The sequence below is a fragment of the Neopelma chrysocephalum genome, unplaced genomic scaffold, assembly GCF_003984885.1.
Source record: "Neopelma chrysocephalum unplaced genomic scaffold, ASM398488v2 Primary Assembly neopelma1_75, whole genome shotgun sequence".
Lineage (NCBI taxonomy): Eukaryota > Metazoa > Chordata > Aves > Passeriformes > Pipridae > Neopelma > Neopelma chrysocephalum.
In genome coordinates, this window is record NW_020897736.1 from 1,455,590 (window position 1) to 1,580,775 (window position 125,186).

The 125,186-nt window shown below is 39.8% G+C and overlaps 4 protein-coding genes across 9 annotated transcripts; 3 read left to right on the forward strand and 1 right to left on the reverse strand.

The window, feature by feature from the left end:
* The first annotated feature begins 366 nt into the window (after positions 1-366).
* Positions 367-39,642, forward strand: ZNF280D (zinc finger protein 280D). 5 transcript variants are annotated; one of them, XM_027688347.1, is made up of 16 exons: positions 367-384; positions 4,659-4,819; positions 8,693-9,048; positions 11,030-11,147; positions 16,864-16,973; positions 18,645-18,874; positions 20,864-21,021; positions 21,509-21,609; positions 21,697-21,843; positions 22,423-22,557; positions 24,023-24,267; positions 25,220-25,360; positions 26,985-27,047; positions 27,608-27,726; positions 27,903-27,939; positions 37,779-38,415. In XM_027688347.1, the coding sequence occupies exons 2-16, from the start codon at positions 4,666-4,668 to the stop codon at positions 38,413-38,415; spliced, it is 2,751 nt and encodes a 916-aa protein (XP_027544148.1). In that variant the 5' UTR covers positions 367-384; positions 4,659-4,665. The 5 variants fall into 5 exon arrangements, 4 of the variants coding, with proteins under 4 accessions (XP_027544148.1, XP_027544147.1, XP_027544145.1 ...); XM_027688346.1 differs by lacking the exon at positions 367-384 and adding an exon at positions 1,001-3,428; XR_003534982.1 differs by lacking the exon at positions 367-384 and adding an exon at positions 30,211-30,308 and having other exon boundaries at positions 4,392-4,819; positions 37,779-37,891.
* A 29,777-nt stretch (positions 39,643-69,419) lies between these two features.
* Positions 69,420-75,927, forward strand: MNS1 (meiosis specific nuclear structural 1). Its single transcript, XM_027688165.1, has 10 exons — positions 69,420-69,556; positions 69,637-69,726; positions 69,915-70,042; positions 70,566-70,668; positions 71,482-71,711; positions 72,341-72,557; positions 72,637-72,744; positions 73,573-73,830; positions 74,583-74,708; positions 75,619-75,927. The coding sequence occupies exons 1-10, from the start codon at positions 69,554-69,556 to the stop codon at positions 75,715-75,717; spliced, it is 1,362 nt and encodes a 453-aa protein (XP_027543966.1). The 5' UTR covers positions 69,420-69,553; the 3' UTR covers positions 75,718-75,927.
* Positions 75,928-77,101: 1,174 nt separating this feature from the next.
* TEX9 (testis expressed 9) lies at positions 77,102-99,479 on the reverse strand. Of its 2 annotated transcripts, XM_027688163.1 has the most exons (12): positions 99,422-99,479; positions 99,250-99,335; positions 98,411-98,474; positions 97,184-97,254; positions 93,417-93,474; positions 92,330-92,415; positions 90,696-90,874; positions 86,847-86,929; positions 84,348-84,521; positions 80,347-80,481; positions 79,737-79,871; positions 77,102-77,213 (listed from the first exon to the last, which is right to left on the reverse strand). In XM_027688163.1, the coding sequence occupies exons 1-12, from the start codon at positions 99,470-99,472 to the stop codon at positions 77,136-77,138; spliced, it is 1,200 nt and encodes a 399-aa protein (XP_027543964.1). In that variant the 5' UTR covers positions 99,473-99,479; the 3' UTR covers positions 77,102-77,135. The 2 variants fall into 2 exon arrangements, with proteins under 2 accessions (XP_027543964.1, XP_027543965.1); XM_027688164.1 differs by lacking the exons at positions 99,250-99,335; positions 99,422-99,479 and adding an exon at positions 98,811-98,828.
* On the forward strand, positions 98,877-111,172 carry LOC113970029. Its single transcript, XM_027688504.1, has 6 exons — positions 98,877-99,005; positions 99,273-99,655; positions 100,326-100,393; positions 103,097-103,301; positions 103,687-103,737; positions 110,581-111,172. Exons 1-6 carry the CDS (start codon positions 98,877-98,879, stop codon positions 110,657-110,659), a joined length of 915 nt encoding a protein of 304 aa, XP_027544305.1. The 3' UTR covers positions 110,660-111,172.
* The last annotated feature ends 14,014 nt before the right edge of the window (positions 111,173-125,186 follow it).

The following is a 125,186-nucleotide window of genomic DNA, read 5'->3' on the forward strand; positions in this document are numbered from 1 at the left end:
GGGCCCGCCGCGGCCCCGGGCATTGGCGGGCGAGCGCGAGGCTGCCGGCCCGGCCTCCTCCCCGCCCGCCGCGGCTCTGGCGTGCGGCCTCTCCCGAACCCGCGCCCGCAGCCCGAGGGCCCCGCGGTCACCCGGCGCGGGGGGCGGGACGCGGGGTGGGCGGGCGGGAGCGGCAGCTGCTCCAGCGCCCTCGGGACTCGGCTTCTCCCCCGGCCTGGCACCGCCGCGGCTCGGCGGCGGGAGCTGCTGGCGGGCTGGCACAGCCCGTATTGCCCTTCCCTAGGCGGAGCTTGTGCCTTCTCCTGGCAGGGAGGGCAGCGCTGGCTGTTGAGGTTTTGGGTTTGAGGGAAGTTGTTTTACGCCGTGGCTTTTTACAGCGTGCAGGTGCAGTTTCATCTTGGTCATTGTTTCTTCGCTGCTGAAACAAATGCGGCGCTCAGTAATAGCCCAGTTGTTTGCAGAGCCGGCGGTGCTGTGGATCGCACACCCTTCGATAAGTAATGTGCAAAGTCATGTGCCTCAGTGGGAAGTTGTCTGAGAAATACAACGTGGTGCCTATTGTGTGATCTGTGCTGTAAATAAGACGACTTTCCTGGGCATTTGAAGTGTGGTTATTAAAGAGGAGGAAAACATTATTTGAGTAACTCACAAATAATGGCTATGTGAGGAGTGGCTGAGGTCACTTGCTCTGTCCAGCCTGAAGAGGAGACTGAGGGGAGACCTCATGGAAGTCTACAACATCCTCTAGAGAGAAAGAGGAGGGGCAGACACTGATCTCTTCTCTCTGGTGACCAGTGATAGGACCCAATGAATGGCCTGAAGTTGTGTCAGGGGAGGTTTAGGTTGGATATTAGGAAAAAAAGCTTCACTAAAAGAGTGCTTGGGCACTGAAAGAGGCTTCCCAGGGAAGTAGTCACAGCACCAAGTCTGCCAGAGTTCCAGAATAGTTTGGACAATGCTCTGAGGTGCCTTTGGGCTGTCCTGTGCAGGGCTAAGAGTTGAACTTGATGGTGCATGTGGGTCCCTTCCAACTCAGAATATTCTATGATTTTGTAATACTATTATGGAAAGATGACCAGGCTAGCCTGAAACTTCCAGCTTAATGTAAATGTCCTCACTCTTTAAGCTCACTACCAGTTTCCTATCAGTTACATGATTTTGGTTGTTTTAAGCTAATCCAAAGAAGTATTGAGTATTGGAAGGCTCAGTTAAGCTTAACAGTGGAACAGGTGAATTGCATCTGAAGTAATACATGGGACATTTGCCCCATAATTTGCCCCATGATTTTCTGTAATACTGATTTCTGTCCATCTTCAAGGCACTCTTCTACAGTTAATGAAACGTAATTGCCTTGATAAGGATGTCCTAATTAGTGCTTTTAAAACAGTTATTTCATCAGAAGTTTATTACTGTTTTGTGTAATGATTTCAGATTTTCTCTCTGTCTTGTATCAAGTTGTTAGTTCATCACTTTTGTAAGAACTAAAATAGTGTACCAGGGACTTGTGGTTTTGCAGGTTGTTGGTTATCTGTGCCTGTCTAATGAACTTTCATGGCTACCCTTAGTTTTTGATGGAAAGTTGCCTTTTAAGACAGTATCTTGGTATAGTCTAATGATATTTTTAAAATGTTTTAAAGAACTTGTTCACAATTTTGACACTTTAGCCTACAGTAATGATTTAAACACTTTCTTTGAGTATATACATATAGCATTTTATTGGAGTTTTGGACCTCTCAGATACATGGACTACCCTTAAGGAAATGTGTGTACAAACATGTGTATATGTTTATGCATATTAAAAAATGTGGAAGATGAAGTCTGTTGTCAGGAGGTTTATTTTTTCTTATACTGTTGCCTGCACCTCTGGGAGGTATTTGAGGAGAGTGGGGGAAGGATTCACTGTTGGTTTTGTCTTTGAGAGCGGCTGCCAGCAGGATTCCTAGAATGCATTTTCTACATTAAATAAGCTAAAAATTTGGAAGCTGCTTGTACTCTTAAAATGGATTTAGATATTTGCTTTGGCAGTGGAGACCATTTGCAGGAGCTGTTCCTACACACCTCCTCTAATCAAATCCATTTCCCCTTACTGCAGTTTTAATTGTTCAGGCCACAGATTTTTTGACCTCTCAGTTGTTAGACAGAGCTGTTAGTGGGCCAGGTTATTTTTAACGTGCCCTAGTTCATGTCAGAGTCCCGTGCAAAGTTGTGCTAGCACAACTGAGGAAGCAGTGAAGGAGCAGGGTGGGAACTCATTAAGCTGGCCTTCTTCCCAGGAAAAAAAAGTCAGTGAAAGCTTGGCTTCAAATTATAGTATTAAAATTTAAAAAAAAATTAGGTTAGAAGATGCGAAATTAATCTTGATACTTGCCTTTTAAAAGCTGCCCTGCATTTTGATTCACCTTTGAGAATACCTTAATGTGTACCTCCTGATTCATAAAATGAAATGTGAGGTGTCACCAGTTGGTGTCACTTTGTAAAAGTCCATGCCTATTTTATCAAATTACTCTTAACTATATTTAAGAAAAAATTCAGCTGCATTATAGTGTAGATGAGGTTATCACGTGTCTTGCTAGAATTCTGCTAACATACAGATTGTTTGTGCCTATTTTGTGTTTTAATATAAATTACAGTATTGTCTGAGCACATGTTGTAATTTATTAGTTTCTTTCCCTGGAGGTCAAATAAAACTACATTTTAAAAATAAAAACACAGCTCATTTATGTTGTCAGTTCCATAAAAGAAGTCCCTGAAGTAGTCCTTCCTTTTGTGTTGAAGTCTATTAAAATTTGTGTTATTAAAAAAAGAGGTGTTCTAAAGAGTGTCTTTCTACAGAGAAGAAAAAATTAGAGAGTTAGGCTTGATTCTCTTTGCCAGACCTGGCACATGGCCCGTGACGTCTCCGTCAAGTGGAAATTCGCTTCATAATCTTCCCTTTTTCCCAGTACAGGAGTCTACTTTAGTGTCCTGTTCTCATCTTTCCCAGCACCATGGCTAACTCCAAAAAGCTGATGGAGGAAGGAAAGGAGCACAGCTTTGCTACTTTATTTCATTGCAAGCCTTAACATGTCCCAACACCAGCAGCCCCGTTCTCATACAGAGGATGTTTCTGCTCCCTCGTGATGAGCTATTACAGACTAATTATTTCCACAGTCCATCACCAAATCTACCAGCTCATTACTCCTGTCCTGAAATTGTCTTCTCTCAGATATTAGGCAGTTTTCTCATTGTATCTGTGCTGAAGACTTACATTTTCAAACTGTTGATGGATAATGAGGGGTATTCTTACTTTTGTATAAGTATACTTTCAAACAAGAAACTTGTCCAAATGTTTAGTATATATGTTGCTCTTGAAATATTTTTAGAAAGGAGAAAATAAGGGGAAATTGTACAGAAAATGTGTTGAATAAACACCCTCTTCATCTTGCAAGGTAAATATTTTAAGAAATATCAGCTCATGATATGAATGTAATCTTGATTTTGTCACCTTATGTGAAATATTTGGTAGTCTTTGCTGACATAATTGTGTACATTAGTGCTGGTCTGATGCCCTGGCTATTGGGTTCAGGGAGTTAAAGGCTCAGAGAACTATCATTGCATAATAGTAGGAAGTGAAGCTTTGTCAGTTAAATATTGCATCACCACAAGAGTGAGGGAAGTGTCGTTGATGGTTTTTGTTGGGAGTAGCCTGGGAGTAAGACTAGAAATATTCTTATATTGATTATGGGCTTGTAAAAGGAACTGTTGCTTGGATATTCTTCACTTTTTGTCAGAGCAGTCTGATGATGAATTTAATGTGCTTTACTGCTCATTGATTAGAAGGAATTCTTGACAGAGTCACTCTTGGGTTCCTCGTGCAAAACTGTATTGTTTTCCTCTGATTTACAAAAGAATGGAGACATTGAGTTTTGTGAAGCTCCATGTCTTAGGCGAAGCAAACACTGTTGTTATTGGATCCTGCTCCTGGTTGTTGCTGAGACAGCCCTGTGGTTGTATGAAATTAGAAATTATTTTATTAGAAATTAGATTATTGATACGGTGTGTAAAGAAACAGCAAAGTTTCTTATTTATTGTGTTGTTCAGAAATACTTTCAAGATTGTGTTAAAAGAATGTGAAAAGAAAGAGGAAAACTTTATTGGCCATCACAGTTTATTTAAAAAACAAATAAACCCAGTTGTGATAAGAGATGTGAGGATAATTTGTTATATTCCTAAAGCTACTTATTTTTCATTACTATTTTTGTACATGGCTTTTTTTAGTGGGAGAGGAAGCATGAGGGACTCAGTCTAATGACATCCATGCAAAATTTTTTTCAGGTCCTAATTGCTAATGAAAACACTGCAGTGCATTGTGGGTATGGATTGGGGTTTTTGCTCTTGTGGAGTTTTTTTGTTTGTGGCTTGGTTTTGTTAATGTTTTGTGGGTTTGGAGGAATTTTGTGTAAATTTTCCTTAATACGAAGATGAGAATTCAAGAAATTATCAAAATGGCATCAATCTTTGAAGATCTCCTGTACAGAACATGGAGAGGGAGGGAGACCACTGTGTGGGAATTATTGACAAGTGCAGTGTTCTTTACTCAACAGTGAAACACTTCATGAAAGTAGTGAATGTTTTGCTATGCGTGATTTTATTAATTTTTTTCTTTTTTTACTGCCTAGTTCCAAGATGGCAGAATTATTTATGGAATGTGAAGAAGAGGAGCTGGAACCATGGCAAAAGACAGTGACAGAAGTGGAGGAGGATGACGATGATGATGATGACGATGACGATGAGCCAATCTTTGTTGGGGAAATCACAAGCTCAAAGGCAGCTACTACATGTAAGATAACTTTTTCATCATTTAAAATAGATATTTCGAGGTATTGAAAGTTGAACTTAGTTTGAAAAGATAGAATTTTTAACAGTAAGACTTAAGAAATTCTACATCTTAAAGCTGTACGTCTCTGTCATGCTGAAAATCATAATTCTTAAGAAATTCTGTCCTAAAACCCAGGTTATGCACAGTTCTATTTACATCTAACCTTAGTTCTCTGGAGTCAAAACAAGGACATTTGAAGGTTTTAGCATTAACAACATAGTTTCAAAGTCAATATATATGATGCTGAAACCATGCATGCAATTGCTCTCAGTATAGTTGGTATTTAGTTACGTACTTGAAAGTGTCTCCCCACTAAAAGAATGTGCATGAATTCAAGTTTTCGCGTTACAGTCACTTTTTTTTTTCCACCCCATGTTTTGTATGTTGGTGGACACCGTTCTGACAAAACCTGGGTAACTGTCCTAAGTGTCTATAATGAAAGCACAATCTGGAGAAGTGATTAATGTGAAAATGCTAGAAGCCTTTCTGGGAAGTAGGAGATATTTATTAATCAATTTACTCATCCCTTGTAAAATAGAGAGATTTCTTCATCAAGTTCTGTGGTTTTCTCCTAATGCAGGCAGTGCAGGGAGTGAGGTTAGGTGGTTATGATGGCAGCACATGTGTCAGGATTCCATTGTTTGTCTATGCTTGGGCTTTGGCAGGTAAGTAAAGAAGAACTGCTTTTTTGTTAGTTTAATTAATTTTAGTAATGAAACTTTTTGATTTCTGTGTGCATCCATTTGGTAATCAGTTGTTAAGAGGTTTGCCCCAATGTTTCTCTAGCAGTCAAATACCCGAGATGTTGCCTGGTGAGGTTTGCTGCTCTCAGTTTGTGCCTCATCTCTCCTATGCTTGTATCCAAGATTTCCATGGTTGTTTTCTGAAGGTGTATAGTTTGCGGTGGGGAATCTCAAGACAAAATGTTAAACTAGGCTGTCAGTCACTCTGCTGCATGGATTTTTGAGCTGTTAGTAACTTTTCAGTCATTTTAGTTCACAATGTTTTCATCTTTTAACTTTTTTACTTGTTGCTCACTGGGATAGTTTGTTGCTTCTTACACTGGATTGAAAAGGTGGAAAATTAATTTTTAAATATTAAAGAAATACTGAGGCTGATATTAAAGTTCTCTCACCTGAAAATAGTTTTGAAGGGTGAAAATTTTAAAAATATTCTGCATATTCTTAAAAGTTTGAAGAATATTTTAAAATTATTTTAATAAGTTTTCTGCAGTTACAAACTTCTAGAAAGACTGAAAAAATACCCTTACTGTTTTCTGGAAGGTCCAGAGACCTCTGGATTACTGTTTGTTTTGGCAGTAGGTCATGGCATAGAACAATTATTAAGGCACTTGGGCATATGTTGGATCAAAAAATATCCCAAAATTCATTGCAGTTGTTTTAATCTCCAGATTTTTTTGTAGTCAAAGGATGTAAGTAGTTCAGGTGAAAACTATAATTTCAGTATGGTTCTTTGAACTTTAAGGACTTTGGTAAAAGGTAGAGACTTAAAATGTTTGCATCTTACTCTAGCGCTGTCCACGCACAAGTAAAATCACTTACGGTATAACTTTTTACTTTATCTCTTTTCCTTCCCTCTCCTCAACTTTTCTCTTTGTAATCTTCTACTTCACTATGAAAAACAGCTCAGGAAGAATGACCTCAGTTCTTCTCTGGTTTGTAAGTAGGGCCACCTGGCAGCAGTCAGGCTTCAGTTGGTTATGGGCGACAGGCGAGACACTGTGAACTCAACTTGGCTTATCACTGCTGAGTTTGTACCTGAGAAAGCTCCTGTCTGATCAGATGAAAAACTGATGACAAATGGAAACTCACGTGTAGTTCATAATTTTTTTGAAGGCATTGCATTTTCTTAACCTTTTCCTGACAGTGCAGTTACCACTTTTTGTGCAGACTGGTGTGGATAATTTGAAGGAAATAGTTAAAAAGCCAACTTAGACCTGCTGGCACAGTGTCATGTAGAATCAAGTGCCCCTTGAGATGTACTGGAGCATTGTTTTGATTGAGATGAAAAGTAATTCACACTTTGTTCCCTTTATCATTTCCTGCAACTGCTCGTTTTTCCTACATTACTCCTCTTTCTTGCTTTCATTTTCATGATGGTACAAACCTGTAATTTGTTACTACTTTACAATGTTACTGTGTGTGTCAGCTTTCTTCTGCTTCAGTGCTCTTTACCTAAACAGGACAAATAACACTGTGATGGAAGAGGGAAAATGGCACATCGGGTCTACGATGAATCAGCTGAGTCATGTAAAAGTAGTTTATAATTTCAAAAAACTGACTTCCTGAAACGTTCTTTTTAAAAGCAGTAAAATCTGCCTTTGTATTTTAGGATGTGAACTGTGTCCACATCACTGTCTGACTATGCTTTGTGAGACTTTTAGGATAGCTTTTTTTTTGGAGGTAGATGATACTTTAGTTTCATTTCACTGTGGAATTCAAATGTGAGGTATAGATTTATTAACAATCACAAAATGTGTGTGTTGAGCTAAATCCTGAACTAATTTAATCCTTGTTCATAGTTACTGCTGTGTTGAAGTAAAAATAGTATTACTATTAGGGGATGAAATTTTGTTTTATCTTAAAAAATGCAAACCTGTTTGAATTTGTTGGTTGCAGCTGCTTTTTATTAGTATGATGTAAATGCAGGTGGCAGGTTGAAAGCTGTGATCATCTGAGCTCCACTGCTATTAGGTTTACTTATCAACTAGAGAAGTATGTAATAATGAGCTATTGCTCGTGGAAACAGCCTTAAGGTTGTTAAACACAATGTGTAGATACTCTTAAGGTCTATTGTTTGAAAACATGATGTAATTTGACCCTGGTTTGAGAAGTAACTTCAAACCTTGGTGGTTAGATACTGGAGAATCAATCTAATTTCATGTGCATATTTTCACAGGTCAGAGCAAGCAACTTGTCAGCAACACTAATGGAGAATCTGGGACTAGAAAAATATTTTGATTTGATGAATATTTTTTTAACTTTCTGGGATGATTGGAAACCCCAGACTAAGACATAAGAAGTCCAGGAATATCGATGGCATTAGTTAGGGAGCAAACATCAAATTTGAAAAATTCCCGGTGTTTCTGATGAGCCAGAGCTCTGGACACAGATTACCATGCAGGATATGTAAGGAAATTAGTTCTCTTGTAATTTTTCTTTCACATTGGAAAATGGATATCATGAAGTCTAAAACCAAGTTTGCAAGTGCTGTATTTTCCTGTTAATACAGAAGCAGATTGTGTCATTACTAGTTGAGAGAAAATACTTCCTTTAGTGTAGCAGTTTCTGGTATTTGGGGAACTTATGTATATGAGAAAGAGAAGTGAATAAATGCACTATAATTAGCAAAGTTCATGAATTTGTTTGTTTGTTTGCACTCTTACTTGTGTGTTGTCTACAAGAAAATAAAAACTGAGATTCTTATCTGAACTAGCTTAACTGAAGAAGAGTGGAAGAACATACCTTAATTTGTACAAATTATAGCTTGTTTTGCCAGGTATTTGTTTTAGAGATAGTATTCTAATTTATAAGTCAAATCTTGGTTGGCCTAATTAGTGGATATGAGCACTACTTTTAATTTGAAAAGCAATGAAGCTATTAATTTATTTGCAATTAAGGTAAATGTAACTTTTGACAGATAAATTGAACAGAGTCAACCTCAGCTCCTCACGGAGGGGGGTACAGAATGGTGCACCCAGTAGAGGTACTTTATTGTCCTAATATGGCAATTAAAAGCAAAAAAATCTACAACACTTAGGAAACATTTGACTGCAAAATGACATAAAGATAACTTTGGAATCCTTTGCAACAGGTCCAGGCACTACATTCAAGACTGAGAGTCACCATTATGTGACCGCTGCCTCCAGCCCCGGTGCCGTGCCCGTTCCATCAGTCTTCCAGGCTGCACCCAGACCTTTGAGCAGCTCGGGAGCAGTGCAGCCACTGTCTGTACAAGTGAATGTTTCAGGAACTTCACAAACACTGCAGAGACCAGTCGCTGGATGTTTATCAGCACAGCAGCTGCCTGGGTCAAGTTCTGGAATAACACAGCCTGTAACCATTCCAGTGACAACACAGCCAGCATCAAGGAATATCACAGTTCCCGCAGTGGCTCAGCCTGTGTCCAGGCCAGAGACTGGAACAGCACAGCCTGTGATGCTCAATCAGGTAAATCTCTATTCACTTAACAGGTACCATTACTTTTGAATAAATTAATGAAGAACATACTGACTCAGTCCAGTGATTTGGAGACCTGGACTAGGTTATAGACTGGCATTATGTAAAGCCATAAAGATTCTAGGACCATAACCTTGCACTAGTAAATTAAAATGTGTGTTTGGAAATACCAATTTGCCAGACTCGAAGATGATAGCTTTAGTTACAGTAAAATGACATTAAATGAAAATCCAAGTCGTTAGAGAAATTAGTACTGTTTAGGTTCTTTATGTTGTTTGGAAAAGTGATGGAAATCCATTCTCTAAATTCTGCAGATTTCTTTGCTCAGAGATGGATCCTCTGTATTGATAAATGAATTTAATTTTTAAATATTGCATTTGGTGCGTAAAGTAACTTAGTGGTTTTTCCACCTGGTTTTTACAGTGCCTTGCTTGGCCTTTTTGCTTCTTAAGAGAATGCTGCAGTGGTAGCTCCTTGGGGGGGTTTGCATTTTGATTTGTGTGACAGTTGTGAAACACTGGTATGGTAAGGAGGGTTTAAGCAACCAGAAGTTGCAGGACCAGCAGGTGAAACAATTTGGCAACATATTTGTGTAGCTTGAAAAGCCCCAGGGGATTACTTTCCTAGATGACGTATCATTGATATTCCTGGATTGCCACAGAGCCTTAGGAAGTTGATGTGAGGGAGTCAAGTTAGATGCTGTTTTTGTTGCCTTATCTATTGGACATATGTGAGAGAGAAAGAATGAGGATTAAAATTTCCTATCTGTATGAGGTGAACTATGATGTGATACCTTTATTGAAAAAAATTGACACCCAAACTGTGCCTGTAATATTGGCTTCTACTGTCAGGTTAAGATGAAGCCTGACAGTGGCACCATCTCCCCTGGCCATGCAAATACACATACCTGTGGTTGTCCCAGCTGCCTGTCTTTTGTTGTAAATAAAAATTATGCAGCCTAATGGATTCTGCATTTGCTGAACAGGGCAGTCAGTCTGAATGAACATGGTTAATTAGACCATTAAAAGATGAGAATTGGCTGTTCTTCTTAAGACCTGTGGCTAAATCATCGCTGATGAGTGGCTGTATTTTAAGAAGAACAAAATAAAAACAATGCAATGCAACTTCACTGGGAAAGAACTCATGCTTTCCAATTTAGAGTCTTCAGCAGTTTATTGATAGCTTGCAGGGAGAAATGGTGGATGTGGGGAAGCAGCTTAGCTAAATCAGTCTGTCACTGTATATAGGAAGGCCTAAAAAATGATATAATCCAAAGTCCAGATATCAGTAGGATATCCAAGTTGCTTTTTCAGTTCTCTGAATCTATCTATATAAATCAGGACATGTTCATACAGAAAGGTCTGGTACCTCAGATATGTATGATATATATATGATATATACATATCTTTCAAGTCTGTGAACTTTATAAAAGTTTACTTATGGCATAGTGAGCTTTATTAAATCCTTCAAAGGAGTGCAGAATGTCTTACAGAATCGTTACTGCCAAGGAAAGGCCCCTACTGTATTTCCTTCACACATACATGCTCATGTTTTTGTTGTAACAGATAAAGCTGCTCGGCTTTATTTATTTTTTATTTATTTTATTTATTTATTTTATTTATTTTTTTTAAAACATTTCAAGTATTATTTGAAACATCATCAGACTTTTTGAACACAAGCACTTACAATTAGCAATTCCAACAGATTAGTAATACTTCATAAAAGGGACTTGCCCAGGTCATAGGATTTTTTTTTTACTATTCTGATACACAGCCGTCAATAAATTAACAAGCACTGATGAGAATTGCAAACTTATTAAAATGTCAAACTATTTTGGGGAGATTGTAATGGACTTGATTTTCAGCTGAGTACTTTTAAGCGATCGTGTTTTTAAAATAAACCCTTTGAAGTCTGCAAGTAAAACAAATATTAAACCTCCAATTTCTTTTCCTTCTTGAAAATACCTTATTAGGATTATATTATGGACTCTCCACCAGATGCACCAGATAATACATCTGATATACTGTTTGGTGTGAGACAGAACTCGGGAATTCCACAGTACCAGCCTGGGCCAGCAGTGAATGTAACAGGTGGGTGTAACTGTAGTTGTTGATAAGAGAAAGAAACAACCTGATGTCATTTCACTGTAGTGCAGGTCTTTTGTTATAACTTTAAATAGGATTTCTGGAACTTAGTAGTATAGCTACTTTTTTCTTCCCCCCCGTGGGTAACTTTGTATAATGTTTGATGAAATGATCTCTGGAGCCTTGTGTTGTCAGACTTTGCTTTTCAGTGCTTTAGACTGACTGTAATATCAAGAGATGTCATCTTATAATGCTCTTATAATTCATCTTATGCATCTTATAATGGGAAAAGGCACTGCCAAATCCACTGTAATTTTATTGACTGGTAAAGGTTTGTTTCATCACTCTTTGGCTCGTGGGAATGGGAGTGACTGTAAACAAGAGAGGGGCTGTGAACAGCACCTGGAGAGCTGAATCTGCTGGGGGGATTCTCTGGGATGATGGTCTGGGTTTCCCGACTTTCCTGCAGGACTTGGAGTAGATAGGATCAAAAGAATCCTTCCTGAAAAGGAAGGGAAAGGAGAAAGAGTGTGTAGTTTGACAACTAAAATACTTTTTTTCAACTAGCTAAATTGCATTTCAGCAGTAAAGAGTTAACCTACTTAAAAACAAACAAAAAATGCCTTTTTTGTGTGTGTGTGTCACAGCAGATGAAGGAAATTTGAAGTATGCAGTGTGTTCAGTCTTAAACAGGCTGTAGCTTGGGACTTCTCTTTTTTGAAGGATTGTACTTTTGTAGTAACAGCCCAGAGTCCCATTACTGTGTCTGTAAGTTCTGGAGGGCAATCCCTGCTGATTCTCCCCCGAGGTAACAGGTCATATACAGAGAATGGCCTGACTGGTCACACTAACAAGTTATGTAGGACAGAGTGAGAGCTGGTTTATTCTGCTTCAGGTGAAGATTTTGCATTTTTAGTTTAGGCATTCACTCCAGATACACTACTGACCTTCACTGATACGTATTTTCTTGCCTGTATCCAGCTATTTTCTTAGTCTCGTTGTCTTACTGGGTTAAATAGCTTGTTGTTAAGTAAGAAAAGGGTTTGTTTCTTGAAAATGGTTCAATATTCCAGCCCTTGTTCTCCAAAGAACAGGTATTAAAGTTTAATTGTTTACGTTTTTGTTTTTGTTTTTTTTTTAACTCAGGGGACTTGCTTGCATACTTGAGAATTATTTGTAGTAGTCTCTTACTGAGAAAAAATTAAAAGCATCAAGGATTGTAATTCAAAACATCTTAAATGTACCATACTTGGTTTATGTGTATTTCTGTAAGATGGCAATAGGATTTAAAAGTTAAAATAAAAGTTTTTTAGTTGTGGGTTGAAACATGAACATTTTTGTGACACAGAAGGAAAATTTAAGATACATTTGACTTTGCAATAAGGAAATGTCTGTGTATTTTGTGGTTTGGCTTGCTTGGGGAGGTCATGTAAGGTGCTTATGTTCATGTTCATACGTGCCAAAGCCTGCTTTGCCTGTGTTGGTGCTGTGCTTCCCTAATTCATGTGCAGCACTGCAGGCACCAGACATTCTGGAATATGGTATTTAAAAGGAGAATCCTTTTGGGAACTGGCCTGTGATACCTTGCAAGACAACTTAATTTACGCACATGGATCATTAAAGGCATTTTTTAGCTTGATATTGCATAAATGATTATTTCTGAGATCTGAACAGGGAAAGGCTGTTAAATAGGTGGTGATAGTAGAGTAAGAGCATTGGTAACTCTTCTCTGCAGGTCAGGTGGCACTGGGGTTGTGTGTAAAATGTGGCTTTTCTGGGAATATTTTGAGAACTTTCTCCCACAGACTTAACCCCCTTGGAGGAACCAGAAAAGGCTGTAACCCAAAGAACTGCTGGGTGGAGTTGGCTGGGCTGTGTCCATGGATGCACAGCAGCAGATTAACTCGAGATGTTGCTGCACACAATGCGCCAGAGGCCTGAAGCAATTTGGCTTTGCTGTCCCTGTTCTGTTTCCACAGCACATTCAATGCTTTTGTCATAGGTTATTGGTTCTAATGCCTTTTTCCATCATTCATAAAATGAGGCCAAACCAGCACAGATGCCCAGAGCAGCATTAAGGACTTCACAGTAGTGTTCTAATGTCTGTTTAGGAACCTTCAGGAAGGTGATGCTGCATCCAGTGTACTTTGGTTCTCCTTGCCATCACTTTGGATATGGTACACACTAATATTGTGTGTATGAGCACAGCCACCTGTTTGATAATAGCTACAAAAGTACCCACTAATAGCATAAAGTGACCACACAAGAATTGTTTGGCTGCTGCTTTTCCCTGCTGTCCTGAGCACTCGGGGTCCCTGTGGCCTGCTGGATAGAGGATTGGTCAAATTACTCTGGAATGTGGGTGATTCAAGGAATTCTTTTGTCCACACTCCAACTGAGAGAGGCACTTTTATGATAAGAGATGTCAATCTGATTTATACCAACTAAATATTAAATAATACTTGCAATTGGTGTGATTAGTTTTCAAAATAGGCCTAATTTTTTTACATGAACAAACAACAGAATTAAAATGTTAATCAATGTATATTCTCCTAGTATTATTATAGTTTTCTGAAAGAGGGAATTTACTAACCAGAGTTGTATAAACTGAATTAAGACTACTCACCTTTATAAATATATAAAAGTCTTCAAAATTTTTATCACAGATGTGTCAAACTTTGAAATTATTAACAATTTTGTTAGTGTATAAAAATAGTACTTTTTTCCAAGTTGGGTTTTCTAAAGTCAAATAAAATACTTTACTGAAGATTGTTGTAAAATCAAGCTGGTGGCTGGATGCTCAAATATCCTCAGTGGTACAGAAGAATGCTAAAGTCATACCAGCTCTATGGAAGCCCTTGCTGAGCAAGACATGTCAATGTAAGCAGCTCATATACCTAACAGTGTGAGTGTAAGTGAATTAAAACCCTCTAGCAGCTGTAGAATCTAATGAATAACCTGTTCATTTTGTGTGTGTGTGAATGAATGAACCTTGGGCAAAGGATGACCAGAGTGAGGCATTTGGGCTTAATATGTTTATTTACGTTAGAAAGAAGGAAAGGTGTGCTGCAAAGGAGAATGGTAGGATGTTTAAATAGGTATAAAACAAGTGAATTATGTTTTCCCATGTCTGAGGCACAGTGTGGTGAATTCTCCAAGCTGCTCATCAGCATTCCCTGCAGGGAGTCTGCCTCTGTGCATGGAATGGGGAGACTCTCCACACTGTTTGCTGGCTTTACATAGTTCCCACTGAGTAAACACACTATGGGTGGGAGAGGGCTGGTTTGTTTCTGCTCAGAAGTCTGAACGATTTTATGTGACACAAGATGTCTCTGGTTGTTGAGAAGATACTAATTCAGCTGCTTATTACACCCAAAAAGACCTTGGAGCAGCTGTACCATTGGAAGGGGAATATGCAAGAATGTCCTTAGCTCAGATCATTGTGTCCAGAACTAAAGTCCAGTCCTTGTCATAGTTTCTCATAGTCTGAACACTATTTGCAGCCTTTGATTTTGAGAGGTTTACAAGACCTGTGCTGACACTTCAGACTTTTTGATAAGTAGCTGTAGTCTTTCAGGTCTACTTGAGCACTGAAACTTTAAAACACAACCAACCAGAAAATCAAGATGGCAAGAATTCTATGACTGCTGAGTGTATCAACTAATTCTGATCAGATAAAAGAAAGGGGGAAAAGTCATTTTGGCAATGCCAGGCAAGGCAGCAAGGACTCAGATTGTGGAATCTCCATCCTTGGAGATATTCAGAAGTTGACTGGACATGGCTCTAAGCATCTCGATAAAGTCTGATTTACTTTGAGTGGGAGGTTGCACAAAACCATCTCCAAAGGTCCAACCTAAATTCCTCTGTGGTTCTGTACTTTGACTAACTATTATAAAGTGTGTTTTGCTTTCCCCTTTTTGTGTAGCAGTTTAAAATAGTAATGACAGGGGAGAAGGGAGATTTCAAAGAGAGGGTGTTCCTGGAAAGATCTTTCCCTCCTTGCGAGAAGAGAGGTAGTCCAGCTGTTTTAGAGTATTTAATAATTGGGTGCATTTTTCTTCTGAGCCAAAAGATGCTTTCCAGTGATTGTTATAGACAAGGATTCTTGACTTTCGATATTTCCAAGATGTATTCTCTCCTATAATGTTAAAATGGGGAGTTATCTACGGTGTGATACTGATTGTTTGGAATCATTTCAGATTTGGGATTTTTGCCTGTCTTATTTGGAGCTGATTTGCTATCAGACTCTTTCCCAGCAGCCAGAAGGAAGTGACTGTAACTTGAATATTACAGCAAAACAATTCCTCCAGCCTGTTTTGGGTGAAATAGATATTGTGCTGCAGCCTATAATATAGAAAAGATAACCGAAGGATCTTGCTAACTGCAGTAACAAAGAAGTAGATCCTACTCACTGAGAACCTCATTTTGCTGAGTTTGTCTCTAAGCCATCCCATACTAGCACAGCAATTTCTAGTCTGTCACAGAACCTGGTGCTGAAGCCCTGCAGAGCACGAGATTTTGCTGCAGAACCCGTTTTCTTCAGCTTAGTTTGCCCTTTGCTGTGACATGTCAAAATGTTTCCAGGCTGTAATAGTGAAGACTTGCAGCACTGTTTTGTGGGACATTTCTTCTTCATCCACTTGAGAAGGACTTGCTGCTTCATAATGATTCTTAGCAATACTGTTATTTTAAGGAAAAACACTGCCTACCTTATGGACTATGCAAGACTAATTCTTTGTAAAAATGTATAACACTGTGGCACGGTCATCTCTTCACTCATACACTCATTCCCTTGTTATAAGGTGGATGTGTTTGTGTGTTTATTTTTATTACATTTTTTATAGCCCTGACAGGGACTCTACTGTTGAGATGTTACTTTTCCTGTGTTTAACTTCTGAACTGTTTACTCACTCAGTATGGAATCCTCTAGATCTGTGAATGACTTGAGAATGCAAGAGAACTTCATCTGAAAAGTGGCTCTTGTTCTGATGGTTTTTGGCAGTTTGGAGAAAACTTGAAGCTTGGGTATATTCATTGAAGTTTTAGGCTGATGCAAAGTTTTAATACCTCTCTTTTGCTCAAAAGGTATTAATCATTTATGTTGGTAAGAGAAGCACCATTTCCTTTCATTACTGGGAGTAATTATTAATTTAGAGGATTTATTCTCTAGGTTCTCCAAAGACACCTTTGCTCAACAGGAATGATACGTTTGAATAGGCCTAGATTCCAACAGCTCTCCAGAGAGAAATAGTCTCATGATTGAGAACCAAATGCTGAAATTCCTTTCCAAAATCAGTTATCTGAATCCTATTGTGATGATGATCAGGTCATAGCATAAAACAGGCTTTGCATGTTCATTTGAAAATTCAAGTTATTAAACCCATCAGAAATCCATCCTACCCAGGGCGTGGTGGGATGCTGGTGCACAGAGTGAAGGCTTTGTCTCTATCATGTTACCTTCACCTCCTCATGTGTTTTTTCTTAGTTTGTTGCTAAGATTTTGTAAAAGTTGTTTATCAGTGTTTATCAAACAGAACAAACTCCAAGATGGGGGAAAAGGAAGGGTAGTTAAAAGATGGTTGTAAAACCTTCCTTGTGGTTACTACAGCTACTCTAATAGAATAGTTTTCACTTGAAATAGAATGTTTAGTTAGAAGAATAATAATGATAAATCGAGTACTCTGTTTGAATTCTGAATCTTCACATGTTTTAAATTTTACAGGGACAAATGCTGCATCGAGCACCATTAAAAATGGAGGACCTTTTCCACGAGCTTGTCCAAAGTGTAATATTCATTTCAATCTTATGGATCCCCTAAAAAATCATATGAAGGTAAAATATTCTGGGGCTGGGAAACATTAGAACAAGCTCATGTGGGCTTCTGTTTGGTTATGCAAGCATGCCATGTTTTGATATGAAGATCATTTGACTTCTGTCTGGGATCAACCAGAGCCAAATGCTCAGTCTTGCAGTCATGGAGAGGAAGACTGGAGTAGGGGAACTCTAAATCTTGCTCCTTTTTGCCTCATTTTTCCAATGCAGTGAAGGTAAGTGTCTATAATAATAGACAGCCAGATGACCCACATCTGTGTTACATCACTACTGACACAAAGATGACAGTGTAAACTCACCTTTTTATCTTGATGTGTCACTTGAAGCATCAAGATAAAAATGCTTGATACTTGACAGATGAAAAAAGTTAAGCTGAGGGGAAGAATTTAATTTGTAGTTCATACTTAAACACCGTGAGAATCAAAACTTGTAGAAACTGAGCATCACTTTGTCTGATTATTAAACTACTTGTTATTGTTTCTGGAAACATTGTTTCCTGAAAAATACTTAATATCATTTGGCAAAGATCTGTGCAGTTCTCGGGCATATGTATTCCATTTCAGGGGGCAGATAATGGCTTTGCAGTCCATACACGGTGTGAATGTCCCACACACAAGAGCATGAACTACTCTGTAATAGAAATCTGTGAGGATCTGAATTACTGGTACCACAGATGGTTCTGATTTGCAGGGTCACCATGCCCTGAATGGTAGTTGCTTTTCTCTTCAGCTCTGAAACACAATTAAGAAATGTAGATAAGTGGAAAAAAACTCAAGGGTTTTATCTTTTTGTAATCATTATTTGTTCAGAATAGCTTTTGCACTGAGTACATCAATGGAGTGAAAGAACCATTGAAGAAGTGTGTTTACTTAGTATTATTTAGTTAAATTTTTAGTTGAACTGTATGGGATAAATATACTGAGTTACATTTTCATGGTAGGAAATTAACTCCTTACTAGTAGGCTTATAGAAAGTAGTCCTGCACAATAAAAACCATTATTCAGCAGGAGAAATTCTGTCCTCTGAAATATTCGAATTTTGTGCACTGTTAGTAACTTCATAGTACCTTCTTTATGAAGTACTTCATACATTTTAAGTGTTAAGTTTCATAGTATCTCTATTTGGCCAAGCATTCCTTATGTATACTTGGACATAAAGAAGTTTGAACAATGTGTACTGTGTGACTGAGAATTTCTGAATTTTTTAGTAATGCTGGAAAGAACTTTTGCAGGTTTCAACATATATTCTCCCCTAAGAAATAGAAGATAGAACTTTACATTAAGTTCTCAATAAACTTATGCTTGTCAGCAAAATACTTGCATAAAAACTGCTTTTCTCTTGTTAATGAAGTAGAAATTTTTCTCATGAGCAAGGCAACACTGGTATTCTGGTTTTTTTATTAACTTTGTCTTACATGATCCTATGAGAATCATCCTTTTCCAGTTTTTATAATGTGTAGTGGTTTATTACTTGAACAATACATAAAGATCAATTATTGTTTAAAATCATACGAAAATATGACTAAGGCTGGTGTAGCAGAGAACTGAGCTTTGCATCTAAGTCTAGTGAGTGCCTTCAGTTTTTGAAATGCTGTTGTCATTGATGCAGTTTGGTAAGAGAGACTGACACCTTTGTCTCTTTCTGTCTCTTCTCCTCCTTGTTTGCCTCCAGTATTGTTGTCCAGATTTGGTAAATAACTTTTTCCCAGCAACGATCAAAACAGAATGTTTGAGCACAACAAGTAAGATTGCTGAATCTGAGAAAGGAAAATTGATTATGTTAGTTAATGACTTTTATTATGGGAAGGATGAAGGTGACACCCAGCAGGTGCAACAGGAGCAGAAGACTCATACGACATTTAAGTGCATCAGTTGTCTCAAAGTTCTTAAAAATAACATAAGGTATTTGAACTCACTTCCTTAATTGTTTTTTAATCACAGCCCATAGCAGTTTCATGTATTAAAAGTTTGTGCCTCTGGAATAGGGTTCTCTTCTTACTGAAGACTGATAATATTGAATGACTGAACAGAAACTGAATTAATTTTTACTTTGCATGTGTGGCCATAACTTGGAACATTTTACAGATTAGAGTACAAATTTTAGTGGTGCCTAACATAAACATAGAGATTTAATGAGAGCAGTTGTAGGACTTTGGGGTTAGAAGGGGCAACACAAAGTATTTTACAGTTTGCCATCTGGATTGATGGTGATACTGGTGGATGTGAGTGTTAATTCCCTCTAGGGATGCACAGTGACTAATAGTCTGTGGTTTACTTATGTAACATCTGTTATTTTGATGGAATAATTTTACTTCCAAATGCTGAAAAAAAACTTCAGTAAGCTGTTTTAGCAGGTAGACAAGTTTGTGTCATCGTTCCTTTGGAAGTTAAGGTCACTGAACTTTTTTTACGTGCATTCTTCAAAGGAAGCTGAAGTAGCAGAATGTAAAACTGAAAAATGGACTATTGCTTCAAAGGGCACAGTCTGCAAGTTAAAATGAACAGGTTTATGCTAACATTAGACCCATATTATTGAACAAAACAGAAGTTTTGTGTAATTAAAACAATGAAATCTGCTATTAATCATTAAGTATTTTCTACTCAGCATTATATTGTAAGCTATTGGTGCTATGGTGCCTATGGGTTCCACAGCAAGTCATTAAAAACGTGTGAGCACTTTTTAATTTCTCTAGAGTTGATTTTACCGTATTAATTATTGCTGTAACTTTGTAGTTGTACTCCATACTTCTGTAACTTCAGAATTTTTATTCCAAGGTATATTTTGCACCTTTAACTATTTCTAATGGACAAAATAAATACATAGCACCTTTCCACTTCAAGTATAAGTTTTTTGGACCTTAATTCAGAAAACCGAAAGTGATTCCTCATGGTAGTCCCCTACTTCCTTTAAAGATCTGTGCTTGAACATACCATTGCAATACTTTTCTGTTAAGGTACTCTGCAGTAACAGTGCCAGTTCCTTTTGTCTGGTTAGGTACCTGCATAGCTTCAATTGGCTTTTTTTTTCTTGTTTTTTAACCAGCTGCTGAATATTAGAAGCTTGAGCTCAAGAGACTATTCTCCTTGCTCATTTGTTTTGTCCAGTTCCAAGGTCTACATTCCTTCTGTGACTGTGACCTACATTTAAAGGTTCCTCTGGCTGCACTGAAATGAAGCACATTGACAATAGAAGAGTTTTGGAGGTTTAACAGTAGTGGCTTGTGCAGCAAAACTGTCCTTGTGCTGCTCCACCAGTCATGGTGACCTGCCGTGCTGTCATGGGTGCCTGGACTTCTCAGCCAGGATAGGTCCCTACTGCAGACAGGTGGACAAATTAGTGAGGAAAAGGTGCTAATTTGAAGCAGTAACATACCAGTTTCTCATCCTCTTTTGACATCAGCACAATGGCATTCTTTGATAACTGTCCTTCATAATTCAAGTTCAGTCCTAAATGCTTTAGACAAAGAAGGCTCCTGGAACCTTGCCAGGTTTGAATGGGTGTGGTTTTACATAAAACTGTCATGTCCATATTGCAGATATATTCTTGCTACTTAATGGTTTTTAGCATAGCTGCAGTTATACTTGTTTCAGAATGTGGCTTTGAGGTGGTGATGGTGAATGAAGTGTCAACACGTTTGTTCTTGGTGTCTTTCCTTAATTCCCTTTATTTCAAGGCAAATATTGTCTAAGTAAACATGAAAAATGTAATAGATTGCTTTGTCTAGAATATGTTTCACACATGTTGTATGTTCTTTTAAAGTCAAGATTTCTAGTCAGCTTTGTCCTTGCAGAGTAAAGTTTCTAAAGAATCCTGTACATCTTGCTTGTGATATGTCACACATAGCAAATGCTCAAATGTTGGTTTTTGCACCTGTTCGCTATAATTTAAAGGTTTATGAACCACATGAAACATCACTTGGAGCTGGAGAAGCAGAGCAATGAGAGTTGGGAAAGCCACACCACGTGCCAGCACTGCTACCGGCAGTTCCCCACCCCGTTCCAGCTGCAGTGCCACATCGAGAGCACACACACGCCTTACGAGTCATCCAGTAAGTTGGATTGTAGCCCATTGACTTTTTCCTAAGCCACAATGTTTAGGAATTTTCTGACTTTTACTTTACTGGTTTGTAAGTTCAGAATAAAGCTATTGTACTTAAAGAACAATAATCTTGAGATTTTATATAGGAACTGAGCACTTCTTCAATTATTTTTTTATTTTTAGGCAAGTGTGTGTAAAAAAAATGTATTTTAAAAAGCTTTTTGGGTTTTTTCCTTGTTTTTTTTTTCTTTGTTTTATTTTTTCTTTGTTTTTTTTTTTTAATTGAAAGCTTTATTGCAAGAACTCATGTTGTTTATGACCCTTGCCCTCCTGGCTTTCTGAAACTGTACAGGGAATTTCTTCTAAGGAGTAGAATAATATTAGATTGCTTTACCTTTAGAAAGATATACAGTTCACATATATGTATGTGTCATGACTTATCTATTTATGACCCAGATCAAATTTTGACTTTTTATCTTGTTTTTCATTTTTTCTAGCCATTTGTAAAATCTGTGAACTATCCTTTGAAACAGAGCAAGTTCTTTTGCAACATATGAAGGATAATCACAAGCCAGGTGAAATGCCATATGTTTGCCAGGTATCTAAGTGACTGTTTCCTATTTAGATTACACCACTCCCCTGTCAATAAACTTTTAACAAAAATAGTCAACCTTTTTTATTTTAGGTGTGCAGCTACAGATCCTCAGCTTTTTCAGATGTAGAAAGTCATTTTAGAACAGTTCATGAAAACACAAAACATTTGCTATGCCCATTTTGCCTCAAAGTAATTAAAATAGGAGCACCATATATGCATCATTACATGAGGCATCAGGTAAGCAGATAATTTCAATCCTTAATGCTAGAAAAAATGCTAAATATATGTAAGGAATCTCCCTCTGAAAAACAAACCTCAAATGATTTGTATGGTTTTTACTGGATAAGAATAGTTAATAAAATACATTGGAAGAATTTGAAAATTCTGTAAGGGAATTGTTAGACTTTGTCATGTTCTTGTGTGGCAGCATCTCCCTGTTTAAAAAAAATCTCTGAATATCCTTAAAAGAATCTTTTTGCTATTTGGGTTCTTCATTACATTGTAGTGATGTGTTCTGCTGTTCTTGAGGTTACTAGCAAACCTTTCACTAGTACAAATAAAGAAGAAGATAATGAAGTATTGTGTCTTGTAACTGGAATCTGATCTCTCCTCCTCTTACTAATCATACTGCCTTGCATTTTCAACCATTTAAATATTCTCTCTAATTCCTACACAGTATCTTGTCTTTGTACAGTATTAGAAGTTTGTTCATTGAAGTTTTAAAAACAGGATGAGCATTGCTTGAGACAAGCTAGTTGCTAGTGTTTTGTTGATCACACCGTCCGTGCTTACTGTAGCTTGTCTTATTTGTCCAAGAAAAAGGGAGTGTACCGCTGCACGAAGTGCAGGCTGCAGTTCTTAACGTGCAAAGAGAAAATGGATCACAAGACTCAGCATCACCGAACGTTCAGGAAACCCAAACAGTTAGAAGGCTTGCCTCCTGGGACAAAGGTGAGTGTTCATACAGGAAAATTTGAGGGGACAAAAAAGGAAAGAGAGGAAAGGCTGGAATAGAAAGAAGTGCTTTTCTCCTTTCTTTTCCAAAGCCCAGTGTTTGGGATTGTTTTTTGGTTGGTTTTTTTTTTTCCTCACCTCCAAAACTAAAACTCTAAAAAACACTCCTGTTGCAAGAATTACCAGGCACAGTTTATGGTTTCTTCTTGGTGATTCCTGGTGTTGCTTTTTGTCCCATTGTTCCATATGTGTGTATGGCAGAAGTGCAGTTAGAGCTGCAGCTTTCTTGAGCTGTTGCTTGCCATTTATCCTTTCTTGTGCTAGGAGATGCTTTTGCATCATTTCTAGTGAAAGATTTTCGACCTATGGAAAGGTGTTGGCAAAAAATACAAGACCCACTTTTCCACAGACAATATATGCTTAAAGCTGAGTTCACCAGGTCTTCTTAGCTTCAGCATTTGAAGGGGTTGGGGGAAAACTTGGGTCCCGTCAGTAAACTTAGGCCATCTTTAAATCATCCTTTGATTTCTTAAGAAGAAACTACTTAGACTAGGATTTTCTTGTGGATTGCAAGAGTTTTTCCTGCAGTGTTTTAATGAGATGTTGAAATATATGTCCTTGCAAGGGAGAAAATTTACATTTTGATCAGCTCTTCATAGTTCATTTGCTGTAGAGTCAGGAAGAGGAAAATGACTGCAGTTGATGTTGATTGTGTTGTTTGGCAGAATGAATGTAAAGCACTGATTCTGTACTCTGTGACAAACCCTCAATTTTCTAAAGATTTCAGAGTCTTCATGATCTAGCAAAAGCTTAGGTTATGTTAAAATTTTGGTGTTAGTAGACCTCGGCAGGATGCACATGATGAGACTGAAGAGCCTGGGAACAGGTTTAGAAGATGAGGTGCTTCTGAACCGTGAGTGTGGGCAAGAAGTACAATTGTGACTGAAAACTCAGGAACCAAATTTAAGGGCAAGACAAAGGAGTTTGATAATGCCAGAGGAGAGGTCAGAAACCAGAGTTGGTCTTTGGGGTTCTAGGATGAGGAGCAAAAATACCTGAAGGAGGTAGAGTGGCTAATCCTGAGGCAACAAGACACAGGACTTTTGTTAAATCCAGGCACTGATAGGATTGCTTGGTATTCTTCTTAGAGGGCTCATTGGCCTGACCCTTCTGGTACATTTTTTTTGTTTTAAGAAAGTAGGATGTAGCCAGTTGCAGGTCTGAAAAGAAAGCAGTGTGTTTTTGTCATGGCTGTTTCCACCAAAATGAGCTTTTTAAGCATCCAGGAGGCTATGGAGGTTACCTGTAGTCCAACAGTATTTTCAGTGTTTTGTGTTTTTCAAATTAATCTTTACTCAGCAGAGTTTCTTATGCTATGATTTGTGTTCTTAAGTGTATTAAGCTTTGAGACAAATAGAAATGGGAACTTAAATCTAAATTTTCTTTTATATCATACTTGCAGGTGACTATTCGAGCATCTCTAGGATCTCATCAGTCAGGATCATCAGCTACATCTTCTATTAGTACAAGCAGTTCTACCTTTCAGTTATCACCTAAATCTAAAACCACAACCACTAAAAATCATAACAAATCTAATACAAATAAATCAAAAGGAAAATCAAAACAAACTACATCAAAGAAACAAAATGCATGGACCAACAGCAAAAAAAAAAAGGAAGTTACAAATATAACATTTCATCATCTAAGGTAAAATATTAGCATTAAATCTATCTTTAAGTATACTTTGAATATAAATGATCATTTAATTGTCCTTTAATAACTTCCAGTACTGTAATACAGAAGATCTGACACCTCAGGTTTGCAGAAAAAGCAGGTGCATAAACTTTCCTCATACTGGTACTGGTGATTAGAATTCAGTATCTTCATTCAGCAATTCTAGTAGTGGCAAACCACTTTGTTATGGAAGAACAGATGTTCTGGAAACTTCTCTATGCCACATTTAGAATTTTTCTCTGCACAGAGCCACAGACTCTTGAAATACTGACTCATTAGGCAGATTTATGTTTAAAACTGACCTGTGGAGGGGAATACATCTGCCTGTGTGTTCTCTGGAAGTTTTCTTATGGAGGGAAAAATATTTTTTCTTGTTCCTTTTTTTTTGTTTTTTTGAGTACCTGTTAGTTAAAAGATTAAATCCTGTCTGTCCTGGGAGGTGACTTATTTTGGGGAGCTAACAAAAAATAATCAAGAGAGTAAGGCACCAGTCTCCCAGTAGCTTGTTTTTATCTTTGCAATTTTGGGGGGTTTGCTGTCCTTATGTTAACAGTTACATGGGTGTTTAATGACCAGAATATCATTTCATTGGCTAAGTTAAGTTAGCAGTTTTCTTTGTCAGAGATGTTGCTGACTTTCACAGTGTGTAGCTCTAGGAGACATCCAAAAACAGCCAGCGAAACTGGGGAAGAGTGGGATTACATTCTTGCTTTGTAGATCTTTCAAAGCTTGTGGGGAATATTGGAGTGACAGAAAAACCAAAAGCTTTTTCTTTGCAAAGTTTTGTGTGCAAATGTAACCTCTGAGTATTTAGCTGATACATTTTTGCGTTCCTCATTTTTCCCCAATATAAGCAAAAAGTTTGAAATAGTTTCTCATCCTAAAGTGTTGCTCTTCACTGTTAACTCTTCCATATCCCTGTCAGGTGTCATTCGGGACATCACAAGTGCATTGAGTGTTGCTCAGAAATCAAGGATTTCGCCAGCCATTTTCCTGCCTACGTCCACTGTGGTTTGTGCAGATACAGCACCAGCTGTAGCAAAGCCTATGTGAATCACATGGTGAAGTAAGAACTCTTCAAAGGTTTTCCTGGCTTAGCAAATACTTCCTAAATTCATGTAAAGTGGGCTAAGTGTTTGTTAGCTGAATTTTGAACCGGGTCATCAGAATGGCAGGGATCTGTGTAAGGTTGGATTTTCTACTTTGTAATAAAGGCCTAAACCCCATGTTCTTGTTCTGCCTTAAAAATTCAGTGGTTCAGTGTTTTGTCTTTGCTTCAGAGTTTCTGTGGGATCTTCCATAATCTCTTCAGCCTGAGTTAGGAAAAATGACTAATTACTGCGTGTTCTCCAGGTTTCAGATTGAAGCCTCATCTGATTTTACGAGTGCTGAATGCATACAGAGCACAGCTATTGCTGGTGAAATCTGTGCTCAGATGTAAAGGATGTCTCAAATAGCACACTCAAGTGGATACTTTTTGCTTATGTTACTTCTGGTCATCCACAGAAATAACATCTCATTTTGCAGGAGGTTTGTCACCGATTGTACAGCAGCGTAGGGTATTAGTGATGACAGCTGTAAAAAAGCCTGTTAAGAAAACAAATGCATTAGTTTTTAGAGCCATAGAATTATACTATGTGATAATTAGACACAGATCACATAGCAGTGGCAGTGAAATAAAGTTTTGAAAACCTACTTGTTAATCCTGTGCCCTGAACAAGCCAGCTGTATTGTGGAAAAATCCTGAAGGCAGCTGTCTTTCTAAAGACATGGATGTATAAAATGCCTTGGCATTTGTGAGTGCTAGAGTTCTTGGGTCTGTGACCTAAGTCATACTGACTTCAATGCTCATGTAAGTCCTAGGCTGAAATAGTTTACAAACTTTTATGCATATAATCTACTGTTTCCAATCTTGAAAAAAATAACAAAAGTTATTGTGCTTAATGCCAATTGTACAAGAAAAGGTTTACTTCAGAAGGGGAAAGAGAAATCTAAGGCAAACTGTTCCTGTTGTGGCCACTGTCAAATTCAAATATGCATTAAAAATAGCCAGTCTTTTGTCCCCTGTGCCCTTGATGCACTAATGCTTCTCCTACTTGGATCCTCTGCAGCACCTCTCCTCACCTCTTTGGTGAGTGTCAGGAAAAAGGGCTGGTGAGGAGGGAGGCTGTTGGAGGGTGTTTCTGCAGTAGCAGCCCCTGTACTCAGCTGCCTGAATGTGTTTTCATGGGGGAGAACAGTGTTGGCACATGTCTGACCTGCATAAGGGACAACTTACAAGTTGTCTAAAAATTGCATTTCTCATGTGGAGCTGTCTCTTTCGGAAGCACAAGTTTGGCAAAGCTTCACTTTTTTGTGGCGCACTCTGTGGCTGCAGCCATGGCTCCTCAAGCCCTAAACTGCTGATGGAAGCAATGTAACTGTTCTTACAGGACTGTGCCAATGAAATTAAGCCTTTCCTCTCCCAAACTCGTTACTTGCTCAAGAGACATTGTTTTAAACTAGAGCTGAGATTCACAAGCCTGTAAGCTTTAAGCAATTGAATGTTTAGGAATAATCCAGGACAGTAATTCAGCCTTCTGTTTTCATGCCTTGTCATGAGCAGATTGCAGGACCATGGATAGTGTAGGGGATGAGGAGTAATGTACTTCAGCAAACCAGTTTAAGTGGTAATGTTGTCATATATTTAGTTTTCACAGTGCTCGTCCACGTAAAAGATTTTGGATTTATAAGAAGCAATCAGAAGAGCTACGGTAATGCAGCTTTTTTCAGTTACAGATCATTATGTTTTTACCTTCTGATGTTCATTGATAATTGAGATTATAGGCTCTTGAATTTCTAGGTTTCCACAATGTAGAAAGATCAGAGAAATGAAACTTCCAATAGCAGTGTTCTAGTCAGTGACAAATATGTATTATTTGTCAACATTTGTTATTTTTTATCTTAACTCTGAGCAGTTTTTAATAATATTTCTATTTCTTTATTTTTCCATTATTCATAAGGTGCAAAATGGGGAGGGGGTGAGGGAAAGAAAAAACAACCATGTAAACAAAACCCATCAAAACAGAGAAACTCATGCTTTACAGATAAATTTCTGTCTAAAGTCATGTTCTTTGTGCTACATCCAGCATGGAGATGCCCTGGTCATTGATGGGGATTTCCTGATACTAGTTGCAGTAGAAAAAGTAAGAATATGTTTTTATGTGAATAATCTCATCTGAAGTTGAATAAATTTCTTTTTATGGTCTGTCCAGTTGCTGTAAGTTAAGAAAACTGTTGTATTTATACTTCCTTTTTGTTTTTTCTTTTCTAGAGGCTTGACTGTAGTGTGTCTTAACTGTGAATTCCTGGCTGATGTTTCTGGCTTAGATAGCATGGCCACACATCTGAGTGAGAGCCACACTCATACTTGTCAAGTTATTATAGAGAAAGGTGAGTACATGTAGTCTCTTTTTTATATAGTATATAAATACTTAGTGTGGATGTCTCTGTTATTACAGTCCTGGTTTTAGTTGCATTATTTCTGTGTACTTGGATTTGACAGTGAGTACTTCTGTATTTTCACATTTTTAAATAATTTTAATTAAATCCTTTGTTTCTATTTTCAGTTTCTGTAGATATCCCAACTGCTGCACAAGTATCTGAGTAAGTTTTATTTTACTGCTTAATGTTTTTTTCTATTAATTTAGAGATAGATGGTCAAAATTTACACTCTGAACTTGGATTTCTTTTGAATTTCATAGAATTTGAGATGTATGGATGAACACAGGCCCTTACTTTACTAGTGCTTTTTGCTCTTACCATGTCCACAGTTACAGGAAGGAAGAGATAAAATGATTACCTATTGCAGCCAAAATCAAATCCAGGTTTTTGTTCAGTTTGGAGAGGCATAAATAGTTCTTGCAGTGTTGGAACTTCTCAATCCTGACCTCTGAGTCTAGACACAGTGAGACTGTTACTTCAGCTTACTTTAATATTAGCTTTATTAAATGAGCATTTTGTGTTCTTTATGTAATATTAATATGAGTACCAAAAGAAATGTCACTTACTGAAGGAGGACTAATTCAGTCTTAATCTTTTCTAAATATTTATAAATTATTTTCAAAATTATGTTCTTTATATGACAAAAGTATACTGGTTTGTATTAACTTTTTTAATTCCAACTTTCAAAGAAAAATTAGTATTAATTAATCAGGGTTTTTTAAGGATTTGAAAAAGAACCTGCAGTATTGTGGACATCATGTTACGGGGGGGGGTGTGTTAAACCTTAGAGAAATCAGATGTGCCAAGTCATCCCTGATTATTCTGGAACAGTTTCCAAGGCTTTACGGTGTAGTTTGTGTCTGCTTATGCCTTAATTGAAAGTTCAGAGTTGTGTCAGTTAAATCAAGCATTCATGTTTTCTTCAAACTGTTTCAGAACACAGAAATAAAGATGTCAGTTACACTGCAAAGAAAGACATTTTAAAAGATGGAAGAAAATGGTTTAACCCTTAGTGAGTCCATGTAGCTTATGGCAGGATTCTAAAAGGGATTTAGGTAGGCTCATGTGTGGTGAGAACTATTCCAACAGAGTGAGAAGTTTTTAGGCCTCTAAGTATAAATCAGCTTTCACTGAGTATTGGAAATATCCCAAATAAATTATTTCATCACTATTTAGTGTTTTCTTTCTTGGCTAGTAAGAGGGAGTCCTTTAATGGTCTAGCTTTCAGTGAATCTCAAACAATGAAAAAATAAAGTGTAGAGCTATGATACCTGTGAGAACTTCAGCTCTTCTACTTGGAGATTGCATTAGGTGTTGGGAATTAATACTTGCTGAAATAGGTGTAAGGAAAGGTTATAAATGTGTTGAGTGGTGGCTGAAGATGTACAGCTGTGGCAGGCTGTTAGTACTGCAAAAGGATTTTTCTCTCTTGAATATGTTGCAGAGATATATGGATATATTTAAGAATGTTGGAAATACAGTATGTATCAGATGGGTGAGCACTGAAAAGATTTGAAATTAAGTCAAGAAAATGTGCAGGTTTGTTTCTGCAAGCTGTTAGATTAGGACAGATGCAGAGAGCCATTATTTTTGAGAACTCTGGTCTTGACATAAGATTAGTTATGGGTACTGCATGAAGTGATATAAAATCTGTGATGGTGCTTTTTGAAATTGTCATGCTCGTAGAATTGGGTGATTTCCATGACTCTTGTCCTGTTCCATGTACTTATTCTCTGATACTTTGGACAAGAGTATACCATTGCTAAACCCAAGAGCATGGGTGTACCTGTGTGGCATATTTTTTAATTCATTATTTTCAGTACAGAGTACATACAAAAACGTTCATCTTTTTGTGGAATGGTTCTTACCAGTACTCTGTGGTTTGCTGTGGAAGAAGAGGAACTTGCAGACAGTGTTCACAACTTTTGCTGTGTAGTTTCTCAGTGATCTGTGTTTCTTCCCATTCTTTGAGCGATAATTCAGTGAGGTGTGACTTGTTTGTGGGGCTCTTCAGAATCACTTCATCGTCGGAAACAATGACTCACAATTACAATCTTGAACGCTTTTGGATCTTCTCTTGCAACTCTCAAATGGTATCTTTTGGTGTCTTTCGTTATATACCAGATGGTCTGTATGTGTTGTAAAACTCATCTTTATTGCTAATGACCAGACATGTTCCATGAGCTCTGTTACTGAGGCTCTCTTTGGACCAGAATCCTGCCATTAGTAATACAGATAATCCAGCTGGGGATGTTCCAGCAGAAATTGCTCTTTAAATTTTTACATGAAATCACCTTGTTTATTTGGTGACCCACCTTGTGCTGAGGGAATAAGGCTTGATAACTATGCCAGTACTCTTCTAATGCTCAACTCTGCTTTGCGCAACCATTAACATATTTTTAAATGAACTGACAGAAGACATTTTTGTTGCAGGGGATTTGAAAGTGAGCAGGTATCCTATACTGCCTTGGCTCACTGATACATCATTGTGGACCAGAAAATTGAACCCTGTCCAGCTTGGGATTATTTTGGTATGTAAGCAAACAAGGATCTGACCAGACCTTTTCGTTTTCCTTCATGCATTGAAGCTGTGGTGTTCTCTTCTTGCATCTTATAGACAATAGGTCTGGTCTTTTCTTCCAGTATTGTAGTCTGGCAAAGGCCCTTCTGTGATAATGTTCTCTGCTTTGCAGCATTGACTGGCAGCTTTCTGGGGGCTGTACTCCTTTGAAGAGAGGCTTACCAGGAGTTTCACTTACATGGTGCAGTGTTTCTCTGCTGCTCATTTGCAGTGTTTCTTCCCTGCTCCAGTTTATCATCCCAAGCTGGAGCAGTGTGTTAATGGTGATGTAAATGGAGTAGTGTGTAAAAAGTGTGTAGGGTTGACATCAAAACTCATTTTGTTCTGAACTTGATGCCAGCTTCTAAAACTAAAGAGATTTGTCATTCTTTTTGGGTGTTCACTAAAACATACAAGTCCTGATCTATTTAATATTCAAGGAAGTTGCATTTCTGTCTGCCAGTGACTTTATGATGTATAGTGGCAAAATATGCTTTGGATGACTTCTGTGGCATGTAACTACACAAACTGAATCTTGGCCAAAGGAATTTATTAGCTGCTTTGCTCTCTGGTAGCTTCTTTTTGCTCCTAAATACTGTGGGAGGAAGAAAGCATGTAGTGGAAGTAGATACATTTTTTGAGCCTTGATTCTGAGGGTGGAGCAGCTACAGTTCCAGTTCATTCTCACCTTGTTCTTTTGGTATCATCTCTCATCTTCAAGGATGCTCTACTCAAGCTGCTGAGACATCTGCTTTTGATTTCACTGCTTCTGACTTCATCTTCAATTCTAGATTATCTATGGCAGGTTTATCCATCAGCAGGTTGTCTGGATGTGTGACGAGCTTTCCTTTTGCCATGCTGAACATCTAACGTTCCTCCAAACTCAGCCTTCCTGCTTACAGTGGACATGTCTTGGTTGGATCTCTCATTTACCAGCCTCCAAGCAACCTAAGAGATAAAGCTACTCTTGCTCTTAGAGCAGGCACCATTATAACCTCCTGGTTATGAGACATTATTTTTGGTGAATGCAAGCTGTTCTTGATTTGCAGCATTTTCTACATAATCAAGTTTTCTGAGGTTAATTCATTGTTACCAGTATTTTTGTCCTCTTCACTTTTAGTATTCAAACAGTCACAGTTTTGGTGATAGTGAGCTTCTGCAGCCACTGTGGTGTTGCTAATAATGGCAGGGATCGTGTCATCCATTGTCTCTTATGCATATTTTGTGGTTGAGCATCTGCACGTTTACTCAGTAACTGTGAAGCCTCATTCCTTTTGCTACTTTTTTTCCTTCTGACAGAAGCTATGTTCCATCTTGAATGCTGCTGTTCAGCTTCAAGCATCACTTACCTACCACAGGTTTTTCTTGCAGGACTTATCTCTGTTTTGACACAGCAGCATTCAAAAAAGCATAGTGGGTTTGTGTTTTCATTGTGAACATGCTGTTGCATTTCAGAGGAAGTTGAATCTGTGATGTCTCACTTTCATTCAGATTTCCAGCAACAACAAAAATGGAATGTGGTTGCAGATTTTTGTGGCTTTCAGAAAAATTCTCTCAGTTTCCCGGAAATGACTCTAGGTAGACACTCGGATTTGGAGTTACGTGAATTATACGTCTTTTGAATGCTCATTTGGAATATTATCCTGTGGTTCTTTTGCAGCTTTGCTACAGAAATTTAAGTTTCAGACTCGCATTTAAAACACTTGCAAGCTACATACAGGTCTGACAGCTCTGTGGAAGTGGTTCCTGTAGAATCAATTGGCATTGTGGCATCCTATTTCCACTTGTGTGTGGATCTCGGAACAGTTACTCACGTGGAAAACTCATAACATAAAACCACTTCTAAACCATGCAAGTAAAACCTGCCTGACTGAGTATTAAACCTCTCTTATGGTCCCAATGATTTACATAAATTATGCAACATGCTGGACCACATCTGCAGGGACAGAGCATGAATATGTGTGGTATAACCAGTTTAGCTTAGGGTCAAAGAATTAAGACTTCATTTGTACCTTAACCTGTCTCTCTTCTGTTATTTTTAGGATATTGTGTCACTGCTTGATTAGCCAATTATGCCTTAACTGGTTTTTTTGGAAGCCTTTTCCACAAAGTAAATGTTTGTTTCTGTTATTCTGTTAAATGTCACTGTGAGCTTTGTGAGCAGTGACACTTCACTGCTGGTGACACTAATAGGTTATTGTGTACTGTCTTCATCACTAACCCCATTTTACAGGTGAGAAACTGGAGACAGAATCAAGTAACATTAACATCACCATCTTTGCTTTCTCCTTCAGTTGTTAACAGGGTAAAACACCTTAGCATAGAAGCAGCTTTTCTTCTCACTGTGCATTCAGATGTACCTTTCCAGGAAATGCTCAGACAATCAGATACTTGGGGGAGAATTGTGCTTCATGAATCATAAACTCTACTTAAAGTTGCATCTTTCATAATAGGGAATTCCTGTTTAAAAGGTGGGACTGATTTAAAAAAAAAAAAACAACACCCAAAAACCCCAAACCCAATGACCTTTCCATATATTTATAATGCTGGCTATGGTTCAGTTGAGTGACTGGAAGGTATTGAGCCACTTAAATAACAAAGTTGTTTTCTATAAATTCTTTAAGCTACAGTCTTCCCAGAAAAGGGTACTTTTGGTTAGGGGTGGATAAAAAAGGAATGTTTGGCAGAAGATTCCAATTGAGTTTATGCTGCTTATCCAACAAACTTTTGGTTGTAAGAAAGCATGAGAGATTGATGGGAAGACAGTTGCTCATGGTTTGAGCTCTGTGTGTGTGTGCAAATATATACGATTTTATTATGTAAATAACAGAGCAAGCAATAAGACTGAATTTCAGAAATGAGAATACTCCTGGTCTGTACTTGAACTGCATTTTAGAGTCTAGTTTTTGTCACTGACTCCAGATCTCTTTCATTAGTCCTGGGTGACTCCTCATCTGTCAAATAGTTTCAGATCAATCTGAATTTAGACTTCAAGGTGTCTAAATTAATGGTCTTACTTACCTGTTATTCTGAGTCTCTAGTTTTATGGCTAATCCAGAGTATTTCAATCAAGCTGAAATTTTGTGCTCAGCTGCTACATTTTGACAACATTTTTTTTAAGGGATTGACAATTATAGGGCCTTTTTTCATAGTTCTTAACTAGAAGTTTATTTTTATATAGAATAAAGAATCTTTGGAGAGTTCTAGAATGGTTTCAGAATTGCTCAAAATTTTTGGAGCAACAGGTTGTACTTACTGGAGGTGGTCAAAATCTTTGCTTTATTTTTATAATGTTCTTTCTGGGAGCACTGTAGCTTCACAGATGTAATAAAGTACATTGGCTTTGTTGATGTTTGAGAACTATGGGATTTAAGCTTTCTTGTGTCATAGAAGTGTTGGGAACATCACAAGGTGATGAACATGAATGGTTTAGTGTCCATTCATGTAACTTCTGCCAACTACAGATTAGAAGGAACTGCTTTCTAAAACCTCTGAACAGAATTAAGGCTGAGAATATACATTGGGAATCCAAGGTTTTGCCCTTGGATATACAGTATCTGGTCTATTTGTGTCCAAATTGTTCTGCTCTTTCAAGAGCAACTGTTTATTGACAAAGTGCTGTTTCCAGCATGTTTAAGTTCTTGCATAGAAGTCATTGAAGCAGATATTTGGTGTTGCATCATCTTTTACTGATGATGCTACTCATGATTAAATACTTCAGAGTATTTAAAGTCCCTGACCCAAAAGATGTGTTCTCATTTGATTTACCCTGGTAATTTCTTCCTGTTGTTACAGTGCTGTCGTAGAAATGTTATTTTAAAACAATCCTTTTTTGGTAGCTATTTTTCCCCATCTGTTGTTGCAAATTAAGATGTAATAATTAAAGTAGTTATAAATGATTGTTTATGCTACATGTCAAGATTTTGGTTAGCTGCTAGAACATTAATGTAAGAAGGTGCTCATGGTGTGCTGAAACTATGTGCTAAAATTCTTTAAAAGGTCTGGGTTTAGCACTGCTTTCTTGGATTTAGGAAAATAGGTCCAGTGATATAGTATGCAATTTTCATAAAAGTTAAGTGGTAAAGCTGTATTTTGTGTCAAGTATTTTGTACCCTGCAGACAACCATTAAGACTCGCTGAGGTGGTGAATAATTTAATTTATGATTAATAACATTATTTAAGTATAACAAAGGAAGCACCATACTTCAGCAGATAAAATTTGCCTTTAATGCAGCATCAACAAAGAAGATACAGGCATAAGCAATTTTGAGGGGTTTGTTTAGTTTTTCTTTTTCTTTTTTTTGTAAGAAACCTTTGAAAGGTTAGATTTTATTAGAACTGATGACTTAACAAGGTTTTGTAGGAGACACACTTGCTATCGCTGCGATAACATTTTCTTAGAGAAACAGAGAAAATCAATTTTAGTGATGTTGCGATAAGCTGCTTAATTAATGTGGGTTTACAAGTCAATAAATTTAAATAATTTATAGCTCATCTAATGTAGGTACTATGCCTGTAAGGTATTTTGTGGGAAACATCTCCTCCAAATAGTATTGGAGGTCAGGTGGGATGTTTTACAGCTGTCCCAAAGTGAACTGCAGCTGTGTTCTGGGTGTTTGGGTTTTGACAGACAAATAGAAGAAAACTGAGCTTGTATTGTGGAAGGCTTTTGTCTGGTACCTTTATGCACCTAATTTAGCATTTCAGATCTTAAATGCTTCAGTCATGGTTTTAAAGGCTTTTATGGTCAGCAGATCATTCCTCAGGTAGAATTGCAGTGAGCATTGGAATAAGAGTAATGCTCACCATCTTAAGACTGTTGCTTACTGGTTTTTATGAGGTGAGATAACTGGAATAGGTTACAAGTTTATCTTATAATTTCTGTATACCCACTAAAAATTTTAAAATTCTCAAATGTTAAGTACATTTAAGCTAAGAATGAGTATCAACTTCAAAAATTGGGTTCAGATTACCAGATTGCTTTCTAACTGTAGGTCTCTTCATCCTTATCTCTATTTCAACCATAGAGTATTTTAAAACATTGCATCTTAATTCGTTATCCACTAGGTTAAAGGCTGAAATCTGCATTAGACAGAAAGCAGCTAAGTTGGAGGTAATGTCTTGTCTTTTCTCCACACACAGTCTAACAGAGCTTTGTAACTAGTGGGAAGATCCAGGACAGTTCTTTTTTAACTGTACCTGCACTGCTGGGTCGTGCTGTTCAGAGGATGTGCCCAAGGTAGTTATGTTGATACTGGCCAGTAATTAGTGCTCCAGGAGCAGATCCTGTAGCTCAGAGGAAAGCTGAGAATGCTGCATCTCCACTGTGAAGTGGTTCAGGGGTGTTATTTCAGAGCAGAGTGGTGTCCCCTGGACAGAAGGCTCACACTGTGCTCGTGCTCAGAGCTGTGTGGAACGGCCCTTGTTGCTTTGGACTCTTGAGGACTCAGCTCCATTAGGAGTTGGAGCACTTGTGGATCAGAGCTTCCAGTTCATTTTCCTTAAAAAGTAGTGTAATTTGCATGCCCTGGTACTGGTTTGCAAATCAAACCAGTTATTGAGGAATGTGTCTCAAAACTGTGGTATTGTTTCACCCTGAACTGTTAATGTAAATATATGATGTAAATGCAGCTGTAATACAGGTTTTGTTACCTGGAGAAATACTTTGCACAGCCTGAAGGAAGGGGTGTTTGCACACACTTTGCAACTACTCTGTATGAAGGTGTGTAAGTGTCACTTGTTTGTAGTGTTTCTTCTTTCTTGCTGTAGAATTTTCCTCTGAATTATTTTTAAAATCCTGAGATAAAATGGCATTGTAAAATAATAGGACACTCTAAATATAAAGTGCTGCAAAAAAACTTGAGCTAGTGGGATTTTAAAACAACAAATGACCAGAGCCTCGCTTTCCTCAGCTTCACTTGGCACCTAAATCTTGCATTTTCTATACAATTCTAACCATTCACTGACATCCCCCTTTCTGTATAATAAAGTTGTTCAAATTCTCGCATTTTCCAGTATTTTTGATGTCTGAATTTTTAGTTTTCTTACACTGTAACAATGGCTATTTGCCACATAGGGGAGTAAGAATACTTCTCATTCCTAATATTGAATAGAAGGCTTTTCTTTTTCAGCTACTGATGTACTAAGAGAATGAATTCTTGAAGTACTTACGATTTTTCTTTTTATTGTGGCATTTTATTGCATCACACTCACTAGGGTTTGCTTATTCATCTGCAGTTCTCAGCAGAGGTGAATTATTTCACTGGAGAATTGTTCTATCTAAAGGAACTTACTGTTGTGCTTAACAATCAGAAATATCACTGTTGTTTGTGGATAATTGTGATGTGTTTGTGCAAAAGCTTGTTTTATTTTTGTACTCCTTCATTAGTATAAATGACTCACAGGAAGGTATCTTCTGCACAAGAAATGAATATATATATATGTGTATATATATTTTTCTTTTTCCCTTCCCCACCACTTCTTGGATGAAGCTGGGAGTTTTGGTTACTAGAAGGTGAGGAAGATGGTGATCAATTTGTTTTATATGCTAAGGGCAGATTTGTGCTTGGAGGAGTTTCTTGGTGTGAATCTTGTGTGTGTGTACACATATATGTGATCCATCTGGGTTTCCAGTGTGGAACACTGCTCTTTGTGTGATAATGAGGCATTAGTCATCCCTTTATTTAAAACTTTTTTTTCCTTTGCATATCTGTGTTCAAACCTTCCCACAGAAAGCACAACACTGTGCCCATTTGCTCTGCAACCACATGTCGCCCTTCGAGCTGCTTGTTGAAAAATAGTAGCTAAAGGTCATGTGTGTATACACTGTTTCTTAAGGATTTGACTGGATTTTCATATGAAAACACTTCTCAGTATTTAACTAGTATTTATAGGGCTTTGTATGGCTGAGGTGTTTCTCTGGAATAGCTGAGGTAATTAGGAACAGTTATGGCACGACCAGATATGTCAGTCACAGCTCATGGGGGCTTCCGAGTGTTGGCTTTTGTGCTGGAACTTAGGCTTGAGTGTTCCCTCAAATAATACCTTTTTCCCCCCCTTTCTTCTAGAAATCTGAGAGAGAAGAACTTAAATAAATTTTTTGTGTATTTGAGAATGTCATATACTCTTTAGCTGGTCCACTAAATGGAAAAAAAAAAACTAACATCTCTGTTTGACTAAAGTAGCAAATATAGGTTGTAATTTGGTAAAGAGGTTGGCCTGTCATTCATTTCTATTTTGAGTGACAAATCAATGTAACAGGATAAAAATATTCTTATGACTACCTCAGTGAGCAGTAAGATTTCACCACTGAAGGATATCTCAACAACCAAATAGGAAATCTTCAACACCACTCTTTTATCACTTTGCAGGGTACAACCATGTATTGCTTTATTTCATTTGTTATAAAAGTAACTTGTTTGTTTTGGTTTTTTTTTTTCAGCAAACAAGAGCACGACTCTTCAGATGAAACAAAAAAATGCAGTAGAAATCCAACTACAAAAGTTGCGTCTGCTGAACAGAACGAAGAAGACTCATCACTGTCAAATACAGAAGATGTTCCTAGTTTTGAACTCCCTGGCAACAGCTCAAAGAAGTCTTTGCATGAGAAAAGAGCATGTTGTGGCTCAGATGATAATAACAAACAGTTAGATGAGAAACAAAAAGATATTCATGATGAAAGTGAGTTGAAAAGGTGCCAAAGTTCAGGTGATGTTCTCTTGGATGAGCAGACTAAAGTCCGGAGCTTGGATGAAACTGCGCTGTCAGCGATGAACGTGAGGGACTTAAAGCTGACCTTGGGTGAGGATGTGAGTTTTGAGCAATTCTTCAGGAAGAGAGATGAACCTGAGTCTGTCAGTTCTGACATTAGTGAACAAGGCAGTATTCATTTGGAGCCTTTGACTCCATCAGAAGTACTGGAGCATGAAGCTACTGAGATCCTTCAGAAAGGTAACGTCACACCTTCATCGAAGAAAGCCGGACAGCTCACGGAACAGACAGAGGAGATTTCCAAGGAAAGCAATCCCAACAGAATGGAGACAACTGTAAACCAGACAGAGGAAAATGAAGCAAGCTGAAATTGTGTCAATTTGATTGTTATGAACAGTGGTAGGAACACCATGGACCATTCCTGATGAGTGTGCTTATGGATGCTAAATATTAAAAAAAGGGGGGTGGGGGGAGAGGGAGGAGAGAAAGAGACACCAAAGGGAAGTTCTGCATATGGAGATAGCATGTATGTGTATGTGTGATTAACTGAACTTACAGAAGGTAGCAAGTTCAAATATACCTTCCTGTCTCTTGGATGTGATATATTATTAGATTGATATTTGAAAAGAGGTATAAATTCTAATTTTTTTATAGTTAACTAGCCCAGGATAAGGTGATTTGTTCGCCCAGAAAGTATTTTTTTAAATTCTTCAGTGTGAATATCATTGAACAGTAGAATTGAGTATGAACTTACTTCTGATGCTGAAGTGGAGCACACTTGTCATCAGGGCTATTGGTCTGCTGATAATTTGGGTAAACATAAACCTTGGGACTTGGTGTCACATTCCTGTCTGTAAAAGCATGTAAACAGAATTATATGAATCTGTGCACCTCTGTACAGGTATAATCCTGCCAGGCTGTAAGCTTACTTAATAAACTTTCAGTGAAAGTGGAATTATTACAATAAAAATATATATTTGTGGGGTTTTCACTGTGCAGGCTGTGCAGAAATACCGAACATTAGTTGTATAAAGTAGAACATAATGTTGAAAGTACTGTAGCTGTTAGGCTTTTACCATTGGTTTTATGATTCTTAGCCATAGACACATAGGAATGGTCTGTAAGTCACACCAAAGTATGGTTTTAATGTAAAAATGGTATTAAGCAAAAATAAGGAAACCCCCAAACTGGAGACACCACTTGGTGTGTGCTCTGCCATTTTACAGCTGCTACTGGCTAACTTACAAGTAGGACACAAGGGCATATAAGGTCACATTGTACAGTTCAATTTCAGGACTTTTTGTAGTCTTAAGTTATGTACAGAAGGATGGCTGCTGGTTTTGGATTTGGGGATTTTTTTGTTTTGATTTTTCCCTTTGGTTTTGGATATTTTTTTTTGTCTTCTAGTTAGCAGCAGATATAGGAATGCATATGAGTAACGGTAGCTTGCTCTTAGGAATTCATTGCTCCATTGGAAACATTCAGAATGTGCTTTTGACTTACAGTTTTGTTTCTATGGATGCTTAAATGTTTTGAACAGCTGTTAAAGCACTGCTGTAAATTATTACTTTTTAAGTAAATATTTGCAACAAAAATTTGTCTTTGTGCATAATTTATACTCAGCTTGAAACTTTGGCCAGAGTCTTCTCCTGTTTTTAAAAAAAAGATTAAGTGACAGTTCCAAAAAATATGTAACTTCAATATTGTGAATTTGAGACATGTTTGGTGGGGGGTTTTTGTTGGTTTTTGTTTTGTTTATATAGAATTAAATGAGCAAGTGCCTTTGCATAAACATATTTTTGTACCTGTGTATTGTGGTATGATGTGTTAACCTTTCCTGACTACACAGATATTTTCTGGCCCCTCTGCCTGCAGCTGAAGTCTACTCTGTCCTCCTGAGTTAACTGGGCTCCACTGCTAAATTAACATTTAGAGACCATCCATTGTTGGAGCCTCTAAATAAGATCAGTCTCAACCTCTCAAAGTTGCTTCAAACTCTGAAGAATCCTATGATTTAAATTTTGAATTGCATCTTAATTTTCATCTATGCAGGTATAGAAGACTTCTAAAAGGAAAAGTGGAACAGTTTCCATAGTCACAGCTCTTCGAGATCTGCCTCCTCAGGAACTTCAAATATCAAGATATGTGAAAGGGCTGAGAGCAATAAGTTGCATTATTCTTTTGTTCTTTAAAGATCTTGGTGAAATCATTATGTGGTAGTTAGATGAACCAGTCTGATGTCTTCATGCTTTTACACATGGAACATAGTCATTGTGGTGCTTTATTTTATACAGTTTAAAGCACTGGATCAGCTACAGACCTGGATGTGTTTGTTACCAGGCGAGTTCCTGAATGCATCTGTGCTTAAACCCAGGGAAATCTCTACAGTGTTTTGAATCTGATTGATGATCTTCCATGCAAATCATGTATTTTGAATAATGCTCTCATATGTGTTTTGGAAAAGATTGAGTTCAACTGGAACCAGTTGTACAATACTTGCTTGTAAATTCATCACATTTGTCTTTTATTATGCAATTACATTTTTAAAACATTTACCATTTTCATAGTTCGAATTGGGAAGGATTTGGAAAATAAACCTCAGGTCTAAAAATCTGCATATTTGGGGGAAGTATATCGATATCATCTCAGTTACTCAATATGTAAATCATGATTTGTTTCAAACCTTGTTGAGAATGCTTGTGCAAAAGGTAATGGTAGGTACAAACCACTCCAATGTCTACTGGTCCTTGTGAAGGAAGAGGTGAAAGAAAACTAGGTGGTTCTAGCAAGTGCATCAGCTTTAAGAAAGCAAGGAAGGTATATCATGAGAACATTGGCATGGTATTATCATGAAGGAGAAAAACTAAAATTTCTTAACTATTTTTCCTATGTGAAGATTTGCTGACTAGACACTGTAGGAGACTGCATAAGTATAAAGATGAATTTCTCTCATGTTATTTGGGAGGTTTCCCAGAGGTAAGTTGAATTGATACTTTTGGCTGAAGCCACTCTGGAGGATCAAGTTACACCAAAAGCATTTGGAGTTAATTGAACATATTGCACATAATTCAGTTTGTTGTTTCTGAGTCATTTAAAAGTTGTTTTTCCATCCAGCCATCAGTAGTTCTTTGCTGTCTCTCTTTCTGTACTTAGACAGTTTACCTCCAGTTTTCATTCCCTTACCAAAGAACAGTCACTTAAGTTAATTCTTGGTGTCCATAGTAGAATCACCCTTTCCCCTCATCTCAGGAGTTTTATCATATTTGCTTGAATAATCATTGCAGATTGTTTATATAGTGCTTATTTTTAAGGAAGTCATGTGCCATGTGTACACTGTCTACATTATTGACATTTAATGGAAAACTGTCATTATTAGCTCTTGGTCAGTGAGTGTTCAACCACTTGGATCTTCCTCCAGTACAGCTTGGGAGAGAAACTTTGGCTGACTGGTGGTTCAGGTTTTCCTAAACAGAATGAATCTGTAAACCCAGAAAAAAAACCCAGTTGTAGCACATAGTGAATTCTATGTATGTTAAACAAGTTTTTATAACAAAACTATGTCCACTTTTCCTTTCCTGGGGCAGAGAGAGAGGAGCCCTGGGCAATATGTTAAATCTCATTTCCATGGTGCTTTACTGCTCGAAGGAATCAGAAACTGAAGGTCAGGGTAAAGAATGTTGACTAACACATTCTGCAAAACCTTAAATAAGAAATCTTAAGGCTTTTCTGCAGGCATTAAGCATTGTTATTTATATGCTGGCATGTAGAAAGCAGGGGTTTTTTTATGGGTTAGGATATACTAGTACTCCACCAAAGATTATGGCCATAGGCTGTCACAGCAATTTTGTTACAGACTGCTTAGAAATTTTTGTGTAGGGGGAGTTTTATACCTGGTTGTTCTCTTTGTTTTCATTAGCGTTGATTTTTGAGGCTTCTGAACTGATTTTGTCCAGTTGCATCCTGTATTTTTTTGATGTGTGCTTAATATGCTCCTAATAAAAAAAAATTGGTAAGTATGTTTTATGATTACTTTGAATGATTTTTGCTTTTAATAGAACAGTTTTTAATAGCTCCACTTATAATGTAGTTTAAAAGGACAGTTCATAGTTCTTCAGTGAAACCTTGCATGTTGTCTCCTTTGAACATTACATTTTTATGCATAAGTTTGACTCTAATTTTTCCCCATTTTTTCCAGTGCTGAAAGGGAAAGTATGTTGACTGGTATTTCATATTATTTTACAGACACTATGCAAAAGTTGTTTGCTGTGTTCCTTTGAGTTTTGGATCATTGTTCTAGCTCTAAGACAACTAATTAAAGTTTTGTGTTCAGTCATTTCATTGACCCAAATTAACTTTGTGAAGTTGATGTTTCCTTTTTGCACCTGAGCTTGAAAAAAAAAAAAGTGGAAAATGTTTAGCTGTGAAATGCTTAATTTGAGGGGGATGAACGTATTTGTTGTGCCTGCAAGGTGCTATAAAGCTGATGTGTTTATTGATGTAAAAATGTGCTGGGTTTGTTGAGGTTTTCTTTACTGTTCAAACAATTATGTCAGAGTGGCTGAGGTTCTTCTGACAACCACAAGGATAACTCTGATTTTATGTGTATATCTGCATTTAAGCTTGGGCAAATTTATCCTAAGAAAATTAAATGCTCAAATGACATGTGTGGGCTGTAATCAGACAATGCCAAATAAGATGAAGTCCATTTTCCACAATGGTAACTTGTCAGCAACCAATTCTCCATTTTTAAGCGATTTTTAAGCAACATTTGTAAATTGCTTATGAATCTAATGTAAATAAACTGCATTTCATGTTTTGGTTCACTAAATTCTCAGTGTTAGGCATTTAATTCCAAAGAGCTGTTTTCTCCAAAAATCTTGGGGTATGGGGTAGCATATAATGGTTTCTTTATGAAGAAAGTTGTCTCATACTGACCGTGTGGTAGCCTCAAAAATGTAACTTTCATATGTTTTGCTCATAAATAGTGTAATTAATAATTAATCCTTTTGACTAAAGGAAAGTCACCTGTGGGTTTGTCCCTTACAGCTTCTTGTGGCTGTTTCATTCTGATCCTCTCATGATATTGTAGCAACAAATCAAAATCCTTTTTTATTTCTCTTTTAATGGTGTAGAAGTGGAACCTGAATACTTAGTAGTTTTTAAATTGTGTATATTTGAATTACTTGGGTGTTTGCTGCCCGAAATGAGGATTGAATTTTGCGTACTGGTTTCTCAGGTTTTCAGATGAGATTTGTATCCTTCCACTTAATCTTCTTGGAAAGACTTCACTACTTCTTGGAGCAAGTTGATGGCACATGGTACCATTTCCCAGTGAATTTAGTGAAATCCAGTGCATTTGTTAGATATCATTTAAGTGGCTTCTTTGCCCTGTCACAATCTGTTTTATCTTGGAATATCTCTGACTCTTGATGGCTGGTGTATAATCAGCTTTTAAGCTGTTGGCTAATGAAGAAAAACCAAAAGACACTTGTAGAGAGGAGAAGCAAAAGTAATTCCAAATTTTAGTCATGAATAGCAATGTGCAACATTCCGGGCGGGTTGGTAATCCTGCTCTATCTGATACAGTGAGGCTTTTTGACTGATTCCTAAAATTGCAACTTAAGGAACCAGAACAGTCAGGCACAACTTTAATGAAAGTTAGCCAAGAGCTTTAGATATCCATATAGCTCAGAATTCCCAGAAGGAGCCCAAGGCAGCATGCTTATGCTAGGGAAGCATATTTTCTATTTGTGTGACTTTCCACTCTGTTTTCTTCCCCAGATAACAGATACTGGATGCCCTCCTGAGACCATAGAAAGGCCACTTATCATAGAGGAGACAGGAGTGCTTGTGATCTTTCTTGATGGAACCAGAAAGAATCTCTTAACACGTGGCATGTAAGTTGGCTTTATGTTAGGATAGTAAGATGTGCCTTAGTGTTGAGCACTGGCATTTTATTAATCTTTGCTAAACAGTGAAGTTCTGTCAGTTCTTCTGAAGGGTCCCTTAGCAATACAGTTCCAAATAAACATCCTTTAAACTGTAGCTTGTCACTTCAGTGACCTCTCTCTGAGATCACAGGCCAGTAGGTACCACAGCAGGACATCAAGGCAGGCTGTGGCACCTTCTGCTTTAAGGCTGATAATGGCTTGGCCTTTCTTGAGGATAAACTGTGAAGTTTCTTCAAATTAGTTATAAAAGAAACTTGAATGCACAGGACTTCTATTTTTTATAGACCTGCTTGTTACTGAATATTGATTTGATTTAAGCTACTAAGGCAAACTTCTTAAAGCAGAACATAGTTTTTAATATGGTAAAATTTATTTTTATTAGATAAAAGAAATCTGTTGTCTTCTGGGTTCCTTGGAAGGGAGTCTTGATGGGAAAGGAAATGAAAGCACAAGCTGCCTTTAAAATACAGTAAACATACTGAAGTTTTCCTAGCAAAAGTGGTGGAAGTTACTTGTGGGTGGGAATGTATAATAATCTGCTCTGTCCAGAACTCTTCTCAGTTTTATTCAGTGGAGTGAAAGATAACTGCAAAGGGAAGGGAGGAAGCTTTGTTTCCCTTAGCATATTGAAAATACTAGCAAGGATGTAGTGACAGTATCAAGGTTTTAACCAGAAGAAAAAAGATGCTTGAAAGATGAGTCTGGAAGCTAAATTTCAAACCTTTAATGGATATTAAAAATAATATTAGAAATAATGACCTGAATAAAAGTACAGTATAAAAGTAAAACATATGAAGTTAGAATCTTGGAATCATTCTTCAAGTTCATCCTTGGCTTTTCATTGTGATTTCTTTGCCTGTCCTGCAGGGTTTTAAAACTCTCCTAGTCTCTGCACTAGATAGTCTTGTGCTCTTCACGTATTTAATTTGCCTTTTCTCTCAAATTGGGAAATTAATGGAACACAACAGAGCTCAAAGTAATTTTTGCAGATACATGCTGAGCTACATCCCGGAGCTCTCAGGCTGAGAAAACCCCAGTGGCAGCAGCAGAGAACAGCATGGCCAGTTCAGGCCCTTCAGTTGCTGCTGAATGGGAAACCACAGCCTCAGAAATACAACTTTTGGAATAGTCTATAGGGAATTGTAAACAAATTCCTACTTTGCCGGGGGTGGAAAACATTTCCATAAGAGGAGTAAACACAGTGAGCTTTCTGTGTACCAAACAGCTGCAAGTAATGTAGCAATTGGATCAGTTCCTTTGGAAATTCCACTTACTATGGCTGGATCTCCAGAGATCTTACTAGTTGTATATATTTCAATTAACTCCTGCCACTGAAGGGAAAAGCCTTTTTTTTAGTGTGACCTGTACATCCTTCAGTGTAAAGGCTTAAATGTTAAAATACAGCTTTTATAAATCACGTGCATGTGATGTATGTTTTTAAATGTGTGCAAATTGAATGTATTTGGTTCATCCAAGCAGGCACATCACAATGAAATTAGTATAAATTCTAAAAATTCAAATGTTATTGCGTAGGATTTTAGAAAGTAGAAAACTAGTCTGCTACCCAGGAAGATGTTCATTGCTCACTTAAATTTTTAATTATTTATATATGAACCCTTATTACTCAGTAAATTTGGGAAGGAATGGAAGGAGTAAAATGAATCCCAGTACTTTGAGTAATTAGGAAGAATTCAGCCTGAAAGGAAAACTCTAAAAAACCTGAACTTTATAGGTAAGTGGTGAGAGGGTAGGAAGTAAGGTGAAGCCTTAACTACACTGGACTGTTCCTGATTCCTGTTACTTTTCCTTGTAGCCACACACACAGTTGTTTGTGCAACTACAATGAAAACATAACTTGGTTCTGTTTTCTGTGATGTGCATCGACAGAGGAATGAAGAACAAAGGGGCTTGGTTTTTTCATGTTAAACATGGGTAGAGTTCAGTATCAATCCTTAAGCTATTTTGAGCATAAAGTTGTCTAAACAGATTGTTCTGAAGTTGCCACTACACTTGAATTAGAGCATCTTGCTAATCCAAGCACGCTTCTGACTAGGTGAGCTACTCAGTGGAGGGAAATGGGATTTCATCTACACTCTCCATAAAAGCAGGTGAGATGTGCACTCAGGAAGTAGGGCTCCCTGAGGGCTCTGGGAAACTCTTTCCTGTCCAGGACAGCTGTGCCTCTCAAAACTGTTGCTGCACTTGTGCACTTCCACCAGGATAAAGCTGGCCCCTCTAGCACAGTTGATTCATAGGCACCATTATATACAGGAAAGTTTATTCATTGCTGAAATTAAATTAAAAAAAAAAAAGAACTCTGCGTGAAACTGGACCTCTTTTCCTTACTCTAGACTAGCACAGAGTGATTTAACTACACTAGGAAACTGCTATTTAGTAGTGGTATCTGGGAAGCTTTTAACATATTATTGCCTCTTAATTGCCATGTGTATTTTGGCAATAATAAAAATATATCTGTTGTCTTCTCACATAGTTTGTGGATTATATTAATGTATTCTTTATTTAATGTGCTTACAGAGTCCTTACAAATATGTTGGTTCTTTCCATCAAGATAAAATGTATTGTTTGATAGAGCTTATAATCCACTTGCACTTTTATGAGAATTTCTTGGTCACATCTTTTATGCAGGGTAACATAAATATAACATACAGGGAACAGGGAGAGGGAACCAGGAAAAATGTTTTAAAGGTCAGTCTCTTGCTTATCTTTAATTAGAGTGGGTAAAATATATCCACCCTGAACTGATTCCCTGCAATAACAGGAAGAAATACTCTTCCTTATAGGTGATGCTAAAGCTGTTAGGAATTCTGAACAGACTCTCCAGAGAAAATACAAAGCAGCAAACAAAGTGTGTCATTGAATTGTCAAGATGCCTCATTGCAATAAAAGATCAATAAGAAGCAGCAGCAAATGGGAACTTAGCTGTGAGTGGAATATAGAACATGTACAGGCAAAATGCTTCTACTTTGAGCCCTTTAGTTAATGAGAGTTTGGTTAATGAGAGCAGACATCTCTATCAAGGAACATGAGATTCTGTGCAGCATCTGACCACACTGTTATCAGTCACTTCACAGCACAAAGATTTGACCTGAGTGTAAAGTGATATTCTTGAGTACAGTGTACACCAATTAGGCAAAGATCAATCATTGATGAAGTTCACTTGGTCCAAACTCGAGCAATAGTTCCTGTCCCTCAAGAAAAATGTGTATCATGCATATCATTGTCATATCTGGGCTTGGGGGAGGTGAAAAGCACTTCCTGCACCTCACCTGTATTATCCATTTGGGCCTCTTGTCTTTCATATCTCTGCTGGAAAGAACATGCAGAGAGCAGGAAACCTTTATGCTTGCTGGAAGTCGAGGGAAAACCAACAGATACGTGGGTATAAAAATTTAAAAATTGTCTTCTGGGCAGCGGCAGAACACTGTGATTGTAGAGGTCATGTCCCAGAGCCATTGATCAGGCTCCTCCACACAGTGCCCAGTGGAAGCTCTAGAGGAAGTTACTGAAGCTGAAAACAGCTAAAAAAAAAAGCAGATTCATCTGTTTAGGTTTCACAGGAGTGTCCTTTAAAATTCCAGTGGGTTCTGCATCAGATGCTTATATTTTCGTTATTCCCATCATCAGCAAGTTTTGTGTTGCAAATTGTGCATGACTGGAGAAGTTAAAAGGTAAAGGTTGATCAAAGGAAGTTCGCAGAAGGATCCTTTTGTTCCACACCAGTTGTGTGAATAAACTGAATTGACCAGGAACGTGTACATATCTAAGGAAAGGTACTCCAGGCAGGTGCTGAGCTGGAACAAAGACTTTAAAAGCCCTTCTAGTGATGGGGAAGGGCTCTGCCTGCACCTGCTGTTCAGGTGAAGCACACAAGCCATTACTCTGTGTGTAGATGGATGGCTGCAGTAGTTGCCAATGAAACCAGAGCTCGTTAGTATTTTCAGCCCTTTTATGGACTGTTCCAGTATGTGCTGGGGTAAATGAATTGCAGGGTTAACCAGCTACAGTTGTGAAATGGAGACAGGCTTAACTAGATGTGATATGAGAGATTAGAACTGGAGTCCCTCCAGGCAATCCTGACAATGATTCCTCCTATTACTGCAGAAGTTGTCTGAGTTTTTTTGTTGTTCAGGGTTTTTTTAACAATACAGTATCATTTTCAAATTATGGGTGAAAATCTGGATAAAACTCTCTGAGCTTCAACTACCTCAGTAATGAGCTAAAACAGCTTGGTATGCAGTGGCTGTACTGGTGATTGAGTCTGTAACCACTACAAGAAGATATTAGCAAAACTGAAAATATGAGTAATTGGACCACCTTCAGACTTTAAAAAGCTCTTTGCCAAAGGGCAGAGACAACGACTTGTAAAATAGTCTGGTCTTCCTAAAACTGATTTCAAGAATCTTCTTGTGAATGGAACATGATAGGTTTATTAAATATGCTGTAGAATGTTGCATGAGGAAGTTGGTTTTATGTGCTACAGTTTTTCTCCCTAATTTCAGCTGTATGTATGCAACTGCAGCCTCAAAACATCTGGGTACAGCCATCTTTTTTTTCTTTTCTGCACCTGCAAGTGTAAGTACACACATAAACAAAAAAGAAATTAAATCTTTCACAAAGCCAAAGAGAAAGAAAAAACCCAACCAGCCATGAAGCTCAGGGGAGCAGTATGACAAGTGCTGAGCTGTAAACAAGCTTGAGAGGGATTTAATTCTTATGACAAGTGCCAGTGGTAGCATCTCACATGGACTCAGCATATGCACACATTTCAGAAGAGGAATCACAGAGGACTTAATGCAAATATAAAAAAGCACAGTGCACATCAGCCTATACTGTTCCAAAAATAACCTCAAAAATCAGGATGAGCTAGGGTTGTAATTATCTTGATTTTTTTTGGATTTCTGCCTCTTGTAGGAGGGCTTCTGTTTTATACTCACACTATAATTAGACTTTATGACATAGAAACTACAAACTCTTTAGGGTAGGGATTGTGTCATAAATTTGTAGGACAAGTACAACAGGACCTCATTGGGTGGTGTTTTCAGGGTGATAGTACAATATAGCTGCTGAGTAATAGCTGCTGTACTAAGTTTTAAAGAAGCTTATTTTAGGTCATAAGCTTTTTGTTGTTGTTTGTCAAGGAAAGAGAAATAAGATGTAATTTGGTATCCAAATCAAATTTTAAAAGCCTCTAATGTGCACTTATTCCCTGATTGCAGCCAGGTCCTTTCTCTTTCAAATATGCTTGTAACTGCCTCCTTTCTGCAGCAGAAATACACCCTGCAGCCCATCCCCTGCAGTCTGTGCTTATGGAGATTTCCCCGGGGCAGTTGATGAGGTAGTGCTGCAAGATGCAGCTTTTACCTCCCCTTCACACAGCTTTGGGATGAGTAGCACGTGCTCCCTGTGCTCCAGCCACTGTATAGGCTTGACTCATTTAAGAAATCAGGGTAGTGCTCTTATTCACTTTAGATTTTCAGCCCAATGCTTTCTTTTCTGCTTTCCTCGGTCTGCAGTAAATGAATTTAAAGTTTAAATTTACTAGCAAAAGGTTAATAATCCCTGGAGCTCTGCAGACTTAGCCAAATACTATTGTGTTGCATTGTGGTTAGCTAAAAAGCTGCTTTTAACCATAGCTTAGATTTCATTGCAAAAGGTGGCAGTCTCTACAAAAAGGACCTCTCTTGGACCCAGTCTTTCTTGCTCACTAGATGGCTGACATTTGGAAGGATGTGTTATTTCACAAAAGTTCTATGATATTTTAAAAATGCTGACTTTTAAATACCAGTTTACAACACTGATATTTCTGGATTCAAATGTGGGATTTTTTTTGTGTCTATGTTCAAATTACCTTTCATTTTTATGATGTAAATACTCAGTTTCTTAACCTGGTTCTGGATGTGTGTTTTGGAAGTTCCCTGTATTGCCTTGCTTTTGCAATTGTTGTGAATAACCTTCGAAATAACAATTAACAGGCTTGACTCTACCAGTGGAGCAGTTTATACCTTTGGCATGGAAAGCTAAAGCTGCTCCTTCCTTCTCCTACAAACACAGTGACATCTTCTGTTTTAAAATACTTTTTAAATTATTTTAACTTCTATAATTTTTCTTTTAAGGACAACTGAGCATAAGAGGAAGTCATTTTGTTCTGAAGTGAATATTCCAGTGGTTTGCAGAACCTGTAATTACTTACTGATCTAAAATTACCTGGATACATCAATGTATGGAAGAACAGAATATCAGAATCCTTTTTACCAGATGACTAGAAAGAAAATTCTTTGTTGCCAGAGCAGATGGAAACTCCCAATCTCAACTGTCCTTTATTTTCAGAAGTTTTGAGAATCTCATCTGGAGTTTCAAATGCTGAAGTAAGTTAACCAAGCATTAAAATCCAAGCATCTCTGAGTCTTGAAAGCCAAATCCTAATGTAGTTTGGATCCTGTAATGTTTATTTTCTGTTTGAATGTTGCAGAAAGCCACCTAGTTCTTTGCCCAAAATTCTGGAACTTTGGAGAGCACTTGTGTGAAGGTAATATCTCTTTCTTAAGGAGGGTCTCGGGTTTTTTTGTAATTAACAGAAATTAAGTTCATAGAACATTATTGTTTGCCCTGTTATTGAACCCAACTCACCTTTCTAGTGCTGTAACTGAAGCAAATGAAGACCAAGCTGCCAGCAGCTTACAATTTAGACTTTGCTTGTGCTGAGTTTAAGAGCAAGACAGTACTTTTAGTCCTCCAGTTGTATTTATTGGTCTGAACAATCAGAATGTTAAAAATGCTACTCTTACTGCATTTCTCTTAGTAGAAGACAGGCATTCATTTTGGATGATGAAGACGAGCTTTTCCAGAACACAAAATTATCCTAAACCACTGACTGAGTTTAAACCTTGCTCCATTAATTTCAACCCTCTGTGGATGCACAGGCCAAACATCAGTAACCTGCAGGAATTGTTAAAGGCTTCACTCTTCTAATTCCCTCTGGGGTATTTTAATGTTGACAGCTGTTAAAATTCTCAGACTGGAGCTTCACATCAGTATTCTCTTCCTCACAGACACCTGTAATGGGATTCATCTGTTTTCTTTGTTATTCCCTTTGCTCATTTAAATGTAATGTGTATTTCTCATCACACCACTGGATTAGTTCTATATAAATTACTAAAATACACAAATACATGAACACACATACATTTGTCCCAGAACAACAGAGCTTGGTATTTTGGTTTTGAATAAAAAGATGCCCAAAGTTAAATATATCACTATAATCCTCATGCCTTTCTTTAAAATAGAAGGCATTTTTTATTATGTTGCCAGTAAGGTGTGGCCTCTTGAAACTCCTGGGATTTTTAACTTCCCTATCCCCTCATCGAGTGATGTTTTAGGATTGGAGAAACTCATTTCATTTACACTTCTGGTGCTTTACTACCGGTCAGAGGCCACTCCCCTGCCCCTCCAGTCCCTCTCTTCTGATTTATATGAGCTGGAATTATGGGTTTGCTGTGTTGTTTTCCTGGAGGGGTTAGCCATATATTGGGTGGGTATTGTATTGCTTCAGGGATGACTAATTTCCACGGCCTTTGTTCTGCAAATGATGTGTAAATGGGATGTGTTAATGGGTGTTTTAACCTGCTGTCTGAGGTACCCATTGAACCAGTGTTATCTGCCTTGGTTCATCTGCAGTGCGGGCAGCTGTGGCATCCAGGGATGCCAGCCTTGTATTTGCACAAGAGTCAACTCCAAAGAGCTCGGGCACAGCGGCAGGAACCGCTGAGGGAGGGTGGCTGAACAGTCCAAACCAGACAAAATTTTCTACTGCCACAGGCAGGGTTGGATGGAGCTTTGAGCAACCTGCTCTAATGGAAGGTGTCTTTGCCCATGGCAGGGGCTTGGAGGTAGATGATCTGTAAGGTCCCTTCCGACCCAAACCATTCTATGATTCCATGATAATATTTGCTTTTACAGCCTGTGTGTGAGGCTGGCAGGCTGCTCCCTCATCAGGCAAGGCTGGCTTTTTGGGATCAAGTGGTATTTCATCACTCAGATGTTGACAAGGATGGGGGTAGACCTTGGTAATTTCCTAACTGATCTGATGGTCTTGTGAGGAAAAACAATAATGTAAAGAAAAGATGTAAAATATCCATCTGAACCAAACCCCTTCTAGTCTGCCCTGACTTTTTATTTTAGTTACTTAGGGAACTAGGAATTACACACTGCTATGTTAACTGTGCAACTTTGGCCTTTTAATTCCAACCCTTATTGTCGTTTGTCACTTCTCCTACAGCTGCATGCAGAAATCCAACCCAGTGTACGTGGTATAAATATGGTATACTTTTTTCTTGCCTAGTTATCAAAAAGTCCTGTAAGAAATTGGCAGTGAAAGGTTGGAGAAAGGAAGGATTTTATTGGATCAAAGTCTGAAATATGGAGAATAAACGACCTGCTAAAATTAACCCCATGGTTTCATTTACAAGGCCTTTCCTGAGCAAGTGACCAAGTTGTAATACTCAAAATACAGAGAGAACCATCAGTCAGATAGAGCAGAAGATTCAGTTTGGAACAGTACAGATAACTTCAGTTACCAGAAAAAATCCCTACAACATGCTTTGCATGAAGGTAGGTTTTGAATCTCGTTATTATTTTTGATGGTGTAAAACTCAATCATTTTTGCATATTTGAATAGCAAGATTCTGATGTCTCATCTAAAGCCTTTTCCTGACATACCTTAAAAGCAGAGAGTAAACAGTTTCTAATAATAAAAATGTTTGCTCTTTTTTAGCAGGCATATACTAGTATAAAGATGCTACCTGTGCATCAACCATAAAGAATAATGTTGTCTTGTTATAATGTGTCAAAATATTCTTTAATGAGGAAAGGTATATCAAATGTACAAAGCAGGATAAACCAGCTATTAATACCTTCATTACTGTCTGTCAAAAAATGACAGTCCTATCAGTAAATGAATGAGCTTGAAGGAATAAGTGGACAGGTTATAGAAATTGCTTTCATGGTGATCTGTGAACACAGAAGATGCAGTTTTAAGCTTTCAAATTTCAGTGCAGTCATTTTGGCAACAGGAACATATCAATGTGTTAGGTGTCAAAAGAGGTTTACTCTTTCTATTCCATAATTAGACTTTGTAGTATTTTTTAGGTTTAAATACCCGTTGTGAAATACCAGTGAGTTCTACCCTCTAAAATTGTTTAGCCAGTGGCATTATTCTGGACTGTAGAATTCAACCTAGTAATTATACTTCTAACAAGTGTAGCTGTTGGGGTTTGGGCCTTTCAGAATTAATGGACCTCTTTGTCTTGCTTGAGGCATGTCAGAGCTTAATACATGAACAAAATGCTGACCTGACCATTGGTTTCAGGACAGGATGCTGGGATGCAATATTTTTGAGGCTCATTCCCATAATAAATTACAGTTTTAATGATGGCTCTGTAACATATGGCAAACAGAAAACACTTTTCATAGATTAAACAACGTAGCTTCCATTAAACCTCTGCAAAAACTAAACCCAGTAAATTGTTAACCACCTAAGTGTTTGTTGTACTTTGTTTTAATTATTTAACACTTTCCTCCTTCCTGCTCAAAGGTATAATAAGCATTAGAAATACTATTACTAATCAGGTTATCAAATCTTGAATCATGTATACAGCTCCTGCTCCTTTAAAACTGCACATGATGTTTACCTGAGGAGCAGTGAGACTATATTTCTCATAAATTAATTTATGAATATTTATATACCAGATGGTTTTTCAAGTGCTAGCCAAAACTGATGGTGTTTAAACCAGAGCAATTGAGAAAGATTGAAGGAACTCATGGAGATATCGGTGATGGGGCAGTACATTTGTGGCTTCCAACAGCCAAATTATTCATGCATTTGGAAGTGCATTCTTGAGCTTCACATTCTTGATTGTGCACCTGATCCTGTGTTTCGCCTGGGCTTTTAAGAGCGTGCTTACTGCTGGATACAGCACGAGATAGGCACAGGCTGAGAGGAGGAGGGCTGCAGTAACATGAATATCTGTCCACAGGATCCCTCAGAAGGCAAATTCTGACCGTGCTCACTTCAAAAGGCAGAACCTTTGTTGAGATGTGGGGGGAGAGGGAGCAGGGGAAAGGTGATGGTTAATTGTAAAAGGTGAAGTCTAGCCTCTGCTTAGTTATATCTCTTTTATACAGGTTAAATGAGCTGAATTTCAGTATATTGTTTGATTTATTTGTCCAAGCACTCCCTCAGTTACCGAGCAGCATTTGCGTACAGACTGAATTTTGGTGCCATCATCTGTTGGCCGTGTACAATTGCAGCACGGGCAGGTTGGGATCCTGGAACATCCAATCTACACTTCTTGTATTGCTTGTTTCATGTCCAGCTGCATTTCTTGTGCTGGCAGAAGTGTGTGGTGCTTTAAAGAAAACAAACACACACAGAGGTCTGTCCAGTGGAGCAGCCATTGGCTGTTGGGTTGGATGTCATGTGAATGCTGAGGCAGAAACCCCAGGATTTTTACAGGGAAATAAACTGGACAATGTGAGCTCCAGAACTGCATCTGTAAAGCTGATTTTACATAGCCACTTTATGTCAAAAACTACAGGTGCTCCTGAAATTTGGCAGCAAGAGTGTGTATTCTTCGGTCTGGAAACCTCTGCTCTTTGTTTTGGTGTTTTGTCTGACCTGCATGAGCAACACTATTTGAAAGTAGTTAATACTGACTTAATTCTGCTCTAGAAACTGGAGCTAAAACTCCAATTCACTTTTTTTGGAGTATAGTATCTTGCCAGTATTCTTTGTTCTCTTCAATACTAGATTCTGCAGAAAGAATGATTGGTTTCTTTGCTTTACCAAAGTGGTGTCTTTACATTCAGCAGATCATCCAGGGGAAGAAGATTTAACAGGAGTCTTACTTGCTGCTGATAGATGTAATCAGGCTTTTCTAGCTGTGAGGTGTTGCAAGGATCCTTTCCACATTTGAGGCTCATTATCACTGGGTGAAAAACTTCTCTCCATTCGTAGCCTCAGCCTCCCTCCATGAATTTCTATCTGAGTCCAGGTAGAAAGAAATGAGTGTGAAGATGGAGAGATGTCTGGAGCAGGAGTTGCATTAGTCACAATGAAGAATGAGCCTTGGCTGTACCTCAGGGCTATAGGCCTGATGTTTGTGGCTGAAAGTCATTGTCCAAAGATGTCTGTGTCTGAGCTGATCTTTTTCCATTAGCAGCCAGCACAGAGAGCTGCTGACAAGATCTCACCCTGAGGTAGATGTTTCTGACTGGCAGCCACACCTGCCTTCTGTCCACTGGCAGTAACAGGACTTTGGGAGATGCTGCAGTCTGAACTTTGCTAAGATGGATCCCATATAATGTAGCCACGCTGTCACTACATTTCTGCTGCAGAGAAAGAAGAAACTCTGTGATGAATATCTACAAAAGCTTGTCAACTGAAAATTAATTACTTGGAAAGGCCCTGAGCAACATGCTGGAAACTGGCCCAGCTCTGAGCAGGGAGTCAAACCAGACAACCACCAGAGTCCAACCCACCCTCTACTTGTGTTTCTGGGTTTAAAGCAGGTACCCTCTCTCAAGGGTGAGAATCAAGGGGAAAGCTTTCTCTTGTAATGTGTGCAGGATTTGTGTGCTGTAGTTGATCCTTAGCAACCAGATATATAACATTTATAACTCAGTGACAGATCTGTGCTGCACAGTAAGCTGCCCAGGTGGACTCAAAACTTGTCACTGATTTTTGCACTCTCTTAATCTTCCTGTTTATTCTGTGCTTCATTAAAGTCAATCTCTGCTGGACAGATTGTCACTCAGGCTAGGCCAGTCCTGCTGTCTGCACTCTCTGGGGATCACCCTTCATCCTGATAAATGGTCTATTAGGAGAGCACGTGTCAGAGAGAAACCCTCCGTGAAGCTAAATAGATTAGAGCCTCTTCCCTGCAAACAGTCTCAGTGGAATGGGGTAGGCGTGATCGTTAAAGAGGATTTAGAGTGAGAAGACACTATTCCTCAGGACAGGAAATTACTCTGAGTTTAGAAAGGTACAGATTAATTCTAGTAAACATGTAGAGTGAACACTCTCAGCATTGGCTCTCGCCACCTGAATGGATGCAGTGTGATGGTCTGGAAGCTGCTGAACTTCCTCGTGGTGCCCCCTTGGGAATGGAGGATCCAGCCTTTCTCTGTGGTTTTGTAATATTCTGTAACTACTGCAATTGCCAGCATGGAACACCAGTACTAAAAAGACATTTAATATTCTTGCAGTGCACTTTAGTGTTAGTGGGACCAGTATAATGACCAGCAAACTTCCAGCAAAGGGGAGGGATTGCTGGTCCTTACAGGTACCTCATCCCCCAGCTTTGGCATTCTGAGTCGTTGCTTCTCTGTCCTTGAACCTCTGAACACATCACAGTAACAACGAGGCCAAAAAATTCCTTACGAAAGAAAAACCTGCCCTTGAACCCATCTGTTCCAAGTGTGACTTGGTATGAGGTGTGGCACACCCAAATGCCTCTGGTTCATCTTCTGGTGCTGCCTTTTTCCTGGTGCAGGTTTCCTCAGGTGAGACACAGGCAGGGGGAGAAAGGAGCTTGGATTGCTCCTGTTCTCTTTGTGGAGTTTGGGTAGTGCTGGGCACAGGAGGATGAGCTCAGTTGTTGCTCTGAGGTTAGTGGATGTTTAGCAGAGGTTGGCTCTGTTCTGCAGACCCTCAGAAGCAGCTTCAAGCTCTCAGAGTAGCTTTTTTTTTTTTTTTTTTAATAATTTTTTCCCCCCCTTCACTTTTATCATCCCTTTCTCTGTGTTACTGAGCGGGGGGTGAAGGGAAAACGGATTCAGAGCTTTTCCCCACAACTGTGTGTCCTGAGCAGCCATTTCCTTTGGCTGCACAAGTCTCCACATTTGTGATCTTGAGGTTATTCTCTGCCCTGTGGATGTCTGGTGTTGCAGGGGTGCCTGTGGGAAAGGGGAAGGCTGTACAAAGAGTAGGCAGGCGAGATCTTGCTGCTTCTTTCTTGCTGCCTGCAGGAACATGCAGAAGCTCTGATTTTCACCCTTGTTGGAGCCAGTCCAGCACAAACATCTCAGTTCTGTTGGCACCAAAAAGAGTGGTAGGTCCTCATTGGTGGCATTTGCACCAAAAAGAGGAGGGAATGCTGCCAGAAGACTCTCTTGTGTGAAGAGTGGCTATCACCCAGGGAGAGGATAGAAGAAGATTATGCTGAGGAAGCTAATTTTAAATGAACTAAAGGAAAGATAAATTCACATTTTCCAGTACAGCATCTTCCAGGAAAAGAAATCAAATAAAATAACAGCAGAGTTATAAACGGCAAATTCAACATTAGTTTTAATGAAGGACTAAGCAAATATTGTAGGTGTTTTAATAATAGTAATAAAAAACTACAAGTATCATAACAATATGCATGTTGTCAACTCATGTGATAGCATGCAGTTATTGTTCCTAAACTGCATCTTGGCTTTTGCAACAGTAATATATTCTCTGTCTGCCTGGGAAGATTTGGTAGACAATGACTTGCAGTGATGGTACAAAAGTTGAAAGAGGTGATGTGGGGGAGTTCTGGAAGACTCTTTTCAGCTCTCTCTTTTGTTGTTATTTATTTAAATGCAAATCTTTCAGAAAAAAAATGACCAAAATCTGATAAATATTCAATAGCCTTGGTGCATTCATGAATGTGAGGCTGAAGGAGATGGTGAGTCACACAGAAACTTGTCCAGGGAAACAAGGCACTAGTGTTAAAGGAAGAGCAAACTTAAATTCAGCCAAGGCCTAGGGTTTACTTTAGTGTCTTTTAACAGTCCACTTTAAAACTCATCTTTTAAAAGTGTATAGGAAAATAGTCACTGTGGTCATCTTCAGGCAGAGCTGCATTCAGACAGCTGAGATCAGGTCTGTGAAGGACAAGGGCCTGCAAAGGCAGGTGATGTCACTGGTAGAAAAGCAGGTTATTTTTGAGACCAGCTCATCCCCCAGCCTGGAGTCCCAGCTGAGGTGCAGAGGGTGCTGTCCAGCAGTGTGGTTCTGCTGTGGATGCACCGTTCCAGGTTCTGGTTTGTGTCACTGGCAGAGCCCTCCCCAGGCCGAGCTCCTCTCCCAGGGCTGGGCACAGTCTGATGCAAACACCTGCAAAAGCTCATTTTCCCTTTCTGTCTCTTGGTAAATCAGTGTTTGTACAGTGTGGCTTTCACTCCAAAAATGTGCCCTGGGGATACCTCTCCTTTGCCAGCCCTGAACAAGGTATGAGAGACAGCTCCTCCACTTGAACAACGTTTATGGAACGCTACAAATATGTTAGTTCTCTAATTTATTAAGGTTAAAACTTACTTGACCTATTTTAAAAATGTTGCTGTTTGCAGGGTATCAACAATAAAAAAAATACCTGAAAGAGACCTGCAGAAAAGCTTGGGTGCATGTCACAAATGTCATGTTATTCCATGGCTTTATGTTTAAGCATCTTAGTTGCTGCATCTCCTTACACTTAAAAGATTACCAACTGGAACAGCTTCAAAACTTTGTGTAAATGAAATCTGCAGAGCATAAAAGGAATTCGAAGTAAACACCTTTTGGTGGTAGGTAGAGATGACACAAAAACATGTGGCTTAGTGTTTGTTGTGTACTGGTATTGTTATTCTTTTATATTTTTAATGTCTCTGCCATCCCTCATTATGAGTTCACTACAGAGCTTTGCCTTACAGTGTGACATGACTAAGCTTATGTTTAGCATTATTATTATATCATTTGCTTGTAAACTCTGCCTATTTTATTGCTGAATTACGCATTTTTGTCAATATTATTTGGAAAGTAAGTGTCAACGAATGTCTAGGATTTATTTCTGGGTTTACGCAGGTCAGTTTAAACTTTTCAAATCTAAGATAAAATACATGTTAGTAGAGCCTATATATATATAACCTTAACATTCATTTAGCACTGACTAGAACTGGTGAGAAAATTATTGTTTAGGGAGGGCTTCATGCACGCGGGGATGAAAAACAGCTCAGTTTTTTTTCACTGCTTCTTGAGGAAAAGGAGACAAATTCTCTGTCTGATGCAGCTGAGGGCATGGAGGGTGGATCTTCTGCAGCTAAGACTACTTCTACAACTAAGGCTATTTAGAATTCCATGTTATTTAAGATATATCTCCTTTACAGTCTACATTTCCACATCCCATTTTGAAGGCACAATTTGAATACTGCTGGTTGTTTGTTCCCTTGCTTTCAGCTGGGGACAAGCTGCTACAAGGGCTCAGGCTTGTGTCCTCAAGGTCAAAGTGTCCAGAGAAGGATTCGTGCCAGGGGACTCCCTTCTACCCCTTGGGTCTGGACTGCCTTGGGTGCCTTTCCCACCCCAGGCTGTGTGCAGAGTGACAGGATGCTTTGCCATGAGTTGCTGAGCCAGGCAAGGTGGGTATTCACTGCCTGGAAGGCAGAGAGAATCAGCTTTTCAAATATTGAATGGCAAAATATTGAAATTCTGAAGAAGAAAGCTCCCCCTAGATATAAATTACAAATGGATATTCCCCCAGGAAACAGGTACTTTCATTTTCCATAACCAGTAGGTAAGAATGAACTGTTTTTTCGAGTCAGTTTTAAAAAGAGGAGAATATTTAGAAAGTGAATCTTGCAGTCTAGATAATTGTAACTTTGTTTTATGCAGCTGCCAGTGAAGAGTCCTGGTGCAGTGGTACTTGTAAGTCCTAATCAATGAACATTAATTATTTAGAACACACGGGATAAAAACGAGTGAGTATTAAACCAGAATTAATCCCACTGTATAAACACTAGGGAACGTGTATGAATTCCTAGCAAATTGATAGTGACATCCATTTGGAATCTCTGTTTACATGCATAAAAAAGGTGTAAGTGGATATTTCATTATGTAAGTGTAAATAAATTATAAATAAATTTTAACTAAACTGCATGATCTAACTGTTAAGGATCAGGTATCTTAAGTTAGAACATCTACAGTATATAGAAGCAGACTTATATATATGTCTGGCCAGATGGTGTGAGAATAAGAAGTGGCTGGATTTGAAATAAATAAATAACGTTAAAACAACCTGGAAAGAAGAGGTGAGGCACTCTAGGAGTGATAGCTTTCCCCATGCAACTGGTAGAGAGAAGGTTTTAGCACCATTCCAAGGTGGAGGAAAAAAATCAATAGTAGAAATGGCAGCACACAAGAGAAAATGATTTAGGGAATTTACTCTGCTAGACCTCAAATGCCTTTTTGAGGTTATAAGTGATCATTACAAAAATTATCTCAGATCAAGCACCCATGGCCAAACAAAACCAAGCAGTGAAAAGTTTCTGTGTTGGAGGAGCAATGCAAAAGTCTCATTTAACACAGATTTTGTGTTAGTCACACTTTTTGCTTCTTCTGTCTGCAGAGCTCTTGGATCCTGGAGAAATCTGATGAGAGATGTCTTTTCCCACTGACAGAGGAGTCACCCCAGAGAGAGGAACAGGAGTAATAATACATGTCAATGAAATGAGGCAAGGCCTGGAAAATGCTTCACAAAAGAGAAAAAATAAGGCCAGGAAGTAGGAGTACCCAAAAGAATACTTAGGAGAACAAACACCTGTGGGATGAGAAAAAAATACCAAACAGGTAACAGAGAGAAGAAAGAGGGTAGGGATAATTCCTCTGAAAATACTAAAATGAGGTTCTTAACCTGCAGTTATGTCTCTCCAGTATATGTCTAAATAGATATGGGGTCAGGAAACTGTTATTTATAAGCTAAAGCAAAACATAAACTTGGGGGAGTAATTTTTTTGTTTTCTTATTTAAGCCAGAAGTGACATGCATAAAAGGGGAGTGAGACCATGACCCCGCTTTTAAGCCAGTGGCAAAATCCTGTTGGCTTGAAGTCACAATTGAGACTCCTGGTCACTCCTCACCATGTCACATCAGCACCCCCTCGGTGCTGGAAGTCAGCAGAGGTTACACACACACACATCTGCAAGGGCTGTGTGTTCTGGACACTGAACTGGACAAGGCTGTCCCATTTTATTGTCAGAAAAACGTAGGCACAGAGGGGTGGAGGTGGGACTAAGGCTCCTGGTTTGCAGCAGGGCACTCTGGGGCTGGAATCATGGAATCATGGTGCTCTGAGTGTCCCTGAGAGCCCAGACTGCCCCAGGCACCTCTGGGGAAAATGGGCCATCACCTGTTCTTGGAAAGCTTGTTTCAGTCAGAGCATGAGGCCAGCACTGCTGTGTGACTGGCAACGAGCAGAGATGCTGATGGCAATGATTTCTGGGGGAATGTGAGTGCTGATGGCACAGTGATGGCCTTCAGGGGGTGATGATGGCCTTTAGGGGGTGAGGATGTTCTCCTTCAGGTGCAGTACAGTTCTGAATGTGCTAATCCCTGTGGAGCACCTCCTGTGTAAGTAATGACAGCATTGCTGCAGGCATGCAAAAAGGCAGTAAGACAAAATAGTTTTCTGGATGCCATGCAGCAAATTAAAGACAGAGTGCAGGTCACTTAATCCTCAGTCTGTGTCCAATCCTGCTAATTGCTCAAAGTCTCTTTGCTTTTGTCACCTGTTTGAAAATGTTCCCCTGCTAGTTGTTTGGAGAGCTATTAAAGAATCCACATGCAAGGGATGAACAGAATGAGACTAAGTTTTCTTATTGTTTTAACAGAAATGCAGGCCTGGCAAACTCCACAACTCCAGGGTTGTGATTCTGAATCACAGAAGAAAGACTTTCATAGCAACATCTAAAGTGGAATTGACAAAGCTGAGGATTATCAATCCACAAACAGTAAGAAAATTAATAATGCAGCCCTTCAGTGCTTTAAACTTGCATTGCTTTCAAGGTCTGCAAGATTAGCCCCAGGTTTGCAAAGGAAGAGCTTTACCTGATGGGCTTTTGAGCAATGTTCCTCTTTGAAGAAATAATTCAAACCACCTTGTTCTTTCTAGAGCATTATTAGAGACCTTCATCTCTGTGCTGCAGTTATTGGTTTCCTTGTGCATGGAGTGAATTAGTGCCACGTTTCAGCTGGATTTCAGGATTGTATTATTCGGTTAGTAAAAATCTATTAATGACAACACTTTGAAATGCCAACCTGTTGTGGATGCAATGTCATGTTTCATGGGAGGTGGTTGCATTGAGAGAAAAAGAAAATGTTTGCATAGTGGGCTGCTTAGCTCTTCTTTGAAACTGCACTTTTGGACAAGCAGGAGGAGGTAAAAAGTGAAAAAAAAAACAAACTGAAAAACTCTGTATGGGTGGAAGTCTCAGCAAATTACTTAACCATATTATTTGCCTCAAAGGCAAAAACATGCCGTGCCTTCCTTCTGCTGTTATCCTGCTGGAGTCCATCAGTTTAACAACATTTTTAAAGCAAAGAATTAAGGCAACTTGTACAACTCTCACACTGGGCACAGAGCATTGCAGAGGCAGAGCAAGCACACTTCTGCTTAGCTCCCTGCCTGGTTCTAACCCTGATCCACCACCACCTTGCACTTGTGTCTGTGTGTTTTGCTGACAGACAAAGCATGTGCTTATTCTCTTCTTCTAGCACCACTACAGTTTAAATTCATAAACTCAAAGTTCCTTCTCCTCTTATTTCCTTAGCTTCCTCTCCTGTGATACTTTTAAATTATGTCCTGCCTATATTCAGGAGTAAAAGAAGCACATTGGTATTGCTTTCAAACATACATGTTATCTAAAAGGCAAGCCCATGTAAGATGTTTTCTAAATGAACTTGGTTAGAATTTCAGAAGTGGGTGATTGGGATTGAGAATTTCCAGCATATCCGACAGCAGAAGAAGAATAGAAACTGCTCATCTCCACATAGCCTATGAAATTCTGCAGGTCACCAGCTTCAGGTGGTGTGTCCTTATTAAAGCACCAAGAATGTTTCTAGACTCATCACAGTGAAATTAAAGTTGTTCAACAGCAGTGTTCTTCTGTTAGGACAGCCAAGTGATTGTTGAATGAGTGACAGAAAGGTTAAGTTAGAGATCTTCCAAAGGAGGACATTTTTAGCCACAAGGGACAAAAGGAGGGGGGGGAAAAGGACTGACAAAAGTTGTATACAAAGAAGCCATTTAATGCAGATTTGCCATAAGGCAGGATAATAGTGCCTGAATGTTATGAACTCCAGAAACTGCATGAACACATTATATTTTAAACACTTAATCTGTTTTACAAACTATGTACATTCTTCTGCTAAATAAGATGAATTGGGATTCAAGAAGCAGCACATCCTGACAAATCTCCTCCTAAAGGCATCCATTAATATAAATCAACAGTAGCAATTTTGTTTGATCATTTATTTGCAAGAATCATTAAGGTTTATTAGCATAATTATTCCCTGTGGGACTTCATGTCACATAAATGAAAAATGGCATTATCAATATTTAAAAGATAAGTGCGTAATGTTCAGAGTACTTAAACAGTACTCTGCAGGTGGTGTCCAGCTGGAGCAAATTAGGTTAGGTTTGATTTCTGAAGTCTAGAAATATAATTTCAGTGCAACTGTTTATTTCAAAACTAGGTTCCTTATTTTGCAGGGCATAAGCACAGAGCCAAACTCTGCAGTTACTGTACATGCGTGTGCAGTTTTCTGATTTCAAGTTAGAAACTTGTCCTAAGATATCACAGGGGAAGCAAATGTTGTTTACTGGTGGAAATCCTTCCACAATCTTGTCTTTTTTATGTTAAAAGTTCTATGTGATGACCTGAAATTTTCTCAGTGAAATGAGAGGACTTTCTCCCTCATCTCAATGGAGTCATGGAGGTGCTTTCCTGCAGCAGCTCAGGCACCAGAATCAGCTGGTGCCTCTGTCCCGACTCTGGGATCATTTTGGTACTCACAGTGAGCTTGGCTCACATGGGCACTTTGAAGCAGACACAGGGAGCCTGTGGGTAAGGCTGTGCCAGTCCAACCCTGAGCAGGCAGGTGCCTGCAGTGTGGCACAGGCACTTCCTCATCTCTGAAGGCCACTGTGGAGGTCAAAGTTAGGAATAGATGTGGGATGTCTGCATGCAATCCTGTGCCATGTGCTCTGGGATGACCCTGCCTGAGCAGGGAGCTTGGAGCAGATGACCCACTGTGGTCCCTTCCAACCCGACCCACTCTGTGATTCTGTGAATATAATCATGTCAATTTGAGGGAGGGCAGGTGAGTGACCTGTGTGTCAGCTCTGGCTTAGGGAAGCACTGGGCACTTTTGGGTCCCCTTGGTGCTGCCAGAGCAAGTGCTGAGCAAGAGCACACGCTGCTTTGGGGAAAAGCTGCCAAATGTTCCTGCACAGATGAGTGACCATCCAGGTGCTGCTCCAAGTGAGAGCAGAGGGAAGAGACTGGTGAGAGAGCAGCTGTGAGGTGCAGGGCAAAGGCAGCTCTGAGGATGGGGGTGAGCCCTCCTTTTGGGCAGCAGATCCCAGGTGTGCAGAGCAGCAGGGAGCGTGGCACGGAGCCACAGCCAGTGCAAAAGGCCTCTCCCTGCCTGTCTGCAGCCCCAGCTGTGCTGTGATCCCCCAGCCATGCAGTGCCACACATGGGTGTGCCCTTGGGACACACCTGGCATGCAGGGCCCCAGAAGGTGAACCATGATGAAAGATGAGGGACTGGGAATGGTTCACACAGGAATCCGTGGGCTTTGTCTGGTCCACAGCAGTACAGAGGCAATTCACCATTTCACTGATGAATTCTTGTTGGAGCACAAAATTTCTGTTTTATCAGCACCGAAATGTATCAGTAACTGCTGTGTGCTCTTCTCCTCTTAAAAGCTCTTGAATAAAACAACAGTGATTTTACTAAACATGCCCCAGGACTCCTCCAGACACATCCCCATGTGGGGCAGGGAAGCAGAGCCTCCACCAGCCTGGGGCTCATCACGGGGCTCTGCCGAGGCTGCGGGGCAGGGGGAAGTGCCAGGGTGAGAGATGGATGCAGGCAGCAGAACGACTTTCACATTGCTCTCAGCCCTTTCTGGGACTGATGTTTGTTTTCTGTTATTGCCCTTCAGTTCCCCTTTCCGTTGGTTGGCTTAAGGTTATGGTTACAGATTAGTTTGTTTAATACTCTGTTGTTTGCCAATGGCATCTTTCTTCCCAGTTTTCTGCACTTTGCTGAGCTCCCCTTTGGAGCTCCTCAGCTTTTTAATTATTCACTAAAGTTAAACCGAACTCTTTGGGATTAATTGTGTTTGGTGGTATCTTGTAGGAATGAAATCTTTGCTTCCAAATTAAAAGCTACAAATGAAGCTTGTTATCTTGAGGGGCACTTTTGACATATAATTCTATCACAGCTCACATGCAAGAATCTGAGAAAATAGGTACAACTCCTTTTAAAACCTTTTGCAAACAGAACTTTTATACCCATAAACATTTAGAATCTCTGCTAAAATCATCACCATTCACTTTCCTAAGTAAGAACTCAGTCCTTTTGCTTGAACTTACGATCTCTGTTCTGTTTCACGGGCAACAAGAGTTTGGTTAGGACAGGTAAATGGGTAAAGATCTTGCTGCAAAAACAGAAGTGTCATCATAGCATTAGTTTTACACTGTTCTTTATGTAGAAGAAATATATTTGCTGTACCTAGGAGGTGAAGCAGAAAGCCTGGTGCAGAAAGCAATTGTGTTCTCCCCAGTGTTTGCTAGTTGAATTAAAAAGAGCACGGTGGACATGGCTCTCTAATTGTTTTCAAATCACCAAATGTGGTGCCAAAGTGGTGCCAAACACACAGGAAAAGAAAACTCAGTCCTACAGCTAAATAATTATTAAACCCACATTTGGCTCATCAGGAACAGATGTGTTTTTGTTGAACACATTTGAAGCACTGAGTATTTTTGTTTCATTTAATATTTTTGTTTACAGTCCATAATGTCATGAGTAAAAGATCACTTCTGCTTACTGCTGCTGTGGGACATATTTCCCTACTACTCCAGGATAATTAAAAAAAAAAAAAATTAGTGCTAAGACTTTGTTGACAGTGATAGCCCCTTAGCTGCTAAATCTGCTCTCCCATCCATCACTACTCTCAAGCAAAGCAAGCATTAGTTTCTCTGTGACTTATCTGGGTCTTTAGTAGATCAATAGCACAGCTCAGATGTTTCAGACTCTTCCCTGTTAATTCACATTTATCTTTTCATCCAAAGAAGGTAAATTACCTCACAGAGAAGCTGTGTTATCCCCAATAGTGGTTTATAATGTTGCAAAGTCAGCATGACCCACATATCTTATCTCAGCTGGAACGCATTTGTCACTGTCTCCTGTTATGATCATCTGGTAAAACGCCCTAGAAAAGAGGGAAATCTGCAAAATGGCTTCACCACTTTTGTTTAATGACCTTTTCTGCTGTGTGCTCCTGCATCACCTTCAGTCAAACTGCTAAATAAAAGGAACTTACTTTTTCCCCTTAATGCTCCATTCCATGGTTTTTATCATCAGCATTCCTCAGCAGTCTTTGTTTCTGCTGTTGGGAGCTCTTCAGTGGGTGCTGATACTCAGAACTGGTTCATTTATTAAGATGCTGTGTTAACCCTTAGAAAGGACTGCTGAGTTTAACTCTACATTTGTGCAGTGGGCTGCTGCTCACCTGAAGCTCTTCAGGCCCTGAAAGTGTTTAATGCTCTTAGGAAAAAAGAATGAGAAGCAGGTCACTGACCTGTGAGCTGTAACCAGGCTGCTGCAAGAGGAAATGCTGTATGGAACAAGAGTTTGGTGGCATTTGGGACTCATTCCTTTCCAAACTATGGTAAAGTAGATATTTCATTATATACGTGTATTATTATATCTCAATATATATAAAAATATATTCTAAAAAGGTAATAAATTATATCATGGAAAGAAAATATAAATATACTTCTAAGGAGTCTGATCCCTAGTTGGCAAACCAGTGCATTTTTACTCTCTTTCCTCAGATGAATGGAGCAACTCTGCCTGGACTGAACTCTGCTCTGCACGTGTGAAATCCTTAGGTCTTGGAGAAATTAGTTGGTGTCATCACGGAGCTCTGCATTTTGACATGAAGAAAAGGTGGGTCTGCTTTCAACACGGTGCTTGATTTTCTCCCAAATAAGAGCGAAGGAGGGGAGGCCCCTCCAGGGAGGAGCAGCACAAACAGGTGCTTCCCGCTCAGGTGGGTGAGGATCACCCGGCTGGGACGACCTTGGGGAGGAGAACGGGATGTGCTGAGACTGCCCAGCACTGAAGGGCCTGCCCAGGTGCACTGCCCGTGTCCTGCACCCCTGGGAAATGTGCGGAGAGCACGGACAGGGACGGGCAGCCCCTGGTTGCCGTGGGGAGGGCACCAGGAGGGCTGAGCCGGGCTCTTTGCCCAGGAGCACAGTGAGAGTCCGAGAGGGCAGTGGGTGCAAACTGAAAAAAGGGAAGTTCTGGCGGGATGGGTGGTAGGAGGGGAAAAAAAAACAAACAAACCAGATGCCCAAACTTTAGGACAGAAGTTCCTGCAGTTCCTGGGGGGGCTCTCAAGAAGAGATGAGACCAGCGGTTGCATCTGAATTGAGGGAAATTATTGTTTTCCCTCTCAAAGTATTCAGTTTAATGGGAGAACAGGGTAAGGGTATATTGGGTGTTTCTGTGAAGTTTCTGGGGTGTTTTCCCCTCCCCGTTCTCTACATGGGCTGACTGTATGTGCTGAATGGTTACTTCCCTTCCTTTGGAAATCTGCAGGCACAGGATGTTTCCTGAGCTGTCCCTGGGGCTTAATTTGTGTTGGGGAAAACCATCAGAGCATTAAAGGTGAGAGTTTCTGACCACAAACTGCCATAAGGTGTTAAGGATAAAAGAATTCTCTGGTTGCATTTTTTTTTTCCTGTTTTGTGTTTTAAGCACACCGCAGAAAATGTAGAATATACAGGAAATTAAAGAACAATGAGGCTCCAAAGACTAGAAAAAACCTCAACATATTTTTCCACTGGGAATCTTTCTGGATATTATTCTGTGTTCTGTCTCTTCCCTGAAAGGTACACTGCTCACAAAGAGTTTACATGCAAATACAAACCATCTCTTAATTTTTTGAGAACTGACTCCTTGGTCTCTGGTATGTTGTTCAAGCATTTTTACTCCCACTTTCCTGTCCGAGTGCCTTGCTGTCCTGGAGACTGAACCAAGGTGTGCTTGTGCTCTCATTTTAGAGTGTTGCTGTTCCAAAATGAACACATCATGCAAGCAAAGATGGAATTTTACATCTGAAGGCTGTTTGCTGTTATTTCCAGAAGCCAAGTGAGTGGACTTGATTTTGTTCTTCTGTTTGGTAAGAAAGAAAATCCCATTTATTTCCAGTGAGGCACACAGCTGTTTACTGGGCAGAAAGGGCAGCAAAAGCATCTTTTGCACCTTTATCCCACCCAGCCTTGCCACCTCCAAACCTTGAGCACTGAAAGTCTCTGCTGTGCCAGAGTGGTTAAAAGCTTCCTTCTTTCTCAGTCAACACCTTGGAGTCATTGGGGGATAGGTTTTTTTGACATTTATGTGTTTCCTTGCCTACTGTTGAAGAAACTGTTGAATTTATTTTTTTTTTTTCCCTAAGGAAGAGAGCTGTAGTGGTAACACCACTTGGAAAGAACAAGTAGGGAAAGTTTATGATCTTTTTCTAACTCCTCTCTCTCTGCTTGTATCATCTTACTAAAGGCTTGGTCTCCTGTAGTTTACTCCCCCTTGTGGGAAAACATTTTTCTCATTAAAAGGGCGAAGAGTAACCAAGACGTCAGAAAGAATTCCACCAATTTGGGAAAACTTGTAAAAGATCAGGAACTGGTTTAAAATAATCAGTGTTCTTATCCCACATATATAAGATATAGGCACATCACACTGCATTAATACAAACAAGCAGACTTTTTACCTAATTCTCAGAGGTGTTCTCTCAAGATTCATTAATTTTAGTTAATTTTATAAAGTAAAATGACAGTAATGAATTTGAAATACTGCTTTAAGTAAGCTTAAATGTCTTTAGTTTCACATAACTGTGTAGAAAGGAAAATAAAGGTGAGGAAAGTGGGTGGGCAGAGTTTGGGGAATTGGAGACCTCAAGTGTTGGTTTCCTTCCTGGGACGGAGTCAGTCCAGAGGAACTCTGGAGTGAACAGTTCTGCTCCGGGCAAGGTCTCCCTCTAGAAAAATGAAGGGCTGGGTTTTCCTGGTTGGGTTATCCAGGTTTGAATAAAGCACCGTTACAGAATCGTGTGCACTGATCTGTTCTGGGGATGGTCGTGGTTAATGTCCATGGTTGATGTTCTGCCTGTGCCTGTACCTCCCACACCTGTTGGGGACTCACCTTCCAGTGAGGAAGGAGAGCAGTTCTTAACTAAACGCCGCCACCTGGGTTCTGTGGGTATTATAGATGAAATATATAGAGAAATGCTCTTAAATATCAACTTGTAAAGGTCTCCCGGTGACGTCATGCGGTTCTGGCCCCGCCCACGCCGAGTCACGTGCAGCCCGGGTCGCCCTCTGGGCCAATCAGCGGGGGCGACTCACCCCGGAAGTTGAACCCGTTCCCCGGCAGCGCCGCGCGTTACCACGGCAACGGCGGCGGGATGGTGAGAGCGGGCCGGGAGCGGGGAGAGGGAGCGGGGTCGGGAGCGAGCGGGATGGCGAGACTTGCCCTTGTCACCCGCAGGCGTCCGAGGAGCGAGAGTGGAACAAACGGGCCGCCCGGCTGCGGGCCGAGCTGGAGCGGGAGCGGCGGCTGGATGAGGCGCTGCGGGCGGTAAGAGCAGCGGGGGCGGCGCCGGGGCCGCGCTCGGGGAGGCCCAGGACGGGCGTTCATCTGGCTTTACCTTCACCCGCCAAAGGCTTTAGCAAGCGTTCACTGACCGGTGTGGTCTTTAAGTGCACAGTCCCTGCCTCCCGAATGTCTGTGCCGAGAGTTGTTACGGGGTGGTTTGTTCTGATTAGGCGGAGGAGAACAGAAGGCAGAGAGCGCTGCAGCTGGAGCGGGAGCAGAAGCTGGCGGCTGAGATGGCCAGGAGGGACCTCGAGAGGATGAAGGACGAGAAGCTCAGGCAGCAAGTCAGAGCCAACAGGTATCGCTTCAGAAACCTCCCGGCTGAGTCAAACCGGTACCGTGGTCTGGGGAAATTGTAGCAGAATCGGAAATGAGTAGGACCTGGAAGGGAAAGTTATTTCGAGGTCAAGGTATGATAAAAGTTAATGTTAAGCAAATTTTTTCTCAGTAAGAGGTCTGATCCACAAAGTTCTCGTTTTGCATACATGTTTATGTCCATATGTATATATATGTCATATATGTTACATGCTCTTAGGCATATCTGTGAGCACACGTGTGTGTCTGTACACCTGTACTTATATAGTTAGATGAGAAGTGTGCAGAACTGTTGATAGCACGTGTAGAAATATAGGTAACTTTTGTTTTAAAATTAATTTTTTTTCTTTTTTACCCTTTAACTAGAGCAATATTTTTCATCAGGGTTTCCCTGAAGTATGGTTGGGTTTTTTTAAATTGCGTTTAATAGTGATGGAAATTTAATTTTTTCCCCCTAAGTACTTTTACCTCCTTCTGATAGGATAATTTTTTTTTTCCCTTTCCAGTCTTGAACTTCGAGAGTTAGAAAGAAAGCTAAAATATGCCTATATGAATAAAGAACGAGATGCACAGATGGCTGAAAAAAAAGCTTTTTACGATGAGAAACTGGTAATTAGCTCCATAGTGAATCCCAGCACCCAAGTCCTGCAACTCTTTGTCTGAATTGTGCTGAAAATTTTTCCTTTGAAGCTGACCTTTTTAGCTAAAATAATGGTTAGGCATTCAGTGTTATTGAAAATACATTTTGTGCTATGGAGGATTAATTAACCAGTAATAACTAGCTACAAGAAAAAGGTTTACTTTGCCATTTCAGTGCTAGGAGTAATGAATTAAGCTGTAGGGCTGGTTGTAGTTGTTATTTTGCTAGATTTGTAGTATTTATCCAAGTTAAAACTAGGTACCCTTTGTACAGTAAGTGCTTAATGCTTACAGTGGTGAGTCCTTACCTCAGAGTGCAGCTGTTGAAAACATTTAGTATTGTTAAACAGGTATCTGGATAACCTCAGAAAGAATAGTGAATTTTTATTGATGTACAGAATAATATTGGTGATCAGGCAGGTGATTCTGGTGATGTTAATGTCTTATACAGAGTCTAGTGTAGGCAGGTAAAGGACATGCTGTAGGGAGGATGTTCTCTGCAGTCCAACCTCATTCCAGGCATTTTGCTGATGTGAGCAAGTCCCTCTGGTGCTCAAGGCTGCACTTTTAGTGCTCCCCAAGTTAGATCCTGAGGCTTCCCTTCAAGGGTACCACTGACTGCATTAAGCTGTTAAGCATGTTAAGGCTCTGCATTTATAGATTGAGGTGGAAACCCTTCCTTTCTGGTAATGCAGCACAATTCCTTTCCATGCTGTGTGCTTTTTCACTACGTGTTGTAGAAGTGGGAGTAAAAAGGAATCTTGCTTTGGTTTTTCCCCCCAGAAATGGGAGGATGAAATAGCCCAAGAGATGAAGGAAGAGCATGACAGGTTAATGCAAGAAGAACTTGCTGCAGAAATGAGGCGCAACCAGGAGAAGATAATGTACCATCAGGAACTGGACAAACAGCTGGAGGAACAGGAGAGGAAGAAGCAGAAGGCCTATGAAGAGTTTCTGAGAGAGAAACTCATGATTGATGAGATTGTAAGAAAGATCTATGAAGAAGACCAAATGTTAGTTACTGTGAATTTTTATTATTTGTTAATTTAAAACAAAACAACTTCTGTCATTCTGTATAGGAAGCTGATTTGTATGCATCTATTCCACAGAGACTAAGGCCCATTTTAGTTTTCCTTGGCAACATTTTGCTGACAGGAGACTGACTTGGGTGAATTTTCCTGTTGAAACATCAGAATGCTCCAGTCAGTCTTGTGTCCCTACTTTGCCAACTTATGGCACCTCTCTGTTTGTCTGCCTTGTGCACTGGGACAGGGAAGGAGGTTTCTGAGGGCAGAGTGGTGTGTGGGGGTGTGTGTGAGAGAGAGTTTAGTGTAAATAAAAAGTTTAGGGGTTGTGTGGACTTCCTTCTCTTCTTTCTCTTTGATGGAGTGTGTGTAAAATGCAGTAGTAGTGAGGACCTGGGTGAACAGTCTGCACTCCTGAAAGATGTTAGACATGAGATTCCCTTCTTGGAGCAGCTCAGTAATAGGTATTTTAAATTTAGGTGTCTAGTTTCTAGCTGAATGTTTAAGGAGAGTCATTTAAATCTTAGTCTCTGGGATATATTAATGGTGAGGTCAGTTTAATGTTACTCTACAGTAACAGGAAACTATTTGAACATTTTTTTTTCCATCTTCTACAGGGAAAAACAACGAAAGTTAGATAAAGTGAGAGAAACTCAGACATATATTGAAGAATTTATAAAAGAACAAGCTATGTGGAGGAGAAAGAAAAAGGAAGAGATGGAAGAAGAAAATAGGAAAATTATGGAGTTTGCCAACATGCAGCGACAGAGAGAAGATGATTGGATGGCTAAAGTTCGAGACACTGAGGAGAAAAAACAGAAAGTTCAAAACATGGTATTAAAAATTGAAATTGTAGAAAAAAATTGTTGTATGTTTTTGTCTTTCATTTAGAAACCTTCCCTTCCTGTGATAGGTTGCTGAGACTATGGAAAGAGAACAACAGAAGCGTGAAGAGCAGGAACAAATCCGCCAAGAGCTGTATCTGGAAGAACAAGAGGAGATGGAAAGGAAGAAGGAGATGGTGAGTGCTGGCAGGTAGATGAAGGGTTTTATTTCACACTTTAAATTTACTAAGTCTGCAGTGTTATTTGTGACTTTGGGATGGTTTTGAGGGACTTCTTGAGCCCATTTTGAACTATTAGCTGTCTCAAAGCAAAAGGCTTAATTCTGACATGGTTTTAGGAGTATTAAATGAATTTGAATTGTTTTCAATTCTGTTCTGGCACAAAGTATTAATTTCCAGCACTATTTTCTAAATGTTCTTAATCAGACAAGCAGTTTGTACATTAGTTTAGGTTTTGGAGAGAAAAATCTGTCCTTTGAGTTTCCTTTTCCATTCCTAATGTATTTATGTTTTATTTTCAAGCAGGAAGACAAGTGAAGGTTTTGAATACCCTTATATCCCTTCATACATTTATTTATCTTGTGAAGGAGTAACTTTCAAGTTCAGGTTTAAGCTAAGGAGGTTAATTAACTGCTTTTTTTCTGCATGTCTATTTGCTTTTCCTGTGGGCCTGCCCACACTCTTGTCTTACCTTGCTGTAGGTGACAAAATGTAGCACAGTTGAGATACCAAAGTAGTTGTCTTGTTGAGTCACTTCATGCTAATAGGGCAAAAAAGAAATAACTCCTTTTGGTTTGGACTGAATTTTGAGAATCTCGTGACATTTGCCAAACTGATTAATACTGGAGAACCCTGTCAGGTATGGAATGTTTGCTCCAGTTAGTTATGCTAGAAGTTAACAGCTACAGTAAATTTATTCCAAGAAAAATCCAGTAGATTGGCTGATGATGGTAATTTTTCAAAGACTGTTCAGTAACACAGCATTTGACTAAATTCCCTTTGTAGGCAGAGATTGAGAAGAGAATAAGGCAGCGCCTGGAGTTGAGGCAAACCTATGAAGAGCAGTTTGCCATGAAGGCAGCAGCACAACGAGCTCTGCGGGAGGAGGAGGAAGCCTTCCGCCAGCAGATGTTGGCCAGGCTGGCAGAGGAGGATCGGCTCGAGGAGCTGAACGCTCAGAAACGCAGGATGAGGCAGCTGGAGCACAAAAAGGCTGTGGAAGAAATCCTGGAAGACCGTCGCAGACAGTTCATTGCAGACAAAGTAAGAGTTTCACACACGCCTTTGGCTTGAGCCACAAGGTTTCAGTGTGGGGACACTTGTGCTCTCCTGAGGGACAGGGCTGCTGTCACTAGGGAAAGGTGACGGGAATTTTAGACAAATGTGGGGCAGGAAGCAGGCCTTGGCTTTGGTGTGATGACAAGAAAAAGTTTTTAGAGCCAACTTTTTTTGTAGCTTGAGAGGTTGGGTCAACAACATGCCTGGACTCCTGTGTACTTGACATGCTCTGCAAATACCTCCTCAGGAGCCATGGGAGCAGTGGAACAACTGCTGTCCCATTCCCTGTCCCTAGGCAGCTGCACTGTGTGAGGAGGGGAAGTCCCAGCCTTGCTTTTAGGTTAAGTCTCTTGAATTCTGATCTGAGGAAGAAAAAGTGTAAGCTGAAAACAGGTAATGGAATCCTATACTGTGGTTTTCAGACCTTGTTTATGGGGTATAAATCACATATGTAATGTGAATTGTGATTTCTAGTCATCAGCATGAGAATTCATGCCTATTGCTCTTTTTCTGGGATTAGAGCAGTAGGACAGGAACAAACTAACTTGTCTGAGAGCCAGAAAGGCAGAACTGGACACTTAATCTGCTTTCAAAAGGGCAAACACTTGGATAGCAGACTCACCCCAGGTCCTGCCAGTCAGCCCTCTCTTTTGTCTGAGATTGTTTTCCAGTTGCCACACATACGTTGTTTAAACAAATGTTCACAAACTGAACTTAGGAAAACTTGTTTATTGTAGGAGCGTGAAGTTGAAGAAAGAGAGTTGGAGAAGAGAAGACAAGAAAGCATCCGTGCAATTGTTGAAGAGGAGAGGCAGAAACTCCTGAAAGAGCACGCCTGGAAACTGCTGGGTTATCTGCCTCGAGTGAGTGAAGTGTCTTGTAAATGCTTTCAGTGTCTGTCCTGGAAATCACTTTTCTCTTGGATAGTTGAAAGTGAAGTTGCAGAACTGTGTAAATTCCTGGAGTCAGTGGGTGTCCTTATTGTGTCAGCTCACCTGCACTCACCTCTTACTTTTGGAGTTGGGAAGCTCTTTACGGAATTGCTCTTTGGGTCCCTGGCAGCATCGATGCCTTGTGCAGGACTTGCTGAAAGCTTCCACAGTGCTTTGCACATCCAGTGCTTGGAATGTGAAACATGAGTTCTCCAGCAGGGCTTTTCTAGCTAGATAGGGATCCACCACATCTTACACCCTGTTTCCACCACATTTCTCAGTTTTGGGAGCAATTTTGGCTCGTCTGCCAAGTATTCCAAGTTAGTATGGAGGCAAGGCCTCCCCTCTGCAGCAGTGCAAGGAACTGCAGTGCTTACAGAAGCATTTCAGAGCTCACTCTGTTCATCCCTGTGTTTTTAAAAGTTAAAAGGATGGAAGCAGTTATTGCAATAGGAATAAACTACCATTTATTTTGTATTATGGTTCATAATTGGAAAGATCTCCTGACAGTACACAAATGAACAGAGCTGCCATAGGGATGTAAAACTACATTTAGAGTAGGGAGGGAATTATCCCACTAGTTAAAGAAATTCTGCAATTCTGGAAAATGTAAATAGAACAGAGTATAATTTTTATTCAAACATTAATATGATAATTGGTGCAGGAATTTGTTCAAGTTTTGTGATGCCTTTCAGGCTTGAGTTTCAGACTTGTTTTAAAGGTAACAACGGTATTATGGAAACAAACTATCCATTCTCTTCCATGGAAAATTGCAGAGATCCATAGAAATCTCTCTACTTTGTTTTACCTTCTAATGTGTGTTTCTTTCCCATTACTGCAGGGGATAATCAAAGATGAAAATGACATTAACATGCTTGGAGAAGATTTTAGGTTGGCTTTCCAGCAAAGAAGAGGTAATGAATTATCAGAAGAGAGCTGAGCCCTTGCCCAGCTCAGCTCCTGCTTTGCCACTAGGTGTCAGCTGATTCCCAATGAAAACTTCCATTTGCTGTTAACAGTGAGGAACTCCTTTTTACCATTAAAAGTCTCCATTTCAAGACCAAAGTTCTCAGCTGATGAGCAGTTAGTTTTATATAGGCGTGTGCTGCACTTGCATTTTTCATCAATAAACTGTTCGGAGTTCTCAATTCTTCTCAGTTAATGGTGTAGCAACGTTAGAAATGTTTTCTCCAGCAGCACAGTGGAAACCTAAGCTGCTGTAAATGCACACATGTATTCCAATATGGACTACAAGATTCTCTTCATGCACTAGTTCTGGGGGGAGTGGGAAGATTTGGCTGTACTGGCATTACACTACTATGATCCCAATCCTCCTCCAAGTGGTAGATCCGAGGTACTTTGCTGGTAGGGTCTAAGGCAGAGACATTGTTCCATTCTGAGGTCAGAACCACTGTTTGTACCTTTCAGTGCATAAACTGACTGTTTTTGTGCCATGTTCCTATTCACTTACCCTGAGGGAGGAATCCATTGGAATCCCTGAGGTCTGACAGAGGTTCATGGAAGCAGCACAGGCTTGTGTTGCTCCTGTTCATCAGTGTACACATGGTATGCTCAGCTCACCTACCCTTAATCTCTTACCTAGTTCTTGATCACAACGATGACTGGTGCTTGTAGAGCACCTGTGAACAGTCACAGCTCCTGACTTATCCCCAAGCAGCAGCTGATGGCCAGGGAAAGGTTTAATATTTTCACCTTGACTAAAGGAGTCTGTCTGGGCAGTGAGGGGCAAGTCTCATGTGTGGTTATGCCAGCCAGGGGGTAAGATGTAATGACTAAAACAAGTTATGATCATTTCTATAAAAGAGCTGTTGGTGCTTAAATTAGATGCCAGACCAACCAGCTTTGAGGGGAGATCTGTTACAGAGAACAGACAAGGCCAATTTTCCAACCACGTGTTTTAAAAAGGACATGACATTTTCTTTTGAACTGGATCACTGGTTAATTTATTTCTGTTGCAACAAGGAATTTTCTGAGACTAAATCCTGCCTTCTTTGGACTGAATATTACCATAGATAAGGTATAGTTTTAAATGCTAAACCAGACCAAACTGATTAACAAAGTTCACTTGTTGGACTGTTCCTTGCACGGTCTGTGCTTCTCTGCTAGTTACAGAATGGACAGTTTGGCCTGACACTGCAGTAGAAATTTCTATTTCATACAACATTACAACCCAAGCTATCAGGCTTACAAAAGTTAAACAATTTAAACATAAGCAAAATCAACAAAATCAATTCACTAGGATATGCAGTTATTGACTATTAACAAGGATTCATATACAGTCCCAAAATAATGTACCATCTGAGTTGTCTTTCAGACAGAAGCTGTTTTTTAATGGAATCAATAATTTCCCCACTCAAGAGCTTTCATGAATTCCTCTTCAGTAAAAGAAAGCATCTTGGCAGCTTCAATGTGCATCTTAAGAAAAAACAAAAAACAATTAGGAGCAGAAGGTAAAAAGAGTGAGTGACCAATACAAAATCTTGGATAACTGGGATAGCTCAAAGGGGCTTCAAATTTATAATTTGATTTTTTTTTTTTTTGGTACTGTGGTCTCTCTGCTTTGTGCATCTGAACCTGCCACACAAATATGACACAAATAGCCAAAATCAGGTTTTCCTCATTCATTCAACAAAAGGCCTGTGTGAAGCAGACTTGAAGCTCCTCCACTGAATATTGAGCACACGGGACCTTCAGCTGCCCTTCCCTGGTGCCTCCTGCCAGAAGCTGCAGGGGCAGGGGCAGCCTCCGTCTCTTTCAGGTTCTTCCAGTCACAGTCTGTTTGGAAAGGACAACCAACAGGATCCCTCTGCTCTGAGTAAATGACATTTGTTTGGAAGACAAGGTAAGTGTCTGTCACCTGTCTGCAGTTCTGACACAGCATTTGCAGTTGTTTAAAAATATATTTGGTGCAGTTTTGTGATGCTTGTCTGAGAGTCTGGGTTTGGTTCCCAGTCAAACAGAAATGCTGCTCTGTGACACCATTTCAGTGAATTCACGTTCCAGGGGACAATGAGCTGCCTCACATATAGAACATATGTTGAGTGAGTGCTGTATAGTTTTTCTTCTCAAAATAAACTTGCAGAGCTAGAAGGGCCCTGCTGCTGTTGGGGGAATCCAGGTATCTCCTCAGCATCCTGTTACTGCCAGGAAAATTCTCTTGCACTGGAAATGCATGAGCAGCCTCACTTTCTCTTACTCCAGTTACCTGTCCTCCTTTGCCCTGTGTTGGGCAGGTATTCCAGATTCAAGGGTGTATTTCCATATTGCAATTCTCAGTCCTTGGGATAAGTGTGTGTATTTTGTTCTCTCAAGTTGCCACTTCATACCCAACTATTCTTCCTCTAGGGGCTCAAAAGCTTTGGAAGTGTTTACAAATTGTCTGGTGATCACTGCAGTGCTCAAAGGGTAAATAAAATGTTCTATTTTTTTATCTCTAAGGCTGGCCCTTCTTAAAGGGGGGTCTGCTCAAAAAGCCACCACACATCGCTTGCTTTAGCTCTCTTACAGCTTTGGTTTGAGAGCACAAAAAGTGCACTGAGTTCATCCCAAAATGAATGCCATGAGTTTCAGCAGAGTAGGGTTTGGAGGTGACCCACTCTGTGGGGTTTAGATCCTGTCCTACAGCTCTGCAGCCCACAGCTCTACACGTCTCATGCAGCCGTGGAAGGGAAACTGAGACAAATGATTGCACACATCCCAAGGATTTGTAAGTGAAAGGTTTGATGGAACTAGCAAGTGGAAAATTGTTTGATTTGGGCAACATCTCTTAGTATACAGTCCTCTCACTTTAATTTCCTTTCATGTAAACTCACAACTTCTTTTAGTTTGCACCATCAAAGATCATTTGACTGGTCTGTGCTGAAAATATATTTTTAGAAATATATTTACCCACTCTGCAATGTCAGAGGTTTTTCTTTTCAAGTAAAACACCCCTCCTTTTGGGAACATCCAATACAGCTTTACCAAATATGATAGTTGAATACACTTTGAGCTGTATTCCAGCTGCAGTATTAATCTACTTCTCACTATAGCAGCTTTCTATGGAAGCTGGATCACCAATTGTTCAGCATGAACGGGCAGCACTTATTCTACCACCTCTCCTCTCTTCAGTCTCAGCTTCAGCTGCTAAAGACTCTGCCCACCCTTCCATGCCCTGAGGGAGATGTGAAATGGATGTGGAATCAAATGACTTTCAGAGTAAGGCTACAGTGTGGATGAGAACACCCTTGCAGCCAATGTTACTGCATTGTGTGTGATTCAACGTATGCAGGATATTCCAGGAATTACCAAAGGATGGAGCTCAACTCTCCTCTTTCAGTTGAGTAAATTCACACCTAAGATAAGTGCTCTGCTTTTAATTTTTTCTTTTCTTTCTTTTTTTTTGTCTGACACACAAGGACATCTGCACCTGGACACAACTGTACATGTCCAGAACACCTCAGAATTTAAATAAGAAGAAACAAATGTTCATAGAGAGGGATACACTTTGAGAACCCTGGAAGAATGCAGGTCTAAAACGCAGTGCTCACTCCTGAGGTGTGGCACTGTTAGAGCTGCTGATCCAACAAATAATGTGTGTGTGGGGAAAAACTAAAAAATCTCACCTGCTGAAATGGGTCCTACTGACACAGCACAAGGGGAGTTGCTGTTGCTACCTGCACAGTGTTTGTTCTTCAACAAACAGATATCCTCAGTCAGTAATAACCCTTAACCATGACAGGATGCATTCCTAGTTAGGAATGGGGTCAGTTCAAAAGCAGACCAGCCTTTGCTAGAACACAAAATGTTACCAATAGGCTCTGGGAAAAGTGAGGTTGCTGCCCTCTTGCATTGAAACTTCCCAGTCCTGGGGCTCCAATTCCAAGATTACCTGACTTGACAACAGACACATTTAGCTAGAGGTAGTTTACTGAAATACACCTGTACTCTGGTCCTTACCTTTTGTCTCTTCAAAATATCAATTAACTTTAACTGCTTTTTAAAACCTGTAATTAGCTCTCCTTTTTGTTTCTGCAGTTTCTTGTTTTCTGTTTTTAATTCTTCAATTGTTTTGAGTTCTTGGTTAGCTACATCCTGCCAAGGGAAGAAAAGGAGAAATGTATTATTTATGAAAGTGGTGCTTTTGCCAATGAAACCTGGCATTACGTAAGAAAGTGAGGAACAGTAGCCACCCATTACATTTCTGAAAAGAAATGGGATTAATCAAAATATTCCCACATTAAAGCTTGAAAAAAAAAGTAATCTCAAAGATAACAGCCCTGGTTTGCCTGTGTATGTATTAGGTGTGTATGTGTACTTCCCCCTCTTTCTAAACACATCTTACTTTCACACAAATGAGGAAAATCAGAAAGGCTTTAACTTTATTCTGTACATTTCTTGCAGTAGCATCATCCAAGATAATTTATCCAGGCCTTTGGTGACTTGCTCTAAGTTAATTTGGGACTGCCTGAAAGAGATATGGTGCTTCCAAAGCTGATCAAGCTTTTTGTCTCGCTCTAGCTTTACTGAGTGATCACAGATTGGAAATTGTTTTCCTAAGCCACTGTACCTTGTTGCTCTGCTTCAGTTTGTTCAGCTCCACTTTATACCTTTCCACTTCCTCCAGGGCCCTGTTCAGTCGAACCTCAGTCGCACTCTGACTGGCTGTGGCCTGCTTTTGTACCCGCCTGAGGTTCTCCAGTTCCTAATTGAGAAGCAAAGAGAAAAACAAACATGGTGAATAATGGGTGTTTTAATGAATCCCGTATCAACAGCACATGTACAACAAGGCTCACCCTTGAAAGCTGAAGCGTCTGTGGAGTTCTTTGGCCTGCAGATAGAATCTGCCTCAAAGACAAATCTACCGTTAAAACATCCCCTTCTCCTTTGAAATCTTGAAAAAGGATCTTTCTTATCTTGGATTGATCGTGGAGCTGAGCATGTAAGACCACAGGACTGACTGAAACACCGTCTATGCTCAGAAAGAGAAAAAACTGTCGCCATGTCCACTCTGAGGCAGCTTTTGGAACGGTGGCTCGTGTTCCCAGATGCTTCTTCCCACCTGTTCCTTTTACCTCTTTTCCCCAGAGTTTCCTACAGACAATTACCACCAAGAAGTTAAGGCAGCCCACTGAAGATGGCTGAGGGTAGTAACTGTGTCATCTGGCAGAAAAGAGTTCATCGAGTGTTTATGGCACCGAGCAAAACAGTTTCCTCTTGACTCTGCTGACAGTGTTTCATAGTGCTGGAAGTGGGGAAATGAGAAAAAGAGACCAGGCTGAGGAACAGAATAATCAGACTAAAGATCAGGGAATACAGAGAACAGCCAAAGTAAGAGAAATGAGCAATTCTGGCAAAAAGAGCACATCTTGTCTTTTATGAAAAAGAAATAGACCTTTTTTTTTTGAAGTATCAAATATTTAGTAATGGGCACAGAAGGACTTTTTTTAACCAAATCAAGGTAGAGAGGGGGCCTTGTTGTTAACCTTTTAACCTCAGACTGCTTCAGTAATTGTTCTATTTTCTCAATTCCACACTTGCTCTATGGTGGTTACTTAAGATTTCCGCATCATTTATCCAAGAAATACGTACTAATTGACCTCTTTGTCTTGTATCAAGATGATGGAGCTGTGACTAAAGTCAACTAAATCTTTCATGCTATGTATTTTATTCTGCATTAATATGAAAAGCTTTGAAATACAGTCTTTCAAGCATATAATGACCAAAAAAATAGTCTGCATGCAATGCAAATTACTTATCAGCTAATCATATCATTTAATGAAAGAATTCTAAGAATTCTCTTAGGGCTTTTTGACATTTACTGTCACACATAATACCTTATCAAGGATTTTTTTGCAAGTCATCCAGTGAGGGTATATTGTTAAATGTATTTGACTCCTGAGTTTTTAATCCTAAAAATACCTGAAATAAGTGTTTTATTTTGTAACTAAGCAAGGTTTCTGCCAATTCTTCAATACTTAAAGTAAAAGCAGGATTAATTTTCTCGTATGCTGTTTCTCTAAGAGGTGGGGATAAACTACTATGTTTGAAAAATGCATCCCATTTCAATTTCTGGATTTTCTCCACTGCTCTGACATGGCTGAGGCACTTGAGTGCCAGCAGGGGCTGTGATGGCACAGAGCTCACCCAGGAGGAACCCTCCCAGTGGCCTTCTGTCCTCCCAGCAGCAGCATCCACAGCACCTCTGTCTTTAGGAAGGCTCTGCAGCACCTGTCCTCCCCAAAAAACACTGGAGAGGGAACTTTTACTTAACATCAAGCCCTTCTTAAAGGCAAATTATAAACCCCCCGCACAAAGCCTTAGAAGTAAGAGTACAACTTTGGTGTCTCCCCGACCATTATCTAACATTATAGCTTAGACTGAATTAATGAGTGAGAGAACACAGAGGAAGGAATGTTCCTGTAGACTGGTGGTGAAAAAAAGACAGGAAAGGTGATAGCATTTATTAGATCAATTAGATAGGAAAAAAAAAGAGGAATGCTGGAAAGGAGGGAAGTTTCTGGGAGCATCAGAATTCAGCTGCTGCCTGAGGTGGGTGTTGCAGCAGAATGTTCACAGAGACCAAAGACCAAAAGAATTAAATGTAAAAATAACAATGTAGTTACCATGTTTCAGGTGAATTGTGAAAAGCAGGTGAGACTCTTTGCCTAGGCACATACAAAAAAAGGACCTGAGGGATTAAGGAAATTGCACAAACTGTTGATAAGGAAGTTTGGGGAAACTTGTATTACAGCCAAAGTCTCCTATCATCTGTGTTGGAACAGAAATCACAACAAAAGCAATAAAAGCCCCATAATCAGAGGTTACATTTGTGCTATCTCAACTGCACAGAAAACTTTCTATGGACTGAAAGTATGAGTCTTGAGAGTTTAGCAGCACAGTAGCACCAGTTCAGGCCTGTGTTCACAGGAAATTGCTTTTAAACGTGTCTAGAATTAATCTACACTACATTAATTATATAGTGTTGAGTAATACTTCATACCTAAAAATTAGAACAGTTTTCAGACTCCTAAGTCCACAGGAGAATTAAGCAGTTACTGCAAAATTATTTTTACATGCATGGCTTTTGCAGTTAGATAATTTCTTATAGCAGAAAAAATATGTAAAGTAACTTCTGGATTAGCAGGGAACCATTCATTACATATACTTGCCTTTTTTGCTGCTTTAGTATTTTAAAGGACTACCACTATTTTTCATGATCTGGTTGGGAACCTTGACGAATTCTAGAAAACAACTAGGAGCAACTGAGAATGGTAAATCCAGAACAAAGACAAGTGAGGGAAGTGACCACATTCTGGATACAGCAGAAGTGAATAAACTTTTCATCCCAACAGACATTTCCTAAATACATTCTAACTGTGACTGTGTGCAAGAACCAGCATTGGCTGTCTAAGGAAATGCTGGAAATTGCCATCAATTTAAAACTTTTGTTTTAAGAAGGCTTAAGTGCAGGTCAAACAAACTTAAGTCCAGGATGGTTTGGATATAACCTGTCCTGTCTTGCTTTAAGAGAAGGGACTAAATGACTTTGTAAATCTCTTGGCCCTATTTGCTGTGAGCTGATGAGTAGTATGAGTACTACTGCTGAATATTTTCCCTGACAGAATCACCATCAGGGTACTTATTTAAGGAACTTAAAGCTTCCAAGTATCTGCACAAAAAGCCCACGAAGACCATTTTAGTTGTAAAATGCCAGAACTACAAAGCATTAAGACACAAGCATGCCTACACAAATGCATAGTGTGATTTAACAGAGGTATAATGAGACTTTGTTAGGCTAAGTTGTGTTCCATTTTGCCCAAATGTTTAAGTGAAACATTCTCATTGCACGTGCTACACAATACTCTGTGTGTTGCATGATTTTGAAGTCAACCTCTGTAGCTCTGAGTAATTAAAGAGAAACACATGCTGCCCTTAAGATTAAGTTCCAAACAAACAAAGCTGTGTGTGCAGCCATCTGCTGCCCCAGGCAGGGACACCACTGTGCCAGGGTGGGTGCAGCAGCAGCCTCGGGAACTGGGATTCAGCCACACCACAGTGGATGGTTTTCCAACAGTCCATTTTCAAGAACAAAGACACATCCCTTCCTCTACCTGCAGGACATACTAATATAAGCTGCAGGTGCTTTCTAAAAAAAATGTTCACTAGGTTCTACAGTTTACAATAGAACTCTTATTACAGAAGTAGTTTTTTAACAGTCATAATTAAAACCAGAAAAATAAAACTTCCTTGTATTTTTTAAGATTCCTTTGTGACTTTGACAGCAGTTTCTGAAAAGGTTGTTTTGTCTCTTGCGGGTCTTTTACGCAGGAATTTAATTTTAAAATACAGGAATATGTGATTGTAGAAGCAGAAGAAAAGCAGTTAGCAAAATATATTATTTCTTCCTTTAAAAAAAATGATTAGACCATTTAAAAATACGATTTCTAAAACTACTATCAGAGATTCAAACACTACTGGGATCATTCATATCAAACTAGGGTACAAAGGGTGAGTTGATGTGGGGTTTGTTCCCTTTTGTGAGATAGATGAGAATAATATCTGCAATACCTTTTCTAGTGCAATGACTTCTTGTTGTAACCCTTCACTTTTTTTGTTTGCTTCCTGTGACAACATTTTGTACTTCTCAGTCTGACTCTGCTGCACGCTGATTGTTCGCTGCAGTCTCGTGTTTTCTTCTTCAGTATCTTTAAGCCGAGTTTCTAAATTCTGATTTTGATCATCCTGTTTGGCAGTCAATAGCAGAAAAACCCCACAACTAAATCATTGCAAGGAAGCAGGAGAATAATGCAGTAATAATGTCTTGTAAATAAAAGGCAGTAAAAATACACACACTATAGATATAGAGATAAGTTTTTAAAAATTACATGGCAACAATTAAGAAAACAAACCACCATTTTACCAGCATAATACTTCAAAAAACAGTAACACTTCTTTCATTTAATTTTCTACAGTCTTTTACTTGAAACTGTCTTGTAACAGTATGTAAAACATTTAATTTCTCATAGCTCAAAGGTTTTGAGAAATATCAAAGTGTTATGGAATAATATGAATAACAGTGGGACATAGATATTTTGTGACATTTTTGTGAGAATAGTTAAATGCACACATTAGGAAAAATTATGGGGAAAAGAAAGAGAATATAATTACTGATAAACCAATCCATTATGTTTTAGGAGATTATCTGGTTTTGACTTAAAAGCAAGCTAATGATCCAGGATACATCAAGTATTCAAATTTAAGATTCTCTTAACATCCAGTGAATCCCGTATTCGATTCATGACCTACTGGCAATTACATCCCACATTAAGCATTATAATTCAAGGCATTTTTCTTTTATAACCTTTGAAACTTTATAAGTGAATACTAATGTAGGTTATTTCAGAGACACATTATGCCCTTCATTTCTTTACGAAAAAGAAATTAGGGCACACTCACAGAAATGGAGGCTGTGAAAACAAGTCTCTCCCTGTTGTTCTCTCAGCCCCTTGGAACACAAGCTTCTCACCTGGGAAATCCCTGTGCTTCATCCAAGCTTCCTGTGACCACCTGCACCTCAGAAACTCCCATTTCTTTACATTTAAAACAGGTTTACTCCTTCCTTTTAACAATTGGGCTGTGAATTGGAACCAAACCCAGAATCCACCTCAAGGCTTTGCCTAAATGAAATTTTTGTGACCTTATGAATGTAATCAAGTTATTTTCACAGCAGAGAAACTAGTACCCAGAATGATACATTTACACACAGAGTGCTATGGGAGCAGCACAAGAACAAGTACAAGGTTGTCTTCTGTCATCTGCGACAGTAACTGAAGTCTGTAGTGGTTTTGGCATGGAATGATGAAGTTCAATAGCTACTGACAGAATTGTATTGGATTTGAAAATAAAAATGTCTTTAAAATCAAATGTAACAACTTCCTTCTGATCACAGCAGAAAATATTGAAATGCAGAAGCACCTGTGTTGGTAAAAATGAAATAAAGTACAGATTTAAATATCAAAATCTAATTACTTCTGAAGATTTTCTTCATGTACTTATCTCAAAAGACTCATTTAGTATCATCCTGCTCCTTAACTCTAAATTAAAAGCTTGAGAGAAAACATATAGGTGTTTTGCCATATGTTCTGAATGTCATCATCACATCTGGGCCTGAGGAATAGGTGGAAAAAAGCATTCTGAAGTCAAGAGACCACAACTAAATAATCCAGTTATTGAAAACTGAAAGTTAGTTCAAAACCCTTGCTTGATTACAAGTGCATGAATCAGAGGGGATCCCTCTGGCAGACAAATACAAGCTATTTAAGGTTTTACAGTTCAAGAGGTGTTCGAACATCACTTGAAAATAGATTGCCAGACAGTGCAGATCATAAAACTCTAACAGTGGAATATCAGTGTAGCTTCACTATGCCTTAAGTTCAGCCTGATCTGCCCAAATACGGAATTCCAAATATTGTCCTCTGCATCAACTGTACTCTTGAGAACTGAGAAAGCCTCACTGCTGTTTTGATTACAACATTCCACTTGAAGTGGATCCACAGATCAGCTGTTTCCACACTTCTATCCACTGATGACACCAAAAGCACCCAACTATGTTCCTCAAGCTTTTCTGTTTCTCACTCTGCCCTAAACATCCCTCTCATCCCACCACCTGCCTCTGGGCACCACTCCTCTTCTCTGTACACCAAAATCTGTATTTCACTGCTCCTGTTTCCTCCTCCTTTTTCTCAGGCTCTGGTAACAGTGCCCTTCCAGCAGTGGTGGTTTGGGCACTCTGCAGCACCAGCGTTCCTGCAGCTGGGACGTCTTCACTCCCAGTGGTTCTTTCCTGCCTCAAATTCTTTTTTATTAAGTGTATTTCACAAGCTTTTAGCCCAAGATCACATTCATACAGAAATTACTACCCCTGATACTAAGCTCTTAGTGCATTTTAAAAAATAGAACCTTAGCTCTTAATACTTAAAAAGGAAAGGTTGAGAGAATTCTGTTTTGTGATTATTTGTTGAAGGGGAACCTACTCCATTTCTATAGATAAGAAAATCCAGCTCTTACCTTTTTCTTGCATTCAAACACTGCACTTGCCAGGTCTTCCTGTGTAACACGTAACTTTGCCTTCAGAAATCTGATTTGAGCTTCTGTGTATATAAAAAGTTACATTTAATATCCACAATTACTCATTATTCAATGCAGAAAAGAAGCAAGACTGATGTTAGAACTCCCTTTCATGTTCTTATTTTTAGAAACACTCGACAGTGTTTACAATTATTAAAGAGAAACAGGCAAATAAAACCTCAGATTTCTAAAAAGATTTTGCAGGTTTCTCATTCTCAGGCAAAGCTTTGTATAGATTTTTTTTCTTTTGATGACAACTTGACATCTTTAAACGGTAAAAGATGCATAATTCTCAAAATTGAAACTTATTGAAAACTTGCATCATATTATGCTGTACATTACAGCATTTCTTGAGTCTGAAGTTAAGGGCATGTCTGCACTGCAATCCATCTGTAGCTGCAACTTGTGTAGTTACAGCCAAAGTAATTTTAAACTGAGCACAAGAAGAATTCAATGTCAACTGCAAAGCCCTCTAATAGGTGAATACCCTCCCACACAGTAGTCTATGCTTTCTTAAAGCACAGTATTTAAAATTAAATCTATTTAATCAGGTGGTTTTTTCCAAATGAAGTACTTTCTTGCTCTTGGACAGCTAGAAATGTGTGTGAACAGTTTGTTCTTTCACTTCCTATTCCCCAGATCATTCACAAGGAACTCTCCCTGAACTTCCACAGGCGTGAAGTATGGGAACAGTTTGAGGATCAAGTTGAGTAACACAGGAATAACCATTATTCACAGTAGTCATAAGGGGAAAAGAATAAAGCAGAGGAGGAGTATCTGGAGCAGAGTGGATGGGTACATGTGTTCATTTGCTGCAACAGGAGTTCTTTTCATTTCACCCACCTTCCCTTAAGAACTGTCAAATGCAACTTAAGCTGTAACTCTGCAGAGGCCAATAATAAGTAGGATTTAGGGAAAACTCCATGAAAAAATAAGATACAGACTGATATCCTTGCCAGCTTCTGGTAACTGGTGGCTATCGAGATGGAGACCATATCGAAGCCCTTGCATTTAATCCCCTCTCAGGTACTTCTACACTATTAAGTTGTTTGATTTTCTTCATAAGACTGTAGTTTACTGTAGTTTGGCATTCACAATATCCTGTGGCTAATTTAATTGTGCATTATGGGAAAGAGAAACACTTTGTACAGCTCGCTTTAAATCCAATTTAATGTGGCATTTACTAGTGTTTGCATCACAGAAAGGCAGCTTTCCCTTTACATTACTGTTTTCATTACAGATCTTTCATAGTGCCTTTAATTGTTTTGTTTTCAAACTGAAGATTCAAGTTCAAGCTGTTCCACACTTCTAATTGCCTCTGTACACTCTTAGCTGTATCTTTGCTGGTTCTACATCCTGGATTTGAGATGGGGTGTGCAGAACTGTGTTCCATACTCAACATGGGGCAGCATCCATTATATCACAGCAGCATGGTAACAGTACAGTATTTTGGTTTTGTTATCTTCTGAAGGATTTGTAACAATTAATTTGCCTTTTCCACTGTGAACAGGCAGTAAGTTTATGCTTTTTGGAAATGTCATAATTAGCCATAGCAGGTGTAATTGGAGTTATGTCGCAGGTGTATTTATTGTGAAGTAGGTGTAATTGGAGAGTTGTATTTTCTAACAGTGTTCCTTTGCACTCTTTAGTACAGAATATCAACTTGCACTCTATCACCTCATTCAGTACCGTGAGATTATTGTGCAATACTTCAACACCAGTTTTAACTGTTCTAAAATCACTGTTTCATACATAAATTTCTTTACCAGCTGTCATTTAGCTGTTGTGAACAATGTAAGCTCCATGACAGATCACTCTAGGGCTATACCACTACCTGTCAAAACTGCTGCTTTTTACCATTTTGTTTCTTCTTTTACTCAGCTATTAGTCCACAGACAACTTCTGTCTTAGTCAGCTGTGTGTCATTAAGAGCACTTAGTAGTAAAACCTGTGAAAATCCAAGTGCACAACTAGAACCAGATCAGTTTTGGGAAGTGCCTGTGATCCAAATAGGCTTGAATTCTCACAAGAGGTAAAGATAATTAAACAATTAGCTTCCTAACTGGTCAATTTTAGTCACCTGATGAAGCTGGTAAGAGGGAGGAGTATCCCTTTATAGGATGGTCTTAGGATATAAAGTAACCGACACCCTCGGGGGAATTGGTAAACAAGAAAAGGGTGTTTGAGAGACTCTGATACCCTACAAGAAAGAATGGACCTCTTGAATTCCTGGGATAATCTGAAGATTGACATGAAGTGCAACAATACATTCAGGTATTTTGTTCTTATGGGGGGTATATTACATAAAAATAGAGCTTCAGCCTTCTGTATGTCTGTGTGCTTCTGTCATTGCTTGTTACCACAGAGTTGAGTTATAACCTGAGAAAAATAAGGTGTAAGCTACTGTGTGGGCAGCAGAATGGCTGCACTGCGGTAACCTGTAATCATGAAATAAAGACGTGGAACCCAAGCCCTGGGAGAGCACTGTGAGAAGCTCAGGGAAAGGACGATGTTCTGGAACCTTCTCAGCCCACTGGCCTAAGCAGCCAAGCAAAGGCATGTTGGCCCAAGGAATCTCTTACAGGAGATTCCCACTGAGGGATCAGCCCTCTCTGTAACAGGAACTGCTTAATACCTATATCTGTTTCTTGTGAACACCATAACTGTTCTGTGAGTCTCACAATGCTGGAATGCTCTGCAGTAGCTTCTTTAGTATATTAAGGAGGCATTCAGAGTGTTATAAACAGCCAATGTCACATGTAAAAAGCAAAAATCAATCCAGAGTATTTTCATTTCATCATTAAAGTTACAGAAACAACTCTCAGTACTCAAACATATGGCCTTGGTCAGTGAGACCTGATTACTTGGCACCAGTAATAACTCTTATTGAGTTACCTTGAATTGATTTGGTGTAAGCTTCCAGTGCAAGCCAAAGCAATTTCTTTTTAGTTCAAGGAGAAAGAACTATAAAAAAGACAGCTGAGGGTGTGTATAGGGAGACTTGGTAACTGCAGATGTGCACAGAATTACATGAGGTTAAAAATCTAACTATTCCTGTGTTGGAATGTTGTAGATATCAAGTTGTTAGATTAAAAGGAGAGGGCTCAGGCACTTTGTGCAAGTGTGGTGGATCTCTGACTTTATGCTTGCTTTAGCATTGTAAGGAACCACACAAGCTCACTTTTATCACACCAGAGCCAAAAAGATAGATGCACATTGTTCCTTTAGCCTCTGTGGCAAATGTATCAATCCCCTTTCCTGTTCTGTGTCTAGGACAGACAAAAACACATCATTTCGAGTGGGAAAGGATCTGGAGGCTTCTCATTCTGGCACTGTAGCTGAAACGTTACCTTGTTTAAGCCACTTCCTAAGATCCACAGCACTGGTCTGAGGAAAGGCTTTTTCCTCTAAAGGCAGAGTTTGTGCAAGGCCTGAAGCTCATCTTATTGGAAATACAAGCTTAGCATCATGTACTTCTGTTTCCCCAGTGAAGTGAATCCAATGTTATGCATGCATTCAACACATGTAACCATCCAAACATCTCCCTACAAAGGTGGAAATGAAGATACAAATTCACTTTTCCACAGTTCCACATTGATATGTGATCTGATCTTCCTCTAGGACTATGAAAAGAGGAAAAACCTTCTTTCCCGTTTCCTTTAACTTAAGGGCTTTAGAATTTTGCCTGTAATTTTTACAGAAACTCCTTATATTTTTTTCCCCCAGGAAAACCCATTTCCAACAGTCACAAAGTAAGAATAAAAGTACTAACCATGGAAGGAAACTTACCTGCTCCCATTTCATTTCCAACACTTGGAATAACATCATCATCTGGACAATCTGGTAAGACTCCTTTCTTTAGTTTTTCTTCAACTTTGCTTATTGTTTTTGTTAAAGAAAAACCCATGCAATCTTCCAGTACTGCAACACCATCAGCACTTTGCACTTCCGTGTTTCTTATTTTTGAACTAAAAAAAGATAACCCTAGATTTTAAATTTATAATACAAAAAATTTAACAAAACTATAATGTATTTGCTATTTTTAAGAGTGTACAGTTATTTACCTAATGCGATTTCATTACTTGCATTCATATGAAAGACGCATTGATGGCAATTTCTCACTTTCTTCTTGTGAATCTCACCTTTACCATTTTCCACATAAACAAATTACAGGATTTTACACACTGTAATGTAGAAGGCAAAGAAACCACTACCATTTTCTACTGAGAAGATTGTGGCATGGTCTTCTCGTGCAACAAATTCATAACTAGATCAGAGTAAAAGAAAGAAACAGAGGAATGTTCTATTGGCTTTAGATACTACCGTTTTCATTTCTGCTATTCTCCCCTCCCAAGAGAATTTGTAGAATTCTGTCCTCTGTGGCTCTACTCCTACTTTGCTACAATTTCTGCATCATGATGCCTGGCCTAGGGAACATCGCTGATCCTAGTAGTTACATATCAAAGTTTTCAGAAAACCAAAACACAAGGTAACACATCACCTACACAGGGTATCTCCTCAGCTTTCTTTTATGCAATGGTGACATTAGTTCTCCCAGGATCTGAAGCTCTTAAGTCATTATTCTAATATATCCTCATCTCAGTGAAGCCTCCAAACTCCTTCTAGCTCCTAACTTTCTCCCACAACTCTGGGTTCACCACACAGGGTCTGTATCTGCACAGTTCTACTCCAAATCTCATCAAGTACCAGCATGACAGCCCTGCCTTGACCTGCCCAAGGGAGGTCCTGAGGGTCTATACTGACTTCCAAGTCCTGAAGGACAGCCTTGGTCCATATTCTGCCACCTTGCAGACAATTTTCACCCTGTTTTGGTGTTATGCCATATCTTGTGGCAGTTTACATTTGCTCCCAAAGATCTCATGCGTTTCTTGACTCTTCTCCCTCAACCAGATCTCCATTTCTTGGTTTTACAACCCTGAATTTGCAATCTGCAGAGCTGAAGCTCCTCAGCCTAAAGCCCCTGAAAGCTGTGGTATGTTACTGAGATCCCAAGATTAACCAGAGCAGAGGAGGCCCCTGAGGGCCTCATGTTTCCCACAGCAGCCTGCAGACCTAAGTGTGCTCTCTCAGGTTGCCTCAGGTGCTGCATTTCTGTATTTCTCCCTTGTCAGCTCACTGGGCCTCCTTTCACCAAAGGGCTTTACAGAGCTGAGCTGTCAGCCTTGAGAGGTGATGAGGTAGAAAGCAGCAGTTTCACTGTTGCAATATTAATCACATATGTTTACTGATAATTTCTGGTGCAAGTAAACAGAGACAGCCACGTGGTGGAGCTGACTGAGGAGGACCAAAAGTTTGATACATTTATTTATATAAATATAGAAGCATACATGAATAAAATAACCTGAAAGACAAAAATAGCAACTAAAGGATTTTAGAAAAACCAAAAGAGATGTCTGATATACCTTGAAGTTGTTCTTTTTCCCTTACTTCCAGAGTATGGTCTGTTCTGATCTGTGGGTGCAGCAGCACATTTCTTCTTGCTTGCTACCTACAAATTTTTCAGAAAGGAGTGACTTATTTTTTTAATTTGATAGGAATTATTTTTTCTAGTGTGGATTTTTTTTGTGGTTTCTTTTTCTTTCTTTTTCATATATCCAGAATCAAGGATATTTTTCAAAGGGTGCTTTTCAGACTTTCAAAAGAACAATTTTTCAGTTTTATTTGCATTCATCTTTATCTTGCAACTTTTATGTCTGTATGCCTTAATTGTAATATATCCAGTAGTCATTGGCTTGTGGGAGTTTTTGCACACATACTCAGAATAAATCTATGCACAAGCAAGGCTCTGAGCTGTTATCAAGGTATTAATTATTGCACTGTCATCTGAGTTCATTTATTTGAAAAATGCTTATCATACCTTAAAAAATATGCTATTTTATGCATTATTTTCATCTTATAAATTCCCTGTAGAAGGAAGTTCTAACAATATTTCTGTTACTTTCACTCAAATACCCTTCAAAAATTAGAGGGGTTTCTACTGCATTCTGATAAATAACTGCAGATGGTATTTTGGAAGCTTTAGCTCACCTTCTAAAAGATTCAATATAGCTGTAATTAGAGACTATTGAGTTTGTTCCTAATCTCAATCTCATTTTTCCATTGTTTTCTACTACATGTAGAAGACACTAGTACTGCCTTTACTATTACACAGCTGAGGGAGGGAAGAGAAGAAAGTAGGAAAATAATTATGTTCTAATATTCTGCACTTGGAATTCTTAATTTGATGTTCTAAACACTGAACACTTCTATCAAGACTTTATAGAAGAGGAAACTTAGAATACAAAAATCAAACATGATGTAATTCCACTTAACCACCAGTGGCACTGAGAAACCCTGGTAACGCTGTCCCTGTAGCACTGCTTTGGGCACCACTTCCTTTTGGTTTCCCACCCATGGAATTCCCCAGTGAAGCACAGCCACAAAACCAAAAGTTGGTTGTGGAAATTATACTAGAATAAAATTTAACCAGGATAGTTTTGGCTTTGATACCTTGGCATGTGAGTGCGTAGGAGAGGAAACTTCAGGACTGGAGTGGAAGAGTGGATCTCTGCAGAAAAAAATTTAAAAAAATAAAAATTCACTGAACATATATAATAAAATAAATACTTCACAATTAAAATTTAACTCTCTCTGTCAGATTAGAGAGAATAACATTTTACATGTCCAGAATAAACAATATAGCTAAGGTGGGAACATATCCTAAGGTCAAGCATAAATTCAGTCTTGTGCTGTCTTTCCATTCTACCTCATTTACCACGTAAATCACCTGGAGAGTCTATGATATCGAATGCAACAGTTTACTGATCTACCAGACACTTGATCTTATCTCTTGGAATGCAGGCTACTGGCTTTTTAGATCCATGATTCCCTGCACCAGGGAGTCCTCAGCCAGGGTGCAGAGTTACCAGCCTCAACAAGGGTGACTGACAATCTGTTCCCAAAGCTCACCACCAGCTCCCTGGGTAACACACACCAGACAGATAAATCCCAGAGTTCACACACAGAAAATGAAGATACAAACCAGTGTCCTCTATGTCCCAAGAGGAGATAGCTCACCTATCCCAGCAGGCTCAGACTGCCTGTTGTCAAGTCCATTGACAGGGACTACCAAATGAGAAATGAGATGGAGCAATATATAAATTAAGCCTCACAGAATTTTCTCTGAAATAAGTATTACAAATATTGCATCTGTTTTACAGATGGGAGGAAAAAAAACAGGAATTAAAAAAGCAGCTTTCTTATCTGCTTATTTGGCTGAAAACTGTGCTTCTTAGTTACTGAATTTCAGGTTAAATGATTATTCTTCAAGTCTGTTGAAAACAAGCAAGAAGTTTTAGCGTGTTGTGTAATATGCAGGTCAAGTTTCTTGTCATATATATGTATATAACTTTTTTGCTTGCAAAATGAGCTACATAAATGTGTATTATTGCACTGAAAGGCTACTTTTTTACTACCCTTTATAATTTTTTTACTTCAATTAAAATGCTGGCTTATAAAAGATTTAGAATAAAATTTAAATTTCTGGCTCATCAAGTCACCTAATTTTTTTGCCAGGCTGATCTGAGCAAATGTTTAGATCTTGCCTTTAAAAATTTCACAGACATTCATCAACAAGAATTATCTGCGCAAAGCTCTGTATTTTATTAATCAAGAAAAAAAAAGAAAAAAAACCTGGAGAAATCATCTGTGTGTGGTTGGCAACAGACTTCAAGAATAGGATGATTAGTTTTTGTCTATTTACCCTATTTTCCTCATGCTTCCTTCCTATTGGCTCGCTCTAGGAGCATGCAGAAGGTGAGGATTTGCTGCCACAGAAATAGCAGTTATGTGTTATTCTCAAAAATAGGAAAATACAACACTCTCTATACTCAGGAAAACAATGATGTTCTTTCCATCAATAGGCTAACTTGTTCCTACTGTATCTGTTGTCTTATGGCCTTCTTTAAAAAAAAAAAAAAGAAAAAACCAAAATCACAAAACCCTAGAAACAAACAAAGCAAAACAAAAAACTCGACCTCATGGTATCTCTCAAATTCTCCCAGGGTTTCTTTCCTCTTCCCCACACCCGACAATCCGTTTTCAAAAGCTGTAATACAGTTCTGTAGTGGCATGATAAGTGAAATTAGTGTGTAAATCCTGGAAAGGTGCACAAATGAGTGGGCAGAGCATCGTGGCAGCCCTGACACAGAAGCTCGCGTTGAACAATTCCATGGCTGCGTGTAAACAGGCGCTGTGTGCATGAGCAAACCCTTTGTGCTGCTAATCCCAGCCCAGCCCGGGCCGTGCCTGCCCATGCGCGGGCCCTTCCCAGCGCCTTCAGCCTGGCAATGTCTGGAGAGGGAAAGTGTAAACAAAAGCTGATTTCAATGCGGTGTCACTGGAGCTGCTTTGTTGCTAAGTAATTCAAGTTTCCCTGAGAAAAATATGCTGCAAGAACTCCGGAACGACTTATTTTAAAATACACACTGACTCGGAGAGTGACTTAAATATTTGTTGGGTTTTTTCCTACATATTTGTTTGTCCTTTTAACCTGTCTTTTCCCCCCCCACACTACCTCTTTCTTTGCTCCAATTCCTCCCTTTCTTTCCAGTTGCTTTAGTGTTCATTCTCCTTATAAGGAATCAATAGAAATTTCAAAGAGGTATTTAAAAAATGTATCTCAAGTGCTTCCTTAAGATTTACGACCTATGTGCTTGCACAATTTAGAAATAAAAGAATTTTTAATTAAATATTAAGTACTCGGAACTAATCTAATTGAATGGCCTCAATGTTCACTCATGGATAATCAGTGTGCCTAATTCCTAGCACACATTTCTAATTTTTTTCACTACAGCATGGGATTTCAGACCTTCCCTCACATAAGTGTTTACCAGAACACAGGCTGTGGTTGCTTTAAGGTGTTTTAATTTATGTAGGTAATTGTTAGATCAGCTGCTACTCTAACAGGCTGATTGTCAGTATTTTTTTTAATTCTTCCAGCACTCCCCCATTTATTTCTAATGTGCATCATCAAAGCTATTTAAACTCCCTTTGTGGAGCTGGATCCTCTGATCACATTACTTCATAAAACAGCCCTAAAACTCAACTCCAGTTTGAAGTTTTTAAAAATCTTCTGTCTAATGTTCAATATCCATCTAACAGAACATAAAACTAAAGTGAGATCCAGAATTTGTTTGCAAAGCATGATTATACTGATGACACATTAAGTTTCTTGCCCCCTGATCCCCCAGCTGTCAGATATAGCTTTAAAATAGCTCAGGAATAATTTTAACTGCAGCTAACTTTTTCTGGTAGACAGGCTTCTATCACAGAAGCTATGACTTGCTGTCACACCTTTTTGTGTACTGAAAACCGCTTTTGCTTTCATAAAAACTCCTTAATAATGTCACTGCTCTTATCTTGCACAAAAGTATCTATTGCATCATCTCTATCAGACTTTCATATACACTATTTCAAAAGTTTCCCAATTGCAGCTTAACAGTTGAGGCATCTTGTAGTCTGTCCCTGTATCTTTCTTTTTCAGATTAGTGGCATCATAAATTTAGGAACCTACTGATCAGATCCTCGATAAACTGTGTATCAGTCTATCCTAAATTCACCCACTTCCCACACTATTGATATACAACCCCTTCAAGAACTAAGTAAGTAATAATGCCCCAGAACAATTAAGTGAACACAAGCCACGTTCCCACTCCTGATCCAAGGGGTCTGAACACCCAGCCAAACCCCACAGCTCCGTGTGTGTTCATCCAGGCCAAAGGCACGTGGGCCCCAGCAGTGCAATGGTACCCACGTTCCAGAGGGTGGCAGCTCAATGTTTGCCTGTCTTAGGGTTTTGTGTTTGTTTTTATCAAGCACTTCCTGTCCCAGGCACATTTGGGCCAAGTTAAATGCGAACCAGTATCTGTTTCTTTGCTTTCTCAGCCAAACTGTTAAAAAGCATCCACTGCCGAGTGTCTGCTGCTTGGTACCACAAAGAAACCTGTTACTGTACCTTGCTTCTTTACAGAGGTCAGCAATACTTAGTACACTAGATAGAACAGTCCAGCAAAATTAAGGCTTCCTTGAAGTAACAAGGAACAACATTTGCTTAGTATCTTTTTTTTTTCAAATAATAGGAAAAAAAATTAGACTCTACCAATCTGGTATGCCATAAAGACAGATAAAACAGGAGCATGACTAGGGCACAAGTCAGGGTGTGCAGGAGCAGTGTGGGGTTCCCCACCAATTATATGCAGCAGTTGTAAAGCACATACCTCTGTCTGTCATCTTCAGGTGACTTGGACTGTACTGAAACTGGTCGAGATAGTATCTTCTGTTGGCCTTTCTTTATTAAAAAAGAAAAAAAGTAGTCAATTTGGGGGGAATATAATCCATTAAAGACAAATTACCCATTTGTAAATCACAATAACTACAGCCTACTATGGAAAAGAATGGAAACTGTACTGTTGAAAAGAACTTTCCAAACACAGGAAAAGACGGCTAAAAATGAAAATGTCGTTGCTATTTTGTTGTTAAATGTATATCTCTGCAATCTGGCACTGCCATGTGGTATATTAAGTGTCCTAAGAATATTTCATCTTCTGCTGTATTTAGAAAAGGGAAAAAAAAAGTGGTTTTGTTGTTGGTGTTTTCTAAAGGACAGAGACTAGATGCTATTTTGGCCGTTTCAACTGCTTCTGTTCAAATGCCAAGCAGCTACCCTCAGCTTGTCACTGCTCAAAAGAAGAGCATGTTCACAGGCCATAAAAATGAAGTTTCAACAGTAGGAAAAGTGCATACAAGTATAGATTTCCAGAAGAATTAATAATTTGCTTTTTAAGCCTTATTTATTTGAATGAGTGCATTTACAGTGAATATATGTAATATGCAGAACACCTTCTCCAGACTGGTTTGGGGATAAACCATACCTGCCCCATTCCCTTTCTATTCCTTTGTCCCATTTTTGTATAAATCTTGACTCTTACCTGGCACACAGCCACACCAACGTTAAAAGCTAATACTGACAATAAACAGGAGCTTTTTCTGTTTTAAGGAAGTTTCCTTCTTACTAAATTCATTTTTTCTATTTATGTTGCTTATTCTTTGTATTTCTTTCAGATTGAACAGTGTGTATCCTATTTCACTAGGAATTTATTGCAACATGATCTGGTTTTCAAATACTAAATTTTATTTAGCATTTAATACAGAAGACCACCTACAGATCCTTTTCTTAAAGTTTTTAAGTGGTTTTATGTCTATATCTGCACAAATGCTCTATGCATCTGTGTGAATACCTACCTGATGAAATTATATTCAAACTAGTTTTGCATGTGTTTTTAGTAGAAGTTTACAACTTTGGAAAAAAAAAAATTAAAGCTTATGTTGTATTTGAAAGCAAAATAATTTTAGGACCCATGGTCTAAATAATTGCTTTTTAAGCTTGACCCTGTGTGCATGTGAATCAAGGCTAAATCATGTAGCAGTCTGTATAACATACTCACCATCAGCTCTTCAGCCTGACGCACCAGTTTTTCTGTTTTGGCTTGTAATTCTGCATTCAGTCGCCTGAAAGAGTAAGAATACTTGTCACTGAGTTTTTGAAAGGTTTAAGAAAAATAAATGTAAGCATGACAGTATTTCTGCCTAAACTAGGTGAAATTTTAACAATTCCTATAAGGGAACACTGAAATATACTTCTGGGTTTTAAGAAAGTTATGTTTCAACAATTTCCCGGGTTTCTGGCAATCGACAGTAATAAAACACCTACACCCATCAAGCAGCAAGGTTTAGGCTGTAATTCTGAGCTGTGAAGGGTGTCCCTGGTTTTGGATGCGTCACTGCTTAATACACATTTTATGTCTTTATTTCCTCGGTGTTTTGTGTGTTTACCAGAGTCCTTACCTTCAGCACACCCAGCAGCAGAGGTTGGGGAAGCAGTGATGTATGACTACATTGCTTAAGCGCATAATGAGAGATGTGTTGCTATGTATCTGCACGGGTTGCAGTGAGCTGGTGTCCTTGCATGGTTCAGGGTACAGAGTTTCAGACACGGCTCTCTGTGCCCCCTCAACACTCACAGGGGCCGAGCGCCGACAGGTAACAGAGCGAGGGCTTCCATTTAAAAGCTTTACAGCTTTTAAGCTGCTTTTAACTCCTATACAGTCATAATTTAGAGGCAAAGGCAGTGGTGGAGGTGCAGAAAGCCCTCGTGGCCAGGCCTAGAGCCCGCCTGAGGCAGCGGTGTCCCGCGGCCCCGGGCGGTGCCCTCAGCCCCCGACCCGCGGGACCCGGGCACAGGGGACCGACTGCTCGCCGGGCCCGAGCGGGGCCGCCTCCTTACTTGTACTGCTCCTCCTTGGCCAGCCAGGCTCCGCTCAGCGCGCCGGGCCCCGCGGGCGGCGGGGGGCCGCCGGCCGCTCTCCGCACCTGCGGGGGGGACGCGTTAGTGAGCGGGGCGGGCTCGGCACGGCCGCGCTGCCCCGAAGCCCGAGCCGCCGCCGCCGCCGCCTTACCCCGGGCGCGTCCCCGTCCTGCCGGGCCCCGCCGCTGCCGCCCGCCGACATTTTGTCCGCGCGGAGGCCGCTGTGGCGTCGCCTTCGCCAGGGCAACCGGCGGCCGCCCACCCTCCGTCCCACCCTCCGTCCCGCCGTGTCGGGGCCCCGGCGACAGCCGCGGGAACGGGGCCCTGAGCAGGGACCGGCCGGCTCCCGGCGTGGCGCTGGGCTGCCACGGGCTCGGGGCGAGTGGTAAGGGCTGAGGTGGCGTTTCGTTTATCGTTGTCATAATTATTTGTTTCAGCCCTTCTGTTAGAGCCTCTTGGCCTCGGTAGGTGTTGTCCTGCCACCATCCCTTTCAGCCTAGCAGCAGCTGGGCCACCCGGTGTGCAGCCCTTCGGTGCTGTCGTCCCTCTGCATTTCCCATTCCCGGATCTCTGTGATTGTCACCTGGTTTTAGCCTCGTTCTCCACCACGTGTTTGAATCCCTCCGTTAGTTTTGTCCCTCGCCCCCACACAGTGATTTTGCTGCATTTCTCCTTCCAGTCACCCACGAGCCCGTTTGCCCTCTCGTCCCTCGTGGAGTCCGAGAGTCACAGGATGGGGCAGGTTGGAAGGGACCACAGTGGGACCATCTGGTCCCACCTCCCTGCTCAGGCAGGGTCATCCCAGAGCACATGGCACAGGATTGCGGCCAGATTGTTCTGGAATATCTCCACTGAGGGAGACTCCACACCCTCTCTGGGCAAACTGTGCCAGTGCTCAGTCACCTGCACAGTAAAGAAATTCTTCCTCGTGCTCAGGTGGAACTTCTGGGCACCAGTTTTTGCCCGTCATCTCTTGTCCTGTTGCTTGGCACCATAAGAAGATTGTAGATTACTTACCCACTCACCTGCTCGTTCACTCCAATCTCCTTTCCCAGGTTTCTAATGGATGGTGACCCTCTGTGTGACAACAGCCCCACTGTCCTGCATCCACATGGGTTGCCAGGTATCTATAGAGCAAGGATAACATAGTTCTATACTGAGTTACATGGGCTGTATATGATTTTAATTAAGAGATTTGCACAAGGGAAATCAGAAGGGCTTAGCTGTCTGGAAGTAGAAGGTCTGTGCCTAGCTGAAGGATTTCTTCAGAAGTATTAGTTTCAAAACAGAAGAAATGCTTGGAGATTTTGAGCATTGAGAGAGGCAGCATAATGGGATAAATGGAGGTGAAATGAAAGACAGGACAAATGTGATTGGTGAGAGATGAAAAATAGAAATATCGATATAGAAAATTGAAGTTCTTAACACTAACGTTGATACAAAGGTATTGACACAAAGGAGGAAACTAACGTTGATACAAAGGTATTGACACAAAGGAGGAAAAGAGTGAGCCTGTGAGACACATTATGGAGATGTTGAAAAAAATTGTCTATCAAGAAGTCAGTCTGTTTCGATAACTTTTGGATTTTTACTAACAAAAAAAGAGGTTAATGGTGGCCTTTCAAAAAAAAAAATCAGAATTTAACTCCATCGGTTATGCCTTTGGATTAGAGAAACAAGAAAGGCGAGGTCAGCAGTAGAAATCTAACCTCCACAGGGGAAAAGATAGATTATGTTGTAGATTCCGTGAGACATGAACACATCATAACCAAAGCCACGTTTTAAAAACCCCTCTAGTGAGGTTCTGGGGGTTTTTAAGGGAAACAGAGGAACTAGAGAAGGGAAACAAGGTTGGCAGGATGAAAGCTATGAGGAGAAAGATGCTCTTTCCAAACAGCAACTCTTTTTCCCCCAAAATACTATTTCTGTTTGCAGAACTAAAATATGATCTTAGTAATAATTTTACTGTTTTTAAAGTTCTTGTACAATATAGCTATAAGAGCACAACACCTCAAAAATGCCAAAAGTATTAGCTAGAGGATCTCTGCTAGTTAGATACTGAGGCAACAAAATCACTGGTTGAGATTAGAGAGATTAGAGCCACTGGTTTTGTAGCCAGCTTTTATCTAAGTCTTAATAAACAAAAGAGGGGTAATTTATTATATCATAAATGATTAAATATGTTAACAAACACAGGAACACAAGGTTCTTTTTCTTTAGAGCCTTCTGGGAATAATAACACGTATATATTAGGATTGCAGATTTGCACAATATTTCTAAGATCCACAACATGGTGTATTTAATATTATTTATTTTATTGAAATATTATATCAACTGGATTTAGAATTCAAGTACCTATATTTGAAATAATATGAAAAGATTAGTACCTTTGGATAAGTATTTCTTAGTGAACGTTAAAGTATTTCTCCAGAGATGCTGAAAACAGAAATAAGAGATTTTGTTACTTTCTTGATCCCTTACTCCATTAAGGTTTTATCACTTTAAAGTTGACCTGATGTGACCTGATGTGGTTAATTCTCTAATACATAGTTTGTAACTGGGTAGAGAATAGGCTTATATTAGAAACAACAACCAATAGCAAGATACATAAGGAGACAGGAAAATGTATATCAGTATTTATCTGGAAAAAAAAGAGAGGCATTTGAAAGCATAGCATTGGTATGGTATAAGATTTAGCCAATAGTATTTGTTAGCAGATTTCCATTTTTCCATTCAAATATTTTTTAAAATTGACTCAAACATCATGACTGTAAAATAAAAATGTTTTTGTTGCTTTGAAGTGTACAGTAGGTTAGGTGCAGGTTTTAACCAGATCAGTGTTTATGACCATAATGAGCTGTATTGGGACCTATTGCTTGGGACCTCTGTGATTAGAGCAGCACATCATCTATATTTTTCAAGTGTTTCAATTTTTGTTTTCTGAGGATCGTATGATCCCAGAATTAAATTGCTCTAACAGAAATGTTAGACTCAAAACGAAGTTGTTCACTGTGTTGCCTTTGTTTCTCTTCCAGCAAAGGAGGAGGTAGATCACAGAACAGAAGAGCTTGATCAGTACAGCTGGCAGGAGTGGTTGGGACAGAGGGATGTGTGTGGCTGCTGAGATGTTGCAGTAGTTACTGCAGAAGATTGCTCAGAGTCAATATACAGTGTTTAACTTTGATTAGACCAAAGCACATGTGTTATTTAGTTGTTTCCTATGGCCCTCTTCCTTCTATAGGCACAAACTTTTGTGTGATCTCTGCTTCCTCCCCCAATAAAAATATAAAAGCATGAGATTTTAATATGAAGCTATTATCTCTACACTTTTAGACACATTTTTTGTTCATAATTTCTTATTGGCTTAAAGATTCATTATACAGAATTTTGTGCTCTTCTCATAAAAGTTGTGATGTGTAGTAGAGACCTCGAATACTATCAACAGCCAACACTGTAGGACGGGACAGGATTTCACTGTATATCACATTACTTGTCAGGAACAGGGGAACAGTAGTGGTTTGGCACATTGTTTTCTTCCATAAAAATCATTGCAAATGTATCAGACCAAAGAGACAACAGCTGATGTGCTGGCTCAAGCTTTTGTTCTTTTTGGGTTTTTTGTAAGGCCCACTGTAAACAAATAAAAAGCATCATATCGATGCACAAATGCTCACCATTTTTAGACCAAGAATCATGTTAAGAGCCATATATTGTCTTCAGTGTGTGGTAGACCTAAAGTCAATTAAAATTCTGTTACTACAGGCCTCTCTCATTTATCTGTCTTTCCTCTGTTGATTCCACCTCTGGAAGAAAAAATCTTTTACGGGACTTGTTGCTGCCTGCCATACCTCCGTCCTAGGAAAGAGGGATGCTTCACTGAGGCAGTGTGACACAGAGTGTTTCATTCTTCCTTGTCGGGGAGGTTGTTTGCCCAGGACCATCTGTGCTGCTCAGATTACCCTGCTCCGGGTCAAGCGGTCACCGAGGGAGCATTTCCCGCACCACATTGACGCTCTTAGGCCTGAACACAGGTACTTTTCTCAGTCAGCAGCCCTGTTTGTGGGCACAGGGCTCTGCAGCAGTGCCCTGCACCCTTGCAGGAGGTGTGTGTTGCCCCAGGGCTGCTCCCTGTCTCGTGGTCCTGAGCAGGGCACGCACAGAACAAACCCCGCACCCTGGGCAGACTCAGCCCAGCCAGGAGGAAGTAAACCAGAGACAGGCAGCACCGGCAGATGAAGGCAAATACTTTAAAGCTACCAGGCAGTTGTTTGTTTACTTATTTATTCTAAATGTGCTAGAGAGGATGTCAAAACTTAAATCCAAAGCATATCACCGTAACCTGAGCAACTGTAACCATTACAGCCACTTCACACTTAAATAGTTTCTCTACCTTAAATTTCTCCTTCCTTTTTCTAGTTCCAATTTTCTGGAGGGGAGAGAGAGAAGAGCAGAATTTTGGAATGAATTGTAAGTGGAATTTAATACTTAGCAGCCGTCTGAAAACCTGGATTTTATTTTTTTTTTAGCTTTAAATACTTGTCTTGGTTTTTATTTTAAAAGATACAATTGCTATTTCATACTCCTGTTGTGTGGCATGTATAACAGCTAACAAATTCACCTAAAAATCAGACTGAAATACATTATTATTGTGCAATCACAGGACAAAAATAATGTAAACTCATGTACAGCATTTTCAAACGTTAGTGGAATGGTAGGATCTAGACAATATGTAGGTATTAAATCAATAATCCAGACATTGAAGGGAATTCCTCAGACAGCTGTTGGATTTTTCCCCCTAATCAGTAATAATAATCCAATGGTGTTTGAAATGGCATGATTGTATATTAGACTGTATTTTTGGGCTGATATTTGCTCATGCATCTCAATGACTCCCTAAAATACAAAGAAGACCAAGTATTATTCATAGCCACGAATGTCCTGTGAAAAAGCTGCTGTTTGGATCTGTGAAGTCTGTGCAAGATCTTTAGCCCTTACTGACAGATACCCTAAGCTGGTTTACCACCAGTATGACCTGGTATCTCTTGTTTCCTGGCAGAATGACCCTGATGGATGTTAGTGCTTGTGCCAAGTTCTGTGTGGCAGAAGGTGTGTGGGAACCAGGCCCACAGATTTTGAGGGACAACAGGGCTGGGGGATGGGCAAGCTGACCTATTAAGTCTCTTCCATCTCCAGTGTCTCCAGTTTTGCTTTCATATGGATTTCAATGCCATGGAAATGTTTATTCTGTTTCCAGTAGCTGTGTAGACATATACAATACCTAGTTTCTAGGCTGGTCTAAGTTATTTTTTTATATGGCTATAACCAGCATACTTGGGCTATCCAGATTCCTATTTAAAAATACAAACATTTTTCTTTGTTCTTCTCTGCTTCACTGCACTATTGGGGCTTACTTATTTCAGTGTCATCCTTCCTAACCTAATCCAAACAATAACCTTGGCTCAACAATTTAAACATATTGAATCCCCAACCAGAGTAGTTTTCCCTAGTAATACTCTGATTACAGCAGCTTTTATGTCTGAACAGGAAAGGACCTTAAACACTAAATCTCATCAGCACTGTAAAAAATAAGTGGTGAGCATCAGTCACATTTTCTTGAAATACCACAAGTCTTTCTTGAGGCCTAATCCTTTAATCTCTGGATTTTGGGCACTTCTGTTCTGATTACTAGGGATCAAAAGGTTTGGCAAATACTCTTCAGACCACTCTTCAAAGTGGCCACTGTAATATTACCAGGTTGTTATGACAATTGTATGATTTTTTTTGTGGTAGTGGTAGCTGGTATTTTTGGAAAAAACAGAGGAATTAGTTTATCTCACATTGAAAATTAATAAAAAAGCACATGGTCCTCCAGTACAGATGGTCAGAGGATTTGAGAACATGGCAATGTTGAAGTAAAGGAGAAATACCTTTCCCTGATGATGGAAATTCCTCCTACTGTGTAAGATGCAACATTTCTAATGGAGGGTACCCTTAAAAGGCTGCTGTAACATATTCAAGTGCTGTCTCCTAGCTTGTTCCCAAAGCTACAGAGGGATAATTCATTTTACTGCAACTGGAAATCTTATGCCATTTCCTGCCTGAAATACTGTGTGAAGTTAAATGAGAAAAAAAGAAAAGAGTTTTACATGTCACCCATGGACCAAAATCAGTCCCTTAGGCCCTCCTACCAGACAGTTTTGTTCAATGTTCATTGGTCTGCTCTGGAAGTATACAGTTTTTTCCTAAATGAAATAACCTCCTCATCCTGTTTTAAACAAAGGTGACATAAGTTGAAACAAATCAGTGACTCCTCCTTCACAATTTTTATTTTACTTATTGCAAACTAGAAATAAAATTGAGCTGAATATATTCCTCTGTATTTGAGCACTGGGACTCCAAAAGACTGTCACTTTACATGTTAGATCTCCATCTCAGGAAGACAACTCCACCTCACTTCTATTAAAGAGAGCTAACAAGGTGCTCATTTCCAACAGAGAGGCATTCTATTGACAGGGCAGATTTGGGAAAAGGAACAATCTTGTCACCAAAATGCAGGGCCCTGCAGTTATAAGAGGAGCAAGTGCAAATCTCTCCGTTCTGTTCCTGTTCATCCCACCCTTCATTGCTGGGCTGCATTTGTTGTTTGTGTCCCTGCTGTTGTCAGTAAGAAATCCAGTTTGGTGTTTAGAACCAGAACCCCGGAGCCTGAAACAGCCAAACCCTCTTCTGCTCATCATGAATATTTCATTTGCGTAGGTGTGTCAGCACTTGCATCCAGTTCCTCTTCACTTGGAAGATTATGTTCTGCTACAGAGCATAAAAGTCATTAGGAAAACACTTTTTTATACTGTTGCTTTCATGGGGTTTGCCACGTTATATATTTGAGTGTGCATATCAAGGGTGAATGCAGGTGAGGGCTTTCAGAGTTACTTTGCTGTGTTGACAGCACCACAACAGGTCTGGCCTTTACTATCAAAATGCATATTTTTATTAATTTTTCATTCATTGCAGAGTAAGGCATATTGGTTTTGAAATATTCAGTGACTATAGTGTGCTATCACCAAGCAAATTAATATGATGTAACAAGTAAAAACAAGTTATAATATTTTAAAATGTCAGCGTTGGCATTCAATGGTAGCCTTAACCTAGTATAAAACATGTTTTTGCATATTCTGTGTTGCTTGATAAAAGAAATGCTAATTGAGTTTGTGGTGTCAGTTCAGCCCTTGGCTTCCCTGATAATGCCTGCTCTCTGTTAGAAAACTTGTGCCAGTGTAAGAAAAGGAATTAAAAGTCAAATTCTGTGCCCCTGTGTAAACCACCAGTATGAACACACTTGTTTGTGCATTAAACTGCACTGCAAAATTGCTTCAGCTTAGAGGAGATATGAAGTTTTTCTCTTGCTGCAGTAAAAGATGTGTAGCTCCGACTTGGCTGGGGGAGAACTCTGGTTTGTTATCTCTTGCCTGTTTTCATAAACAAATGCCGACAGCAATTGTTGTTTTTGCAGAGCCGGCAGAAATTCATAGGGGGTTTCTTTTTGTTGTTCTGCCACACAAAAAAGAGATGTTATTTTAACAACAGAATGTTTGATAGCTTTTAAAAATACAAAGCACCGTTTTTAGGCATGCTGAGCCCCCATAATTTCTCTTGAAGTCATCTCTTGCTGCAGATGCCCCACAGCACTCTGAGGAGTCCCTCACATTCAAGATCCCAACAACATTAAGGAACATCTCTGATGTGAGCACAATCACCAGGAAAAGTACAGAGGCTTTGTTTTCTACACACCAACACAAATTGGACTGAGTCTTTTGGAAGGTACATATGTCGAATGTGTTCTTAAACTTTGCCAAGCTCCCATCTCTGCAATCAGCCTTAGCAGTAAGGTGCAAGTCAGCTTAAACTAAAGCAGGGTGTCTGTAATGGGAATCACTTTGTGAGAGGAAATGCAGAGGTCAGATTGACATAGCTGCTGTGGGACACTTGGGCACAGGGAAACATCTGTCTGTTGAAGAAACTCTCTACAGCAAAAATAACCCCAGACACTGAGCTCAGTTCCCAGGCCAGGCCCATCTGAGAGAGGTTTAAAGGTTTCTGTTGTGTGGTCAAAGTGGTTTTTTTCCCTTCTTGCAGCTAAGGTTTTGCCTCATCAGGCAACAGTTAACAATACCAAAACACCTAAGATGTCAACTCCCTAACAAAAACAAGTACATAAATACAAAATGTATTAGTTGCATATATAGACAAAGTAAAATGCCCTTGCTTCCATCCCATTGCTCCTTACTGTCCTCATTCCTAAACAAAGTTTAATCACTACTTAATTTAGGTATTGTATATTCATTGAGTGTTACAGAACAGATGTACAAGCGATGCAGTGACAGGTAAAAGGCTCTTCAATCATTTAAAATTTCTTGTCAACTGGCTTATTAGCATTTTTAAGTGAATGTCTGTGTTCAAATGTTCTGAACCTTTAGTTAACAAGGTAGGAAAGAAGAAGAAACTGGCTGAAGTTAATTTTGAACAGATCAGCTTTTATGCCTTTGGCTGTCCTGAGTAAAAAGAGCACTCCAAAGGCATTTAAGTTCAAAGACTAGGTTGTGGGTTCTTTTCACTAGAACTTGATGAAAAGAAAAAGATCCATTGGAACAGCTATTTTGTGTACTTAGATTTGGACATTCTCCTTCAGTGCTGGCAACTCAGATTCTGTAAGATCACGCCACTGCATAAAAAGCAGCAAGTTGAATGAAGAGATAAAAGCAAATGTTTTCATCAAAGAATTCTCACTATCACAAAAAGATAGCTCGAAGTGTGAAAATATTAATTGTAGAATTATTGCTGGTATCAGTAAATTGAAAAATTTACACATAAGTGTAAAGTTGCATTTGATAATTTTTTTGATGCAAGAACAAACATGTAAAAGTTCTGGTAATAAGCATAATTCGGTTGTGCCTCTTTTCATTGTAAATTGAGTCTTAAAATGTACTTAAATAGAATTAAAACTTAAAATAATAAATTCTGGACTGAGATTGTCATAAACTGATGTCCCACCTCCAGAACAGTGGCTTCACTTCTGTGAGGATCACCTGCCTATCACTGCTTAACCAGGCTGAACTAACAGCTGTATTGCAGGAGATAGCCTTAGTGCAAACTTAGTCCAAAAATGCACTAACCCCCCCCCCAGCTGATACTGTGAAGCATGAAAAGCTGCTGCACTCACTGTAAAGGCACTGTTTATACAGGAAGGCATTATCTCTGATGTGAATTTTAATGCATTCAGTGGCAACAAACATCGGGGCTTTTCTTAGGAACTAGTTAAAAGGAGTGTAAAGTGTGCTGGTCATGTAAGGTTGCTGAAGTCTCTTAATTAGCCTTTCTCCTTGTTTTAAATATTAGAAGATTAATTAGTTCAGTTAGAAGTGGAATAGTTTTAAATTAAAATCAGGTTAAGGAGATACTGAATACAAGAAAATCATTTTCATATTTTCTAACAAGCTAACTTAGCAGAGGAGCAGGGGTTTCTGAGTGTCAGACTCTCAGGGGTTTGCTCACAGCATCCCTGGTGTCTGTTCTCTTGCTGTTTAACAACTTTGCAGTAGGCCTGAGTTACTCATGTTCTTCTGCTCCATTCATTGGCCTGAGGCACAGAACAACACAGCCTGTCCCATGTGCAGAGGAAATCAGAGAAGGAACTTTCTCTGGCTGATTTGGGAGATGATGCTGGAGATCACACAAACTGAGCAAAAGGAAAACAGATCCCCAGAAAGCTTTGTCAGAGCTCATTTAACCTTGGTGAATGATCTAAGGAAAGGGTCTCCAAAGCCAGACTGGGACAGTGAAGAAAGAGCTGTTAAGAGTTCAGCACATTAAGTTGTGAGTGCAATGAGCAGAGATAGTGGAGGTTTTTCTGAGGACTCTTTAAAGTCAAAAATATAGAAGGCTGTAGAGAAGAAGTCACTTAACCAGCATACAATGGGAAATTAAGGACTGGAAAAATCTTTGTAACATATTGCTTGTGAAAGAGGAAAAAAGCAGGTAATGGCAGGGAAAATAAGTTCATTTTTCCTTTTTATTTTTGAAGCCAGTACAGCATGAACAGCAATCATGCATCCTTCCCCTGTGCTCCTCTGGCACCATGACCAAGTGCTGGCCTGTAGTAGAGAATCCACCTCCACTAAGGTTGTGGTTTATTTTCATGCAGCCTATCCAACTGTGTTGACATTAGCCATGAAGCTGCATGGAATGTTGTTCCATGCCATGTACAATGTTGTTTTTCCTTATGTGGTCAGCTGTCCAACAGGAAATGAAAATTAACTACCTCCTTTCTGGCTTGCTTTGAACAGCTGTTAGATAAGTGCCAACCACTTGTGTGTCTGAGCATTCAGTGTTTTACAGAAATTTGAGTTTTGTTGGAGATTCATTCTAATGTTAGGATTTTGTTTCAGGAAAGTGGTTGAGCTCATATGTAGTAATAAGCATGTTAGCTGTTATCTAGCTACATTGCTGAATGAAATTTCTCAATTTTTTTCATCTCCATTTGAGTGGAAATCAATCCATCTCCTGAAATATTGCTCATGCTAATCAAAACATATTTATTTTACCTGAATGACATGCTATGTGAGTTAATATTTGCCTTTATAGTTTGGTTTCTCCTGGCAGAGGGAATAGTTTAAATTGTGTCTGGGCTACAGTAGAAAAAAATTTCATAATGAATATAAAAGAGATGGAAGAAGCATATCTTGTTCCTGCAAGTAATGTGAGGTACCCTATTTTATTGTTTTAACTATGACTGTGCTGTACTGTTTGAAATTAGAATATTTCTTCTTTTGCTTTAAATCTGTTCCTAATGTTTCAGTCCATCAAAGTGTTTATCCTTTAAATTAGTAACATGATATGAAACAATACTGTGTCTTGCCCAGTTCTTTTGGAATTTACTTTTGCTCATGCTTTAGCTCCATTTTTAAAAAAAGTGTTCCTGTTAGCAGTTTCCAACCTGCACTTCTTCGCTTGCCTTACCTATTTTACAAGTTTTTCTATTCTGTACCTTATTTTTGTGACAGAGACTAAGATGCAGAGACCCGCCCTGGGATGGGTGCTGTGTGACCTGGAGTCTCTGCAATGCGAATTGCAGTCACTGACACAGAGTAGACCTGAGCTCACTAACTCAGCTTTCCACTCATGCTGTGATATTTGTGTCTAGGTGACTTTAACCTTTCACTCTTAAAATAGCTTCTTGTTGCCACCGCTGGTTCAGCTCCGTGAGAGCACCACGCTGCAGACAGTGCACGTAACAGCTACACTTTTGTGTTCTAGGTCAACAAGTGTTCAGACATTCATCACAAAAGCAGATGAAACAGTGGCAGAAGTAGTGAGAAATTGCTCCTTTGGTTGAGGGAGAAAAACTGAAGAATGGAAGGGGCGTTTTGTTATCTCAGACACCAGAGAGTGCTGACATTGCCAGTCTGTTGGCACATGCACACGTTTGACAGTAACAGCTATCATGCCCAAATTTCTATGGCATTTATTCATAATAATCCCTCCTCCTCAGTAAGAAAGCAAGGTTTTGGTGACCTTTCTGAATTTGTTTTCTGCCAAAGACTACGTATCTTAAAATTTGGATTCAGCTGAACTCCCTGGCTGGTCCGTTTGTTTGTTTGTACTTTGACCAAAGGATTACATTGACGGTTTCTCAGGATCCAGAATTGTGTTTAATCTGTTTACAGAGCTACATATATTATTTGAACAAGGAAGAGGGAAACGAAAGTGGCCATATCTACATCAGCTGGTAGCTGTTCACAGGAAGCAGCAATTACTGTCTAGCCTTCTTCCCTGGAAAGCCCTCCCAACTGCTTCCCATGCCACGTAACTGTGCAGTGCATGGGCACACAGAATATCAAAGAAAGCATCAGAGAGCAATAGAAACTAGTGTTTGAGTAGAGGAATAAGAATTAGAATAATTCCCGCCTGAACAGAACTGAAGGTAATTTCTCTTCCAGTTGTCAAATGGAGCTAAACTGGCGAGGTCAGGAGTGTGTGTTTGCAGTCAGGAGCTGTGCACTTGCAGCAGGGGAGGGACTCTGTGGCACACTTGGACAGTCTCACCTCTTTCAAATTCACTCAGCCTGAGCAGTACCCTGCGTTTTTCCTCTTTGCTTTTTTTGGTCCCAGCTCACACATTTGTGAATCATTCAAGGGGAAAGTTTGAGAGATGCTATGTGTCAGGTCAGTCCAGGTTCATCCACTGTATGTCCTTAGAAAGCCAGAGACACTGGTGTGTAAACAAGGGGGGAGGGGAAGGGAAGGTCTTGTTAAGACAACCAGCGTTAATCTTTTCTTTCAATATTGCGTATAACTGCTTTTCTGATTACACACTGAACTACAGTTGTATTTTCTTTAATTCAGTTATACAAACACGGCAGCCAATTCATATTCCTGCACACTGTGTGTTGTGAAGGGTGCACAGAGAAAACCTTTGTTATTTGTCTGGTGCTAAAGGAGCTGTTCACGTTAAACCATATTCCTCTACACAGCAACAGCAAAGTAAATGACAGCATTAATTCAATCCAGAATGCTTGATAAATTGAGAGGGGTTGTTTACCTAGTGTATGAAAAAGTCTCTTGGGGATGGGTTTTATTGCGATCTGCATAGTCATCCATCTTCCTATACTGTCTGTGCTCATGTTTGTGAGTAAAACATATACAGTAATTTAGCATTCAGATAATCCCACTGCTATAATCCAGACAGATTTAGCTCAAATTTCTCTGGGATTTCTATTATCTAGATTTAGCAGTGTGGTGTTGACTGGATATTTTAAATTGCTGCAAATGCTTTTTTTCTGCAATAAACAACATATTTTGATGTTCCCATAATTGAAGCTGTGGATTCTTCCTGGCATTAACCACATGTAAAAATGTATCTTTGTGAGGACAGTGATTGCACAGCTGGAGCATGGTTTTAATGGATTCCAGCTATTTGACTACATACCACATAAGATCATACAATGTTTATATGAAACCCAGTATAACATATGTGAAAATATTAATGAGAATAATCTGAAGAACATTTATCTGCAGACATCATCTATTTCAAAATGAACTCAACTGCTTCAATTTTAATAATGTTTTATTACAGTCTATTAGACAATATAATAATATAGAGCTGGCTCTCTTACAGCACTTTTCCTAAGCAGATCAGAACTTTTAATTGTTTTTCAGTTTGGAGGAAAAAAAGGAAGTCTAGGGGGGAAGAGAGCATCATTATCCACATGAAATGAGGGGTTATTAAGTCCAAGTGCACTGGGCACCTTTCACAGCAGACCACCCTTTGTCACACGTTCCTCTGATTAATTGCAAATGTATTCAAGGGGGCAGAGCAGACACTGTAGAGGGGGTCCAAATGTTCTTGTACCAAAAATGCCAGCCCTCCCACATGTGCTAGCACTGGTGGAGCTGTAGGAGTAAGAATGCTCATGTGGGAGATTTTTAGGAGGGAAATGTACTGTGGGAAAAATTGTAAAGCTGCTGCTTTTACCCGAGTAGCTCGAGTGAGAGTGTCTGAATTGAGGCAAACAGGCGGAGCAGGGCAGTGCAGGCTCTGTGCCCTGCCTTGTAATTGTGTTGTAAATGCACCAAGTACATTATTCACCCCCGGGCCAGATCTTCTGGGAAGAGGCTTGTGCACACTTGGCAATAATTTGATGCTAAGATTGTGTCATCCATAAGTGTCTGAGAAATTCAAAACAAGTAAACCGCTTGGAAATATTTGGAAAACAAGCTATTTGGAACCAATTGTGGGATTTGGGATGCTGTGTGTCATATTTTTCTCCCTGAACTGGAGGATTCAGACACCAGTTCAGTGGGTGATTTCAGGTGTGCTGCCCCTGAAAGCACCTCCATCATGCTGTGCTCCAGGTACCTTCTCTGACTGTGCATTATTGCCAGCCCAAATAACTGTAAACTTCTTGAGAGATTTTCAAGTTGAAAAAATAGAGAGGATGCTCACTTAATCAGCTGAGATAAAGCTGGTCCAGGTATAAAATTTGTTCGCTTAGTCCCCAGGCTGCAGTTTTGCAAGAATGATAAAAAAAAAAAGACAAACCCAAAAAGCATGAATGAGAGACTTTTATAGCTGACAATCATGCTTCTGGGTAAAACCCTTCTGAAAGCAGTGTGCTGTGTCTATGTGGCAGCACTTTTGGTTTCAAACTAGCTCTGAGTTATTCTTTGCAATACAACAGCAGCTGGGTTTCAGAAGCAGCAGCTCTTACGGACTTGCCACAAAAAAAAGTGTTTGCTCCCCTTGTTTCAATGCCCCTGTGAAAGCTGTGGGCCTGCTCCTGCTGCACTAACAGCCCCCACTTCTGATGGGAGAAATCACATTGATGCTGAAATAGCTATCAATATCCATGTTTGATCCCCAGTAAGTCAGAACTATGAAGCTGTAATGCCAGTGAGATGGAAAAGCAATCTGATAGCTCTTAAACTGCTCTTTCTTCCAGACGGTGCCTGGGGCACCAGCTGTTGTAGATGGGAGTTTTCAAGGCCCAATTAATTTCTCAGAAGAATCTCCTTAGACCCCTAAAAAAGTGATATCAAAACCTGGGATAAGCAAAAGAGTTTGAAATGGACCTGACATAACTATGTGTTAGGTGCATCTTTATTTGAACAGAAGTATAAATCAATCTAAATTTTTACAGTCAGCATCTGAGGAAGGTGACAGTGCACCCACAGACCTCATTGCTGCACATTCCCCTTGACTCACCAGACTCACCAGTTGCAGTGTGGTCCCCTGCTTTTTTTTTCCTTTGCATTTTTTTTTCATCCTATTATATCCTGACCCCTCATTCAGCAATTGTTTTGATTCATGCTGAGGACAGTTTTACTCACTCCCTTTGGATTTTCACTTGCTAATGCAAAAGCATCTCAAAATATCACCTTCCCAAGTTATTAAATCCAGGGTTTGATGATGCTTACTGGGCTTAGTGGAAGTATCAAACCAGCAAAGAAAGACCAAGAAATGAAAGAGCACCATGTAAATATTGACAGATTGTTTTCATGACTAAGCTATGATTATCCTTCATTAATTTGTCTATGCTTTCAGAAAGGGAGGAAATTGCTGAAAAGCATAGTAGTATTTTTTACAACAGACAACTGTGTACTGTGATTGTTGAAACTTCTATTCAAGAAATCCCTCAGAATGAAAACAAAATCAGAAAAAATCCCCACTCTGTCTTACAGAGAGGCAGGTCTTGCATGCTTAAAAGTAACACCAGCATGTTCTGTCTGCATCTGTAATTTGAGATTAAATACACTGTGGATAAGGTTAAAAAAAAATCTTTTCTAACCATTTACCAGGCATTTATGCAGTATATTGTTTCCTTTTTGACAGGTAAATTACTAGTAATAAAGCTCTGTAACTCAGCCGTGGCTGTGTCTGTCCTCTAACATGGCTGTGCAACTGCATCACCTGCTCTGAGCTGCACCAGCATAGCGAGGGCAGAATCTGGGCCTGTAACATTTAGTTAATCACACCGTGTGCCATTAGCAGAGCTGATACCTTTCTACCCCCTCCCTTAGCTTGGTGCTGGAGAAATAAAGCAACTCAAACTAGCCAATTGCTGCAATTCTGAAAACAGATTTTCTGTGCAAGAAGTTGCCATCTGCACAATCATCCTTTTCCTCTTCAAGCAGCAAACAACCAGAAGGTACCAAGCCCCCTCTCTGTGTTGCAGAGGGAAGAATCCCAGACATGGCTTTGGTAGCTGTGCCCTGCTGGCTTTTTTAACCCATTGAAGTATTTTCTAAAGATGCTCTTCTTTCCATGTGCTTGGCTGGTGTTATGGTGACCATGAGTGAGTATATCAAGTTACTGGTATGGGAGTAGCCCTTCCAGGAAGCCAGAGGGCATGTTCAGTGCAAACTGTTTTTAGAAGCCTAAACAGGCACAGCTCTAAGTTGGGTGCCTGGTAAGTTAATAAAAGGACTAAACATTACTTCTCCTACCTCTTGCATGTGGACAGAACGCAGCCTTTATCTGAGACAAGCCTTTCTCCTGGATTGATATGACATTTGGGTAATTGGCCCTTACAACATCGTGTAAATAGCAATATTCTAAAACTGGGGTTAGACAGTTGGATTTTTGAGCTTGGGTTCTGCTAGAATTCGACTTTTTAAAAACTGAAAGGGGAGAAACTAAGATAAGCAAATGAAGAAATTCCCCAACATGGGAAATTTGTATGAACAAAATGTGATCAACTCATTCTAGGGTTTGAAGTGAATGAGCAGAGTGAAAGCTGCCTCTACTTCCCTTCTTCCTGATGCTTTCCTTGCTTCATGAAGGAAAGAAAATTATCTGTCTCAGGAACATCAAGTTAGGAAGGTGACCTGCCAATTTATTAATTTTACTCTTTGCGTGGTGGTATAAAACATCCAGATGCAAAGTGCTCTGGTTTGTAAACAGAGCTGCTCTTCTAGAGGCTGTTCACATTAAACTGCTGAAAAACCATGAGCACCATCCCAAATAGTAAAGTCTGGGATTTTATTACTTATAAGCCCTCCACTTTCCTTCTATTCCCAGATTATACCAGTTGTAAAATGGCATCTTTTATGTAAATTTCCGTAATTTCACACATTATATTTATTAAAAAGCTGTTTAAATACGAGTCATCTCTTGGGTTCATTTCAAAACAGCAGAGGATGTGAAGTGTGCTCTCTTGTACTGAGGTTCATACCTTAGTTTCTTTTTCTTTTGAATTATTAGAGCAATGTTAGAAACATGACTGTGGGAACAGCTGTTTTTTGGCTGTACGTGGTATTGATTTGTAAGAGTAGTGATACTGTAACTGTTTAGCTAATTAAGACATTGATAAAGCATCTTGATAAAGGATGCCATTCTTCTCCTATCTAAACTTGATACTGGGTTTTTTGCTAGGTTGAGCATCCAACCCAAACACTTTGGTTAAGCCCACAAAGATGCCTGTGGGTACTGAGAAGGCTGTAACCACCAGTGCTAACTCAGTCACTGCCATGTCATCTGACATGGAAACTGCAAACCAGCCTTTCCCTCCCACCCCCATTCACATGTTGTTATCTGCCCATGGACCAGGTTCCCTCAACAGCTCTCTGGCTTCATCCCTCTCTCAGTGGGGACCTCTCTTGACAGCCCAATTATGTCTCTGAGCTACATCCAGTGTCTAGATAGGATAAGTGTAAGATTTCAGCTAGATGGAATTTTGAACAACATTTTCTTTTCAACATTCTTGGCTCCAACCCCACAGAAGATTGCTTCAGCCCTACAGAGCAAAGTCCCATCCTTCAGGGAGCTGAGCCAGTTGCCTTACTTTGCCTTCAGTGTAATTTTTCTGTATGTTCCACAGAGCAGGCATTCCACCCGGGGCTGCTGTTGTGCACCTGGGATCTGAATGTGCTGCTGACATCAGGACCACACAGTGCCTTACAAAGGCAGATGAAGGCATTAGGAATCTGGACCTCTGTACGTATCATAAATAAACAAATCTTTCTTTTCTTATATTTCACCCTGATAAGAGAAGATAATGTCTGTGCTTCAGCTCTATGCTGGTGAGTAAAACTCTGTGTGAAGCTCATAAATTCATGCAAATAGATTATATTACTTTTTCCCACCTTGATTCAGATTATAAATTAATGAGATTTAGTCCACCACTCCTTACTGAGGAATTCTGCAATCACATATTCATGCTGAGGAAAACTTCTCAGTGAGATTGTTTGCAGGATAAGTCTTTGCCAGCTATTGGAATTACGATCATTGCAGACACTAACATTTTCCTGCTGCTTATCAAATGCATCACAAATCTGCCTAGTATCTTTGTTAATTATTTAAAGTGTAGCAGGCAAAGATTATATTCTTAGAATTATAACTGGAAGAATTTATGATCTCTTATGAAATGAAAGTGATTTTGATACTTGAGCAGCACTGGGAGGAACTGCCAGTGTGAAAAGTCAAACCAGACCTGTGTATGTAATATTCTTGTCTCGCAGAAAGTAGTGGGGGTAATATGTGAAAGTGAGTTGTTCACAAATCGGGATCCTTAGGAGCTCTCTAGATGACTTTTCCTGCACTTTTTGATATTCTGCAAAAAGAAACCTCCTCTTTCCCCTTCTTGAGCCTTTTTATGACACAAAGTGTGCACACAAAGCCACGTGTGTAACAGCTCACACTGGGTGTTCAGCAAAGGATGTAGAGTAGGATCAGGTACCAAACAAAGGTTCCAGTCATGATGGTGGTTCCAACTACAAATCTCAGTGCAAAATAATTATAATCGTTAAAGCAAAGGTATTCTTAAAACTCTTTCCACAGTTAAAGGCTGATTTATCTTTCCACACTACAGTGAGATGAATACCACACAAAGCCTTTGCATTGCCTTCACTCACAGCTTAACTGGAACCACAAAGTTTTCATAATGAAGTGTACAGCCTGCAGAAGATTTGTATTCCTCCTGTATGTGTATGTTGTCCCAGGCTGTGCTGCTTTCCCAAAGTGTGCACTGACAAGCTCCTCAGTATGTTTATTACTGTACAGCACTGTAAGCCAACTGATGTTTATTATTGGCTGTGCAATAGGTCAGTCCAGAGTCTCATCACAAGGCACGTTCTCCAGGGCTGTGCCTGGAAGGCACTGTCCCTTATGGATCAGCTCAGCAGGGAGAAGAACCTGCATATTCATAGGGGAGTGCTGAGCTCCCACCTCGGCCTCAGGGGAGAGCAGGTAAAGTGACAACTCCTGTCCCTGTATTCCCCAAACACAACCACCCTTGATTTTTACCTGGCCTTTTTCCAGGGCTCTGGGATAGAGGAAACCCTCATGTCCTGCTTCACTCCATACAGCTGCATGAAGGTCAGCTGCAATTACTGGTATGTGTATTGTGTGGAAGAATTAAGTCTGTGTAACATCATGAATATGTGTGTATTATACCTGTTGTGTTTACAGAGCAAAGATGCACCCATAAATACATGCACCAGACTGCTCTGTGCGTGGAAGACAGATGGTATTTATTCTATATTAATTAATTTTGCATGCAGAATTTCCTCCCTCTTTAAATATCTTGAGCATCCTTTTTCAGAATCTAAATATATACATACAGATTCTTTTTGCTTTGACAACTGATTGATGTATTTTATCTCCAGTCAACATAGGTGGCCTTGGTTGTTCTTATAAGTGCTATCTTGTGTATCTTCAATCTAAACGTCATTATTATATTTCTTCTTTCAACTTAAATCAAGTTAATCAATTGATTTAATCAATTTAAAGATGGAAAGCAAACAGTGGTGCAAACCTTCCTGAAATTTGGAGAGTTAATAGGTCACATTTGACAGGATTTGGGTTTGCAGGTGTTGGCTTCACTGGCCATCACCTTTTTTAATAGTTTGTTTTTTCTCGGTCACTTCTTTCAGAATAATATTACACATAAGGATGAAATGCAGCCACTGCTGAGATTTTACTGTTCATTGTAACTTGTTCACAAATACTGCTTGAGACCCATGATCTTTGCCATTGTAGTTTTACGCTGGAACATTTCTGCCTTACTACAGCCACACATAGACATGGCTAAAAACAAAAAAGCAACAGCACCATCATGGATATTCAAACCCCATTGCTTTAAGGGATACTCTAAAGGAAACTAGGCCAAAAACTTGACCTATTTTAAAAGACATGGCAATCTGTTCTTTTAAAAAATCTTTCACACTTCATTGAGTCCTTCTCTCTCTCTCCTATACCATGAAAAATATTGTACAGTAGCAAGATTCAGAATTCTTCTCTCTGTACTGTTACCCATACAAATATTGCAAGCTGAAATCTGCAGTTTAACAAATTTATTTTTCTCCGTCACTGATCTTGAGAAAGAAATAATCTTAAAAATTACCAAATGCATAAATTGAACTAATTAGGTGTAGCTAACTAATATTGCTACATCACTGCACTTTCTCCCCAGTGTTAGCTGCAGTGCATCCATTTGGCAACCAAGAGGTCTTAGGATCCATGAAGGATTTTTGCTTCTAGGGACTTCCATGTTTTGAATTTGAGAACCAGAAGCAGTGAGCCACATTTCTCAGTTATTTTGCTGTTTGAAATCTGGCTGTGAAACTCTGTTTACTTTGTGTTGGACTCCCGCCAGAGGAGGCCTGGTTTCAGCAGATGGTGGTGGAGCGGAGGCCAGACGCTTCCTGCTGCGTCCTGATGAGGCACTGATAGCACTGCTCCCAGGCACCCAGGCTGGAGGGGCAGGCACTGCTGCCACAAAGGTTGTCAAGAGTCCATGGAGCAGCCGTTGGGGCAAAAGCCTTTGTGGAAAAGAGGGTCCTGAAGCGGTGCTCAGAGGTGGTGGAGCTGCCAGCCAGAAGATGAGCAGGGGAAGGACTGGAGTTTTGACCAAGAGGAACTGAAGGGTTTAAAGCCACATGGGCACAAACCATTAGTGAGGAGATGTGATTCAGGGTGGTGTTGGGTCATGGGTTGGACTCGATGATCTCAGAGGTCTTTTCCAACCTGGTTGATTCTGTGATTCTGTGATTGCTTTGGTCTTTGACAGCACACCCCACTGTCTTGTGAGGGATAGAGAGTTGAAAGAAGACAAAATGGAAGGCTATAGCATCATACTGTTGTGTGTATTCACCTGTCTGCTCTACAGTCACCATGTGCAGGTAGCATTTTCCTTTCCCCCATTTCTGGGGGCAACTTCTCTGAGAACAAAAATCCTTAATGTGTCCTCAGGCTGGTGTTTGATCTTTCAAGATGCTGCCTGCTCCCAAGATGGGAATCAAAGGGCAATGCCACAGTCGCAAGCGCTTGTGGATCGCTGCTGCCTCACCAATTTGCATGCAGGAGAAAATGCAAACAAATTTCTCAGGAGGCTCTATGACTTGGAAATCTTCCAGAATTCCTTCAGGCAGCAGTAAGATTAAGGACACCCATGGTTTTTCTGGGGATCCAGAACTTGGACCAATGTAGCTAAAATTCATGGTTCCTCTGCCTTGTGGCTCTGTGTTTGGGAATTTGGTGCTCTCCCACCCCCTGCTATCAGATACTTGGAGCCACTGCATTACCATGTCAGGCTTATTTGGGTCATGATTTTGTGCAGGTGGCAAAGCCTCTGTGAACTGCAGCTGGCCCCTTCCTTGCATTCAAGCCATTCTACAGGTAGGCAGTGTTGGATTCTGAATGCTTGTGCCTTTCCACTTTACTACCGGATCTCAAAAGGGAAAAGAATCACAAGAAGACCAAAGGGTTGATTGCTTTGTTACATGACACTTGCATGTATTTCTCCCTCTTTGGCCATGATTCTGTCAGAATCTCCCCAAAACCAAGTCTCTGAGTCAGTACAAGATACAACTGACAAGGTCAGGCATCTGCATAGGGGTCTGACTGTAAATATTTTCCCCCCTAGCTTCTACCTGCAGGAGCATCAAATATTCAACAGCCCTGAAAACTCAAGGATGTCTCTGTTTAAAACCTCATTCAGTCAAGTACCAAACTTTGGTATTTCTTTCAGTGACAGCCCTTCCTTCCTATTCATCAGACTCATACAGGACAGTCTGAATCACCACTTTCATGACCCACTGTCTCCTTCTAAGTAGGTTTCTTAGGCTCTAGTAGTTGGTGCCTTTTTCTACCTTATTGACTTCTTCCAGCTTGAGGACAAGCATGCAGTATCTAGGAACATGATACTCCATTTTTTCAAGCTCAGCAGCTGAGCCCATTCAACATTACTTTGAGACGAAGATTTACTGTGCTGTACAGAGAAGGCAGTCTACAGAAATGAAGTTTCAAACTATCTGTATCATCAAAGAACATGGATGGACCTTGGGAATTTAATCTGGTTATCATGACTTATGGAATGCAAATGACCTGTGTCTTACCCCAACAAAATTCCATTCTCCTCATCTGACCAGGCATGGTGAGCTGTAGCCAGGATGGGAGCCTGGGCCATTGCTGTCTTGCACCTGATGATCATCCCCATCTGCCCAGAGAAAGGGCTGCACACCTCTCCATTAGCACCCTAAAACTGCCATGCAAGTTGGGTGGCAAAGCAGAGAACTGGAGCTGTGGTTGCCAAGAAGACTGTTTCTGTCACTAGTTAGAGTGATGGTTAATGCTCTTTCTTTGCTGGAGAAGGACTCGTGATAATGGGGCCTACCTCAGACTTCCCTGGCAGTTTTTTAACATTTCTTGTTATTTGCCAGGTGGCCACACTGCCCACCACACAACCTTCCGCCCGCTCCAAACAGATGTTGCCAGACCCAGCAGAGCTTGGCAAATTTCTGGTCAAGCAGGTTTTCATTATGCTTAAAGTAGCCCCTTCTCACTGCCCAGTTTCTCCTGTCAGTTGGGATGATGTGAGTTTGAAGGTTTCCCAGGTAAACTGCCCTTTTTTTTTTTTTTTTAAAGAATTGAAACCATAAAAGCTGAGGTATTCATTAAAATTTGTTGGGTGAATTACTAGTTATTGCACTTTCATTTTACAGGTGCTACACATGAATGGAGATAAAAAAACAAAGAGAACCAGAGGGAAATATCTTGGTCATAGCTCAGGATACACAGAGACAGACATCCCTAGGGAATGAGAGTTGCAAAAAGGCATCAAAATGGAGTTCACTGAACTGCCTTTTAAAGCTTTTGGAAGTGTCTTTTTTTAGCAAGCCTTTAAAGTCAATTATCCTCACAGAATGTGTTTCATGTTTGTCTTGAGGATAAAGACAGTGAGATTTCATTATTTATCTGCCTCATACCTCAGCTTGGCCTCTGAGCGTGCAGGTCCCTGGCCCTGTGCTAGACAAGAGGCAGCAGATGCCTCTCCATTGACAGGAGAGCGGGAAAAGCACCTTCCCCTCAGTGCTGGCTGCGAGCTGGAGAAAGGGCAGCGAGGCATTCCTCCTTGGAAGCAGGAGACACCGTATTCCCCGACTGTCAGGCACAATTCATAATGGAAGAAAAAACCAAAACAAAGCCAACGCTAAAGTACAGTAGGGAAAATCCTGGAAAATAGGTTAGACAGTATTTAAGCGCAACTTCTTCCCCGCAAAGAGGGCTTGTGTGAGATCCCAAGCTCCAGAAATGGAGGAAAAACGAACACAGTTTTTAGAATTGACCTGGCAAAATGGAGTTGGCTCCCGCCTGTCATAGGACAACACAGTGGACATTGTCCTCGTGCAGGCAGCCGGGCCTTTCTTTCCCCAAAACAGCTCTTCCATTCTGTTGAAGATCATCCTCGAAGGAATGTATCTGTCCGGCACAGGAGACTTCCAGTGCTTTTGAGTTAGAAAAGACAGGAATTTTAGCACTAATGCAGCAACATCAGTTTCTAGACGTGTGCAATCTGTCTGCAGAAGGGGAGAGGAAGCCCCCAACCTACCTGCTCTGAGCTCAGCTGCCGCACTATTCAGTAAGGACAAGACATTTGGAAAATGGGAAAGAACGAGAAAGATCCCGGTCCTGCCAATACTGGTCACGTTTCTGACATGCTTAAACTTTCACACATGCCTTCATTTAGAGTAATGGGACTTAAAATTAACTCCTGTGTATTACTTTAGGTGTGTTTCTTATACACTACTGACAAGGAGCTCAATCCCTGCATCAAATGAAGGTTTTCAGAGCCAAGAGGTACAAGAACTGCAGCAGGGTCCTTGAATGATATTCCTTGGATGATATTCCCCGGAGATGTCCACTCTGTCCATCTGAGTTCAGGTTCATCTCATAGCTGTTAAATAATTCCCCTCAGTATCTTCAAGTCAGTTCCTTCAGCACTAGTTCTCTGTTTACACAGTAATTCTGGATCTGTTTGTTCTTTGCTGGAGTTATGTATGATCACATAAACTGCATATAAGTTGCCACCTTTTTTGCCCATTTTGCACAGGTGCAGAAACTACAAAACAAGGCAAGTTCAGGTGGTTGTGTAGGAGTCAGCCAATGTGGCCTCCATTTATGGGCCTGCCTACTGCATAAAGGGAATTACAGAGCATGGGCTTCTGTGCTGTAGTTAAACACAACACAGCCCCATTTCTTCCAAGTATCAGGCTGTGAAAAAAATGTTAAACTTTACTGCTACGCCTGAGAAGGAAATCTCTTCTTTAGACAAAATGGGACCCCGATCTCATTTGAGGCCTTTGTGGCCTCAAACTGTAAGGAACAATCTTACAGTTGAAGGGCTTCACAACCAAAAGGCACAGAAAAAAAGTTTTTTTTTTTTTAAAGAAGATGGATTGATGATGAGATGTGGGAGCACAGACGTAGCTTCTGAGGCCCACGGACCACTTTCACCACAAAAATGCAACCTGGGAGTCTGGCCCTCTTGTTTAATCTCTCTCAGTTTAATTCCATTCTGCCCTAAAACACCTGGTGTGATTTCAGGGCGGCAACCCTCTGGTGCCAGCCCGGCATGGCATGGCAGATATTGCAGAAGAGAAGTCACTAATTAATTTTTTTATTTTGTCCTATGATGCCCACACAGCTGTAAATAAACATGATTACAAGCTGACATGGCTGGGAACTAAATTCATGAGGAACTAAATAATAAACTGGTCTTCCAGCTGCTGGTTTAGACTGCAAGCAACACTGAAATTATGCGTATTTTTGCCATGTATTGTAGCAGCCTATGATCCTGCAAACAGGATGCATATCTGTTGAACTTTATTCTGATGTGTAGGGCCAGCGATTTCAATCTAGGACTGACAGATATTCAGAATGCTGTAATGGCTCTGCAGGTTAAGTTTTGGCCAGGCAGATGTGACAGGGTCCAACGAAAGATCTCAACAGAGGCAACCCTGCCTGTGTTAATACAATTGATAATAAGTGGAAGTTGCCACAAAACTAGAAAATATCACCCAGGACATTCGCCTTTGTCCCGTGCCAGTTTACCTGCATACTGATGTAGTTTTCTTGCAAAAAGCAAAGCAGTTCGGGATTTTAAATTGTTGTCGGACTGGGTAGTTGACAGTTTACTTCTAATTACAATTTTTACTTGTATTTTTCTCTTCTTTATTTTTTGGATGACCTTCAGAAATTTCCAATCGATGTTAAAAAATGTTTTTAATAAGAGGGAGGAACAAAAGAGCTTATTTTTTGTGGATCTGATGAGAGGTTTTATAAGGGGAAGATCACCGTCATTGTCATCGCTATTAACGTTCTGATTTTGGAGCAGTGGAAACGTAAGCAAAGATTTATTTTTGAAAGGCCTCGCTTTGGTTGATGACAAAATACTCACCTCCTAAATTTAGCAATGCTGTGTCTCCATGTGTATATTTACATTATTAGTCACCTTTAGGCCCACGTTTTCTGTGATCAGCACAGGCTTGGAAGTCACTCCATCCTCGTGTACCACTGTCAGAGAGGGTATCTGGGTGTCCTTGCCCCTGCCCAGTGGGCTGAAGCTGTGAATTCCAGTGGGAACACTACCAGAACTGGAGTGACTGGGAAAAGAGGGGCAACACAGCGGCAGCTTGGGCTGTCTTTGTTACCATGACCATGGTGGGAAAAGAAACAATAACCATAGAATATCCAGAGTTGGAAGGGAACCACATGGATCATTCAGTCCAACTCCTAATCATGACTATAATAACATCCACCTTGTATCATAGTCCCCGAATTTGGTTCTTTATTCCCCCATTACCCCAGGTTTTGCAGTTCCCCTGGCTTTTTCAGGAAAAGCCGCGATGCCAGGAGCCAAAATAGAGCTTGTGCCTGTAGTTCACAGAATACAGTTGTGGTACCTGAGCATCTTAAATTTTGGGGAAAACGCTGATCACAGGAAGGTGGTGGGTAAAGGCCGGCGGCACTGATGGCAGCCCGGCCCCATTCGTGTGCGGGGGACGCACGGGCAGGCTGAGGGCACACACGGCCCGGCCTGGGCTCCCCCAGGGACACGGCAGGCACTTGTTATTTTGTTATCAGC

What these genes read in the sequence shown, in the direction of transcription:
- ZNF280D (XM_027688344.1), top strand. Translation starts at nt 4,618, where the DNA reads ATGCGTGATTTTATTAATTTTTTTCTTTTTTTACTGCCTAGTTCCAAG. An exon ending in GCTTGCCTCCTGGGACAAAG is followed by an intron (nt 22,558 to 24,022) that starts GTGAGTGTTCAT and finishes TCATACTTGCAG; the next exon opens with GTGACTATTCGAGCATCTCT. An exon ending in TATGTGAATCACATGGTGAA is followed by an intron (nt 25,361 to 26,984) that starts GTAAGAACTCTT and finishes TCATATATTTAG; the next exon opens with TTTTCACAGTGCTCGTCCAC.
- MNS1 (XM_027688165.1), top strand. An exon ending in AACAGAAAGTTCAAAACATG is followed by an intron (nt 72,558 to 72,636) that starts GTATTAAAAATT and finishes TTCCTGTGATAG; the next exon opens with GTTGCTGAGACTATGGAAAG. An exon ending in GACAGTTCATTGCAGACAAA is followed by an intron (nt 73,831 to 74,582) that starts GTAAGAGTTTCA and finishes TGTTTATTGTAG; the next exon opens with GAGCGTGAAGTTGAAGAAAG.
- LOC113970029 (XM_027688504.1), top strand. Translation starts at nt 98,877, where the DNA reads ATGAGAGATGTGTTGCTATGTATCTGCACGGGTTGCAGTGAGCTGGTG. An exon ending in CCACGGGCTCGGGGCGAGTG is followed by an intron (nt 99,656 to 100,325) that starts GTAAGGGCTGAG and finishes CTCCTTTCCCAG; the next exon opens with GTTTCTAATGGATGGTGACC. An exon ending in GCAGAATTTTGGAATGAATT is followed by an intron (nt 103,738 to 110,580) that starts GTAAGTGGAATT and finishes TTTGTGTTCTAG; the next exon opens with GTCAACAAGTGTTCAGACAT.
- TEX9 (XM_027688163.1), bottom strand. Translation starts at nt 99,472, where the DNA reads ATGTCGGCGGGCGGCAGCGGCGGGGCCCGGCAGGACGGGGACGCGCCC. An exon ending in AGGACGGGGACGCGCCCGGG is followed by an intron (nt 99,336 to 99,421) that starts GTAAGGCGGCGG and finishes TCCCCCCCGCAG; the next exon opens with GTGCGGAGAGCGGCCGGCGG. An exon ending in AAGTCATTGCACTAGAAAAG is followed by an intron (nt 80,482 to 84,347) that starts GTATTGCAGATA and finishes CTTCTCAATTAG; the next exon opens with GAACTGGAGAACCTCAGGCG.